Below are 117,500 nucleotides of genomic sequence, written 5' to 3' on the forward strand. Positions count from 1 at the left end.
ATACAAGGGTCCTGAGTTCAAACCCGGGCTCGGGATCTTTGTATAAAGTATGCATGTTCTCTCCGGGTACTCCGACTTCCTCCCACCTCCTAAAAACATGCACCTGAGGATAGGTTGATTGGCAACATTAAATGGTCCCTAATATGTGAATGTTGTCTATCTGTGTTGGCCCTGCGATGAGGTGGTGAATTGTCCAAGGTGTACCCTGCCCAAATGCAGCTGAGATAGGGACAAGCGGTAGAAAATGGATGGATGGATGGAAGAAGGGCATGGCGGTCACACTTGATTTAAAAAGGCCTACTGAAAGCCACTACTAGCGACCACGCAGTCTGATAGTTTATATATCAATGATGAAATATTAACATTGCAACACATGCCAATACGGCCTTTTTAGTTTACTAAATTGCAATTTTAAATTTCGCGCAAAGTATCTGTTTTAAACGTGCGCGTGACGTCTCTGATTGTAGTCTGCTTTAATCGCATAATTACACAGTATTCTGGACATCTGTGTTGCTGATTGTTTTGCAATTTGTTGAATTAATAATGGAGACGTCAAAGAAGAAAGATGTAGGTGGGAAGCGGTGTATTGTAGCTGCCTTTTAGCCACACAAACACAGCCGGTGTTTACTTGTTTGCATTCCCCAAGGTGAAGCTTTACTATGGAACAGAGCGGTCAAGCATGTCAACCGGCAGGTTTCGGTGAGAAATTTGTGGTAATAAGTCGGCTCTTACTGTAGACATGAGCGTAGCTCGTGTCGTTCGTCGTGCACCTGTCAAAGAGGCAGCTGCGTGCTTCCCTCAGAGACACTGGCGGTCGCCACACCCCTCCGGCTTTCAGGTACGACAGTATAATCTCACTACAACACCAGTAACACAATAAGCAGAAAAGGGATTTTCCAGAATTATCCTAGTAAATGTGTCTGAATCGCTCCCACTGCCCTGTCTTTTTTTTTTTTTTTTTTTTCTCTAGTCGTTCACTCTAACTTTCTTCATCCTCGCTCAAATTAATGGGAAAATCGTCGTTTTCTCGGTCCGAATCGCTCTCACTGCTGGTGGCCATGATTGTAGTTAATGTTCAGATGTGAGGAGCCCTCACACCGGTGACGTCACGCGCACATCGTCTGCTACTTCCGGTACAGACATTTTTATTAGCGACCAAAGGTTGTGAACTTTCTCGTCGATGTTCTCTACTAAATCCTTTAAGCAAAAATATGGCAATATGGCGAAATGATCAAGTATGACACATAGAATGGACCTGCTATCCCCGTTTTAAATAAGAAAATCTCATTTCAGTAGGCTTTTAAGTGAAAATGGCGTATTCTACTCCGCTGCAACCAGCAGAGGCGCTGGTGTTTAATCTGGTGTTAAACGTCCTTCTGTGTCCAGAGAATAAATTCATTTGAAAATAAATATTTATACTTTTTTTATTGTATCGTTTCAAGCTAGTATAGTGATTAGCATGTATATGCCACTAATGAGATGATTAAGTTAAGTAAAATAATATCAATCTGAGGTGGATCACATACTTTTTCCTTAAACGGCACATTCTGAGAATGAAGTTTCCCCCCCCAGTGACAATTCAGAATGTCCCCGTGTTGAGTGTGCTGCCCACTAGAGGAAGGCGGCACTCGCTGCCCGTGTTTTTAAAAACCTGCATTTTTCTTTTCTCCTCCTCCTCCACTCGCGTGGTCTTGTGTGTCCGTGGCGGTCCTTGGTCCAGTGCTGGGATTCGACAAGCTTCCTTGGTGGGGGACCCTGCTCATCTCACTGGGCTGTGCGCTGCTGACCGCCGTCCTGGTTTGGTTCATAGTCTGCCCTCATCTGAAGAAGAAGATCGAACGTAAGTGTTTTTTTTTTTTGTGTGTGTGTGTGTGTGTTTGTGTCATATTTTTTCATCATTCTAGCTATAGTGAAAAGGGGGGCCCTCACAACTTACTGACCAAACGTGGGTCCACACAAAGTAGGCAAAGTGTGTGTGTGTGTGTGTCTCAATCAATCAATCAATGTTTATTTATATAGCCCCAAATCACAAATGTCTCAAAGGACTGCACAAATCATTACGACTACAACATCCTCGGAAGAACCCACAAAAGGGCAAGGAAAACTCACACCCAGTGGGCAGGGAGAATTCACATCCAGTGGGACGCCAGTGACAATGCTGACAATGAGAAACCTTGGAGAGGACCTCAGATGTGGGCAACCCCCCCCCCTCTAGGGGACCGAAAGCAATGGATGTCGAGCGGGTCTAACATGATACTGTGAAAGTTCAATCCATAGTGGCTCCAACACAGCCGCGAGAGTTCAGTTCAAGCGGATCCAAGACAGGAGCGAGAGTCCCGTCCACAGGAAACCATCTCAAGCGGATCAGCAGCGTAGAGATGTCCCCAACCGATACAGGCGAGCGGTCCATCCTGGGTCCCGACGAGCGGTCCATCCTGGGTCTCGACTCTGGACAGCCAGTACTTCATCCATGGTCATCGGGCCGGACCCCCTCCACAAGGGAGGGGGGGACATAGGAGAAAGAAAAGAAGCGGCAGATCAACTGGTCTAAAAAGGAGGTCTATTTAAAGGCTAGAGTATACAGATGAGTTTTAAGAGGAGACTTAAATGCTTCTACTGAGGTAGCATCTCGAACTGTTACCGGGAGGGCATTCCAGAGTACTGGAGCCCGAACGGAAAACGCTCTATAGCTCGCAGACTTTTTTTGGGCTCTAGGAATCACTAATAAGCCGGAGTCTTTTGAACGCAGATTTCTTGCCGGGACATATGGTACAATACAATCGGCAAGATAGGATGGAGCTAGACCGTGTAGTATTTTATTCGTAAGTAGTAAAACCTTAAAGTCACATCTTAAGTGCACAGGAAGCCAGTGCAGGTGAGCCAGTACAGGCGTAATGTGATCAAACTTTCTTGTTCTTGTCAAAAGTCTAGCAGCCGCATTTTGTACCAACTGTAATCTTTTAATGCTAGACATGGGGAGACCCGAAAATAATACGTTACAGTAATCGAGACGAGACGTAACAAACGCATGGATAATGATCTCGGCGTCTTTAGTGGACAGAATGGAGCGAATTTTAGCGATATTACGGAGATGAAAGAAGGCCGTTTTCATCATTCTAACTATAGTGGAAAGGGGGGCCCTCGCAACTTACTGACCAAACGTGGGTCCACACAAATTAGGCAAAGTGTGTGTGTGTGTGTGTGTGTCATATGGTTTCGTCATTCTAGCTATAGTGGAAAGGGGGGCCCTCATAAACTACGGACGAAACGTGGGTCCACACAAAGTAGGCAAGACGTGTGTGTGTTAGGCAAGGTGTGTGTGTGTGTGTGTGTGTCTCTCTCATATTTTTTCATCATTCTAGCTATAGTGGAAAGGGGGGCCCACACAACCTACTGACCAAACGGGGTCCACACAAAGTAGGCAAAGTGTGTGTGTGTGTGTGTGTGTGTGTGTCATATGTTTTCATCATTCTAGCTATAGTGGAAAGGGGGGCCCTCCACAACCTACTGACCAAACGTGGGTCCACACAAAGTAGGCAAAGTGTGTGTGTCATGTTTTCATCATTCTAGCTATAGTGGAAAGGGGGTCCCTCACAACTTACTGACCAAATGTGGGTCCACACAAAGTAGGCAAAGTGTGTGTGTGTGTGTGTGTGTGTGTGTGTGTGTGTCATATGTTTTCATCATTCTAGCTACAGTGGAAAGGGGGGCCCTCACAAACTACTGACCAAACGGGGTCCACACAATGTAGGCAAAGTGTGTGTGTCTCATGTTTTCATCATTCTAGCTACAGTGGAAAGGGGGGCCCTCACAACTTACTGACCAAATGTGGGTCCACACAAAGTAGGCAAAGTGTGTGTGTGTGTGTGTGTGTGTGTGTGTGTGTGTGTGTGTGTGTGTGTGTGTGTGTGTGTGTGTGTGTGTGTCTCATATTTTTTCATCATTCTAGCTATAGTGGAAAGGGGGGCCCTCACAAACTACTGACCAAACATGGGTCCACACAAACTAGGCAAGACATGTAGGTGTGGGTTTGTCTCACATTTTTTTCATCATTCTAGCTATAGTGGAAAGGGGGGCCCTCACAACTTACTGACAAAACGGGGTCCACACAAAGTAGGCAAAGTTTGTGTGTGTCATATGTTTTCATCATTCTAGCTATAGTGGAAAGGGGGGCCCTCACTACCTACTGACCAAACGTGGGTCCACACAAAGTAGGCAAAGTGTGTGTGAGTGTGTGTGTGTCTCATATTTTTTCATCATTCTAGCTATAGTGAAAAGGGGGGCCCTCACAACTTACTGACCAACCGTGGGTCCACAAAAAGTAGGCAAAGTGTGTGTGTGTTAGGCAAGTTGTGTGTGTCTCTCTCATATTTTTTCATCATTCTAGCTATAGTGAAAAGGGGGGCCCTCACAACTTACTGACCAACCGTGGGTCCACAAAAAGTAGGCAAAGTGTGTGTGTGTTAGGCAAGTTGTGTGTGTCTCTCTCATATTTTTTCATCATTCTAGCTATAGTGAAAAGGGGGGCCCTCACAACTTACTGACCAAACGGGGTCCACACAAAGTAGGCAAAGTGTGTGTGTGTCATATGTTTTAGTCATTTTAGTTATAGTGAAAAGGGGGGCCCTCACAAACTACTGACCAAACGGGGTCCACACAAAGTAGGCAAAGTGTGTGTGTGTCATATGTTTTAGTCATTTTAGTTATAGTGAAAAGGGGGGCCCTCACAACCTACTGACCCAACATGGGTCCACACAAAGTAGGCAAAGTGTGTATGTGTCATATGTTTTCATCATTCTAGCTATAGTGGAAAGGGGGGCCCTCACAACTTACTGACCAAACATGGGTCCACACAAAGTAGGCAAGACATGTACTAGGTGTGGGTTTGTCTCATATTTTTCCATCGTTCTAGCTATAGTGGAAAGGGGGGCCCTCACAACCTCCTGACCAAACGTGGGTCCACACAAAGTAGGCAAGACGTGTGTATATGTCATGTTTTCATCATTCTAGCTATAGTGGAAAGGGGGGCCCTCACAACCTACTGACCAAACGTGAGTCCACACAAAGTAGGCAAGACATGTAGGTGTGTGTGTGTGTGTGTCTGTGAGATCAATCAATGTTTACTTATATAGCCCTAAATCACTAGTGTCTCAAAGGGCTGCACAAACCACAACACAAACCACTACGACATCCATGCAACTGATCTGTACTTCTCCCTACGTCCATGTACAACTCCGTACAGCTGCGTTTTTAAAAAGTCATAAATTTTACTTTTTGAAACCAATACCGATAATTTCCGATAATAAATTTTAAAGCATTTATCGTCCGATAAAACCGGCAGTCCAATATAATCGGACATCTGTACTATTTACATTGTAGATTGTCACATCAAAACTATGAATGAACACGTGGAGTTATGTACTTAACCAAAAAAAAAGGTGAAATAACTGAAAACGTGTTTTTATATTCAAAATAGCCACCCTTTCGAGAGAACGGCAAGTGTGCAAAGCAGTAATCAGAGCAAAGGGTGGCTATTTTGAAGAAACTCACACAAAACATCTTTTCAGTTGTGTGAAGCGAATTGTATTTATATAGCGCTTTTCTCTAGTGACTCAAAGCGCTTTACATAGTGAAACCCAATATCGACGTTCCATTTAAACCATTGTGGTTGGCACTGGGAGCAGGTGGGTAAAGTGCCTTGCCCAAGGACACAACGTCAGTGACTCGGATGGTGGAAGAGGGAATCGAACCTGCAACCCTCAAGTTGCTGGCAGGGCCACTTTACCAACCGAGCTATGCCAGTTATTTCACCTTTTAACTCCACGTGTGTTCATTCATAGTTTTGATGTGACAATCTGCAATGTAAATAGTCAGGAAAATAAAGAAAACACATTAAATGAGAATGCATGTCAAAAACGGAGGCGTGTCTTAATGAAATTAAACAATGGATGTCCGCTAACTTTTTGCAACTCAACGCCAAAAAAACGGAAATGCTGATTATCGGTCCTGCTAGACACCGACCTCTATTTAATAATACAACTCTAACATTTGACAACCAAACAATTAAACAAGGCGACACGGTAAAGAATCTGAGTATTATCTTCGACCCAACTCTCTCCTTTGAGGCACACATTAAAAGCGTTACTAAAACGGCCTTCTTTCATCTCCGTAATATCGCTAAAATTCGCTCCATTCTGTCCACTAAAGACGCTGAGATCATTATCCATGCATTTGTTACGTCTCGCCTCGATTACTGTAACGTATTATTTTCGGGTCTCCCCATGTCTAGCATTAAAAGATTACAGTTGGTACAAAATGCGGCTGCTAGACTTTTGACAAGAACAAGAAAGTTTGATCACATTACGCCTGTACTGGCTCACCTGCACTGGCTTCCTGTGCACTTAAGATGTGACTTTAAGGTTTTACTACTTACGTATAAAATACTACACGGTCTAGCTCCATCTTATCTTGCCGATTGTATTGTACCATATGTCCCGGCAAGAAATCTGCGTTCAAAGGACTGAACTTTCACAGTATCATGTTAGACCCGCTCGACATCCATTGCTTTCCTCCTCTCCAAGGTTCTCATAGTCATTATTGTCACCGATGTCCCACTGGGTGTGAGTTTTCCTTGCGTGGGCCTACCGAGGATGTCGTGGTGGTTTGTGCAGCCCTTTGAGACACTAGTGATTTAGGGCTATATAAGTAAACGATTGATTGATTGAAAACTTTTGGCCTGTATTATACTATTTATTTTAGGGGGCGGCGTGACATAGTGGCTCGAGCGCCCTTGTCAGAAACCTGAGGGTTGCAGGTTCGCTCCCCGCCTCTTGACATCCAAATTGCTGCCGCTGTGTCCTTGGGCAGGACACTTCACCCTTGCCCCCGGTGCCGCTCACACTGGTGAATGAATGATAGGTGGTGGTGTGCAAACTGGCAGCCTCGCTTCCGTCAGTCTACCCCAGGGCAGCTGTGGCTACAAAAGTAGCTTACCACCACCAGGTGTGAATGAATGATGGGTTCCCACTTCTCTGTGAGCGCTTTGAGTATCTAATAACGAAAAAGCGCTATATAAAATCTCTATTGAGGGGCGGCACAGCTCGGTTGGTAGAGTGGCCGTGTCAGCAACTTGAGGGTTGCAGGTTCGATTCCCGCTTGTGCCATCCTAGTCACTGCCGTTGTGTCCTTGGGCAAGACACTTTACCCACCTGCTCCCAGTGCCACCCACACTGGTTTAAATGGAACTTAGATATTGGGTTTCACTATGTAAAGGGCTTTGAGTCACTTGAGAAAAGCGCTATATAAATAAAATTCACTTCACTTCACTATTATTATTTGGGTGACAGCAAACCGCTAATTGGCCTTTAACTTTCCCGTCTAAAACAAGTCCAGGTTGACTCAGAGGCGTTGACACGACATTTTGCAGGAGTGTGCGTGTGAGGCGATAGGCCTGCTGGTCACTGACCGCCACAGCTCCGGTCTTGACCGGTTGGGATGATGCAATGTGGCCAACTGGTCTGAACGCTCCACGGATTATGTCACACACACATTTTTGTAGTTGTTACCATCCTGAGACCTCTGAAAAATGCTTACCTCTTTAGGATCACCCTTTCTACATATATGAATATTTTTATTTACAACATTAATATATTTCCAAACTATACCAATATAAAAAAGGTAAGCTTTTAGTAAAAAAAAAAATTGGGGGAATTTTTTTGTTTGTAGTTTTTTAATCTTCATTATTTACTACAAGTTATTACAGTATGTCTCTATATAAATGATAAATGGGTTGTACTTGTATAGCGCTTTTCTACCTTCAAGGTACTCAAAGCGCTTTGACACTACTTCCACATTTACCCATTCACACACTGATGGAGGGAGCTGCCATGCAAGGCGCCAACCAGCACCCATCAGGAGCAAGGGTGAAGTGTCTTGCTCAGGACACAACGGACGTGACAAGGTTGTAACTAGGTGGGATTTGAACCAGGGACGCTCGGGTTGCGCACGGCCACTCTCCCACTGCGCCACGCCGTCCCCAATTTATTACCAATTTATTTTTAAAAAACTATCATTTTGGCTAAAGAAGGCGCATTCCAATTTCTTACACACACTTATTACATATGTTGGCCAGAGGGGGAGCACTTAAAATTTTTACACACACTTGTTATTTCATATGTTGACCAGCGGAGGACATACTTGTCCGGGAGACTCCCGAAATTCAGCGCCTCTCCCGGGACAAATTTTCTCTCGAAATTCAGTTGCGAATTTTTATCATCGATGTTCTCTACTAAATCCTTTCAGCTAAAATATGGCAATATCACGAAATGATTAAGTATGACACATAGAATGGACCTGCTATCCTTGTTTTAAATAAGAAAATCTAATTTCAGTAGGCCTTTAAATCAACAAAAAATCCTGACTTTGGAGCAATGTTCACAGACTCTAGTATTTGGCACTGTACTGTATTAGATGCAATAGTTTTCCACATAGGGACCATGAATTCGGTCCTAAATTGTTCACTGGTGCTCATATGGAAGGTACTTTTCCTTGTTGATGTCTCAAGAAGGGTAGAAATACAACACACACACACACACACACACACACACAAAAGAGTATTAGGAGTCTGCTTCACCTTGACTCCACAAACAAAAAGAGTTTGTGTTCCAAGTTTCTTATCTATTTCGTTTGATCCTTCACGTCCCTCCCCTGATACACTTTTGGAAGCTCCTGGCACTTGTAGCTCTTTGTGCACGTTCGAGCAATTTCTCACCGCCTCCTCCTTTTTTGTAGGAGACATTAAGTCTTCCAGCCCCTCAGAGAGCCCACTGATAAAGGAGACCGAGGCCCACAGTCCCATCCTGAAGCAGACCGGCAAGGAGGCGCCCGCCCTTGCAACGCCGCCTGCCGATCAGAGCCCGGCAGCTCAGCTTGCTGCAGACGAGCGCCGCGTGGCGTTTGACATCGGAGACTGTGACGACTGCGACGTGGTCAAAGAGCGGCGCGTGGCGTTCGACATCGGGGAGTCGGATGAAACGGACGAGAGCAGTACAAACGGTGGTAAGTTACAAACCCTGTTTCTATGTGAGTTGGGGAATTGTGTTAGATGTAAATACAAACAGAATACAATGATTTGCAAATCCTTTTCAACCCATATTCAGTTGAATATGCGACAAAGACAACATATTTGATGTTCACACTCATAAACATTTTTTTTGTGTGCAAATAATCATTATCTTCAGAATTTGATGCCAACAACACGTGACAAAGAAGTTGGGAAAGGTGGCAATAAATACTGATAAAGTTGAGGAATGCTCATCAAACACTTATTTGGAACATCCCACAGGTGTGCAGGCTAATTGGGAACAGGTGGGTGCCATGATTGGGTATAAAAACAGCTTCCCAAAAAATGCTCAGCCTTTCACAAAAAAGGATGGGGCGAGGTACACTCCTTTGTCCACAACTGCGTGAGCAAATAGTCAAACAGTTTAAGAACAATGTTTCTCAAAGTGCAATTGCAAGAAATTTAGGGATTTCAACATCTACGCTCTATAATATAATCAAAAAGTTCAGAGAATTCTTGAGAAATCACTCCACGTAAGCGGCATGGCCGGAAACCAACATTGAATGACCGTGACCTTCGATCCCTCAGACGGCACTGTATCAAAAACCGACATCAATCTCTAAAAGGATATCACCACATGGGCTCAGGAACACTTCAGAAAACCACTGTCACTAAATACAGTTCGTCGCTACATCTGTAAGTGCAAGTTAAGGCTCTACTATGCAAAACAAAAAACATTTATCAACAACATCCAGAAACGCCGCCGGCTTCTCTGGGCCCGAGATCTTCAAAGATGGACTGATGTAAAGTGGTAAATTGTTCTGTGGTCTGACGAGTCCACATTTCAAATTGTGTTTGGAAATATTCGACATCGTGTCATCCGGACCCAAGGGGACGCGAACCATCCCTTCTATTATCGACGCAAAGTTGAAAAGCCAGCATCTGTGATGGTATGGGGGTGCATTAGTGCCCAAGGCATGGGTAACTTACACATCTGTGAAGGCACCATTAATGCTGAAAGGTACATACAGGTTTTGGAACAACATATGCTGCCGTCTTTTTCATGGACGCCCCTGCTTATTTCAGCAAGACAATGCCAAGCAACATTCCGCACGTGTTACAACAGCATGGCTTCCCAAAAAAAAAAAAAAGAGTGCGGGTACTTTCCTGGCTCGCCTGCAGTCCAGACCTGTCTCCCATCTCTAAAATGTGGTGCATTATGAAGGGTAAAATACAACAGCGGAGACCCCGGACTGTTGAACGACTGAAGCTCTACATAAAACAAGAATGGGAAAGAATTCCACTTTCAAATCTTCAACAATTAGTTTCCTCAGTTCCCAAACATTCATTGAGTGTTGTTAAAAGAAAAGGTGATGTAACACAGTGGTGAACATGCCCTTTCCCAACTACTTTGGCACGTGTTGCAGCCATGAAATTCTAAGTTAATTATTTGCAAAAAAAAAATAAAGTTTGAGTTTGAACATCAAATATCTTTTCTTTGTAGTGCATTTAACTGAATACGAGTGGAAAAGGATTTGCAAATCATTGTATTCCGTTTATATTTACATCTAACACAATTTCCCATCTCGTATGGAAACGGTGTTTGTAATTCTTTTTTTTTTTTTTTAACTGGGTGGACCGTCCTCATTTTGACTTTTCTTTTTCTCCCTTGTAGTTCCCAAGCAAGTCCAGTCCAACAATCAGATAAACTCCCCCCACCAAGCCCAGTTCAACCAGCAGCCCCCGCAGATGCCCAGTAACGGCTACAGCCAGTACCACACGGTCCACAAGGACTCCGGCCTCTACAAGGACCTCCTGCACAAGCTCCACCTGGCCAAGGTGGGCGACTGCATGGGCGAGGGAGGCGACCGGCCCATCCGGCGCAACAACAGCTACACCTCCTACACCATGGCCATCATCGGCATGCACGCCGACTTCAGCAGGCACAAAGACGCCGAGCCCCAGGAAGGCGAGAAGAGCGGCGGCCAGGACAGGAAGCGCGTGCGCATGGACAGCTACACCAGCTACTGCAACGCCGTGGCCGAGCACGGGGCGCCCGAGGGCGTCTGCGAGGGCGATGTGACGCTGGACGTGGGGACGGAGGACGCCCACAGCACCCAGAGCTCTCTGGACGACGACGGCCTCGAAGCGGACAAGCCGGAAGTCTCGGTGCTCTTCCAGTTCCTGCAAATCCTCACCGCCTGCTTCGGATCCTTCGCTCACGGAGGAAACGACGTCAGGTATGCAGATGTGTCACATGTCTTTCCCCCCTCCCCTGCTCAAAATACTTAAGACACGTAAGATATTACTTAATAACTTAGACATTTTCGTTAATGTATTTTTATTACATTGTGTAAAATGTGATGGTTATTGAGCAAAAACCCCGAGGTGCAATAGGTCTTTTTGTAGAACTGCGTGAGAAATTTCAAGTTAATATAAATTACCTACTTAGTGGCCTAGTGGTTAGTGTCCGCCCTGAGATGGGTAGGTCGTGAGTTCAAACCCCGGCCGAGTCATACCAAAGACTATAAAAATGGTACCCATAACCTCCCTGCTTGGCACTCTGCATCAAGGGTTGGAACTTAAGGTTAAATAAATGGGTTGTACTTGTATAGCGCTTTTCTACCTTCAAGGTACTCAAAGCGCTTTGACACTTCTTCCACATTTACCCATTCACACACACATTCACACACTGATGGAGGGAGCTGCCATGCAAGGCGCCCACCAGCACCCATCAGGAGCAAGGGTGAAGTGTCTTGCTCAGGACACAACGGATGTGACGAGGTTGGTTCTAGGTGGGATTTGAACCAGTGACCCTCGGGTTGCGCACGGCCACTCTACCACTGCACCACGCCGTCCCTTAAATCACCAAAAATGATTCCTGGGCTGCTGCTCACTGCTCCCCTCACCTCCCAGGGGGTGATCTAGGGTGATGGGTCAAATGCAGAGAATAATTTCGCCACATCTAGTGTGTGTGTGTGTGTGTGTGAGACAATCATTGGTACTGTAACTTTTTTTTAACTTAATTATGGACAGAGCTACCATGGGGTTTATTTGTTGCATAAATGTTATGGAAAAAAATGTTTAACTGCCAAAAAAGGAGGACTTAAAGGGGTGCCTTGAGGAACGCCTTAGTTATGTAAATAACAAGTTAAAAATGTCAATGCAAGGATCTGCCAGTGTGTCCAAGTTCTACACAACAGACGCTCACTCGTGTTTTAGGAATTTGCTGCAAATAAGTTTTAGCACAAAGCCCTGCTACCTCCTGAGTGTTTGTATTTTGTCTGTGCAGTAACGCCATTGGACCGTTGGTGGCGCTGTGGCTGGTTTACAACAGCGGCAGCGTGGACTCCAATGAGCAGACGCCCACTTGGCTGCTGCTCTACGGAGGCGTGGGCATCTGCATGGGTCTGTGGGTGTGGGGCCGCAGAGTGATCCAGACCATGGGCAAGGACCTCACTCCCATCACCCCCTCAAGGTGCACACACCCATGACTCACTTGTGCACACACACATGACTCACACGCCAAGCATTCAGCCAACCAGACTCGACACTGACCTGCGCTTCGTTTTTGCTCGCCCTGCAGTGGTTTCAGCATCGAGTTGGCCTCGGCTCTGACTGTGGTGGTTGCGTCCAACATCGGCCTGCCGGTCTCCACCACCCACTGCAAGGTAGGCCCCATGATGTCCAACAGGAAGTGTGCCAGACTTTAAGTCTTACAAACCCCGTTTACATAGGGGTTGGGAAAATGTGTTAGATGTAAATATAAACAGAATACAATGATTCGCAAATCCTTTTCAACCCATATTCAGTTGAATATGCTACAAAGACAACATAATTTATGTTCAAACTGGTAATCTTTATTTTTCTTTTGCAATTTATAATTAACACGTGCCAAAGTAGTTGGGAAAGGGCATGTTCACCACTGTTTCATCACCTTTTAACGACAATAAACGTTTAGGAACTGAGGAAACTAATTGTTGAAGCTTTGAAAGTGGAATTCTTTCCCATTCTTGTTTTATGTAGAGCTTCAGTCATTCAACAATCTGGGGTCTCTGCTGTCATATTTTATGCTTCATAATGCACCACACATTTTTGACTGGAGACCTGTTTGGACCCGCACTCTTTTTTTTTTCTTTTCTTTTTTTTTACAAAGCCACGCTGTTGTAACACGTGCTGAATGTGGCTTTGGCATTGTCTTGCTGAAATAAGCAGGGGCGTCCATGAAAAAGATGTCGCTTAGATGGCAGCATATGTTGTTCCAAAACCTGTATGTACCTTTCAGCATTAATGGTGTCTTCACAGATGTGTAAGTTACCCATGCCTTGGGCACTAATGCACCCCCATACCATCACACATGCTGGCTTTTGGACTTTGCATCGATAACAGTCTGGATGGTTTGCTTCCCCTTTGGTCCGGATGACACGATGGCGAATATTTCCAAAAACAATTAGAAATGTAAACTCGTCAGACCACAGAACACTTTTCCACTTTGCATCAGTCCATCTTGGAAGATCTCGGGCCCAGAGAAGCCGGCGGCGTGTCTGGATGTTGTTGATAAATGGCTTTCGTTTTGCATAGTAGTGTGTGTGAAGTGAATTAGATTTATATAGCGCTTTTCTCTAGTGACTCAAAGCGCTTTACATAGTGGAACCCAATATCTAAGTTACATTTAAACCAGTGTGGGTGGCACTGGGAGCAGGTGCCCAAGGACACAAGGGCAGTGACTAAGATGGCGGAAGCGGGAATCGAACCTGCAACCCTCAAGTTGCTGGTACGGCCACTCTACCAACTGAGCTATGCCGCCCTAGTAGAGCTTTAACTTGCACTTGCAGATGTAGCGACGAACTGTATTTAGTGACAGTGGTTTTCTGAAGTGTTCCTGAGCCCATGTGGTGATATCCTTTAGAGATTGATGTCAGTTTTTGATACAGTGCCGTCTGAGGGATCGAAGGTCACGGTCATTCAATGTTGGTTTCCGGCCATGCCGCTTACGTGGAGTGATTTCTCCAGATTCTCTGAACCTTTTGATGATATTATGGAGCGTGGATGTTGAAATCCCTAAATTTCTTGCAATTGCACTTTGAGAAATGTTGCTCTTAAACTGTTTGCTCATGCAGTTGTGGACAAAGGGGTGTACCTCGCCCCATCCTTTCCTATGAAAGACTGAGCAATTTTTGGGAAGCTGTTTTTATACCCAATCATGGCACCCACCTGTTCCCAATTAGCCTGCACACCTGTGGGATGTTCCAAATAAGTGTTTGATGAGCATTTCTCAACTTTATCAGTATTTATTGCCACCTTTCCCAACTTCTTTGCCATGTGTTGCTGGCATCAAGTTCTAAAGTTAATGATTATTTGCACATCAAATATGTTGTCTTTGTAGCATATTCAACTGAATATGGGTTGAAAATGATTTGCAAATCATTGTATTCTGTTTATATTTACATCTAACACAATTTCCCAACTTAAATGGAAACAGGGATCGTAAAAACGTACCAGTTGTTGACCGCAGACTGTCTTGCAGGTGGGCTCCGTGGTGGCGGTGGGCTGGCTGCGCTCCAAGAAAGCGGTGGACTGGCGTCTGTTCCGCAACATCTTCATGGCGTGGTTTGTGACCGTGCCCATCTCGGGCCTGATCAGCGCCGCCATCATGGCCATCTTCATCTACGGCATCATATGAGGCCTGCACACACGCCCCCAGCACGGGGAGGGGAGAAGATAACCGCTCCATGCGCACCCAGAGAAGAGTGGAGTTGGCTGGGGTTAATATTTATCACTTACCTCTAGCCCGCGACTTTTACAAAAAGAAAAAAAAATATGTGATGGGACCTTTTTTTGGAATGTTGTCATGTAAATGTTTCATTTGGGCATCCCGTTACTTTTCTTCTGACTTCTCATTCTGAGTCTAAAGAAGGCCCGGGCAATTATTTTTGACATGTTTAGAGAAAATAATGTGCCTGGTGGCCGGTATATCTTTTTATGAACACTAATACAAAACATCACAATAATTGAATATGACAGACCGCCTTAAAAACACAATGGAATTTTACAATTTTCTACGAATGATAAAAGACTGAATATTGACAAAATATAACCGTCACACCCCCTTTTCGCAACAAACCGTGAAATATGAACGTGAAGGGTACAAAAATAAACCCACTTACAATCTGATATAGCTATCACTAAGCTTTAGAACTTTATTGTGAAAATCTCCCCTTCCGCGTCTGTGGAAACGCTCCCCGCCCACACTGCTTGGTACCTCGTCTGAGCTGCTGTGACTTGCATTACCATGGTAACTAATTAGATGACCAAAGTAACTGCTATATCATCCATAAGCGCAGATTCTGTATAGTTCAAGGCTTACGGTCGTTAAAAAAAACAAGACTGCACATCATAATGGCAGCTACACTTTCCATCTTAGAGATCTAAAAAAAAATATTTGGGAAGTTCCGGTGCGCCAGATTGAAAAGCTCAACATATTAATTTGCCCAGGTCTGGTCTAAATGCCTATTTGTTCTCATACAAGCTCCTTTTTTTTTATTTTGCTGTAAAATCACTTTGTTTGAAAGGATATCGGTTAGAAAAAGAACAAAATGCAGTATTAGACTTAAATGTAAAAAACAGGTTATAATTATCCACTACACTTAGGGATAGAAGCAGTATTTATACACAACCATGACACCATATTTTGGCTCGAAAAGTAAAAAAAAGACCGGATTTGGCTCTTTTATGCACTATAGCAAACATCCGTGCAGATATCTGAGACTGAATAAACGTTACTTGACCTTTTTTCAAAAATGATGTGAATGTGCTGAACTCCTGTTTAAACTTGAGCGTGTCATCAATGTGGAGAGTTTGATGCTGAGTTCACCTCACGGGTGCAAGGGTGTTGACTGGTTTGCTTCTTTCGTTTTTCGGCTTTCTGCCACCTCGCGGGTGAATAAACAAGCCAGCGGGTGTGCTGAGTGTGTTTGGAGTAGAAGTGTTGCAGAAGTAAAGGACATATCACACCTGTAGACGATGTAGCTGCCTTAACTCTCGTTTGCCCTTTTAGGTACCAAAGAATAGTTTTTTTTTTATTTTATTTTTTAATACAAATGCATAACACAAAAATTCAATAAAAACTGAAAAAAAAACAACCCACTATTGTTGCCTGTTTTGTTTAAAATATTTTTTGTTAAAATGTACATTTGTGTTTACAGGACTGGAAATCTACATTTGTAAGGCTATTAACGGAGCAAATATATAAATGTCTGCATTGGACATTCATCCATCCATCATCTTCCGCTTATCCGAGGTCGGGTCGCGGGGGCAGCAGCCTAAGCAGGGAAACCCAGACTTCCCTCTCCCCAGCCACTTCGTCCAGCTCTTCCCGGGGGATCCCGAGGCGTTCCCAGGCCAGCCGGGAGACATTGTCTTCCCAACGTGTCCTGGGTCTTCCCCGTGGCCTCCTACCGGTTGGACGTGCCCTAAACACCTCCCTAGGGAGGCGTTCGGGTGGCATCCTGACCAGATGCCCAAACCACCTCATCTGGCTCCTCTCCATGTGAAGGAGCAGCGGCTTTACTTTGAGTTCCTCCCGGATGGCAGAGCTTCTCACCCTATCTCTAAGGGAGAGACCTGGAAACTCATTTGGGCCGCTTGTACCCGTGATCTTATCCTTTCGGTCATGACCCAAAGCTCATGACCATAGGTGAGGATGGGAACGTAGATCGACCGGTAAATTGAGAGCTTTGCCTTCCGGCTCAGCTCCTTCTTCACCACAACGGATCGGTACAACGTCCGCATTACTGAAGACGCCGCATCGATCCGCCTGTCGATCTCACGATCCACTCTTCCCCCACTCGTGAACAAGACTCCTAGGTACTTGAACTCCTCCACTTGGGGCAGGGTCTCCTCCCCAACCCGGAGATGGCACTCCACCCTTTTCCGGGCGAGAACCATGGACTCGGACTTGGAGGTGCTGATTCTCATTCCGGTCGCTTCACACTCGGCTACGAACTGATCCAGCGAGAGCTGAAGATCCCGGTCAGATGAAGCCATCAGGACCACATCATCTGCAAAAAGCAGAGACCTAATCCTGCGGTTACCAAACCGGAACCCCTCAACGCCTTGACTGCGCCTAGAAATTCTGTCCATAAAAGTTATGAACAGAATCGGTGACAAAGGACAGCCTTGGCGGAGTCCAACCCTCACTGGAAATGTGTTCGACTTACTGCCGGCAATGTGGACCAAGCTCTGGCACTGATCGTACAGGGAACGGACCGTTTTGTGATATCCATCCATTTTCTACTACTTATGATAAATAAATAAATGATAAATGGGTTGAACTTGTATAGCGCTTTTCTACCTTCAAGGTACTCAAAGCGCTTTGACACTACTTCCACATTTACCCATTCACACACACATTCACACACTGATGGAGGGAGCTGCCATGCAAGGCGCTAACCAGCACCCATCAGGAGCAAGGGTGAAGTGTCTTGCTCAGGACACAACGGGCGTGACGAGGTTGGTACTAGGAGGGATTTGAACCAAGTAACAATATAAATTCATCAGCAGTCGTGTTCACAAGGTAAAAATAAATGTTTTTCAAATTTGTGGATGTTAAAGATGACTTTCATTGAGCTTTTCTGTATTAAAATCCCATTTCCTTTAGGTGTGAGTGTGATTGTTGTCTGTATGTATTGGCTCTGCGATGAGATAGCGACTTGTCCAGGGTGTACACCGCCTTCCACCTGAGTGCAGCTGGGATAGGTTTCAGCACCCCGTGACCCCGAGAGGGACAAGCGGTAGAAGATGGATGGATGGATGGATGGATGGACAGTTTCTTATAGTTCGGTCACAGACAGTGACTCCATCCATCCATCCATTTTCTACCGCTTAATCCCTTCCTCCCACTTCCAAAAACATGCACCTGGGGATAGGTTGATTGGCAACACTAAAATTGGCCCTAGTGTGTGAATGTGAGTGTGAATGTTGTCTATCTGTGTTGGCCCTGCGATGAGGTGGCGACTTGTCCAGGGTGTACCCTGCCTTCCGCCCGATTGTAGCTGAGATAGGCGCCAGCACCCCCCGCGACCCCGAAAGGGAATAAGCGGTAGAAAATGGATGGATGGATGGATAATCCCTTTTTGGGGGCGCTGGCGCCTATCAGCTACAATCGGGCGGAAGGCGGGGTACACCCTGGACAAGTTGCCACCTCATCGCAGGGCCAACACAGATAGACAACTCCAGTTTCCGTCAATTTGTTTTACTGTGCATTTTCTGTTTTCAAAACATACTTATCCCTTTTGGGGTTGTGTGGGTGCTGGAGCCTATCTCGGCTGCATTCAGGCGGAAGGCGGGGTACACCCTGGACAAGTCGCCACCTCATCGCAGGGCTAACACAGACCATATTCACACACTAGGGACCATTTAGTGTTGCCAATCAACCTATCCCCAGGTGCATGTTTTTGGAGGTGGGAGGAAGCCACGCAGTCACGGGGAGAACATGCAAACTCCACGCAGAAAGATCCCGAGCCCGGGATTGAACTCGGGACTTCTCAGGACATGCACTAACCCAGCGTTTCTCAAAGTGTGGTGGGGAACAGACACATGACAGGTGGGGCGCGAGGAACAGGAGGAAATTTCACTTTAAATTTTTTTTAAATTATATTCTTATTTCCCTGCTTAGGCTGTTGCCCCCGCGACCCGACCTCAGATAAGCGGAAGATGATGCATAACACAAAAATTCAATAAAAACTGAAAAAAAACAACCCACTATCGTTGCCTGTTTTGTTTAAAATATTTTTTGTTAAAATTTACATTTGTGTTAACAAGCACTGGAAATCTATAGTAAGGCTATTAACGTAGCAAATATATAAATGTCTGCATTGGACATTCATGTTTTGTGATATCCATCCATTTTCTACCAATTATCCCTTTTGGGGTCGCGGGGGGTGCTGGAGCCTATCTCGGCTGCATTCAGGCGGAAGGCAGGGTACACACTGGACAAGTCGCCACCTCATCGCAGGGCTAACACAGACCATATTCACACACTAGGGACCATTTAGCGTTGCCAATCAACCTATCCCCAGGTGCATGTTTTTGGAGGTGGGAGGAAGCCACGCAGTCACGGGGAGAACATGCAAACCACACAAAAAGATCCCGAGCCTGGGATTGAACTCGGGATTTCTCAGGACATGCACTAACCCCTGTTCCACCGTGCTGCCTGTTTAAATGCATTACAACTGATCAAATTGTGATGTACTTAGTTTGCATGCAAGTCTGGTGGTAAAAACTGAACAGCTCATATTTGTGTTTGCCCAAATGAGCACATTTAATTAAAAGGGGACACATGTGCCAACAAAACAGTGAATTCACCCGCAGCACAATCAGTATTTACGACACTTGGTAAGTGGACCACTTGCCTTTTATTAACAATCCTTCCATAATATTGATTTGCAGCGGTGTTCTGCCATGTTGTCGCTCCACTTGTGTTTTCTCACTGAAGCACATCTAGGTGGAAAAAAAAAAAACAAGACAAAAACAGTCAGATTCTCAGCACTAATTCACTTTCAGTATTGTTCCTTTGAAAATGTGACAGTTTCCTGGTATGTAGTGTTTTATTCCCTATATGGAATGAGTGTGAAAGAAATACAAATAGAAAAGGGTCTAAATGGAGAAGGATAAGTACCAAAGGAAGGTGCTGTCCTGGATTTGTGTCCTACATTCAACAAGGAGGCCAGTCTGATTTTGTCCAAATAAACACCATAGATTTTGTCATCTGTTTACTTCTCCAAAGCGCCTTTTTTGTGTCGTCGTCTTGTAAAAATACCACTGGTGCGGTTTGTCTAAGTGTTGTGTTGTCAGCCAAGGCTTATAAAACACCAGTTTTATTTCCTTCAGACACGTGTGGACGTGTGCTAGTTTTTTAAAGGTTCCTTATTGCATAACTTATTGTGCACACACACACACACACACACACACACGCATACTGGTTATCATTTGGAATGGGGACCAAGTTGTTGATCATGACATGTGGGGACCACCCATTCTACAGGTTGTGGAGGCATTAAAAAAAACGAGGTAAAATGACCACTGCCCAGTTAGCTCATACACGTCTTAAAATCTCTGGATTGATGAAGTAATGTCAATCAATCAATCAATGTTTATTTATATAGCCCCAAATCACAAATGTCTCAAAGGACTGCACAAATCATTACGACTACAACATCCTCGGAAGAACCCACAAAAGGGCAAGGAAAACTCACACCTCAGTGGGCAGGGAGAATTCACATCCAGTGGGACGCCAGTGACAATGCTGACTATGAGAAACCTTGGAGAGGACCTCAGATGTGGGCAACCCCCCCCCCTCTAGGGGACCGAAAGCAATGGATGTCGAGCGGGTCTAACATGATACTGTGAAAGTTCAATCCATAGTGGCTCCAAGACAGCAGCGAGAGTCCCGTCCACAGGAAACCATCTCAAGCGGATCAGCAGCGTAGAGATGTCCCCAACCGATACAGGCGAGCGGTCCATCCTGGGTCCCGACGAGCGGTCCATCCTGGGTCTCGACTCTGGACAGCCAGTACTTCATCCATGGTCATCGGACCGGACCCCCTCCACAAGGGAGGGGGGGACATAGGAGAAAGAAAAGAAGCGGCAGATCAACTGGTCTAAAAAGGAGGTCTATTTAAAGGCTAGAGTATACAGATGAGTTTTAAGGTGAGACTTAAATGCTTCTACTGAGGTAGCATCTCAAACTGTTACCGGGAGGGCATTCCAGAGTACTGGAGCCCGAACGGAAAACGCTCTGTAGCCCGCAGACTTTTTTTGAGCTCTAGGAATCACTAATAAGCCGGAGTCTTTTGAACGCAGATTTCTTGCCGGGACATACGGTACAATACAATCGGCAAGATGTGCTGATCATTCTTACTGGGGACCCTGGGGAAAAATAGTTCATATGGTTCATGGGGACCAAATTAAAATTAAAGCTGCAGGCAGCGTTGGTCGGGTCTAAGTCAGACCTACATAGAGGTCTTTGTTTCATGTCTCTACGACATTCCTAACAGAAGTTACAAGCAGTTTTATCTGGGTTTTTTCCTAGGGGGCGCTAAAACGCAATTTTGACTGTCATGGTTTGGTTTTTTTATTAGATGGCAATTTTCGCCAGTCCTGATGTGTGTGTAAAATTTGGTGAGTTTTGAAGCATGTTAAGGGGGTCAAATTACAGATCGGCGTTTCTGGATGTTGTTGATAAATGGATTTCGCTTTGCATAGTAGAGCGTTAACGTGCACTTTGAAGCATTTTAAGGGGGTTAAATTACGGCTCAAAGAGGCAAAAATGTCATTTTTTAGGTAATTTTGCGCAAGGGTTCTTTAAAGGCGCGTCACATCAAAACCGGAAAAGTAATCAAAACTCTTTTGATAACTTTTAATCAGAAGGGTTCAAACACTCTCCTGTGTGAGTTTGAAGCCGAAACGACAAACGAGCTCAAAGGAGATAACGTTTGAAAAAAGGTGACGGGTGTATACAAATCTTTTATTTTGAAGGGGTAATTTTTAACTTCCTGTTGTTTTTAACTGAAAAATGTCAATTATTAAAATGTAGGTCTAAGTGAGACCTACATAGAGGTTTTTGTTTCATGTCTGTCCGACATTCCTACTGGAAGTTACAAACAGTTTTGTCTGTTTTCTCTTCATAGGAGCAGTTTTTTCTGTGTTTTATTCAAAAATTGCGCTAGAGCGCATTTTTAAATTTTCGGGTTTGGTTTTTTTCATTAGATCGCAATTTTTGCCAGTACTGATGTGTGTGCCAAGTTTGGTGAGTTTTGAAGCATTTTAAGGAGGTCAAATTACAGCTCAAAGAGGCAAAAATAGCATTTTTTGCGAAAATTTTGCTTTGAATGAATTTTTGCAAAATTTCTGTTGATTTTAGGTATAGAAGTTTTTAATTGGAAATGTAGGTCTAAGTCAGACCTACATAGATGTTTTTGTTTCATGTCTCTACGACATTCCTAACGGAAGTTACAAGCAGTCTGTTTTGTTTTTTTCTAGGGGGCGCTAGCGCGCAATTTAGATTTTTGGGGTTTGGTTGCTTAATAAGTCGGGAAGGTTTGCCGGACCGACGCGTGTGTCAAATTTGGTGAGTTTTGAAGCATGTTAAGGGGGTCAAATTACAGCGCGTAGGTAATAATAAAACACAGCAGTTTCAATAGGGTCCTTGGCCCATTGCAAATGACTCCTGTGGAGTCCTTTGCAATGGGCCTGCAGACCCTAATAATTTTGCATAATTCACACAAATTTGTACGTGACTACTGAAGACCATTAAAGGGCAACATTATCAGCAGACCTATGTAAGTGTCAATATATACCTTGATGGTGCAGAAAAAAGACCATGTATTTTTTTAACCGATTTCCGAACTCTAAATGGGTGAATTTTGGCAAATTAAACACCTTTCTGTTTATCGCTCTGGAGGGGGATGACGTCAGAATGTGACGTCGCCGAGGTAACACAGCCGCCATTTTCATTTTCAACCCATTGTAAACATTGGGTCTCAGCTCTGTTATTTAAATCCGAGTCTGAATCCGAGCTAATGTCGCTATATCTTGCTGTGCTATTCGCCATTGTTTAATGAAGCATTTAAGTCTCACCTTAAAACTCATCTGTATACTCTAGCCTTTAAATAGACATCCTTTTTAGACCAGTTGATCTGCGCTTTTCTTTTTTCTCCTATGTCCCCCCCCCCCCTCCCTTGTGGAGGGGGTCCGGTCCGATGACCTTGGATGAAGTACTGGCTGTCCAGAGTCGACACCCAGGATGGAACGCTCGTCGGGACCCAGGATGGACCGCTCGCCTTTGTATCGGTTGGGGACATCTCTACGCTGCTGATCCGCCTCCGCTTGTGATGGTTTCCTGTGGACGGGACTCTCGCTGCTGTCTTGGATCCGCTTTGAACTGAACTCTCGCGGCTGTGTTGGAGCCACTATGGATTGAACTTTCACAGTATCATGTTAGACCCGCTCGACATCCATTGCTTTCGGTCCCCTAGAGGGGGGTGTGGTGGGGTGGGGGGGGTTTTGGGGGTTGCCCACATCTGAGGTCCTCTCCAAGGTTTCTCATAGTCAGCATTGTCACTGGCGTCCCACTGGATGTGAATTCTCCCTGCCCACTGGGTGTGAGTTTTCCTTGCCCTTTTGTGGGTTCTTCCGAGGATGTTGTAGTCGTAATGATTTGTGCAGTCCTTTGAGACATTTGTGATTTGGGGCTATATAAATAAACATTGATTGATTGATTAGTTTGTTTACATTGGCAGCACTGTATGACATCACAGGGAAATGGATAGTGGCATCGCAAATAGCGAAAATCAAGCACTTTAAAGCTTTTTTTAGGGATATTCGGAGACCGGTAAAATTTTAAAAAAAAATTCAACAAATTCCACATGCCACTGGGAGCTGATTTTTATTGTTTTTAACCCTTTTGAAATTGTGATAATGTTCCCCTTAAAAAAAAAAAAAAAATTAAAGCTGCAAGCAGCGTTGGTCGGGCCCGCCTTTGGCTGCTGCCCCCGCGACCCAAATCCGGATAAGCAGTAGAAGCATGGATAGTAGCTACTATTATTATAGGGTATTGTGTGTGGAATTTTGAAGACAAAAAATATTTAATTCCATTTCACATTGTCATTGTCTACTGTTAGCCATAACTGTCCCAATACTTTTGCCTAGTGTTGGTCCTAAGTGTCCCAATACTTTTATCCAGTGGTAGTAGCCATCTTGAGACAACAGCAGTGCAGCAGCATCAGCGCAGTTGATCTTTGAAGGGTCATAAAATCAAAACCGGAGCAGTAATCAAAACTTTAATCAGAAGGGTTCAAACTCTCTCCTGTGCGAGTTTGAAGCCGAAACGAAAAACGGGCTCAGAGGAGATAACGTTTGAAGAAAGGTGACGGGTTTTTACAAAACTTTTGTTTTGAAGGGGTAATTGACAACTTCCTGTTGATTTTTGCTGAAGGATGTTACTAATTAAAGTGTAGGTCTAAGTGAGACCTACATAGAAGTTTTTGTTTCATGTCTCTCCAACATTCCTACCGGAAGTTACAGGCAGTTTTGTTTGTGTTTTCTTCCTAGGAGCAGTTTTTTCTGTGTTTTATTCAAAAATTGCGTTAGAGCGCAATTTTGAGTTTTGGGGTGATTAACTATACATGGAAGAAGTGTGAGCGGAGCAGCGAGTGCAGTACCAGCTACAGCCCGATGAGGGGGCTACTCTGCAAAAGTCTCACACTAAAACTAACCAGTAAACATGTTTTGTGGGCCAAAAGCTTAAAAATCACTTAAGCATCTTCGGAATGGATCTGACTATCATTTAAAAAGGTTTCCCTTTAGGGGACCTGTTTTTTTGTCCCCATACCGTGGTGACTGTGTAAACAGAGCCATGTCCCCATTAAGTAAGCATTGCCTGAACACACACATACACACACACACACACACACACACACACACACAAACTTTCTCTACAGCTGACCTCAGTTACTTGTCTTGCCATAACGTCTGCATATGTATATATATTGATTATTTATTGATTATTCACTGTGTGTGTGTGTGTGTGTGTGTGTGTGTGTGTGTGTGTGTGTGTGTGTGTGGTCACCTTCATCCTTGGTTGAATCCTTGCTGTCATCTTCTGCAGGGACAAACATGACATATACTTTTTATATAAAACTACATTCCAAACTATACAAAGAGATACAAAAATGCTTCCAATATATTCATTTATTTCTGTCAGAGCGCCATGATAAAATGTGTACTGCCACAGATACATTTTGGCGCTACAGGAAGTGTTTCTTGTTTTCCAGACATTAAGAAAGATTGACGTGGAAGTATGAGGACGAGACTCGCGATAGTGCTAAGAAGAAGCGTGGAGACGGTAACGCCAACGTCCCGGTGAAATACGTAAACAAGGAGAGTCCAAAGTTCCGGGGACATTTACGGAGTGCGCCTAGTTTTTCTTATTTGTGTGTCTCCGTAGAATTGCAATGGACACAATAAAAACACACACAATGCCAAGACAAGATGACAAAATATTGATAGTAATAAAAAAACAAAATCCTTTCTCTAAATATGACTAACTTAACAAAATTTATTGCCTATGCGTCATGGCCAATTGTGCTAATCAAATGTTTACGTGATCCTGATCCCACCACCATGAATACACATTGTGGGGACTGTACAGGACACACTATTAAGTACACACTATGCTATGTGTTACATTATGTTGTGTTACGCACTGTAGGGTGGCGTCACACACTGGAATGTGGTGGTACACACTGTAATGTAACACACACACATTATAGGGCAGTGTTACACACTGGAATGTGTGACAGGCACTGTGATGTAACACACTGTAGTGTGGTTTTACATACTGGAATGTGGCGATACGCACTACGATGTAACATAACACACACTGTAGTGCAGTGTTACACACTGGAATGTGGCGATACACACTATGATGTAACATAACACACTGTAGTGCAATGTTACACACTGGAATGTGGTGACAGGCACTGTGATGTAACACACACTGTAGTGCGGTGTTACACACTGGAATGTGGTGACAGGCACTGTAATGTAACACACTGTAGTGCGGTGTTACACACTGAAATGAGGTGATACGCACTGTGATGTAATATACTGTCGTGCAGTGTTACACACTGGAATGCGGTCATACTGTGATGTATAACACTGATGTAAAACACACATACACTACTGGGCAATGTTACACACTGGAATGTGGTGACAGGCATTGTAATGTAACACACTGTAGTGCGGTGTTACACACTGAAATGAGGTGATACGCACTGTAATGTAATATACTGTCGTGCAGTGTTACACACTGGAATGCGGTCATACTGTGATGTATCACACTGATGTAAAACACACACACTATTGGGGCAATGTTACACACTGGAATGTGGTGACAGGCACTGTAATGTAACACACTGTAGTGCTGTGTTACACACTAAAATGAGGTGATACGCACTGTAATGTAATATACTGTCGTGCAGTGTTACACACTGGAATGCGGTCATACTGTGATGTAACACACTGTGATGTAAATCACACTCACACTATTGGGCAGTGTTACACACTGGAATGTGTGACATGCATTGTGATGTAACACACACTGTAGTGCAGCGTTACATACTGGAATGTGGTGATACACACTGTGATGTAACAGAACACACACTCTTGAATGCGGTACTACGCACTGTAGGGTTGTGTTACTGCAGTGTGATGTTACACATTGTAGTGGTAAACAAAGAATTGCGGTGTTACACACTGGAATTCAGTGTAACGTATTGAAGGGGGGAGTCACTGTGGTGCAGTGTTAAGTAATGTGGGGTGATGTTACACATTGTAGTGGTAAACAATTAATTGTGGGGTTACCCCTGGAATGCAGTGAAACGTATTGAAGGGCGGCGCTACTGTAGTGCGGCGTTACTGTAGTGCGGTGTTACGTTGTGTCGGGTGGTGTTACACATTGTAGTGGTAAAATGTATTGCGGTGTTACACACTGGAAGCAGTGTGACATATTGAAGGGTGGCGTTACTGTAGCACAGTGTTACGTAGTGTTGTGTGGTGTTACACATTGCAGTGGTAAACAATGTATTTCCGCGTTACACACTGAAATGCAGTGTAGCGCATTGTAAGGAAATGCTAAGCACTTGAATGCAGCGCAATGCACTGTAGTGGTAAACAATTAATTGCGGTGTTACACACTGGAATGCAGTGTAACGCATTGAAGGGTGGCGTTACTGTAGCGCAGTGTTACTGTAGTGTGATATTACACATTGTACTGGTAAACAATTAATTGTGGTGTTACCCCTGGAATGCAGTGAAACGTATTGAAGGGCGGCGTTACTGTAGTGTAGTGTGGCGTTACGTTGTGTCGGGTGGTGTTACACATTGTAGTGGTAAAATGTATTGCGGTGTTACACACTGGAAGCAGTGTGACATATTGAAGGGTGGCGTTACTGTAGCACAGTGTTACGTAGTATAGTGTGGTGTTACACATTGTAGTGGTAAACAATTAATTGCGGTGTTACACACTGGAATGCAGTGCAACGCATTGAAGGGTGGCGTTACTGTAGCGCAGTGTTACTGTAGTGTGATATTACACATTGTACTGGTAAACAATTAATTGTGGTGTTACCCCTGGAATGCAGTGAAACGTATTGAAGGGCGGTGTTACTGTAGTGCGGCGTTACGTTGTGTCGGGTGGCGTTACACATTGTAGTGGTAAAATGTATTGCGGTGTTACACACTGGAAGCAGTGTGACATATTGAAGGGTGGCGTTACTGTAGCACAGTGTTACGTAGTGTAGTGTGGTGTTACACATTGTAGTGGTAAACAATGTATTTCCGTGTTACACACTGAAATGCACTGTAAGGAAATGCTAAGCACTTGAATGCAGTGCAATGCACTGTAGTGGTAAACAATTAATTGCGGTGTTACACACTGGAATGCAGTATAACGCATTGAAGGGTGGCGTTATTGTAGCACAGTGTTACTGTAGTGTGATATTACACATTGTAGTGGTAAACAATTAATTGCGGTGTTACACACTGGAATGCAGTGTTAGGCACTGTTACGTGCTAAAGTGTGGTGTTGCGCACTTATTAGAGGTAGTGGGTGTGTTCCTAATGTAGTGGCTTGTTACCTGAAGAGCTGCTTGACTCCTGCTGTTGCTCTGCAAGCAGACAACAACCGTAAACACGCTGTGGAATACTCAGGCTACATTTTGCAGTACAAAAAGAGAGAGCCTCACTGTCTGCCTGCTCCGTGGAGCGAGAGTGTGAACCTAGCCAGGGCAGTGTGACATTTCTGGGTTAGAAGCTGCCAAGCAATCACGTTGCCAACAGAACTCCAAGTGTTTTTCTTACCCTGCGCTGCCTCCACTGCTGCTGCGTCAGAAGAAGAGCGCTGCTCTCCTTCCACTGGATAAAAAATCATGTGCCACTATGATGTAATGTTGTGCAAGTGTGTGTTTTCTTGTATTTCTTCCCTTCTTGAGACATGAAGAAGGAAAAGTAGCTTCCATATGAGGAGGTGTGAACAAGTGATGACATAAATCAACGTCCCAATAACATTGCATCTAAAAGACAATGTCTCATTTGCACCCCTGCTGGTGACATCTAGCAAAATGAGGTCGGTCCCAAAAAGGAGGGATTTTTCAAATTAACTGTGTGTCGCTTTTAAAAGTGCTCCCCCTCTGGCCAACATATATAAAAATAAGTGTGTGTAAGAAATTGAAATGCACCCCTTTAGGTCCAAATTTATAAAAAAAAAATTAAATATATAGAGACATACTGTAATAACTTGAAGTAAATAATGACAATTAAAAACCAATTGCAAACAAAACATATGTATGTATATATATATATATATATATATATATATATATATATATATATATATATATATATCTGTGTATAATTTTTTTTTTAAACTAAAAACAGTCCTTTTTTCACAAGTGTCGACTTTCTCATATTCTTTCTGTTTCTGTAATATTGCAATATTTTCTCGTAAAATGATTACGTTTTTATGTAAAATTTTTACTTTTTTATGTAAAATATGTACTTTTTTATGAAAAATGATTACTTTTGAATGCAAAATGTCAAATTTGGACTTTTATCACAATATCGGCAAATTTTTTTTTGGTTGTTTTTGTAAATTTGAGTAAAATTATGACTTTTGTCACAATTTTGCCAAGTAAGAATTCCGATTATTATAATATTGCCAAAATGTAAAAGGTTTCTTATAAAATTGTGACTTTTGTCGGGTAAAATTACAACTCTTTTCATAAAATTGCCAAAAGTTCAAGATTTTCTTGTAAAATTGCGACTGTCCTTGAGTCAAATTCCAACTTTTATCATAATATTGCACAAATGTTCAGTTTTTCTTTGTAAAATTTTTGACTTGCGTTGAGTAAAGGTGCGCCCCACTTGAAGTAAATAATGAAGATTAAAAACCAATTAAAAACAAAACGTACATATACAGTATATATATATATATATATGCATATATATATATATAGATCTATATATTTTTTTTATTTATTTGAATTAAAAGCAGTGCTTTTCTCACAGTGTGCCGACTTTTTTGTACCAAAATTGGGAACAATTTCTAATATTTTTTCTGCTTCTGTAATATTGCAATATTTTCTCGTAAAATTATTTCTTTTTTATGTAAGTATGCATAGCATTCACTTGTGTGTGTGAAGAGCCGTAGATATTATGTGATTGGGCCGACACGCAAAGGCCGTGCCTCCAATATAATTTTGGTGGAAATCGGGAGAAATTCGGAAGAATGGTCGCCCTGGGGAGATTTTTGGGAGGGGCACTGAAATTTCGGAGTCTCCCGGGAAAATGGGAAGGGTTGGCAAGTATGGCCTGGGAGACGCAACTGCTCTGTACTTCTCCCTACGTCCGTGTACCACTCTGTACAGCTGCGTTTTAAAAAGTCATACATTTTACTTTTTGAAACCGATACCGATAATTTCCGATATTACATGTTAAAGCTTTATCGACCGATAATATCGGCAGTCCAATATTATCGGACATCTCTAATTATAATAGAAAGGGTGGACCTAAAGAGTGACGGAGATAGATATCTACATATATCCATATTCAAGAGTTATTTATTTTCTTTTATAGTCATATATGAAAACAGCCAAGTGGTATGCTTGTGTTAACCTTGAGCTTGGAATGAGATGGGTAGCCATAACACCCTTGTTATGTTTTCTTGTCCCAGGCTTAGGAGGAGAATAGATATGTGGATTCGCTCTGTAGGGGTAAGGGCGGGGGCAAGTGGCTTAGGGAAAAAGGCAAGACTTCCGTAGTATTGTCAGATCAACTTGGGCGATGCGATTTGAATGTGTTGTTCATAGATTGGTCTCCCAAAGCTTTGGAATAAAATGTCAAAATAACTACTCTGTCCGGGATTCATTTAAAACCAGTTTATGTGTCATCAAAAGAACTTGGGGGTGACCAGCAGCTTAAAATTTCCTCTGAGGAACATCTGGTCCAAACGCAACAAGAGGTAGGCATTTTACGGCAGTCTCAAGAAGGTCACAAATACAACAATGTGTGTGCGTGTGTGCGTGTGTGTGCGCGTAACACTCACTCGATGCATCTTTGACAAGCTGCTCCTCCGCTAAGGAGAAACACACCCCGGTTACACAACACCTCTCATATTGAGTCTAATTGTGTCAACACTCACCTGCTGCATGGCTGGCTGCCTCCAGGTGTTCTTCCACTGCAAAAATCCAAAACACCTGTTACTCTTCACACATGAGACGGTATTTTATTTGCCATTACCAGATCCATCCTGAGCAGCTTCTGTGGACACAAGGACAAGAATGAGGTGGAGGCGTGAAGATAATATTTGCGTAAAGATTATAAGGCTCTCACCTAAGTAGCGTTCACCCTCACTCTGCTCCTCTGTAACTATGGAAACAAAAATGATATTTATTGATTCCATTGATCAGATATGTGATTTTATCTAACGTACCATTCTTTTGAGCGGCTTCACTCTTCTGAGCAGCCTCAAACTCCAACTTATCTGAGCGCACACAAAACAACGCATTTATGATTACCAAATGTATTCCAAAATGTAATTGAAATAAAAAAGATAAACATGTCATTGAAGTGTAAGCTTCATTTTTTTAATGCAGATTCATTTTTAGGTGCTCAAAAGTATTTGGACGATTGCCAACATTGTTATGCTGACATGAACACATGCCTAGTCATTTTAATGTATTGGTAACAAGCATGTGATTTGGACTTAATGACAAATGTCCTGGTTTTTCAGCAATAGAAAATGCAAAAATTAGCAAAAAAGCACCGTATAAAGAAGTTTGTGTTGGAAGAATTGAAAAATTAATCACTGTGTCTGTTTCAGTCAATATCTTATTTAGTCACTAGTTTTACAACTTGTGTTCACATCCACAGGAACCACATGGGTTAGCCGACTCCATACATTATTTACAACCTTACTAGTGTTCACATCACAGCCACAGATGGTTCATCTAGTTATGGACATTATTTACACATTTTTTTGTCTGTTTCAGTCACTATCTCATCTAGCCACTAGTTTTACAACTTGTATTCACATCCACAGGAACCACATGGGTTAGCCAACTCCATACATTATTTACAACCTTACTAGTGTTCACATCACAGCCACAGATGGTTCATCTAGTTATGGACATTATTTACACATTTTTTTGTCTGTTTCAGTCACTATCTCATCTAGCCACTAGTTTTACAACTTGTGTTCACATCCACGGGAACCACATGGGTTAGCCTACTCTATACAGTATTTACAACCTTACTAGTGTTCACATCACAGCCACAGTTGGTTCATCTAGTTATGGACATTATTTACACATTATTTTGTCTGTTTCAGTCGCTATCTTATTTCGTCACTACAGTTTTACAACTTGTGTTCACATCCACAGGAACCAGATGGGTTAGCCTACTCCATACAGTATTTACAACCTTACTAGTGTTCACATCACAGCCACAGATGGCTCATCTAGTTATTGACATTATTTACACATTACTTTGTCTGTTTCAGTCACTACCTTATCTAGTCACAAACCGTTTTACAACTTGTGTTCACATCCACAGGAACCACATGGGTTATCCTCTATACAGTATTTACAACCTTACTAGTCTTCACATCACAGCCACAGATGGTTCATCTAGTTATTGACATTATTTACACATCACTTGGTCTGTTTCAGTCTCTATCTTATTTAGTCAATACAGTTTTACAACTTGTGTTCACATCCACAGGAACCACATGGGTTAGCCTACTCTAAACAGAATTTACAACCTTACTAATGTTCACATCACAGCCACAGATGGTTCATCTAGTTATTGACATTATTTACACATTACTTTGCTCCATTCACAATGATTCAACTATTCAATGGCAAAATATAAACAGTAGAAATAATGAACAAAATGTCAGCTACTGTCTTGACATCGCTAAAAGAAAAATCTAAGGAAGAGAATCTTTCCGCCATCTTCCACTAGTTTTTTTAAATATATAAATTGTCCGCTTGAATATTCCCTCTTCTCTTGTCCAACTCTCTCGTCGTCATTTGGGATGTCTGTTGTGATTTCCCTTCCTGGTTCCATGACCCGCCCTATCTTGCCTCTGATTGGCCTGTGTGTAATGTTTTGCCCTAATCTTAACCAATCGTGACTCATCACAGTAAACAACCAACCAATCATGGATTTTCTTATACGTAAACCAAATAATCATCATTGATCCATCCATCCATCCATTTCTACCGCTTATTCCCTTTGGGGTAGCGGGGGGCGCTGGTGCCTATCTCAACTACAATCGGGCGGAAGGCGGAGTACACCCTGGACAAGTTGCCACCTCATCGCAGAATCATCATTGATGTTTCAAATATATATTATCCCCTACCTGTGGAGTTGCTTTGCTACGTAGCTTAGATTTTTAAGTTAATCATTTTTAATGGAAAACCGTAGTTTTTACCACTGGATTATCACAACCCGTACTGGTTACGAGAAAACCGTAGTTTTTGGCAAGTATGGCAAAGAGACGGATCAAGATTTTAACACACTTTGTAGCTCGAAAAAGAAAGGAAAAATATTTTTTTATATTTTTAAAGAGATAAAAAAGATAGATTTCTGACTATAGACTGAAAAATCACATGCCTGTGGTAATTATTTCAATGTTTTAGGGTGTGCTATTTAAAATAATATTTCTTAAATGGTTCGTACATTTCGATTTATAATATTATTGTCAACTATTCTTCATTTAAAAAATATATTACGGGTACAATTAATAAATGTACCTGTAACTGTACCATCATACAAATAATACAAACACGTACATACTTTATTGCAATATTACCCTTCGAGTGCAATAAATCCGACACTGATTGTTATTACTCCGGTACTCTTGTCTTTGTCATGTTTTGTGGTCACGTTCTGTTTTGTTTTGGATTCATTGGGCACTCTTGATTGTTTTGTCAACATGCCAACCCATCAGTTTTCACTTATGTGTTCATGACTCACGCACCTGTCATCACTGCACCTATTTAAGCCTGTAGTTGCCAGGCAGTCAAGCTGGCAACATCACCTCCTACACACCCATGTTATCCATACTGATGATCCAAGCTCTTTCTCGGTCAAAGTAAGTTTTCGTTAGTCATGCCAAAGTTTGTAAGTTTTGTTTTATGTCCATAGTTTTGCCTTTGTGATAGTTTTGTTTTCTTAGCCAAGTTTTTGATCCCCTGTTTTCGTTTGTTCCTTTTTTTCCGAATTAATATTAAAAGATGTCAGTACCTTCACATTGTGTCCGATCCAGTCGCTTTGCACCACGGGAAAACAAACCGCACCATAGTCCAAGTCATGACAGTCTTGTTCTGTATATTGTACAGTATTTTGTATATTGTACAGGGTTGCTTATTATTTTTATTGGATAGTAGTCTATTCATCTCAATTCTTAGTTTTATCTTTATTACTTTTTGTGTAATTTATTTTTATCCCATATTTGTTCCCACTACCGCACCTTAAATTGGAGTCCCTTAATCTCGTTATATGCAAATATGACAATAAAGTCCATTCTGTTCTATATTATTGCTGCCATTTATAGATTCTTGAAATTAATTAATACCTCACTTATTATTGTTATTAACTGGAACACAATGTGTCTATTTAATGTATTAATTATTGCAATGTTTTATGTTGTGCAGTTTAAAATATTCATTAAGTTACACTAAATATTAATTTATTAATTACAAAAAATAAATTCACCCTATTACTTTTTATATAATGTTTTATACAAACAAAATATTACATTTGCATGTTTTTATTTTACCAATATTAACAAATTATTGAATTATTATAGAATGTAATGTTAGTCATCCACTCACCACACCACCTTTTTAAGTCTGCTGTTTCTCTATATCACATTTTTCTTTTCTAAAAACATATTTAAGTATTTATGGCCTGTATTGAGTATGTTCTAGCATAAAAACATCTCAATTGACTAAAAATATCAATACTACAGCAGAATTAGACACCAAACAAATCAGAGAGCGCGGTCCAGTATCGTGGCCTCTGATTGGCTCAGCCTCAATCAGCGTTACTATATTGCTGAGAGAGGCAAAAAGCCAAATATTTTAAAATATATTTCCGTAAGAGCCATATAATATTTTTTTTTAACACTGAACACAACTAAACATGTGCATTTTTAAGTAAGACCAACATTTCTAGATTATAATAGGTCTCTTATTCTTTGTAATTACATTGTTATTCTGAAGCTAACTGTGGAAGGGGCGTGGCCTGCGGGCCTGCAGCGACAGGTGCGTAGAAGGCCCACCTGGGCCTTTTTACCTAATCACCTGTCGCTCTTTTATAAGCAGCAGCCAGGAGGAGAGACTGGGTTGGGGCTGGAAATACAATTGCTGGAAAAACTGAGAGACTTATTGAAAAATAAAACAATATTGTAACCCTGAAACAGGCTCTCATGTCGGTGCTTGGGGGTCTGAAGAAACCCCAGGATGGCAAGTCCCACACTAATCAATAATAAATAAATAACTTCTTACCATTAACGCAACTTCTTGAAAAGGTGCGGTAGAAAACGGATAGATGGATTAAAAATGCATGAGAATGTTTTCTATTTTGAACATTATTTTTAACACTGTGATTACAAGTGGAATTATTCATTACTTATCGTGTTAAGCAACGTCAGTTCAGATTTATCAGAGAGCCAGATGCAGTCATCAAAAGAGCCACGTCTGGCTCCCGAGCCATAGGTTCCCTACCCCTGGTATATTGGATTAAAGGAGTGTAAAGGTGACTAAAAGGGTTTGTTTTCACATCTAAAAGGGCTCTCAAAATGTTAAAAAAAAAGTATGTATAATGTTGTAAACAAGTTTTTTCATGCTCTAGCTATGAAAAAAATGTATCCTGGGTGTACCCCACCTTCAGCCCAAATGCAGCTGAGATAGGCTCCAGCACCCCCCGCTACCTCGAAAGGGACAAGCGGTAGAAAATGGATGGATGGATGGATTAATAATTATTTTGTCGCGGAAATTAATTTACCACAGCAAAGCCCCGGAACCAATTAACAGCGATATACGTATAAATCGTATTGCTTTTATAATCAAATATTTATTGTACTACAACACACTTTGTATCATACACACATTTTGGTGCATTCTTGTACAACAATTCACTAGGGATGCACCGAAAGGGAAATTTGTGGCCAAAGCCGAATAAAATTTAAACGCTTGGCCGAAGACCGAATAATAACAGCAGTTTTTCACAGTTTTTTTATATTGCATAAATGGCCTAGAATACATTTTTAGACATGTTTTTCAAATAAAATATTTTTTTTTTGAATATTGACATTTTTTAATATTCCAGTAGCCTTTGCTTTTCAAAAAAAGCACAAAGTTTTTCATTTATATTAGGCCTTCAAACAAAACATGCATTCCAAAAAAAAAATAAAGTGCATTAAAGTGGATAAACCCACAACAAATGAATTATTGTCCTTTTGGCAAAAGTCTGCTTAGCCACAGTAGATATGCTAATAATGTAAACAGAAGGCTCAAGTAAATCTCAATAAGTGTGTGCTTGTAACCTCATACACTTATACAGGTAGCCTACACAACAGGCTAATAATGTGAACAGAAGAAATAACGTCTGCTCGGTATCGTGTAACGGGGCTCAATGTGCTCCATGAGTCTCCGAAAGCCAATGTCCTCCACAACACTAAACGGTTGATCATCCAAAGCCATAAACTCCATTACCTTCTTTGTAATTCCGTTTGCTTCGGCACTGTCATCCATTTTCCATCCATTTTCTACCGCTTATTCCCTTTCGGGGTTGCGGGGGGCGCTGGCGCCTATCTCAGCTACAATCGGGCGGAAGGCGGGGTACACCCTGGACAAGTCGCCACCTCATCGCAGGGCCAACACAGATAGACAGACAACATTCACACTCACATTCACACACTAGGGCCAATTTTAGTGTTGCCAGTCGCAAACTTTTTGGTCCTCTCAAAGACGTCGGCCACGGACGGACGGGGTGGGCGTTCAAGTGCTGTGACCAGCTCTCCTTTCGGCATGCTTTTCTGGGTGTTTGGCTTTTAAATGACAAATTAAAGCAGTAGTGCTGAAGATCTTTGCTGAGGCACCTGCTCGAGACAGTTTGGCTGAACATTTGTTGCAAACTGCAATTCTTTTGTCACTTTCTGACACTTTAAAACATCTCCACACTGCTGACATTTTTCCGAAGGCGCCGGGTTTCAACGTCACTGCACGTTGGTTGATTGCGTCAACGCGTCAAAAAATTGCGTCACACGCCACTATTCGGCCTTGCTTTTAACTGATTCTACCGAAGGCCGAATGTGGCTTTTTTTGCCATATTCGGCCGAATATATTCGGTGACCGATTATTCGGTGCATCCCTACAATTCACAATAACTCCATCCATCCATCCATTTTCTACCGCTTATTCCCTTTCGGGGTCGCGGGGGGCGCTGGCGCCTATCTCAGCTACAATCGGGCGGAAGGCGGGGTACACCCTGGACAAGTCGCCACCTCATCGCAGGGCCAACACAGATAGACAGACAACATTCACACTCACATTCACACACTAGGGCCAATTTAGTGTTGCCAATCAACCTATCCCCAGGTGCATGTCTTTGGAGGTGGGAGGAAGCCGGAGTACCCGGAGGGAACCCACGCATTCACGGGGAGAACATGCAAACTCCACACAGAAAGATCCCGAGCCTGGATTTGAACCCAGGACTGCAGGACCTTCGTATTGTGAGGCAGACGCACTAACCCCTCTGCCACCGTGAACTATTTTACTATATTTATTTAAAAATGCAGCTGCTAGACTTTTGACAAGAACAAGAAAGTTTGATCACATTACGCCTGTACTGGCTCACCTGCACTGGCTTCCTGTGCACTTAAGATGTGACTTTAAGGTTTTACTACTTACGTATAAAATACTACACGGTCTAGCTCCATCCTATCTTGCCGATTGTATTGTACCATATGTCCCGGCAAGAAATCTGCGTTCAAAAGACTCCGGCTTATTAGTGATTCCTAGAGCCCAAAAAAAGTCTGCGGGCTATAGAGCGTTTTCCGTTCGGGCTCCAGTACTCTGGAATGCCCTCCCGGTAACAGTTCGAGATGCTACCTCAGTAGAAGCATTTAAGTCTCACCTTAAAACTCATCTGTATACTCTAGCTTTTAAATAGACCTCCTTTTTAGACCAGTTGATCTGCCGCTTCTTTTCTTTCTCCTATGTCCCCCCCTCCCTTGTGGAGGGGGTCCGGTCCGATGACCATGGATGAAGTACTGGCTGTCCAGAGTCGAGACCCAGGATGGACCGCTCGTCGGGACCCAGGACTGACCGCTCGCCTGTATCGGTTGGGGACATCTCTACGCTGCTGATCCGCTTGAGATGGTTTCCTGTGGACGGGACTCTCGCTGCTGTCTTGGATTCGCTTGAACTGAACTCTCGCGGCTGTGTTGGAGCCACTATGGATTGAACGTTCACAGTATCATGTTAGACCCGCTCGACATCCATTGCTTTCGGTCCCCTAGAGGGGGGGGGGGGGGGGTTGCCCACATCTGAGGTCCTCTCCAAGGTTTCTCATAGTCAGCATTGTCACTGGCGTCCCACTGGATGTGAATTCTCTCTCCCCACTGGGTGTGAGTTTTCCTTGCCCTTTTGTGGGTTCTTCCAAGGATGTCGTAGTCGTAATGATTTGTGCAGTCCTTTGAGACATTTGTGATTTGGGGCTATATAAATAAACATTGATTGATTGATATTGTGAAACATCTTGTGGCAGATTTCCAAACAAGACTGTACAGTTCCAGCTCGTGGTGCCCAAGACCAGACTTAAGACCAGGGGAGACAGGGCCTTCTCTGTGGTCGGCCCTAAGCTCTGGAACACTCTGCCGCTCCATGTTCAAACTGCTTCCACAGTGGAGTGTTTTAAGTCTCGTCTTAAGACCCACTTTTATTCTTTGGCTTTTAACACTACGTGAGTTGTGTGGTCCTCTGTGTTTTTTATACACTTTGATTTCTATTTTAGTTTTAATTGATTTTACCCTTTAAAATAGTTTTTAATCATATTTGTTTTTATATTGTTTTTATTGGTTTTATATTTATTTATTTTTTGTTTTTATTCAGTCATTGGTGGAGCATAATATATATATATATATATATATATATTTTTAAATTTATTTTATTTATTTATTTATTTATTTTTACAATTGTTTTTAACATGGCTGTGCAGCACTTTGGAAACGTTATTGTTGTTTAAATGTGCTATATAAATAAAGTGGATCGGATTGGATTAAATATACTGCACCTATCTTCTGCAGTTGTGTCAGCGCATCTGCAAAAAATGACATCTAAATCACATACATTTTATGGACAAATATATATATATATTTATATATACATATAACAATGACTGCTTACCGTAAGGAATGTTTTGGTCATTTCCAGCTGTTTCCAGGGATGCACACCAAGCTGGAAAAAAAATATCCCCAAAAGGTGGCATTGATCAATATTAGTGCAGGCCATTGCAAGAATGTAATATAGCATAATCTTACCAGACTGCAGAGCTGCCACAGAGAGGGCAAGAAAAAGCGCTGCCAGAAACCTCATTTTGACTTTGCGGTGCGGTGAAAGAGAAGGCAGAGTTCTTATACGTCTTCTGATGTCACATGACCTGCATGGACAGGCACTCGTGGCGCCATTGTTCCCGTCTGCCACCCCCTACCTGGAGGGACATCACATCGGCAAACAAACACTTCCCTATTCCGCCTCTTCAATGACACCAATTGTTGATGCTTCCACCCAAAAAAAGACAATGTTTACTTCCCCGTTTGTTTTTATTGATTTATTCTGATGTCACTCGGCGTATGACTGATGGGTCACAAGGCTTCTCAGGCAGACAATTGCCGGAAAGTTAGGAGGCGCTATTGGCAGTAGCGCTTATTAACTGACAAGTAAAAACAATTTAAATATTACAGCAGAAGTACTTTATTGTAAACATTGTTGTAAACAAACAGTGTTAATCTTTGACGGGTTATTCACAGTCAAACCCTTGAAACGTCTAAAAGTGCTTTTAAAAACCAATTTTCTTTCAAAATAGGTTGGGTTTTGTTTAAGATGAGCTAAAATAAGACAAATGGTCTTTTTTCTTCAACAAATGTTCCCCCAGGTCAGGGGTGTCAAAGTCATTTTGGCTCAGGGGTCACATGGAGGAAGATTTATTCCCAAGCTGGTAAAATCATGGCATGATAATTTAAAAATAAAGATAACTTCAAATTGTTTTTTTTTTTTTGCTTAAAGGGGAACATTATCACCAAACCTATATGAGTGTCAATATATACCTTGATGGTGCAGAAAAAAGACAATATATTCGGTATAGCTCGGTTGGTAGAGCAGCCATGCCAGCAACTTGAGGGTTGCAGGTTCGATTCCCGCTTCCACCATCCTAGTCACTGCCGTTGTGTCCTTGGGCAAGACACTTTACCCACCTGCTCCCAGTGCCACCCACACTGGTTTAAATGTAACTTAGATATTGGGTTTCACTATGTAAAGCGCTTTGAGTCACTAGAGAAAAGCGCTATATAAATATAATTCACTTCACTTCACTTTTAACCGATTTCCTAACTCTAAATAGGTGAATTTTGGCGAATTAAACGCCTTTCTGTTTATTGCTCTGGTGGCGATGACGTCAGAACGTGACGTCGCCGAGGTAATACAGCCGCCATTTTCATTTTCTACACATTACACACACGGGTCTCAGCTCTGTTATTTTCCGTTTTTTCGACTATTTTTTGGAACCTTGGAGACATCATGCCTCGTCGGTGTGTTGTCGGAGGGTGTAACAACACTAACAGGGAGGGATTCAAGTTGCACCACTGGCCCGAAGATGCCAAAGTGTCTGCCGCCAGACCCCCATTGAATGTGCCAGAGTGTCTCCACATTTTACCGGCGATGCTAAGACAGACATGGCACAGAGATGTATGGATAACCTGCAGATGCATTTGCAACGATAAAGTCAACAAAATCACAAAGATGAGTTTTGTTGTTGACTTATGTGCTAATCAGACATATTTGGTTGCGGCGTTGGTGCCAGCTAATCGATGGTAACATGCTACGCTAATCGATGCTAACATGCTATTTGCCGGCGATGACAGACATGGCACAGAGATGTATGGATAACCTGCAGATGCATTTGCAATGACAAAGTCAACGAAATCACAAAGGTGAGTTTTGTTGATGTTGACTTATGTGCTAATCAGACATATTTGGTCGCGGCGTGACTGCCAGCTAATCGATGCTAACATGCTATTTACCGGCGGTGCTAAAGCAGATATGACACAGAGATGTATGGATAACCTGCAGATGCATCTGCAACAATAAAGTCAACAAAATCAAGAAGGTGAGTTTTGTTGTTGACTTATCTGCTAATCAGACATATTTGGTTGCGGCGTTGGTGCCAGCTAATCGATGCTAACATGCTATGCTAATCGATGCTAACATGCTATTTACCGGCGATTAACAGACATGGCACAGAGATGTATGGATAACCTGCAGATGCATTTGCAATGACAAAGTCAACGAAATCACAAAGCTGAGTTTTGTTGATGTTGGCTTATGTGCTAATCAGACCTATTTGGTCGCGGCGTGACTGCCAGCTAATCGATGCTAACATGCTATTTACCGGCGGTGCTAAAGCAGATATGACACAGAGTTGTATGGATAACCTGCAGATGCATCTGCAACTATATTACGTTTCCTTCCACCCACATTTAATGCGAAAAAAACACTTACCAATCGACGGATTTAAGTTGCTCCATTATCACAAAATGCGAAAGTCCTGATCGTTTGGTCCGCACATTTTACCGGCGATGCTAACGCAGCTATTCGGCCATGCTATGACTATGAATAGCATCAATAGCTATTCGCTCAATAGCTTCAGTTTCTTCTTCAATACTTTCATACTCCAACCATCTGTTTCAATAAATGCGTAATCTGTTGAATCGCTTAAACCGCTGAAATCCGAGTCTGAATCCGAGCTAATGTCGCCATATCTTGCTGTGGTATTCCCATTGTTTGTTTACATTGGCAGCACTGTATGACGTCACAGGGAAATGGATAGTGGTTTCGAAGATAGCGAAAATAAGGCACTTTAAAGCTTTATTTAGGGATATTCCGAGACGGGTAAAATTTTGAAAAAAAATTCAAATAATACAACAAGCCACTGGGAACTGATTTTTATTGTTTTTAACCCTTTTGAAATTGTGATAATGTTCCCCTTTAATATTAGACCTGTGACGACTAGGTCGCATGGTGATGTGGATTTCGTTCTCCCAAAAGTGTAGATGGGCTTCGAACATAGCGTGCAGGTAGGAGATTATTTATTTAAGCAATAAATCAGGCGGGAAACAAACAAAAGCGTGCTCATAGCACGGAAGGCAAAAAGCTAAGGGGGCTAGCGTGGTAGCTAGCAAACAAAATGAGCTTAGCATGGAAGCTAGCATAAACAAAAGGGCCTAGCGTGGAAGCTAGCAGGAAAACAGAAGTCGTTACTTGTTGTATGAACACAAACTAGGAAGCCAGACTGACTGACTGGAGAAGGCAGGCTTAAATAATGACAGTAATCACAAAACAGCTGCACGTCCGGAACAAGCGGCAAGTGAAAATTATTAGTAACTATGGAAACCAACTGTGAGAAGCACAAACACGAACCGAAGAAGTCCAAAACCAACAGAAAACACAAAATGACTCAAAAATCTAATCACAATATGATCCGGGCAGCGGATCAAAACAAGACAAATCACATTCGGAAAATGTACAAATCATAATGTTTTTTTACACTTATATGTTGCAGTTAATTGTATTCTATCGTCATTAGTTGTTATTGATGCTTTCTGTATAAATGATGTGGTAATGTTCATTAGTCGAATAGGTGGAATTTTAAAGTGCTCCCATTGGTGTTAATTTATAATCTATTAGACAACAAAATGTATGTAATTTACTCATTTTCCTCAACTGATGTACTAACCTCATGTGGTTTATTCTCTACATACGTAGCATCGTCTGCAACAAAACTTGTGAAGTTGGACTCGTTTTATTTATCACATGTGAAGTAAGAAGGGAATAAATATTATTTTAGAATATTTATGTGCGCCCAGAAAATGTGTCCCCAACATACTTGCCAACCCAACCGGATTTTCCGGGAGACTCCCGAAATTCAGCGCCTCTCCCGAAAATATCCCGGGACAAAATGTCTCCCGAAAATCTCCCGAAATTCAGGCCACGCCCCCTCCAGCTCCATGCGGACCTGAGGGGCGTGTCGATAGCCTGTTTTCATGTCCGCTTTCCCATAAACAGCGAGCCTGCCCAATGACGTTGTAACTGTAGAACGATCGAGGGCGAGTTCTCGGTTTCTTATGTGGGTTTATTGTTAGGCGGTTTCATTAAAGTCCTCCCAGCGCGGTAACAACACACAACAACAGCAGTCACGTTTTCGTCTACCGTAAAGCAGTTCGTCTGCCGTAAACAGCAATGTTGTGACACTCTTAAACAGGACAATACTGCCATCTACTGTACATGCATATGTAACAATAACATCTACAGCAGGGGTCACCCACCTTTTTGAAACCAAGAGCTACTTATTGGGTACTGATTAATGCGAAAGGCTACCAGTTTGATACACACTTAAATAAATTGCCAGAAATAGCCAATTTGGTCAACTCTATGTTATTATTAATAATTTATGATATTTATCTTTGTGGAAACACAGATCATCTTAATGATTTCTCATAATAAATATTTACTTTTGATGTCATGTTTTAATTAGGTTAAAATCAAATCTGCACTTTTCTAGGTGTAAATATACTCCTCCACTCTTAACCACGCCCCCGGCCCCAACCCCGACCACGCCTCCACCCTTTACCTCCCGAAATCGGAGGTCTCAAGGTTGGCAAGTATGGTCCCCAGTCATAAGTATAACACCAAATGCACAGATTATCAATTTGTAAACTATCACTAATAAGCAGTAGAAGTAGGTAGTGTCCAAACACAGAAGAGTTGCCTCCATCCTAACATAGCTCCACCCCCTCTGAAGTCATGCGCCCATTAGACCAGTGTTTTTCAACCACTGTGCCGCGGCACACGGGTGTGCTGTGAGATACAGTCTGGTGTGCCGTGGGATATGATCTAATTTCACCTATTTAGGTTCAAAATATTTTTGGCAAACCAGTAATTATAGTCTGCATGTTATTACCAAAAATGATTCCCGGGCGAAGCCACCGCTGCTGCTCATTGCTCCCCTCACTTCCCAACAATTAGTACTTTAACTTTAATGTGCTGTTGTTGAATGTCGGTGTTGTCGAGAGCTCGGCAGAGTAACCGTGTAATACTCTTCCATATCAGTAGGTGGCAGCCGGTAGCTAATTGCTTTGTAGATGTCGGGAACAGCGGGGGGCAGTGTTAAGGTAAAAAGCTGTATAGTGCTTAAACTAAAAATAAACAAAAGGAGAGTGCCTCTAAAAAAAGGCATTGAAGCTTAGGGAAGGCTATGCAGAATGAAAGTAAAACTGAACTGGCTACAAAGTAAACAAAAACAGATTGCTGGACGACAGCAAAGACTTACTGTGGAGCAAAGACGGCGTCCACAATGTACATCCGTACATGACATGACAATCAACAACGTCCCATTGATAAAGGATAAAAACCACTGACGTATTCTTGATTACTAAAACAAAGTAGATGCGGGAAATAGCGCTCAAAGGAAGACATGAAACTGCTTCAGGAAAATACCAAAAAAAGAGAAAAAGCCTAATAAACGAACCAAAAATATGACTTATTTTATCTTTGTGAAAACATTGGACACAGTGTGTTGTCAAGCCAATGAGATGCGATGCAAGTGTAAGCCACTGTGACACTATTCTTCTTTTCTTTTAATTTTATAAATGTCAATGAGGGCTTTTTAATCACAGCTTTGCTGAAATTATAACTAATATTGACACTAATATTGTCTTCTCTCAATTGCTCTGTTTATTGCAGTTCTGAGTGTCGCTGGGTCAGCTTTGGTTTTGGAATTGGATTGCATTGCTATGGTATTGTTATTGTATTGCTGTGTATTGTCTATCTGTGTTGGCCCTGCGATGAGGTGGCGACTTGTCCAGGGTGTACCCCGCCTTCCGCCCGATTGTAGCTGAGATAGGCGCCAGCGCCCCCCGCGACCCCAAAAGGGAATAAGCGGTAGAAAATGGATGGATGGATGTATTGTTGGATTGATAAAAAAATAAAACCAACAATAATAATTTAAAAAACATGATTTTTTAAAAATGACAATCGATTCTGAATCACACAAAGTGAGAATAGCGATTCAAATTCTAATCGATTTTTTCCCACACCCCTAGTAAACAACCAATCATCCATCCATTTCCTACCGCTTATTCCCTTTCGGGGTCGCGGGGGGCGCTGGCGCCTAGCTCAGCTACAATCGGGCGGAAGGCGGGGTACACCCTGGACAAGTCGCCACCTCATCGCAGGGCCAACACAGATAGACAGACAACATTCACACTCACATTCACACACTAGGGCCAATTTAGTGTTGCCAATCAACCTATCCCCAGGTGCATGTCTTTGGAAGTGGGAGGAAGCCGGAGTACCCGGAGGGAACCCACGCAGTCACGGGGAGAACATGCAAACTCCACACAGAAAGATCCAGAGCCTGGGATTGAACCCAGGACTGCAGGACCTTCGTATTGTGAGGCAGACGCACTAACCCCTCTGCCACCGTGAAGCCCTACCAAAAAAAACAATCATGGATTTTCTTATACGTAAACCAACCAATTAAATGATAAATGGGTTGTACTTCTATAGCGCTTTTCTACCTTCAAGGTACTCAAAGCGCTTTGACACTACTTCCACATTTACCCATTCACACACTGATGGAGGGAGCTGCCATGCAAGGCGCTAACCAGCACCCATCAGGAGCAAGGGGGAAGTGTCTTGCTCAGGACACAACGGACATGACGAGGTTGGTTCTAGGTGGGAATTGAACCAAGGACCCTTGGGTTGCGCACGGCCACTCTCCCACTGCGCCACGCCATCCCTATCATTGATGTTTCCTCTTTATTTTGTCCCCTGCCCGTGGATTTGCTTCGCTAGGTAGCGTCCATGTTTCAGTTAATCATCTTTTAATGAAAAATCTTACTTTTTACCACTGGATTATCAAAAAGCGTACTCATTACGGGAAAACCGTAGTTGCTGGCAGGTATGGCAAAGAGCTAGATCAAGATTTTAACACACATTGTAGGTTGGAAAAAAGGAAGAATAACAGAAAATATTTTTTTTACATTTTTACAGAGATAAAAAAGCCGGATTTCCGACTTTAGAAGGAAAAATCCCACACCTGGGATAAGTGCAGAAGAAACAGGTGACAGGAAGTCAGGTATTCTTTCCCCCTCGTGCTTACTAGTGCAATCAATCCTGACAAACGTGAAAGGATGATTTGCTGCCTAATCCGGATGAATGCTTCCTTTGAGGCACTTGGTTCAGTAGTAAAAAGGTGTGCCGATCGTTAGTAAGACATCAAAAACATGTAGTAATTGTTGGCTTGTTTCCAAGTTCACAGTTTGATGACTAAACCCTGAAGGAGGCGAGACAAATACCTGTCAGGGTGCATCACAGCTCCCCGCGTAGACGCATGTGCAGGTCTTCCTGGTCGATCCTGTCCGTCTGACCGTGCCAGCGGTGGTGCGCCAAAAGGGCCACGTTCCTGGCAGAGATGGCACTCATTTCCATGGCGCTGGCCGCCCATTCCACAGCGTTGAGGTAGTACAGCCGGCTGTGGAGGATGAAGGGCGGCGTGCGACGTGTCGGGGTGCGGTAAGCCGGGTAGGCCAACCAGCGGGTCTCGGACACGGAGTCCCAGGAGAGGAACATACGCCGCAGCTCCTCCTGGCTCAGCGCCCGAGGAGAGGAGACTCTCCACACCTGGCTGTGGCTGGCGGGGGGTCGGCTGTATCCCGTGGGGACGTGCACGGGGGCCACGGACGACAGAGAGTACACGTTGCTGCCGTCGGAGTCCGTGGTGAGCACGTCGGACACGGAGAACTCCGAGGCGGGGCGCGTTACCCCCAGGTAAGAAGTGTTGAGTACGCCGTGGATCAGCGTGGCGAACACCTGCTGGTAGCTCCCCGGGAAATGAGACGGGACGGGCGGGGAGAAGCCTGAGAAGGAGATGTCAGACTTGCCCTGGTGAAGTGGCGTCGCTATGACGACGATATCATAGAGCGAGTGCCCTGTGCCGGTGTCGTCGACGTAATTGAGCTCATAGAAGCTGGTGGACGGGCCTGAAAACAAAGAAGCATATCATTGGAGAGAAGCCAATATATTTTAAAGCAGAGGTCTTCAACGGGGGGATCCGCTACCCCCAGGAGGTAAACGGAAGTACTGCAGAGCGGCTTTGAAATTTGTGGTTACATTTTTTAAACATTTCTATCATGTTCAAACACTGATGACATCTATTAAAAGAGACAAGGAGCAAGGAATTAAACAGAGACAGAATTAAGTTTGGCTCAATTTGAGGAGAAACGTCTGGGCTGTACTCTAACGAAAAAAGGTTCACGTCTCTTTTATTTGGATATTCCATGTTTACATAATAACAGAGGTTTTTACAGGAATGGGGAGTATGAAAACAGGCATTGTTTTCGGTCACATTGACACAAAAGAAGAAGATGCGTCGGGTTTGGACTGGTCCTGGATCGAGCTTGGGCAGGTCTTGGCTGAAAATATATAACCCCTCCCGTCATCTCCCATCATACACAATGCAATTTTACGTGCCTTTGGCTTGGTACAACAAAGACAGCCACTTGTCTGTTCACTGGGAACTCAGAGAACGGAAAGTTTTTGATAATTTACATACAATTGTTCTGACAGTTTCCCCCTGCAATTTTTCCACAAATTTCTTTAAATACACACAAACATTGAGACAACACATCGTCATGTGGTTTAAAGTGCATAAATAATCAAATATTACAAATAAATATATTATTATATTCATATTAGCATTTACGATAACTAATGATTAGCAAGCAATTGGTGCGCTAGTAGTCAGCAAGCAATTAGCATGGTAGTTGTCAGCTAGCGATCAGTGCTCTAGTTGCCAACAAGCATTTAGTACGCCAAAGTGAGGTAGCGACTAAAGCCCTAGTTGTCAGCTAGCAATTAACATCCTAGTTGCCAGCTAGATATTGACATGCTAGTTGCCAGCTTGCAATTAGTGCACTAGTTGTCAGCTAGCAATTAGTATGTTGGGATTAGGTCCGTAGTTGCCCGCTAGCGATTAGCATGCTAGTTGTCAGCTAGGCCTTTGGTCTGGGAGACGTTGAACACCCGTTTTTAATTGAATGCTGACCACTCATGATTAGGGATGGGTACTGTTCACTTTTCCTACATGCATACAATTAAGACATGATACATCACAATTTCCAGTTTCTCTTTTCAAAATGTTCGAAAAGGAGTAGGAAGAAGCAGATCTTCATTACAACTGTTAATAACTCACTGGAATGAGTAGAATTGGTTATTGTGTACTGTGTTGGACTGGATGTTTATTTTGCACATTTTAAAAGCAATACTTAATGTTTACAGTGCTCCAGAATATTTAGATTGGCACTTTTTTGTATTGGATGTTTATCTTTATTTTTGCACATTTTAGCAAATAAGCAATACTTTTATTTTTGTTGAAATGTTTACACTGTTGTTACAGAAAATTTCGTTTGACCCTTTTTTGTATTGGATGTTTATCTTTATTTTTGCACATTTTAGCAAATAAGCAATACTTTTACTTTCGTTGAAATGTTTACACTGTTGTTAAAGAACATGTCGTTTTGCCCTTTTTTTGTATTGGATGTTTATCTTTATTATTGCACATTTTAGCAAATAAGCAATACTTTTACTTTTGTTGAAATGTTTACACTGTTGTTACAGAATATTTAGTTTTGCACTTTTTTGTATTGGATGTTTATCTTTATTTTTGATCATTTTGGGGGGGTCGCACTAATATACAACGAAAACTTTAACCTTAGTCCTAACATAAATAATAAATATAAATCGTTTGAGGTGCTTACTATGAGGTCTGTCACACCGCTGCCTCTACACCTGGCTGTTATCTACCGCCCCCCAGGGCCCTGTTCGGACTTTATCAACGAATTCTCAGAGTTTGTTGCTGATCTAGTGACACACGCCGATAATATAATCATAATGGGGGACTTTAATATCCATATGAATACCCCATCGGACCCACCGTGCGTAGCGCTCCAGACTATAATTGATAGCTGTGGTCTCACACAAATAATAAATGAACCCACGCATCGCAACGGTAATACGATAGACCTAGTGCTTGTCAGGGGTATCACCGTTTCCAAAGTTACGATACTCCCGTATACTAAAGTATTGTCCGATCATTACCTTATAAAATTCGAGGTTCAGACGCATGTTCGTCAAACTAATAATAATAATAACTGCTATAGCAGCCGCAACATTAATACGGCCACAACGACAACTCTTGCTGACCTACTGCCCTCGGTAATGGCACCATTCCCAAAGTATGTGGGCTCTATTGATAACCTCACTAACAACTTTAACGGCGCCCTGCACGAAACCATTGATAACATAGCACCGCTAAAGTTAAAAAAGGCTCCAAAAAAGCGCACCCCGTGGTTTACAGAAGAAACTAGAGCTAAAAAATTATTATGTAGAAAGCTGGAACGCAAATGGCGCACGACTAAACTTGAGGTGCACCATCAATCATGGAGTGATGGTTTAATAACTTATAAACGCATGCTTACCTTAGCTAAAGCTAAATATTACTCAAATCTCATCCACCGTAATAAAAACGATCCTAAATTTTTGTTTAGTACGGTAGCATCGCTAACCCAACAAGGGACTCCTTCCAGTAGCTCAACCCACACAGCTGATGACTTTATGCAATTCTTTAGTAATAAATTTGAAGTCATTAGAAAGGAGATTAAAGACAATGCGTCCCAGCTACAACGGGGTTCTATTAACACTGACACGATTGTATATACGGCGGATACTGCCCTCCAAAATAGTTTCTCTTGTTTTGAGGAAATAACATTAGAGGAATTGTTACAACGTGTAAATGGAATAAAACAGACAACATGTTTACTTGACCCTCTCCCTGGGAAACTGATCAAGGAGCTCTTTGTATTATTAGGTCCATCAGTGCTAAATATTATAAACTTATCACTCTCCTCGGGCACTGTTCCCCTAGCATTCAAAAAAGCGGTTATTCATCCTCTTCTTAAAAGACCTAACCTCGATCCTGACCTCATGGTAAACTACCGACCGGTGTCTCACCTTCCCTTTATTTCAAAAATCCTCGAAAAAATTGTTGCGGAGCAGTTAAATGAACACTTAGCGTCTAACAATCTATGTGAAACCTTTCAATCCGGTTTCAGGGCAAATCACTCCACGGAGACAGCCCTCGCAAAAATGACTAATGATCTATTGCTAACGATGGATTCTGATGCGTCATCTATGTTGCTGCTCCTCGATCTTAGCGCTGCTTTCGATACCGTCGATCATAATATTTTATTAGAATGTATCAAAACACGAATTGGTATGTCAGACTTAGCCCTGTCTTGGTTTAACTCTTATCTTACTGATAGGATGCAGTGTGTCTCCCATAACAATGTGACCTCGGACTACGTTAAGGTAACGTGTGGAGTTCCCCAGGGTTCGGTCCTTGGCCCTGCACTCTTCAGCATCTACATGCTGCCGCTAGGTGACATCATACGCAAATACGGTATTAGCTTTCACTGCTATGCTGATGACACCCAACTCTACATGCCCCTAAAGCTGACCAACACGCCGGACTGTAGTCAGCTGGAGGCGTGTCTTAATGAAATTAAACAATGGATGTCCGCTAACTTTTTGCAACTCAACGCCAAAAAAACGGAAATGCTGATTATCGGTCCTGCTGGACACCGACCTCTATTTAATAATACAACTCTAACATTTGACAACCAAACAATTAAACAAGGCGACACGGTAAAGAATCTGGGTATTATCTTCGACCCAACTCTCTCCTTTGAGGCACGCATAGAAAGCGTTACTAAAACGGCCTTCTTTCATCTCCGTAATATCGCTAAAATTCGCTCCATTCTGTCCACTAAAGACGCTGAGATCATTATCCATGCGTTTGTTACGTCTCGCCTCGACTACTGTAACGTATTATTTTCGGGTCTCCCCATGTCTAGCATTAAAAGATTACAGTTGGTACAAAATGCGGCTGCTAGACTTTTGACAAGAACAAGAAAGTTTGATCACATTACGCCTGTACTGGCTCACCTGCACTGGCTTCCTGTGCACTTAAGATGTGACTTTAAGGTTTTACTACTTACGTATAAAATACTACACGGTCTAGCTCCATCCTATCTTGCCGATTGTATTGTACCATATGTCCCGGCAAGAAATCTGCGTTCAAAGGACTCCGGCTTATTAGTGATTCCCAAAGCCCAAAAAAAGTCTGCGGGCTATAGAGCGTTTTCCGTTCGGGCTCCAGTACTCTGGAATGCCCTCCCGGTAACAGTTCGAGATGCCACCTCAGTAGAAGCATTTAAGTCTCACCTTAAAACTCATTTGTATACTCTAGCCTTTAAATAGACTCCCTTTTTAGACCAGTTGATCTGCCGTTTCTTTTCTTTTTCTTCTATGTCCCACTCTCCCTTGTGGAGGGGGTCCGGTCCGATCCGGTGGCCATGTACTGCTTGCCTGTGTATCGGCTGGGGACATCTCTGCGCTGCTGATCCGCCTCCGCTTGGGATGGTTTCCTGCTGGCTCCGCTGTGAACGGGACTCTCGCTGCTGTGTTGGATCCGCTTTGGACTGGACTCTCGCGACTGTGTTGGATCCATTATGGATTGAACTTTCAAAGTATCATGTTAGACCCGCTCGACATCCATTGCTTTCCTCCTCTCCAAGGTTCTCATAGTCATCATTGTCACCGACGTCCCACTGGGTGTGAGTTTTCCTTGCCCTTATGTGGGCCTACCGAGGATGTCGTGGTGGTTTGTGCAGCCGTTTGAGACACTAGTGATTTAGGGCTATATAAGTAATCATTGATTGATTGATTTTAAAGCAAAATAGGCAATACTTTTACTTTTGAAATGCTTATACTATTGCAGAATAATAATTAATAATTAATCTACAGATTAATTGAAAATATAATCTATAGATTAATCGATAGAAAAATAAACGTTAGCTGCAGCCTTAGTTGCCTACAGCCACAGCTGTCAAAGCCAATGTATTTGACTGGGTCGCTGATTTAAGATTTAAGACCTTAGCGGTGATTTGCTTTCAAAAATAACTGACTGAACGTTACCTGTCTTTGATGGGCGGGCTTTAAAAGAAACGGACACCACTCTGGCTCGGATGAGTTCGCTCTTGCTGTGGTAAAGAAGTCCGGTGCAAACCTTCTTGTTGCCTCCATCCACGGACCAAAGCCCCGAATCGGACCCGGCCAGTGACACAGCCCCTGAGGACACAGCAACGTATTTCACCAGCAGTCTCAAGCAGGTGGCGAACGGCACACCACATACCCACAAAACTGTTGATTCGGACACTTTGGCCGTAGGTGACCCGCGTCATGGGAGCCACGATGTCATTGATGAAGATCTGAGAGAAGCCTTGGGCCATCAAGACTTCCTCCAGGGTCTGATTGACCAGAGTGAGGAAGTCATCTCCGCCCATGGCGTGCAGGAGCCTCTCCACGCTGGCGAAGGAGTAACCGTACTGCTGGTACTGGTAGATCCTGCCAACGTGAAACGGATGAGGAACCTCCTACACTTCGTGAGCGCGTGAAGACTGTGTACTTATTCTCGCTCACCTCATGAATTTATCCAAAACACTCTCCACCCACATCTGCATGCGCAGGTAGTGGAGGCCGTAATGCCACAGCATGCGCAAGAAATTCACGATGAACCAGTCGCTCTCTTCGAACGTGAGCTCGCTGCCGTCGAAGATGGCCATTTTTGATGGGACGTCCTGACACGTGGAGAGACCTGCAATAACACACAGCTGCAAGATGCTGACAATGACCAAATATGGACAATGTGTGAAATGGGGCGGAGTCGCACAAATTCCTTTAACCTTCCTCTTGTGTTAGCTTTCTGTTACCATCTCTTATGTTAACGGGTCGGTTTTGACCCATGTTTTAAATCAGCTGTAAAATACACTAAAAACAATTATCCATCCATCATCTTCCGCTTATCCGAGGTTGGGTCGCGGGGGCAACAGCCTAAGCAGGGAAACCCAGACTTCCCTCTCCCTAGCCATTTCGTCTAGCTCTTCCCGGGGGATCCCGAGGCGTTCCCAGGCCAGCCGGGAGACATAGTCTTCCCAACGTGTCCTGGGTCTTCCCCATGGCCTCCTACCGGTTGGACGTGCCCTAAACACCTCCCTAGGGAGGCGTTCGGGTGGCATCCTGACCAGATGCCCGAACCACCTCATCTGGCTCCTCTCGATGTGGAGGAGCAGCGGCTTTACTTTGAGTTCCTCCCGGATGGCAGAGCTTCTCACCCTATCTCTAAGGGAGAGACCTGGAAACTCATTTGGGCCGCTTGTACCCGTGATCTTATCCTTTCGGTCATGACCCAAAGGTCATGACCATAGGTGAAGATGGGAACGTAGATCGACCGGTAAATTGAGAGCTTTGCCTTCCGGCTCAGCTCCTTCTTCACCACAACGGATCGGTACAACGTCCGCATTACTGAAGACGCCGCACCGATCCGCCTGTCGATCTCACGATCCACTCTTCCCTCACTCGTGAACAAGACTCCTAGGTATTTGAACTTCTCCACTTGGGGCAGGGTCTCCTCCCCAACCCAGAGATGGCATTCCACCCTTTTCCGGGCGAGAACCATGGACTCGGACTTGGAGGTGCTGATTCTCATAAAAACAATTATCTATCATCCAATTTGTTTCTCATCTCTTGGTTACCTCGTTAGGCTTCCTTATCCTTGAAAATATTGGTTTTAATATTTTTGGTTTGGGCCATTGGGCCTTTTTTTGTCAGTATACCCCTCGATTTAAATTTTTAAAAATGGTAAAACAAACCTCAAGAGAATCATATAAATAAAAAAAGGTTTTTGTGTTACCTAACTATTACTAAGGGGTATTAGAACACATCTCTTAAATAAATGTGTTTTGTTTATTTTTTCATTTTAAGAATTTTAACTATAGTAACATCTATGGTGTTACGGGTCAATTTCGACCCATATATATTTACTTAAAGAAAAAGGCTAAAAAGTATTTTTTTCAGCAACAGAAATCCAACATCAAACAAACAACAACCAATCAAGCGAATGAAATCAAGAGAAATAGATTACTAGTTACAAAACTAATAAAAAGACAAAATCAGAGTGGCAAAAAGTGACACTTTTAGTGTCTGTCTTTTGTTTGTTTTTGTACAGGATAACAAGGTAAAATGAGAATCCACTAAAGCTCACATGATTGGGAGAGGAGCTGGCTGTCAGTGTGTTCAGTTTTGGCTCTTATCATTGCTTTATCATCTTATTTTTATAACTGGGTCGAAACCGACCCTAACAACACCAAGGGCATAATTTCTACCAGAGCATTTTATAATTGAGTGAAAAAAATGTAAATGTTTTATTTTGTTGACAAAGAGGTTCCTGACAAAGTCAAAAAGCTTTGATGCAAAAAAAATAAATGTATGATGTGTTTTTATGCATTTAAAAACTAAAACGGGTCGGTGCCGACCCTAACACAAGACGAAGGTTAAGAATACAGTCGTCCCTGTTAGCATACTAGCATGCTAACGTTAAGAAGCTAGCACATGACTGGGTAAGAAGAAATATCCAAATGCAGTATTTGTTGGTGTGGACCAGTGGTTCTTAACCTTGTTGGAGGTACCGAACCCCACCAGTTTAATTTGCGCATTTACCGAACCTTTCTTTTGTGAAAAAATTTTTTTGTTTTTTTTTCAAATTCAAGTCAAAACTATATGTTTTTTTTTTTCCTGGGGTACAAAATGAACCGTGCATGAACTCACAACCAATTACACACCTTGTAAATCAGTGCGACTTCTGCTGCTGCCATATCCATGATACGCCGATATGGAGAAGTTTTCATTCACACGATGAGTCAATACTTGCCAACCCTCCCGATTTTTCCGGGAGAATCCCGAATTCCAGTGCCCCTCCCGAAAATCTCCCGGGGCAACCATTCTCCTTTAGCGTCCTCTACAACTAGTCGTCACGTCCGATTTTCCTCCATACAAACGCCGTGTCGGCGCATTCACGTCATTTATGTGGCTTTTACACACCCATAAGTGAATGCAAGCATACTTGGTCAACAGCCATACAGGTCACACTGAGGTTGGCCATATAAACAACTTTAACACTGTTACAAATATGCGCCACACTGTGAACCCACACCAAACAAGAATGACAAACACATTTGGGGAGAACATCCGCACCGTAACATAACGTAACAAATACCCAGAATTCCTTGCAGCACTAACTCTTCCGGGACCTACAATATACACCCCCCGCTACCACCAAAATCCGCTCCCTTGCCCCCCATATCCTGAATTCGGAGGTCTCAAGGTTTGGTTTAAGCATTAGACACCTCTTTACCTCCACACTGCCTCACAATGTTTCCGACATCTACAAAGCAATTATCTACTGACCGCCACCTACTGATATGGAAGAGTATTACACGGTTATTCTGCCGAGCTTTAGACAGCACCGACACTCAACAACAACACATCATTTAGGGACGGCGTGGCGCTGTGGGAAAGTGGCCGTGCGCAACCCGAGGGTCACTGGTTCAAATCCCACCTAGAACCAACCTCGTCACGTCCGTTGTGTCCTGAGCAAGACACTTCACCCTTGCTCCTGATGGGTGCTGGTTGGCGCCTTGCATGGCAGCTCCCTCCATCAGTGTGTGAATGTGTGTGTGAATGGGTGAATGTGGAAGTAGTGTCAAAGCGCTTTGAGTACCTTGAAGGTAGAAAAGCGCTATACAAGTACAACCCATTTATCATTTATCATTTGCGGACTATAATTACTGGTTTTCTAAAAAATATTTTTAGCCCAAACAGGTGGAATTAGATAATCACCAGACTTAATGTGCCGCGGCACGGTGGTTGAAAAAGACTGACCTAAGGTGTCGATGAACTGCTTCATGTGGAGATTGAGAGGATGGATTACAGCTCCTCCCGTCTCGTACTCCTGATTCCCGATCTTCACCGTCGCCAGTCGCCCGCCGACTTCGGCAGGTTCGAACACGTCGATCTTGACTCCCGGTCCGAACTCTTGCCTCAGGTAGAAGGCTGAGGCCGCGCCGCCGATGCCTGCTCCTATCACAGCTAATGACAAGAAAGCAGATGGGTATTTTGCAGCACAGATTAGAGATGTCGGATAAATGCTTTAAAATTTAATATCGGAAATGATCGGTATCAGTTTCAAAAAGTAAAATTAATGACTTTTTAAAATGCCGGAGCGGTACATAGCTGGTAAAACACAGTTGCGTTTCCCAGTCAGCAGCCCCTCCCCTCCCCCCTCTCCCCACACACAACACAGGAGTTGCCGACTGCAGCATGAGAGGTTTACTGGCGACGCTTGATGACCTCATCAACCTGCTGCAAGTGGAGCATAACAACAAGAGTGTGTTGTTGCCGGTGCTGTAGCCGTGGCTAACAAGCGAGCTCGCTCCGTGACTGACTAACGACATCATGTCTATGGTTTGGGATTATTTTAAAATGTGTCCTGGTCGTGGAACTGTGGACCAGCTCTATACTCTCGGCAGGGTTCTTGAGGGTGCATGGGAGTTTGCCCAACCAGTCTACATGTGCTTTGTGGACTTGGAGAAGGCATTTGACCGTGTCCCTCGGGAAGTCCTGTGGGGAGTGCTCAGAGAGTATGGGGTATCGGACTGTCTTATTGTGGCGGTCCGCTCCCTGTATGATCAGTGCCAGAGCTTGGTCCGCATTGCTGGCAGTAAGTCGAACACATTTCCAGTGAGGGTTGGACTCCGCCAAGGCTGTCCTTTGTCACCGATTCTGTTCATAACTTTTATGGACAGAATTTCTAGGCGCAGTCAAGGCGTTGAGGGGTTCCGGTTTGGTGGCTGCAGGATTAGGTCTCTGCTTTTTGCAGATGATGTGGTCCTGATGGCTTCATCTGACCGGGATCTTCAGCTCTCGCTGGATCGGTTCGCAGCCGAGTGTGAAGCGACCGGAATGAGAATCAGCACCTCCAAGTCCGAGTCCATGGTTGTCGCCCGGAAAAGGGTGGAATGCCATCTCCGGGTTGGGGAGGAGACCCTGCCCCAAGTGGAGGAGTTCAAGTACCTAGGAGTCTTGTTCACGAGTGAGGGAAGAGTGGATCGTGAGATCGACAGGCGGATCGGTGCGGCGTCTTCAGTAATGCGGAAATTGTACCGATCCGTTGTGGTGAAGAAGGAGCTGAGCCGGAAGGCAAAGCTCTCAATTTACCGGTCGATCTACGTTCCCATCCTCACCTATGGTCATGAGCTTTGGGTCATGACCGAAAGGACAAGATCACAGGTACAAGCGGCCGAAATGAGTTTCCTCCGCCGTGTGGCGGGTCTCTCCCTTAGAGATAGGGTGAGAAGCTCCGCCATCCGGGAGGAACTCAAAGTAAATCCGCTGCTCCTTCACATCGAGAGGAGCCAGATGAGGTGGTTCGGGTATCTGGTCAGGATGCCACCCGAACGCCTCCCTAGGGAGGTGTTTAGGGCACGTCCAACCGGTAGGAGGCCACGGGGAAGCCCCAGGACACGTTGGGAAGACTATGTCTCCCGGCTGGCCTGGGAACGCCTCGGGATCCCCCGGGAAGAGCTAGACGAAGTGGCTGGGGAGAGGGAAGTCTGGGTTTCCGTGCTTAGGCTGTTGCCCCCGCGACCCGACCTTGGATAAGCGGAAGATGATGGATGGATGGATGGTGTCCGACGGATAAAAAACTGGCAATTTGCAATGACTGCAAAAAGTTGGTTATGCGAGGAGGAACCAAGACGTCTTCCTTTAATACGAGCAATTTGATATCCCACCTCTTCAAGAATCATAAGGAGATATACACGATGAATACAAGCGGAAGATGGATGAAAAGCAAACACCGAAAACCACACCGGATTCTTGCTTAAAGACTTCGCCGAGAAAAAACTAAAATACAACAAAAACCACCCCAGGGCGAAAGCTCACGTTGTCGCCAGGGACAACGCAGTACGCCAAAAGCTACGGTGGAGTTTGGTGTGGCTAGTCAGCCCTGCATGGCGCACACTTTGCAGCTTGCAGTGAACGGAGATGCCCTGTCTCAACGCAGCATTTCAGAAGCTCTGGCTGACTGCTAGGCCACTTCAAGCACTCACCACCAGCTTGCGGCACATTTGTGTTACTCATACAAATACATTAGAGCAGGGCAGATTCAATCAATCAATCAATCAATGTTTACTTATATAGCCCTAAATCACTAGTGTCTCAAAGGGCTGCACAAACCACAACACAAACCACTACGACATCCTCGGTAGGCCCACATAAGGGCAAGGAAAACTCACACCCAGTGGGATGTCGGTGACAATGAGGACTATAAGAACCTTGGAGAGGACGAAAGCAATGGATGTCGAGCGGGTCTAACATGATACTGTGAAAGTTCAATCCATAATGGATCCAACACAGCCGCGAGAGTCCCGTCCACAGCAGAGCCAGCAGGAAACCATCCCGAGCGGGATATATATATACATATGTATATATATATATATATATATATATATATATATATATATATATATATATATATATATATATATATATATATATATATATATATATGACACTTCACCTGTCACAATTTTCAAAATGGAGGAGGCTACTTTCAATGCCGGTAATTTGAAATTGCATAAAGGGAAGAAGATTAAGAGCTATTCAGTAGGATTTAAGGTCCAAGCTTACATCACACTCAAATTTTTACTGCATACCTTTGGTAAGTGCCGGAGTGAGAAGAGGTTTTAAAATAATTAGCGCATGCTTACTTTTATCACATGCCTTTGGTAAGTGCAGGATTGAGAAGAGGTTTTAAAATAATTTGTGCCCCCAGCAGCAATTCAAGGAAATACGGTAGATTGAGCCCTGTTTGTAATTTCCTGTTATACAGTGTACCAGACAGTCTTGCACTGAATAAGGGCTATGTTTTTGTTTACTTTATTACTCTATTATACTCTGGACTGAAGCTGTGTGCCTTCATTGTTTTTGTAGCTTTTGTTTTGAGGCATGTTTAAAGAAAATAAAAAATAATGCACTTTGTGAAAGTCAAAGTGCAGTATTTCCCATAGTTGTAGTGGGCATCAGGATTATCTCAGGGAGAGCATGTCCCAAATTCTAAGCTGCTGTTTTGAGCCATGTTAAAAAAAAAAAATGCACTTTGTTACTTCAATAATAAATATGGCAATGCCATGTTGGCATTTTTTTTTTCCATAACTTGAGTTGAAGTTTTTCCCCCTTTTTTGGAAAACCTTGTTACATTGTTTAATGCATCACAACAAAATTAGGTATAATAATATTAGTGATTCCCAAAGCCCCAAAAAAGTCTGCGGGCTATAGAGCGTTTTCATTTCGGGCTCCAGTACTCTGGAATGCCCTCCCGGTAACAGTTAGAGATGCCACCTCAGTAGAAGCATTTAAGTCTCACCTTAAAACTCATTTGTATACTCTAGCCTTTAAATAGACTCCCTTTTTAGACCAGTTGATCTGCCGTTTCTTTTCTTTTTCTCCTATGTCCCACTCTCCCTTGTGAAGGGGGTCCGGTCCGATCCGGTGGCCATGTACTGCTCGCCTGTGTATCGGCTGGGGACATCTCTGCTCTGCTGATCCGCCTCCGCTTGGGATGGTTTCCTGCTGGCTCAGCTGTGAACGGGACTCTCGCTGCTGTGTTGGATCCGCTTTGGACTGGACTCTCGCGGCTGTGTTGGATCCATTATGGATTGAACTTTTCACAGTATCATTTTAGACCCGCTCGACATCCATTGCTTTCCTCCTCTCTAAGGTTCTCATAGTCATCATTGTCACCGACGTCCCACTGGGTGTGAGTTTTCCTTGCCCTTATGTGGGCCTACCGAGGATGTCGTAGTGGTTTGTGCAGCCCTTTGAGACACTAGTGATTTAGGGCTATATAAGTAAACATTGATTGATTGATTGATTGATCATTGTCACCGACGTCCCACTGGGAGTGGTTTGTGTTGTGGTTTGTGCAGCCCTTTGAGACACTAGTGACTCAGGGCTATATAAGTAAACATTGATTGATGATTGATTGAATTCCACGACTAGATATATCGGTGTCGGTTGATATTGGAATTGGTAATTAAGAGTTGGACAAAGCCATTATCGGACATCTCTTGTACAGATATTGAAGTACCACAATGTAGCCCACCAGGCATCTTCCACAAAATCCAGGTACTGTGAAAAAAAAAACGACTTACCAATTGTTTTAGGTTGCTCCTGCAGCTCGGCAGACGATGCAAAACATCTGCTGGTGTGTGAGATCCATAGGAGGAACAATGTTTTGATTGACAGGGATCGAACCGTCATGGTGACCATGGAGTGATCCAGGAACATCTGCACGAAGCATGCAGCAACTGTCAGTAACTTGTCTTATCAGGACTGAGCGTTACAAAGGTCATGTTGGAGAAATCTTGAGTGTGTGACAGGTTAGTATTAAAGGCCTACTGAAAGCCACTACTAGCGACCACGCAGTCTGATAGTTTATATATCAATGATGAAATATCAACATTGCAACACATGCCAATACGGCCGGGTTAGTTCACTAAATTGCAATTTAAAATTTCGCGCGAAGTATCCAGTTCAAAACGTCACGGTATGATGACGCGTGCGCATGACGTCACGGATTGTAGCGGACATTTTGATGGTGGTCTGCTTTAATCGCATAATTACACAGTATTCTGGACATCTGTGTTGCTGAATCTTTTGCAATGTGTTCAATTAATAATAGAGACGTCAAAGAAGAAAGACGTAGGTGGGAAGCGGTGAATTGCGGCCGCCTTTAGCAACACAAACACAGCACGTGTTTCCGTGTTTACATTCGGCTCTTACCGTAGACATGAGCGGAGAGTTTGCGTCGTTCCTCCTGCAGCTGTGGACTCTCTTGCCTCCTCCCACCGGCCGCCACCGACCGTCGGATGCTTACTCCGTGGAGGGAAGAAAAAAAAATCTCAGCCCGGCTGCCTTGCCTCGTCGAGAAACGTGGCTTCCCCCGGAGACACTGGCGGTCACCACACCCATGGCCACACCCCTCCGACTATATAATCTCACTAAAACACTGATAACACAATAAGCAGATATGGGATTTTCCAGAATTATCCTAGTAAATGTGTCTAATAACATCTGAATCGCTCCCACTGCCCTGTCTTTTTTTCTTTTTTTCCTAGTCCTTCACTCTCACTATCCTCATCCACGAATCTTTTATCCTTCCTCAAATTAATGTCAAAGAGGCAGCTGCGACTCTCTTGGCTCCTCCAACCGGCCGCTCCCGAACGTGGGATAATTCCACCGTGGAGTAGGGGATAAAAAAAACTCAGCCCGGCCCGACCGGCTGCCTTCGCCTCACGGAGAAACGTGGCTTCCCTCAGAGACACTGACGGTCACCACACCCCTCCGACTTTCAGGTATGACTATATAATCTCACCAAAACACTAGTAACACAATAAGCAGATAAGAAATTTTCCTGACTTATCCTAGTAAATGTGTCTAATAACATCTGAATCGCTCCCGCTGCCCTCGTCTTTTTTTTTCTTTTTCTTCTAGTCCTTCACTCTCACTTTCCTCATCCACAAATCTTTCATCCTCGCTCAAATTAATGGTGAAATCGTCACTTTCTTGGTCTGAATCACTCTCGCTGCTGGTGGCCATGATTATAAACAATGTTCAGATGTGAGGAGCTCCACAACCCGTGATGTCACGCGCACATCGTCTGCTACTTCCGGTACAGGCAAGGCTTTTTTTTATTAGCGGCCAAAAGTTGCGAACTTTATCGTCGATGTTCTCTACTAAATCCTTTCAGCAAAAATATGGCAATATCGCGAAATTATCAAGTATGACACATAGAATGGACCTGCTATCCCCGTTTAAATAAGAAAATCGCATTTCAGTAGACCTTTAAATATGAAAAAAATATTAATAGTGAAAGTATTAGGGAAGTTCTTAATACTATATCGACTTGACAAAACTTCACTTACATGACTTTAGACTCGCCCTGCGATGAGGTGGCGACTTGTCCAGGGTGTACCTGCCTTCCGATTGTAGCTGAGATAGGCACCAGCGCCCCAAAGGGAATAAGCGGTAGGAAATGGATGGATGGACGGACTTTAGACTCCCGCGTTGTCTTCACCCTTTACACTTCTACATAGCCAACTAAGTGCCCTAATTTAGGTGTAATTTATATTTAAGCATGACAATAGCATATTAGAGGAAGTAACCGTTGAAGTGTCTGACAGTAACTTACTAAACTAATTTAATTGTGTCGAAAGTTTTAATAACTATAGTCGCCTGTACGTCAGTAACATACATCCGGGTTCCGGTACTTCTTTTGACTTTCAAAATAAAATCCGGTGCATTAGCCTTCATTCATAAATGGCCATAATTCAATTTTAATGGGTCACCCGTTTTATTGAAATAAAAATGTAATGCTCTTATTTTTTATTTGATAAAACATTGTAGGAAGGAGCGAGGTCCTCGCCTTATAGTAAAATGCATGCGTTTTATTTTGATAGGAATCACTACGGTTAATTTGCTTGATTTACGGTCCAAACATATACATACTCCTCGTGTATGTTAGAAATAAAAACACATTTTTTTTCTGTTTATAATAAACAGGAATGTTTTTAGAATTTTAATTGTGACCGGTTCCACAACCGGAAGTTTGGTCCCGCAAAGCCGGAAATATCCAGGAAGTGACGCTTTCCCGACTGCTCGGCTCAAGTTCGAACCCCATGCTTGAATGGAGGTGACCTTAGTGCTTACTTAATTTTATAGTCGGGCATCTACGCTGCGTCAACACACGCATTATTGTACAAAAGTGGTCTTGAGGAAAAAAGAAAAAAAAAAAAAGACATATTAAGCATAGCGTGGAGACATGGCGGAGGCTCAACAAGCACGCGTCCATGCTGTGGTGGAGGACATGGTCCAAAGCCTGGAGAGAGATCACATCCGGAAAATGCAGGTAAGAAGAATTTCAATAGTCATCATCTGCGTAAGAGTTGTTTTTTGTGTGCAGAAAATAAGAGCTAGTTCTTTACCAGTCATTCCAAAGACTATAAAAATGGGACCCATGTCCTCCCTGCTTGGCACTTAGCACCAAGGGTTGGAAATTGGGGGTTAAATCACCAATAATGAATCCCGGGCGCGGCCACCGCTGCTGCTCACTGCTCCTCTCACCTCCCAGGGGATACACAAGGGGATGGGTCAAATGCAGAGGACACATTTGACCACACCTAGTGTGTGTGTGTGACAATCATTGGTTCTTTAACTTAAAGGCCTACTGAAATGAGATGTTCTTATTTAAACGGGGATAGCAGGTCCATTCTATGTGTCATACTTGATCATTTCGCGATATTGCCATATTTTTGCTGTAAGGATTTAGTAGAGAACATCGACGATAAAGTTTGCAACTTTTGGTCGCTAATAAAAAAAGCTTTGCCTGTACCGGAAGTAGCAGACGATGTGCGCGTGACGTTACGGGTTGTGGAGCTCCTCACATCTGAACATCGTTTACAATCATGGCCACCAGCAGCGAGAGCGATTCGGACCGAGAAAGCGACGATTTCCCCATTAATTTGAGCGAGGATGAAAGATTTGTGGATGAGGAAAGGGAGAGTGAAGGACTAGAAGAAAAAGAAAAAAAAAGACGAGGGCAGTGGGAGCGATTCAGATGTTATAATAATAATAATGGATTAGATTTATATCGCGCTTTTCTATTGTTAGATACTCAAAGCGCTCACAGAGAAGTGGGAACCCATCATTCATTCACACCTGGTGGTGGTAAGCTACATCTGTAGCCACAGCTGCCCTGGGGTAGACTGACGGAAGCGTGGCTGCCAGTTTGCGCCTACGGCCCCTCCGACCACCACCAATCATTCATTCATCATTCATTCACCGGTGTGAGCGGCACAAGGGGCAAAGGGTGAAGTGTCCTGCCCAAGGAGTGAAATGAAGTGAATTATATTTATATAGCGCTTTTTCTCTAGTGACTCAAAGCGCTTTACATAGTGAAACCCAATATCTAATTTTTACATTTAAACCAGTGTGGGTGGCACTGGGAGCAGGTGGGTAAAGTGTCTTGCCCAAGGACACAACGGCAGTGACTAGGATGGCTGAAGCGGGTATCGAACCTGCAACCCTCAAGTTGCAGGCATGGCCGCTCTACCAACCGAGCTATACACAACGGCCGCTCTACCAACCGAGCTATACACAACGGCAGCGACTTTGATGTCCATAGGTGGGAAGCGAACCTGCAACCCTCAGGTTTCTGGCACGGCCGCTCTACCCACTACGCCATGCCGCCCCATTTAGACACATTTACTAGGGTAATTCCGGAAAATTTCTTATCTGCTTATTGTGTTACTAGTGTTTTAGTGAGATTATATAGTCATACCTGAAAGTCGGAAGGGTGTGGTGACCATCAGTGTCTCTGAGGGAAGCCACGTTTCTCAGGCCGGGCTGAGTTTTTTTATCCCCTCCTCCACGGTGGAAGTATCCCACGTTCGGGGGCGGGCGGTCGGAGGAGCCAAGAGAGTCGCAGCTGCCTCTTTGACAGCTGCAGGAGGAACGACACGAGCTCTGCTCATGTCGACGGTAAGAGCCGACTTATTACCACCATTTTCTCAGAGAAACCTGCCGGTTGACATGTGGTAGAGAACCACGTTCGCTTGACCGCTCTGTTCCATAGTAAAGCTTCACCGTCATCTTTAGGGAATGTAAACAAGGAAACACCGGCTGCAATACACCGCTTTCCACCTACATCTTTCTTCTTTGATGTCTCCATTGTTCATTGAACAGATTGCAAAAGATTCCGCAACACAGAAGTCCAGAATACTGTGTAATTATGCGATTAAAGCAGACGACTTTTAGCCGTGATCGGTGCTGGAAGAACATGTCCGCTACCAACGGTGATGTCATGCACACGCGTCATCTTTCCGCGATGTTTTCAACAGGATACTTTGTGCGAAATTTAAAATTGCAATTTAGTAAACTAAACCGGCCGTATTGGCATGTGTTGCAATGTTGATATTTCATCATTGATATATAAACTATCAGACTGCGTGGTCGCTAGTAGTGGCTTTCAGTAGGCCTTTAACTGTATTTATTTATTTTTATTATTATTAAATCAACATAAAAAACACAAGATACACTTACAATTAGTGCACCAACCCCCGAAAATAAAAGAAACCACACCAAGCTTTATAAACAAGCCAATTCTTAAACAAATTTTTTGAACTTGAACTTTACTTACAGGCTCGCATGTTTAAGTGCAGCGCGGACTGCTGCGATCGGTCGTCAGACTCCATGTCTCAGGTGCATCAGTGCATCGATAGATGTCACACTCCCTTGGCCAAGGCTCAGGGCCTCGTCACCTCCGAGCTGGAGAAGTTTCAGGTGAGTGGGAGGCCAACAACAACCAAAAAACCATAGACATCTTATGAGTGGACGCAGCATCGACTGCCGTGATGTGAGAAATTGGGCCGCCATCTTGAAGTGGTGATGAGGAGCTAGGGTTTTCCTGCTCAGACGAGCGGACTGTTGAAAATAGGAATCGGGGGATTATTTTTCACAAGTAATATTTAACATTAACGGACTATTGGTTGTATTTTGTGAAAAGAATATCACCACAGAGTTGAGAAGGAGCAAATATCTTCAATAGGACTGAAATTGCAGCCGCTAGCAAACAAGAGTATGATCATAATAGAATTGCTTGTCAATAAAATTAATTACGTTTAATAGTTTGGGGTATGGGCTTCACGGTGGCAGAGGGGTGAGTGCGTCTGCCTCACAATACGAAGTTCCTGCAGTCCTGGGTTCAAATCCAGGCTCGGGATCTTTCTGTGTGGAGTTTGCATGTTCTCCCCGTGAATGCGTGGGTTCCCTCCGGGTACTCCGGCTTCCTCCCACTTCCAAAGACATGCACCTGGGGATAGGTTGATTGGCAACACTAAATTGGCCCTAGTGTGTGAATGTGAGTGTGAATGTTGTCTGTCTATCTGTGTTGGCCCTGCGATGAGGTGGCGACTTGTCCAGGGTGTACCCCGCCTTCCGCCCGATTGTAGCTGAGATAGGCGCCAGCGCCCCCCCCCCCAACCCCAAAAGGGAATAAGCGGTAGGAAATGGATGGATGGATGGAGTATGGGGTATCAGACTGTCTGATTGTGGCGGTCCTCTCCTTGTATGATCAGTGCCAGAGCTTGGTCCGCATTGTAAGTCGGACACGTTTCCAGTGAAGGTTGGACTCCGCCAAGGCTGCCCTTTGTCACCCATTCTGTTCAGAACTTTTATGGACAGAATTTCTAGGCGCAGTGGGTTCCAGTTTGGTGGCTGCGGGATTAGATGATGTGGTCCTGATGGCTTCATCTGGCCAGGATCTTCAGCTCTCGCTGGATCGGTTCGCAGCCGAGTGTGAAGCAACCGGAATGAGAATCAGCACCTCCAAGTCCAAGTCTATAGTTCTCGCCCGGGAAAGGGTGGAGTGCCATCTCCAGGTTGGGGAGGAGACCCTGCCCCAAGTGGAGGAGTTCAAGTACCTAGGAGTCTTGTTCACGAGTGAGGGAAGAGTGGATGGTGAGATCGACAGGCGGATCGGTGCGGCGTCTTCAGTAATGTGGACGTTGTATCGATCCGTTGTAGTCAAGAAGGAGCTGAGCCGGAAGGCAAAGCTCTCAATTTACCGGTCGATCTACGTTCCCATCCTCACCTATGGTCATGAGCTTTGGGTTATGACCGAAAGGATAAGATCACGGGTACAAGCGGCCGAAATGAGTTTCCTCCGCCGGGTGGTGGGTCTCTCCCTTAGAGATAGGGTGAGAAGCTCTGCCATCCGGGAGGAACTCAAAGTAAAGCCGCTGCTCCTCCACATGGAGAGGAGCCAGATGAGGTGGTTCGGGCATCTGGTCAGGATGCCACCTGAACGCCTCCCTCGAGAGTTGTTTCGGGCACGTCCGACCAGTAGGAGGCCACGGGGAAGACCCAGGACACGTTGGGAAGACTATGTCTCCCGGCTGGACGAATTGGCTGGGGACAGGGAAGTCTGGGCTTCCCTGCTTAGGCTGCTGCCCCCGCGACCCGACCTCGGATAAGTGGCAGATGATGGATGGATGGAAATGTATTTAAATACATATAAAACAATCAGTGTAAACATTATCATTTAAGGGAAGAATGTAATAGAAAATATCAATACAAAGTGTCAAGACAGTATAAACTCTCTGCTGCTGCAGCAAAAAGAGATACAGTCTATGACAGGGGTGCCCACACTTTTTCTGCAGGCGAGCTACTTTTCAATTGACCAACTCGAAGTGATCTACCTAATTTATATATATCATTTATATTTATTTATTTATGAAAGAGACATTTTTGTAAACAAGTTAAATGTGTTTAATGATAATACAAGCATGTGTAACACATATAGATGTCTTTCTTTCACAAAGACAATAATATAAGTTGGTCTATTACCTGATTCTGATGACTTGCATTAATTGGAATCAGACAGTAATGATGATAACGCCCACATTTTCAAATGGAGGAGAAAAAAAGTTGTCCTTTCTGTACAATACCACATGAAAGTGGTTGGTTTTTGGCATCTAATTCATCCAGCTTCCATACACTTTACAAGAAAAACATTGGCGGCAAATTCCGTAGCTTGCTTGATTGACATTCACGGCACCCGAGGGTCTTGTGAGATGACGCTGGCTGCTGCCAGTTCATTATTATGAAAAAATGACAGAGAGGAAGGCGAGAAACACTTTTTATTTCAACAGACTCTCGCGCCGTACCTTCCGTCAAAACTCTAAAGGCCGACTGCACATTTCCTATCTTCACAATAAAAGCCCTGCTTCATGCTGCCTGCGCTAACAAAATAAGAGTCTCAGAAAGCTGGCGTGCACATCACTTGTGCACGCCAGCTTTCTGAGGGATCGCTTGTGCACGCCAGTTTTCCGAGACTCTGTATTTAGTTAGCGCAGGCAGCATGAAGCATGGCTTTTATTGTGAAGATAGGAAATGTGCAGTCGGCCTTTAGAGTTTTGACGGAAGGTACGGCGCGAGAGTCTGTTGAAATAAAAAGTGTTTCTCGCCTTCCTCTCGGTCATTTTTTCATAATAATGATCTTGCAGCAGCCAGCGTCATCTCACAAGACCCTCCGGTACCGTGAATGTCATTTAAGTGACGTCTTGGTGAAGATTGATGATCACTCATTTTTAGGTCTATTTTTTTAAAAGCCTGGCTGGAGATCGACTGACACACCCCCCGCGGTCGACTGGTAGCTCGCGATCGACGAAATGGGCACCCCTTCTCTATGAGATATATAGATATATCATGTATTCATACATTGTTTATGTAGGATATACACATGAATAACATAATCATATTGTTTCTTCAACTTAAAAATAGCTGACCGTTTTTTTCCCCCCCTTCTCTGGGATTATATTCCCAGTTTTGATCTCGGACGTCTGGTCACTTATAGCATATAAGAATATTCTATTACTGTTAAGCAAACTATGAATAATAAAACATGTGTCCTTTATCATAGCTACACGTATGACAAAAAAATGCGCGTGAAAGTCAGTGGTATTCAGTGAGGTAAGATGAATTAAATGCAGAGGTGGGTAGTAACGCGCTACATTTACTCCGTTACATCTACTTGAGTAACTTTTGGGATAAATTGTACTTCTAAGAGTAGTTTTTATGCAACATACTTTTACTTTTACTTGAGTATATTTATAGAGAAGAAACGCTACTTTTACTCCGCTCCATTTATCTACAATCCGCTCGTTACTCGCTACTTTTTTTTTTTTATCGATCTGTTAATTTGTTTGTTTTGATTTAGTCAGACACGCATTCAAAGTAGGAACTATGCATGCCTGCGTTTCACCAATCACATGCAGTCACTGGTGACGTTGGACCAATCAAACAGAGCCAGGCGGTCACATGACCGTCACACATAAAACCCGATTTAAACAAGTTGACAAACTTATTGGGGTGTTACCATTTAGTGGTCAATTGTACAGAATATGTACTGTTCTGTGCAATCTAATAATAAAAGTTTCAATCAATCAATCAAAAGTGTAAAGCAAAAAAGACACTTTTTATTTTCAACCGTACTTCCCGTCAAAAGCCTAAAGACTGATCGCACAGTTCCTGTCTTCACAATAAAAGCGCTGCTCCATCGCGCCTGCGCTAACAAAATAAGAGTCTCCGAAAGCCAGCGCAAACAAGCTAGCAAACTACGGAGTTTGCCGCCAATGTATTTCTTGTAAAGTGTATAAAAACGAATATGGAAGCTGGACAAATAAGATGCCCAAAAACAACGACTTTCATGTGGTATTAGACAGGAAGGAGGAACTTTTTTTTCTCCTCCATTTGAAAATGTGGACATTATTAGCACTATACTGTCTGATTCCAATCAATGCTAGTCATCAGAATCAGGTAATACACCAACTTATATTCTTGTCTTCATGAAAGATAGGAATTTATGTGTTAAACATCCATGTATATTCATTAAAACACCTTTAACATGTCAACAAAAACGGCAAAATAAATAACTATAAATTATATACTGTATGTATATCTATATCTATATCTCTCTCTCTATATATATATGATATGTGTGTGTATGTACATATGAGGTAGATCACCTCGACTTGGTCATTTATAAAGTAATTGATTAACGTTGAAAAACTTATTGGGGTGTTACCATTTAGTGGTCAATTGTAGGGAATATGTACTGAACGGTGCAATCTACTAATACAAGTTTCAATCAATCAATCAATCAATCAATCGATAAATGCATACTGAACCTATATATATAAATGGGTTGTACTTGTATAGCGCTTTTCTACCTTCAAGATACTCAAAGCGCTTTGACACTACTTCCACATTTACCCATTCACACACACATTCACACACTGATGGAGGGAGCTGCCATGCAAGGCGCCAACCAGCACCCATCAGGAGCAAGGGTGAAGTGTCTTGCTCAGGACACAACGGACGTGACGAGGTTGGTTCCAGGTGGGATTTGAACCAGGGCCCCTCGGGTTGCGCACGGCCACTCTCCCACTGCGCCACGCCATGGTGCTGTTATGTTATTGTGGCCAATTTTCCTTAATATTTGTATTTTAATGTATTATTATTTAATATGTATTATTGTTTTAGTTGCTTAAGAGATATTCCTGGCTATGAATTTGCTCATTGCTATTTTTATGTTTTTGTGCATTACTTGTTGCCGTATTAATTAAACAAACAGGTTACTCATCAGTTACTCAGTACTTGAGTAGTTTTTTCACAACATACTTTTTACTTTTACTCAAGTAAATATTTGGGTGACTACTCCTTACTTTTACTTGAGTAATAAATCTCTAAAGTAACTGTACTCTTACTTGAGTACAATTTCTGGCTACTCTACCCACCTCTGATTAAATGTGCTGAGAGTTCATTGCTCCTGACAAATGTATTGCACTGAGTGGAGCGGATCACCACTCCAAGATGGCGGCCCCGCGTCTCGTCAGCGCCAGTAGCGCTCCGTGCTGCGTCTACTTATGTCCATGCTAAAAACAAGATGTCGTAGAAGAAGTGATGCCAAACATGTATTTTTGCTAGGATCGTCTGACCAGGTGCACCATGCACTGCAACGACAAAGCCAAGGATCTCTTCGACTCGGGCGCCAAGGAGCCGGCTGTCCGATCCCTGATGGAGCGATGCGTGGGCAGCTGCGTGGATGACCACATGAACCTCATCCCCAGCATGACTCGAAGAATCCAGGAGACACTGGACTCTATTGAGCAGTGAGACAATCCTTTTCCAAACAAGAGCGCCGGTGCTGGCGTCAACTAAGCCTGTTGTGGACTGACGTACGTGACACACCAGGAGACGCGCGTCAGAGAGCGTGTCAACGGGTGGCATCCACAGTAACGCCCGAGGACTCGGTTGGAATCACGCACCCAGTGTGGAGGCTTCTGTCGCTAATGTTAAAAGTCCGCCATCATTGTTTGTCATTTTGTTGCATGTCTGAACGTCCTGCCTCCCACGGTGAGGTTTAATGTAAGACAGGGGTGTCCAAACTTTTTCCACTGAGGGCCGCACATGGAAAAATGAAAGCGTGCGGGGGCTTTTTTTTTATTTTTCATTTTCAAACCACAAAAAAATGTATGGATTTTTTTTTTACATTTATTTTACCTTTAAGGGTCCCGGGTACCATAAAGGGTCTCGGTCATTAAAATGTTAAAAATAAGTCAAATTATTATTATTTTTTTTTATTTAACTTCAACTTTATACCAACTTCAAGTTGGTATAAAGCAGGGGTCGGGAACCTTTTTGGCTGAGAGAGCCATGAAAGCCCATCCATCCATCATCTTCCGCTTATCCGAGGTCGGGTCGCGGGGGCAACAGCCTAAGCAGGGAAGCCCAGACTTCCCTCTCCCCAGCCACTTCGTCCAGCTCTTCCCGGGGGATCCCGAGGCGTTCCCAGGCCAGCCGGGAGACATAGTCTTCCCAACGTGTCCTGGGTCTTCCCCGTGGCCTCCTACCGGTTGGATGTGCCCTAAACACCTCCCCAGGGAGGCGTTCGGGTGGCATCCTGACCAGATGCCCGAACCACCTCATCTGGCTCCTCTCCATGTGGAGGAGCAGCGGCTTTACTTTGAGTTCCTCCCGGATGGCAGAGCTTCTCACCCTATCTCTAAGGGAGAGACCTGGAAACTCATTTGGGCCGCTTGTACCCGTGATCTTATCCTTTCGGTCATGACCCAAAGCTCATGACCATAGGTGAGGATGGGAACGTAGATCGACCGGTAAATTGAGAGCTTTGCCTTCCGGCTCAGCTCCTTCTTCACCACAACGGATCGGTACAACGTCCGCATTACTGAAGACGCCGCACCGATCCGCCTGTCGATCTCACGATCCACTCTTCCCCCACTCGTGAACAAGACTCCTAGGTACTTGAACTCCTCCACTTGGGGCAGGGTCTCCTCCCCAACCCGGAAACCATGAAAGCCAAATATTTTAAAATGTATATTCGTGAGAGCTGTATAATATTGTTAACCCAGAATACAACTGTCAGGTTCAAACACTGATGACATCTATTAAACAAACAAGAAGCAAGGAATTAAACAGGAACAGGATTCAGTTTAGCTCAATGAGGAGAAACGCGTAGACCTGTACCCTTGTACAGTGTCGTCCCAGGCTTTGACAAGAGAATTCTACGCCTCCTCTTTTATTTGGACTTTCCCTGATTACAACAACTAAATGTGTGCATCTCTTATTCTTTTTAATAACATTGTTATTCTGAAGCTAACCAATAATAAATAAAATACTTTTGACCATTAATGCGACTTCTTGAACAGGTGCGATAGAAACGGATGGATGGATTAAAATGCATGAGAATGTTTTATATTTTGAACTTTATTTTTGACACTGTGATTACTAGCGGAATTATTCATTACTTATCGTGTTAAACAATGTCAGCTAAGATTCATCTGAGAGCCAGATGCAGTCATCAAAAGAGCCACATCTGGCTCTAGAGCCATAGGTTCCCTACCCCTGGTATAAAGTAATAATAAAAAAAAAAAGTTTTATGGCTTCTTTCAAAAACTACTTTTTTTTTTTTTTTTATATATATATAGTAAAACTGAAATATGCAGTATTTAGTAATTAAAGCCCTAAAAGATCAATAATACAGGACACCATTGATTTTAATTATATTTTTTGATTAATAACAGTGAAAAGATAAATAAAACACCAATAAATATATTTGGGATCCAAAGGGTGCCCCACTCAAAGTGATACATTTTTATTAGGTTTTTCTTTTACTTTCAACACATAAGTCACATGATCAAAATCTATCGATTTTACGTTTGAACTATTATTAGGTTTTATGCTCTTTTGTCAAAGAAAACTTTGTTTTTATATGGCAACCACACAATATATGCAATATTTACAACACAAAACAGTTTATAGTGAAATACTTGAAGTAATTGGAGCCTTGAAAATAGATTTTTTTGTCTTTTTTTTTTTTTGGAGCATTGGCAAACAAAGAAAAACAAAGAAAGACAAAAGAAAAAAAACAGCCTGCATGGCAGCTTTGTGTCAACATTGCAACTTTTTCTCGTTAGATTTCACCTCATTTCCCTTTTTTTAAGTTATTTTTTATATTTGCATTAGCATTTCCAGAATGTGGCGGCCGGTAAACAATTAATTGTGGGCCGCAAATGGCCCCCGGGACGCAGTTTGGACCCCCCTGCTGTAAGAGAAATAAACATGTAACAGAACCACCCTGGTCTTAACTTTTTTTTTTTTGCTCAAATTGTGGTGTATGTGTGGGGAAATCTCAGAACATAGAGACGGATTTTCTTAGTTTTTCTCAAGCTGCAGTGCCTCTAAAGACCTCTGTCGCCTGCCTAGAGGAGGTGCATGTCATCATATAATAGCCTCATACCTGCCAACAACTACGGTTTTACCGTAACGAGTGCTGTTTTTGATCATCCGTTCCGGTTTACGCCTGCAGTGCTAAAAACTACGGGTTTCAATAAAAAATTAAAGCTGCAAGCAGCGTTGGTCGGGTCCGCCTTTGGCTGCTGCCCCCGTGACTCAAGCCCTGGTTTAAATCAGACCTACATAGAGGTTTTTGTTTCATGTCTCTACAACATTCCTAACAGAAGTTACAAACAGTTTTGGCTGGGTTTTTTCCTAGGGGGCGCAAGAGCGCAATTTTGATTTTTAGGGTTTGGTTTTTTATTAGATGGCAATTTTTGCCAGTCCTGATGTGTGTGTTAAATTTGGTGAGTTTTGAAGCATGTTAAGGGGGTCAAATTACAGATCGGCGTTTCTGGATGTTGTTGATAAATGGCTTTCCCTTTGCATAGTAGAGCTTTAACTTGCACTTTGAAGCATTTTAAGGGGGTCAAATTACAGCTCAAAGAGGCAAAAATGAAATTTTTTTAGGAAATTTAGGTTCTTTGAAGGCGCGTAAAATCAAAACCGGAGCAGTAATCAAAACTCTGTGAACAACATTTAATCAGAAGGGTTTAAACTCTCTCCTGTGCAAGTTTGAAGCCGAAACGATTAACTTACAAATCGAAGTAAGGTAACTTAACTACATTTCCCAGTAGCTTGCTGTTTTTTTTAAGTAGCTTGGCAGTAGCTTTGCTACTTTTTAAACAAGTAGAGAATCCCGTAGTTCAGCTATTTTTAGACCCATGTAGTGGGTAGCTGAGCTATATGCTACAAAAGAAGCTAAAGACAGAAATGGACTAGTGGCAGTGTTTTGCAACCACTGGCCGTGAGAAATTGTCTAATTCCACCTATTTGGGGTAAAAATATTTTTTGCAAACTAGTAATTATAATCTGCAAATGATGTGTTTTTGAGTGTGTGTGCAGTCTAGAGCTCGGCAGAGTAACCGTGTAATACTCATCCATATCAGTAGGTGGCAGCAGGTAGCTAATTGCTTTGTAGATGTCGGGAACAGCAGGAGGCAGCGTCCAGGTAAAAAGGTGTCTGTGGAGAGGCGGAGGCGACGGTCCGACGGCAGGGCAGGGCACGCTGGAGCCCTGCCCAAGATGGCGGCAAGGAGGCGGAGAATGGGGCTGAGCGAAGACGCGGGGCGTGCCAGGAGCGACCCTGCAATCTAATTCAGGTGCGTGGATCAAGCACCGGCAGACGATTAACATTTCTCCTTATGGTGCATAAAAAGATAGGAGGAGAGATCGGGGCAGACGGAGGAGAGTCCGCAGCAGATGCGACGCAGAGAAGACGGCGACGATGAAAGCGACTGAAGAGCGAGCAGCAGAGGAGGAGCTGAAAAGCAACCTGGCAAGAGATAGCTTTATTTGAAAAGATAAAGAGTCAAACCTGCTCAAAGCAATGTCCTTCCTGAGTGGTCCATGGAACCCGCACGACGACAGCAAGGAACTGTCACAGTGTCCAATGCTTAAACCAAAAATAAACAAAAGGTGAGTGCCCCTAAGAAAAGACATTGAAGTTTAGAAAAGGCTATGCAGAATGAAACTAAAACTGAACTGGCTCAAAGTAAACAAACACAGAATGCTGGACGACAGCAAAGACTTACTGTGGAGCAAAGACGACGTTTACTAAGTACATTCGAACATAAGACAATCAACAATGTCCCCACAAAGAACGATAAAAACAACTGAAATATTCTTGATTGCTAAAAGAAAGTAGATGCGGGAAATATCGCTCAAAGGAAGACAGGAAAATACCAAAAAGAGGAAAAGCCACCAAAATAGGAGCACAAGACAAGAACTAAAACACTACACACAGGAAAACAGCAAAACAGTCCAAATAAGTCAGAGGGTGATGTGACAGGCCTTGACAGTACACCTACTTTGAGACAAGAGCTATATTGATGCATGATCGGTTATGGTTTAAAGTCGAATCCAACAATTGCGATAACGAATTTTTATTGTCAACCGAGTTTTTTTGTTTTTTTAAAGGATATCTGCTGGTGGTGTGCCTCTGAATTTTTTTTACACAAAAAGTGTGCCTTGGCTCAAAAGAGGTTGAAAAGCACTGAACATTGGGTTTCACTATGTTAAGAGCTTTGAGTCACTAGAGAAAAGCGCTATATAAATATATAATTCAATTCAATTCAATTCAATTCAACAAGGGGACCAAATACACGGTTTGTTTACATATAAGAAAATCCACGACTGGTTGGTGGGTTTACTATGATGAGTCACGATTGGTTCAAATTAGAGCAAAACATTGTGGACAAGCCAATCAGAAGCAAGATAGGGTGGGGTCATGGAACCAGGAAGTGAAATCACAACAGACACATCCCAGATGACGACGAGAGAGTAGGAGAAGAGAAGGCGATTTGTATATTGATAAAATAGTGGATTCTCTTCTTTAGATTTTTCTTTTAGCGATGTAGACCACGTCCAGGAAACCCGCAATGCGTCTACCTGGTACCATTTGGACGCATGTATAAATTTGGATAAAACAATGCCCAAAAAACAAAGATAGTAGCTGACATTTTGTTCATTATTTCTACAGTTTATATTCTGACATTGAATAGTTTAATAATTTTGAAACATAAACAAACTATTATGTGAAGATCTGTCACTTCATTTCTGTTTGGGCCTTTTTGTTTTGTGTTTACTTCCCATCAGTGCTCTTATTTTGTTTCCATTTCCTGCTTGTCCCACTCGGCGCTGTTTTTTTCCCCCTTCACCTGCTGTTGATTGGCAGCCGGTCCACACCTGCTACCAATCAACATGTTTATATTTCTACTTGTCTCTGTTGATGATATAAAGAGCATCTTACCTGCACAACGCTCTCCTGGTTCCTGCTGCCATGCGAGTTTGTGGCATATTATACTCTACAAATGTTGGTCTTACTTAAACATGCAGACATTTAGTTGTATTCATTGTTAGAAAATATTAAATGGCTCTCACGGAAATACATTTTAAAAATATTTGGGTTAAATGGCTCTCTCAGCCAAAAAAGGTTCCCGACCCCTGAGATAAAGGATGTTAGCTAACAGAATAAACATTGTCGTACTTTATGATTTTTTGAAGTTTTGTGTGGGTCAAAAGTGGCTTCGGATTATGACAAATGTGAAGGTTTTAGCCACAATCTAATCCGTCTGAATCCATCCATCCATCCATCTTATCCGAGGTCGGGTCGCGGGGGCAACAGCCTAAGCAGGGAAACCCAGACTTCCCTCTCCCCAGCCACTTCGTCTAGCTCTTCCCGGGGGATCAATCAATCAATGTTTACTTATATAGCCCTAAATCACTAGTGTCTCAAAGGGCTGCACAAACCACTACGACATCCTCGGTAGGCCCACATAAGGGCAAGGAAAACTCACACCCAGTGGGACGTCGATGACTATGAGAACCTTGGAGAGGAGGAAAGCAATGGATGTCGAGCGGGTCTAACATGATACTGTGAAAAGTTCAATCCATAATGGATCCAACACAGTCGCGAGAGTCCAGTCCAAAGCGGATCCAACACAGTAGCGAGAGTCCCGTTCACAGCGGAGCCAGCAGGAAACCATCCCAAGCGGAGGCGGATCAGCAGCGCAGAGATGTCCCCAGCCGATACACTTACGCACGGATCCCGAGAAGTTCCCAGGACAGCCGGGAGACATAGTCTTCCCAACGTGTCCTGGATGCTGAAATTAATTTTGCCTCGCCCCCATCCGACGAAAAACCCCCCCGCCTGCGGCCCCTGGCTACTATGCTCTTTGAGTTTCAGAAGTTGGCAGGTATGTAGTCTAACACATGTTTGTCAGCCCAAGAACACCAAATATGCCTAGCAGTTATGAATATATATCATCCATCCAGACATTTTCTACAACTTATTCCCTTTGGGGTCGCTGGTGCCTATCTCAGCCACAATCGGGCGGAAGGCGGTGTACACCCTGGACAAATCGCCACCTCATCGCAAGGTCAACACAGATAGACAACATTCACACTCAATTTAGTGTTGCCAATCAACCTATCCCCATGTCTTTGGAAGTGGGAGGAAGCCGGAGTACCCGGAGGGAACCCACGCAGTCACGGGGAGAACATGCAAACTCCACACAGAAAGATCCTCAGCCTGGATTTGAACCCAGGACTGCAGGACCTTCGTATTGTGAGGCAGACGCACTAACCCCTCTGCCACCGTGAAGCCAATATATATATTGTAGGAGCCTAAATACTGTTTAAGTTAATTTACATTTTATGGAAGGTGCTTTATGTTTATTCAGCCAAAAGGGGACTATTTACTTTATTTGCACGATAAGAAAATTGATATATTGAATGCTTAGAGTAGTGAATTATATTTATATAGCGCTTTTCTCTAGTGACTCAAAGCGCTTTACATAGTGAAACCCAATATCTAAGTTACATTTAAACCAGTGTGGGTGGCACTGGGAGCAGGTGGGTAAAGTGTCTTGCCCAAGGACACAACGGCAGTGACTAGGATGGGGGAAGCGGGAATCGAACCTGCAAGCCTCAAGTTGCTGGCACGGCCACTCTACCGACCGAGCTATACCGAGTAATTATATAAAGCTCACTTTAATTGTAATTATTACATTTGTCAAAATGATTTGATGACGTAACTGTTTTAAGTGCATATCTGGCGGAATGATCTGTGGTAAGGTGGTTTTTGGGACGCAAGGTGTTATGGGTAATTGCTGTCAGGTGCGGTGGAATCGAGCCACACAGTTTTTTGACCTCATTCAACTTTTTCTAGCTCGTACTGCAACAAACTCTCTTTATTCTGTTATTCATTTGTTCCCACATCGTGACTGTTTTATGTTTTGAATGATTAAGATCACAAGTAAACCATACAAACGAAGAAGAACGTCTGGAGTTTTTTGTTTTGTTGTTGCCGCAGCAAGCGGAGTGAATGTGATAGTAGAGGAGCGTCGAGCTTAAGGCTACTTTAGAAATCTACATATATCATATATAATATATATCATGTATTAACCATTCTATTATGTTGAGGGTCAATTTGACCCATTTCAGTTTTTGTGTTGATCAAAGTACTGGTGATCCTTTCTTTTTCTTGCTGAAATTTGCTGACTTTTCCTCATCTACGGTCATGAACTGGTTTGTAAAATCTGGACACTTTGTTGAGTAGTGGAATGTCTTGCGGAGTTTGTATACAAAGATGATGTTGCGGGTCATTTTGTCCCAGGCACTTTAATGTGGGTAAATAGCCAAAATAAACAAGTCTCTTTGATGGACTTTTTACTTTGATGTACAATTGTTTGTATTTTGATTGCCTCTGAGACCCAGAGCCAGGTGTGTGAAGAGAGGGAGCTTTCTCAAACTTGTCCTTGTCACTGTTCTCATGACATCTCTTTGACAAACTCACCAAAAATGAGTTCCAGAAGGATGACATCTGAGGAGACAAGGACAAGTGTGAAAAAGCTCCCTCTCTTCACACACCTGGCTCTGGGTCTCAGAGACAATCAAAATACAAACAATTGTACATCAAAGTAAAAAGTACATGAAGGAGACATGTTTATTTTTGGATCTGAACAGCTATTTACCCACATTAAAGCGCCTGGGTCAAAATGACCCGCAACATAATCTTTTTTATACAAACTCTGCACAAACATTCCACTACACAACAAAGTGTCCAGATTTACACACCAGTTCATGACCCTAGATGAGGAAAAGTCACCAGATTTCAGCAAGAAAAAGAAAAGATAACCAGTACTTTGATCAACACAAAAACTGAAATGGGTCAAATTGACCCTTAACATGATACAATTGGAATAAAAAATGTATTGTATGTCACTTTTCTAAATGTTTATACAACCTAAAATAAAATTGTTATTGGTTTAACCTGTTTTCTTGACTGTTTTGAGTCCATTTACACAGTACGGGTCAAAACGCTTTGTGGACTTGGAGAAGGCATTCGACCGTGTCCCTCGGGAAGTCCTGTGGGGAGTGCTCAGAGAGTATGGGGTATCGGACTGTCTTATTGTGGCGGTCCGCTCCCTGTATGATCAGTGCCAGAGCTTGGTCCGCATTGCCGGCAGTAAGTCGGACTCGTTTCCAGTGAGGGTTGGACTCCGCCAAGGCTGTCCTTTGTCACCGATTCTGTTCATAACTTTTATGGACAGAATCTCTAGGCGCTGTCAAGGCGTTGAGGGGATCTGGTTTGGTGGCTGCAGGATTAGGTCTCTGCTTTTTGCAGATGATGTGGTCCTGATGGCTTCATCTGGCCGGGATCTTCAGCTCTCACTGGATCGGTTCGCAGCAGAGTGTGAAGCGACCGGAATGAGAATCAGCACCTCCAAGTCCGAGTCCATGGTTTTCGCCCGGAAAAGGGTGGAATACCATCTCTGGGTTGGGGAGGAGACCCTGCCCCAAGTGGAGGAGTTCAAGTACCTAAGAGTCTTGTTCACGAGTGAGGGAAGAGTGGATCGTGAGATCGACAGGTGGATCGGTGCGGCGTCTTCAGTAATGCGGACGTTGTACCGATCCGTTGTGGTGAAGAAGGAGCTGAGCCGGAAGGCAAAGCTCTCAATTTACCGGTCGACCTACGTTCCCATCCTCACCTATGGTCATGAGCTTTGGGTTATGACCGAAAGGACAAGCGGCCGAAATGAGTTTCCTCCGCAGGGTGGCGGGTCTCTCCCTTAGAGATAGGGTGAGAAGCTCTGCCATCCGGGAGGAACTCAAAGTAAAGCCGCTGCTCCTTCACATCGAGAGGAGCCAGATGAAGTGGTTCGGGCATCTGGTCCGGATGCCACCCGAACGCCTCCCTAGGGAGGTTTTTAGGGCACGTCCAACCGGTAGGAGGCCACGGGGAAGACCCAGGACACGTTGGGAAGACTATGTCTCCCGGCTGGCCTGGGAACGCCTCGGGATCCCCCGGGAAGAGCTAGACGAAGTGGCCGGGGGAGAGGGAAGTCTGGGTTTCCCTGCTTAGGCTGTTGCCCCCGCGACCCGACCTCGGATAAGCGAAAGATGATGGATGGATGGATGGATGGGTCAAAACGACCCGCAACATAATCAATGTCATTTTTTCCAACATAATACAAGGGTTAAGGGAAAATGTATAGAGAAGCAGATGTAATGTGATATGTCAGCGCCACAACCCTCACCGATGGGCAGATTTATTGGCAACAGAAACTTGTACACATTTTCGTCTTCCAAAAAGAGTTAAAAAAAATCTATTTAAATAAAAACATGAGAATGACAGAAAAAAAAAAAAAAAAAGGCGAGTTGAATGTCAGCTTCTCGACATGTGAACTTCCCCCACTTTTCCTGCCGTCTCGTGTGTTGACAAGAGTGCTCCGGGCAAGCAGGTGATGAAATGTAGGTCAAAAAGTGTCAGCGGTGGTGCAAAGAGGGAAAACTAAACAGGACGTGTGAGTGCTCAAACAAAGAGAAATGTGTTTTTTTGTGAGAACAAATGAACTTGACGCACGGAAAAGTGCACCTTTTGTTGTGAAGGAAGGAAGTTCACCCCGCTAGCTACTTAATAGTTGAAACTCCATATATCATTTGATGGAGAGGTTATTTTTAGGTTAGTGTACTTATAAGGGTAAAAAAAAAAGCAAAAAGCCTAGAAATAAGTCCACCTTCTCAGTAGAAGCAGCAAATTGTAATACTTCCTTTTAGTCTTAACAAACATCTGCTGTGTAATAGTCATTTCACCTGGAGGTATGTACAGTATGATATTTGTCACCGTCATTCCTGAAATTCCTGCTTGTGATCTAGGATAGAAAAAAAAAAAAAAAGTACACGCTTCCTGTACGAACCACTTTTGGAAAGTCCGTGGTCATTTGTCAGCGTTGTCATCTTATAAAAAGGGATTTTGACCGTTTTACAAAAACGTAAATGCCTCGTCTCCGCGTGGGACGGCTGTAAAGGTGGAATGATACCTGCCACCTTCCTCAATGTGACACACACGCACACGGGGTGTTCCGGACACTCCTTACAGGCTATCAAACGTGTTCGAGTCCCGAGCGTTACCAACCCGCCATCAAGACACGCTGCGGGCGCTGCTCTCGTGCTCGGGGTGGTCCGGCCTTTGACCCAAGTGCGGCGAGGTGTACAGGAAGTTGCAGCACACGTAGAGCGGGAAGGACAGCAGGCGGCTGTCCAGGTTCATCACCACGTACTCCTTGGGGGGGGGGGGGGAAGGTGGCACGTTAGGCGTCACTTCCTGTCTGGGTCGGCCGCGCTTCCTGCGCTTACTGACCTGGTCTTTCTCCAGCGTGAGAAGCTGGTAACCAGTGGAGCGGCTGCAGACCAGCTTGCCAAGGCTGTCAAAGGAGGCCAGACGTAACCTGGACACGTAAACCCAGAGAAAAAAAAAAAAATCTTAAACAAAATGGCCAATGAATTATGAACAATTATTTGCTAAATTGACGTTTTGCTTAATGGCGTCCATGTTTCTCCCACATAAAAATTACCCTTATTTTTCACTTAAAATCCTTTCATTATTTAAAAAAGCAACAGTGCGCCTTATAACCCAGTGCGCTTTATGTACGGCATAATTCTGGTCGTGCTTACCGACATCGAATCAATTTTATTTGGTACTTGGTGTAGTGTTAGGTGTGACCAGTCATACATAAAATATGTGTGTAAACTGCAATATGATGCCATAATTCTGGTTGTGCTTACCGACATCGAATCAATTTTATTTGGTACTTGGTGTAATGATAAGTGTGACCAGTCATACATAAAATATGTGTGTAAACTGCAATATGATGCCATAATTCTGGTTGTGCTTACCGACATCGAATCAATTTTATTTGGTACTTGGTGTAATAAGTGTGACTAGTCATACATAAAATATATGTGTAAACTGCAATATGATGCCATAATTCTGGTTGTGCTTACCGACATCGAATCAATTTTATTTGGTACTTGGTGTAATGATAAGTGTGACCAGTCATACATAAAATATGTGTGTAAACTGCAATATGATGCCATAATTCTGGTTGTGCTTACCGACATCGAATCAATTTTATTTGGTACTTGGTGTAATAAGTGTGACCAGTCATACATAAAATATGTGTGTAAACTGCAATATGATGCCATAATTCTGGTTGTGCTTACCGACATCGAATCAATTTTATTTGGTACTTGGTGTAATGATAAGTGTGACCAGTCATACATAAAATATGTGTGTAAACTGCAATATGATGCCATAATTCTGGTTGTGCTTACCGACATCGAATCAATTTTATTTGGTACTTGGTGTAATGATAAGTGTGACCAGTCATACATAAAATATGTGTGTAAACTGCAATATGATGCCATAATTCTGGTTGTGCTTACCGACATCGAATCAATTTTATTTGGTACTTGGTGTAATGATAAGTGTGACCAGTCATACATAAAATATGTGTGTAAACTGCAATATGATGCCATAATTCTGGTTGTGCTTACCGACATCGAATCAATTTTATTTGGTACTTGGTGTAATGATAAGTGTGACCAGTCATACATAAAATATGTGTGTAAACTGCAATATGATGCCATAATTCTGGTTGTGCTTACCGACATCGAATCAATTTTATTTGGTACTTGGTGTAATGATAAGTGTGACCAGTCATACATAAAATATGTGTGTAAACTGCAATATGATGCCATAATTCTGGTTGTGCTTACCGACATCGAATCAATTTTATTTGGTACTTGGTGTAATGATAAGTGTGACCAGTCATACATAAAATATGTGTGTAAACTGCAATATGATGCCATAATTCTGGTTGTGCTTACCGACATCGAATCAATTTTATTTGGTACTTGGTGTAATGATAAGTGTGACCAGTCATACATAAAATATGTGTGTAAACTGCAATATGATGCCATAATTCTGGTTGTGCTTACCGACATCGAATCAATTTTATTTGGTACTTGGTGTAATGATAAGTGTGACTAGTCATACATAAAATATATGTGTAAACTGCAATATGATGCCATAATTCTGGTTGTGCTTACCGACATCGAATCAATTTTATTTGGTACTTGGTGTAATGATAAGTGTGACTAGTCATACATAAAATATATGTGTAAACTGCAATATGATGCCATAATTCTGGTTGTGCTTACCGACATCAAATCAATTTTATTTGGTACTTGGTGTAATGATAAGTGTGACCAGTCATACATAAAATATATGTGTAAACTGCAATATGATGCCATAATTCTGGTTGTGCTTACCGACATCAAATCCATTTTATTTTTGGTACTTGGTGTAGTGATAAGTGTGACCAGTCATACATAAAAAATATGTGTAAACTGCAATATGATGCCATAATTCTGGTTGTGCTTACCGACATTGAATCAATTTCATTTGGTACTTGGTGTAATGACAAGTGTGACCAGTCATACATAAAATATATGTGTAAACTGCAATATGATGCCATTAAACACCAAAACTATATATGTTCCATTGAGATTATAGAACATTACACACAACGCTCAAAGTGAATTTAATGAAGTCCTCTTCTTAAAAAAAAAAAAAAAAAGGTAAACATGGTAGGCTATAGGCAAGTAGAAGCTAGCAGCTACTGTACACATCGGCTAAGCACACAAGCTAGAATTTAATAATATTTATCCATCCATCTATTTTCAAAGTGTCTTAGTTAAACAATATTGCAGTATAAAAGATTATAATATATATCTATATCTCCATATATACACGCACACACAAACATATATATTATATATATACATATACACACACACACACACTATATATCCACACATATATACATACATATACACACATATGTATATATATATATATATATATATATATATATATATATATATATATATATATACACACATACACCCATATACATATATAAACACATATATATAATATATATGTTTATATATATAATATGTATGTATATATAAATATATATATACATATAAACACACATATATATAGTATATATATATTTGTTTATATATATACACACACACACATATATATATATATATGTATGTATATATACACACACATATCTATGTATACACACATATGTATGACATATTTATATATATACATATATATATATATATATACACACACACATACACCCATATATACATATATATATATACAAACACATATATATATATTATATATATGTGTTTATATATATAATATGTGGGATTCACGGTGGAAGAGGGGTTAGTGCGCCTGCCTCACAATACGGAGGTCCTGAGTAGTAAGGGTTCAATCCCGGGCTCGGGATCTTTCTGTGTGGAGTTTGCATGTCCTCCCCGTGAATGCGTGGGTTCCCTCCGGGTACTCCGGCTTCCTCCCACTTCCAAAGACATGCACCTGGGGATAGGTTGATTGGCAACACGAAATTGGCCCTAGTGTGTGAATGTGAGTGTGAATGTTGTCTGTCTATCTGTGTTGGCTCTGCGATGAGATAGCGACTTGTCCAGGGTGTACCCCGCCTTCCGCCCGATTGTAGCTGAGATAGGGGCCAGCGCCCCCCGCGACCCCAAAAGGGAATAACCGGTAGAAAATGGATGGATATATATATATATATATATACACAAACATACAAACACATATATTATATATATATTTGTTTATATATGTAATATATATACACACGCACATGCACACACACACACACACACACACACAAGGTCATAGTTGCATATTACCTACATATACAAATTCTTCAAGCTAGCAACGTATTGGAAAGTATCACGTAACAAACATGTCTGCTATACTCACCTTACTGCATCGAGAGCTTCACTTAATGAAATATTGTGGCTACTAGCTGTAGCCAAAACACAAATTTCCACTCCACCTTTAAATTATAAATCTTTCATAAGGTTAATATTTACATTGTTCTTTGAGTTATTTCACTTGATCAAACTTTTCCAACGTTCTACCCAATAAAATGATAAAAACATGTACTTGTCCTTTTCATACCTACTACCTTTGTTCTCTGGCTAATTTCACTTGATCAAACCTTTTCTCTTGTTCCACACTGCGAGATAAAAGTATGCACGATGATTACCGCTAATATCAAACCAGATAATATCGGTATGGGCCAACACTCAAGGCTCCAGTTTCGGCATCGCATTTGAAGTGAAAAACCTGTATCAGGTCAAAATTGTGAAAGCGCCTGTCTAAATATTTCATGTTTCAATGTGTACATCTGCAGCTTGTAGACTTGCACGGCCAATATACAAACCCCGTTTCCATATGAGTTGGGAAATTGTGTTAGATGTAAATATAAACGGAATACAATGATTTGCAAATCCTTTTCAACCCATATTCAGTTGAATGCACTACAAAGACAACATATTTGATGTTCAAACTCATAAACTATTTTTTTTTTTTTGCATACAATTAACTTATATTTCATAGCTGCAACACGTGCCAAAGTAGTTGGGAAAGGGCATGTTCACCACTGTAACATCACCTTTTATTTTACCAACACTCAATAAACGTTTGGGAACTGAGGAAACTAATTGTTGAAGCTTTGAAAGTGAAATTCTTTCCCATTCTTGTTTTATGTAGAGCTTCAGTCGTTCAACAGTCCGGGGTCTCCGCTGTCGTATTTTACGCTTCATAATGCGCCACACATTTTGGATGGGAGACATGTCTGGACTGCCAGCGGGCCCGGAAAGTACCCGCACTCTTTATTTACGACGCCACGCTATTGTAACACGTGCTGAATGTGGCTTGGCATTGTCTTTGGTGAAATAAGCAGGGGCGTCCATGAAAAAGACGCCGCTTAGATGGCAGCATATGTTGTTCCAAAACCTGTATGTACCTTTCAGCATTAAAGGTGCCTTCACAGATGTGTAAGTTACCCATGCCTTGGGCACTAATGCACCCCCATATCATCACAGATGCTGGCTTTTCAACTTTGCGTTGATAACAGTCTGGATGGTCCGCTTCCCCTTTGGTCCGGATGACACGATGTCGAATATTTCCAAAAACAATTTGAAATGTGGACTCGTCAGACCACAGAACACTTTTCCACTTTGCATCAGTCCATTTTAGAAGATCTCGGGCCCAGAGAAACCGGCGGCGTTTCTGGATGTTGTTGATGAATGGCTTTCGCTTTGCATAGTAGAGCTTTAACTTGCACTTACAGATGTAGCGACGAACTGTATTTAGTGACAGTGGTTTTCTGAAGTGTCCCTGAGCCCATGTGGTGATATCCTTTAGAGATTGATGTCAGTTTTTGATACAGTGCCGTTTGAGGGATCGAAAGTCATGGTCATTCAATGTTGGTTTCCGGCCATGCCGCTTACGTGGAGTGAATTCTCCAGATTCTCTGAACCTTTTGATGATATTATGGACCATAGATGTTGAAATCCCTAAATTTCTTGCAATTGCACTTTGAGAAACGTTGTTCTTAAACTGTTTGACTATTTGCTCACGCAGTTGTGGACAAAGGGGTGTACCTCGCCCCATCCTTTCTTGTGAAACACTGAACATTTTTGGGTAAGCTGTTTTTATACCCAATCATGGCACCCACCTGTTCCCAATTAGCCTGCACACCTGTGGGACGTTCCAAATAAGTGTTTGATGAGCATTCCTACATTTAAGTCTCACCTTAAAACTCATCTGTATACTCTAGCCTTTTAATAGACCTCCTTTTTAGACCAGTTGATCTGCCGCTTCTTTTCTTTCTCCTATGTCCCCCCCACCCTTGTGGAGGGGGTCCGGTCCGATGACCATGGATGAAGTACTGGCTGTCCAGAGTCGACACCCAGGATGGACCGCTCGTCGAGACCCAGGATGGACCGCTCGCCTGTGTATCGGTTGGGGACATCTCTACGCTGCTGATCCGCCTCCGCTTGAGATGGTCTCCTGTGGACGGGACTCTCGCTGCTGTCTTGGATCCGCTTTGAACTGAACTCTCGCGGCTGTCTTGGAGCCACTATGGATTGAACTTTCACAGTATCATGTTAGACCCGCTCGACATCCATTGCTTTCGGTCCCCTAGAGGGGGGGGGGGGGTTGCCCACATCTGAGGTCCTCTCCAAGGTTTCTCATAGTCAGCATTGTCACTGGCGTCCCACTGGATGTGAATTCTCCCTGCCCACTGGGTGTGAGTTTTCCTTGCCCTTTTGTGGGTTCTTCCGAGGATGTTGTAGTCGTAATGATTTGTGCAGTCCTTTGAGACATTTGTGATTTGGGGCTATATAAATAAACATTGATTGATTGATTGATTGATTGATTCCTCATCTTTATCAGTATTTCTTGCCACCTTTCCCAACTTCTTTGTCACGTGTTGCTGGCATCAAATTCTAAAGTTAATTATTATTTGCAAAAAAAAAAAAATGTTTATGAGTTTGAACATCAAATATGTTGTCTTTGTAGCATATTCAACTGAATACGGGTTGAAAATGATTTGCAAATCATTGTATTCTGTTTATATTTACATCTAACACAATTTCCCAACTCATATGGAAACGGGGTTTGTATGTACAAAATATAATTTGTCTGAAGATTTGGTGGGCGTGGCTTATATTCAGGTGCACTCTATAGCCCGGAAATTAGAAGGTCCATACCATACATAATCTGTTGGGATATGACTGGATAGGGCATGACTCATATATTCTATAAAATGTACTTAACTAAATGTTCACATATGCACAACTCTTCATTTTCACTCTTCTTCATACTGTACTGTCTGTAAAATGTTGTATTTATCTCCAAATTGTTTAAATGCTAGACATACTGCACATTTGTGTCTCTCTCCTGTAAAGCCAAGGCCTCACCTGTATGCCAGATGCCTCCTGGGTTGCAGGCTTACAGCGCCCCCACATGGCTGACTTAGTGTGTTCCTCTTGAAGATGATGAAGCGGTTGGTGTAGGTCACCAGCAGGTCGAAGCCGAAGTTGAAGCCGGTCCATCGCCAGCAGTACTAAGGAAGGTAGGAAAAAAGAGAGAAATAATCATATTTGACAACTTAAATTGCAGTGAATTGTGAAGTGAATTATATTTATATAGCGCTTTTCTAAAGTGACTCAAAGCGCTTTTACATGGTGACACCCAATATCTAAGTTACATTTAAACCAGTGTGGGTGGCACTGGGAGCAGGTGGGTAGAGTGTCTTGCCCAAGGACACAACAGCAGTAACTAGGATGGCACAAGCGGGAATCGAACCTGCAACCCTCAAGTTGCTGACACGGCCACTCTACCAACCGAGTTATGCCAAGAATGTGGTACTCACGTCTCCGTCTTTGGTCAGTTTCCTGCCACACCTCATGCTGCTCAACTGAAATTCCTCTTTGTTGGCTTCCTGCGGACTAATATATATATTTTTTTTACCAGCATTAACGTCTCGTATAATAAATAACATTACGTTTGCATGTTTTGAATAATAAAAAAACAAAGCTCATCTTACCCATTATCATTTTCAAATTCTGTCCGCAACATAGCAAACCACTGTGTTTTATATACAGCCGCCAACCAGTCTGCAAAGAAAAGTGAAAAGAGAAAGTGCTTAGCACATAAAAACATTTGACAAGTGAGCAACAATATTCATAACGTATTTTTGGACTATAAGTCAGTTTTTTTCATAGTTTGGAGCGACTCATGTGTGAAATTATTAACACGTTACCGTAAAATATCAAAAAATATTATTTATCTCATTCGCGGAAGAGACGAAGAAAATGCCAGCAATCGTCACACACACGTCAACCAATAAGAATTTGGCGGGGGAGGGTCTTGGCAGAAGTGCATTCAATCAATCAATCAATCAATGTTTATTTATATAGCCCCAAATCACAAATGTCTCAAAGGACTGCACAAATCATTACGACTACAACATCCTCGGAAGAACCCACAAAAGGGCAAGGAAAACTCACACCCAGTGGGGAGAGAGAATTCACATCCAGTGGGACGCCAGTGACAATGCTGACTATGAGAAACCTTGGAGAGGACCTCAGATGTGGGCAACCCCCCCCCTCTAGGGGACCGAAAGCAATGGATGTCGAGCGGGTCTAACATGATACTGTGAAAGTTCAATCCATAGTGGCTCCAACACAGCCGCGAGAGTTCAGTTCAAGCGGATCCAAGACAGCAGCGAGAGTTCCGTCCACAGGAAACCATCTCAAGCGGATCAGCAGCGTAGAGATGTCCCCAACAGATACAGGCGAGCGGTCCATCCTGGGTCCCGACGAGCGGTCCATCCTGGGTCTCGACTCTGGACAGCCAGTACTTCATCCATGGTCATCGGACCGGACCCCCTCCACAAGGGAGGGGGGGACATAGGAAAAAGAAAAGAAGCGGCAGATCAACTGGTCTAAAAAGGAGGTCTATTTAAAGGCTAGAGTATACAAATGAGTTTTAAGGTGAGACTTAAATGCTTCTACTGAGGTAGCATCTCGAACTGTTACCGGGAGGGCATTCCAGAGTACTGGAGCTCGAACGGAAAACGCTCTATAGCCCGCAGACTTTTTTTGGGCTCTAGGAATCACTAATAAGCCGGAGTCTTTTGAACGCAGATTTCTTGCCGGGACATATGGTACAATACAATCGGCAAGATAGGATGGAGCTAGACCGTGTAGTATTTTATACGTAAGTAGTAAAACCTTAAAGTCACATCTTAAGTGCACAGGAAGCCAGTGCAGGTGAGCCAGTACAGGCGTAATGTGATCAAACTTTCTTGTTCTTGTCAAAAGTCTAGCAGCCGCATTTTGTACCAACTGTAATCTTTTAATGCTAGACATGGGGAGACCCGAAAATAATACGTTACAGTAATCGAGACGAGACGTAACAGACGCATGGATAATGATCTCAGCGTCTTTAGTGGACAAAATGGAGCGAATTTTAGCGATATTACGGAGATGAAAGAAGGCCGTTTTAGTAACGCTTTTAATGTGTGCCTCAAAGGAGAGAGTTGGGTCGAAAATAATACCCAGATTTTTTACAGAGTAACCTTGTTTTATTATTTGGTTGTCAAATGTTAAAGTTGTATTATTAAATAGAGGTCAGTGTCTAGCAGGACCGATGGTTCATGGAATGCTAACTGCTATATGCTACTGCCGTAGCTATTCAAATGGATCATTTCAACGTTGGCGGTAACTTATAAAAACTGAGAAGGGCTGAACAAAAATGGCAGCGAAAAGGAAATCATGCACTGCAGATTACAAGCTGGACGTAGTGAAATATGCAGCAGAAAACGACAAGAGGAAGCGACGCATTCCTTTGGAGTTGGCAGAGTTTTTTAGAAGCGATATCGAGGAAGAAGATTTCATGGGATTTATCGATTATGAGTCACGGATTGTTTGGTAAACATATAGCATGTTCTATATGTTATAGTTATTTGAATGACTCTTACCATAATATGTTAGGTTAACATAGCAGGCACCTTCTCAGTTGGTTATTTATGCCTCATATAACGTACACTTATTCAGCCTGTTGTTCACTATTCTTTATTTATTTTAAATTGTCTTTCAAATGTCTATTCTTGGTGTTGGGTTTTATCAAATAAATTTCCCCCAAAAATGCGACTTATACTCCAGTGCGACGTATATATGTTTTTTCCTTCTTTATTATGCATTTTCGGCAGGTGCGGCGTATACTCCGGAGCCATTTATAATCCGAAAAATAGGGTATCAATCAATCAATCAATGTTTACTTATATAGCCCTAAATCACTAGTGTCTCAAAGGGCTGCACAAACCACTACGAAATCCTCGGTAGGCCCACATAAGGGCAAGGAAAACTCACACCCAGTGGGACATCGGTGACAATGATGACTATGAGAACCTTGGAGAGGAGGAAAGCAATGGATGTCGAGCGGGTCTAACATGATACTGTGAAAGTTCAATCAACAATGGATCCAACACAGTCGCGAGAGTCCAGTCCAAAGCGGATCCAACACAGCAGCGAGAGTCCCGTTCACAGCGGAGCCAGCAGGAAACCATCCCAAGCGGAGGCGGATCGGCATCGCAGAGATGTCCCCAGCCGATACACAGGCAAGCAGTACATGGCCACCGGATCGGACCGGACCGGACCCCCTCCACAAGGGAGAGTGGGACATAGAAGAAAAAGAAAAGAAACGGCAGATCAACTGGTCTAAAAAGGGAGTCTATTTAAAGGCTAGAGTATACAAATGAGTTTTAAGGTGAGACTTAAATGCTTCTACTGAAGTATACATCATCCATTTATGGCCCATCATGAATACTGTAAGTTTGTCGCCATCGGTCCGCACTTGCTCTTGAACACATTATAATGGCACTGTTTGTGAATGTAGTTTGTCATTACAACTTCCTACTTTGCTATCATCATAGCAGTCTGTCGGGCGTGACAATGACTGTTTCATTTAGGTCGGATCATAGACCTCCACTCAGCCCTATCTTTTGCCTTCAGCTGCCAGGTTGCAGTGTCGATCTTCAGTTCCTTCGTCTTTGTCTTTCTCCTGACTCAATTTCCACTGCCTGCCGGAGTGTGAACAGATCAGCGCGGACCTTGGTAACTTGGGCGACGTCCGAGCCGGTATGAAATCTATTTCTCTTGACCATTTTCATGAAATCTGCTTGCAAGAGGTTTCAAGTACTGCTAGCTTTTGCGGGACTAACGGCACAAACTTGGCGAATCGAGGTTTTTCAGGGTCCAGGCCAGGCCGACACAGACTGATTCCACGACTCGTTGCAGCGACTGACCAGATGATAGGTTTGTCTATCACTGCTCTTGTGTAGAGAATGTCGCTATGCTGACTGGCATGGTCCACCACAGACCTTGTGACAGTAACATGATTGGAACTGACAGGATGTCCAGCCTCACCCAGAAGCTGTGATTTGTCGTCGGGGTTTACTCCCCTAGCCTTTGGTCAACCAAGACCTTAACCACAAGGCAGCAGTAAACACTTCGTAACCCTGAGGAGGGAGGCTACCAGGGCCTACACCTTGCCCAAGGGTGACTGATTGATTGATTGATTGATACTTTTATTAGTAGATTGCACAGTACAGTACATATTCCGTACAATTGACCACTAAATGGTAACACCCGAATAAGTTTTTCAATTTGTTTAAGTCGGGGTCCACGTTAATCAATTCATGGTACAAATATATACTATCAACATAATACAGTCATCACACAAGTTAATCATCATATACATTGAATTATTTACATTATTTACAATCCGGGGGGTGGGATGAGGAGCTTTGGTTGATATCAGAACTTCAGTCATCAACAATTGCATCAACAGAGAAATGTGGACATTGAAACAGTGTAGGTCTTATTTAGTAGGATATGTACAGCCAGCAGAGAACATAGTGAGTTCACATAGCATAAGAACAAGTATATACATTAGAAGTACATTTGAGTTGTTTATAATCCGGGGAGATGGGATGTGAATGGAGGAGGGTATTAGTAAAGTGTTGAAGTTGCCTGGAGGTGTTGTTTTAGAGCTGGGGTTTTCTGTCAGGGTTGTCCATCTCCTAGCCCAGGGGTCGGGAACCTTTTTGGCTGAGAGAGCCATGAAAGCCAAATATTTCAAAATGTATTTCCGTGAGAGCCATATCATATTTTTTAACACTGAGTACAACTACATGCGTGCATTTTTAAGTAAGACCAACATTTTTAGAGTATAATAAGTCTCTTATTCTTTTTAATAACATTGTTATTCTGAAGCTAACCAATAATAAATAAATTGTCATGTCTGTTGATCATGTTTTTGTTTGGCCATGTGCTGTTTGTCCTTTGGACTCTTTAAGTTCCTGTTTTTTTCCACTCCCTTGTCTGGTTTCCTTGGTTACTCATTTTGTCCACCTGTCTCTGGTGGACAAAATGCCCGCTCACCTGCTTCCCGAGCACTAATCAGAGGCAATATTTAAGCTCGTCTTTGCCAGTCAGTCGCTGACTTGTTTCATGCCTTGCCATAGTTTCGTGCTTCATGCCATGCCAAGTAAGTTTTGTTTGATTTATGTTCTTAGTCTGTTTATGCGTTAGCTTTGTTTTTTAGAGCAAGTTGTGCCTCTGCTGTGAGCGATTTTTGTTCGTATATTTTTTTAGTTAAAATTAAATCATGTTTTTACCTAAATGCCATGTCCCGAGTAGTCCGTCTGCCTTCCTGGGAGAACGACCTCGCAGCAAGCTGCAACCCAGCCCCCCAGCCACACCCCCCACCAAACACCCCGCCACCCCGCCATTGTGACATAAAATACTTCTTACCATTAATGCGACTTCTTGAACAGGTGCGATAGAAAACGGATGGATGGATTTAAATGCATGAGAATTTTTTGTATTTTGCACGTTATTTTTAGCACTGTGATTACCAGCGAAATCATTCATTACTTATCGGGTTAAGCAATGTCAGCTAAGATTTATCTGAGAGCCAGATGCAGTCATCAAAAGAGCCACATCTGGCTCTAGAACCATAGGTTCCCTAACCCTGCCTTTGGTCAACCAAGACCTGCCCGCAAATCAGCGGAGACTCATGGAGGGCGGGGTTGTCAGAGCCCGTGCAGTAACCAAACTGCCCACTGCCCGTGCAAGGAAAAACTCAATTCAAAGGGCATAATAAGTGTACGTTATATGAGGCATAAATAACCAACTGAGAAGGTGCCTGCTATGTTAACCTAACATATTATGGTAAGAGTCATTCAAATAACTATAACATATAGAACATGCTATATGTTTACCAAACAATCTGTCACTCCTAATCGCTAAATCCCATGAAATCTTATACGTCTAGTACGGCGGCATAGCTCGGTTGGTAGAGTGGCCGTGCCAGCAACTCAAAGGGTTGCAGGTTCGATTCCCGCTTCCGCCATCCTAGTCACTGCCGTTGTGTCCTTGGGCAAGACACTTTACCCACCTGCTCCCAGTGCCACTCACACTGGTTTAAATGTAACTTAGATAATGGGTTTCACTATGTAAAGCACTTTGAGTCACTAGAGAAAAGCGCTATATAAATATAATTCACTTCACACTTCACTAGTCTCTTACGTAAATTAGATAAATAATATTATTTGATATTTTACGGTAATGTGTTAATAATTTCCCACATAAGTCGCTCCTGAGTATAAGTCGCAACTATGAAAAAAAACTGCAACTTATAGTCCGAAAAATACGGTATTTCCAGATCAACACAGTGTGAAAAAAAAAAAAGTCAACAACAGAAGGAGATAACGTTCGCAGGAACCTACGACATGGCCAAAGATATACACTAATTGATTTCCTATTATGCAGCTCATTTTTATTTCACAGTTATTGAAAAATTTTGTGTGACATCATGCACAAAAGTGCACTTTATTTGTTTTTAATTATTGTAGTGGTGTTCTGTACAAAAAGTACTCTTTGATTTAGTGTTGTTTTGATATGTCATCTTGGTGACATCATGCACAAAAGTGCACTAATAGCTTGTTTTAAAATGTCTCTGACAATCTTGCACTTTCTGTTTTGGAAATGACATGAATGTTTGTGCCACTGCTTAATAATTGTTTAATAAATACACTTTTGGTAAATTGCTTTAGTTGTGATTTCCCTCTCTGCATGTAATGAGCATTTATTAATGCAGTATGTGAATTATACTTATATAGCGCTTTTCTCTAGTGACTCAAAGTGCTTTACATAGTGAAACCCAATATCTAAGTTACATTTGAAGCAGTGTGGGTGGCACTGGGAGCAGGTGGGTCAAGTGTCTTGCCCAAGGACACAACGGCAGTAACTAGGATGGCGGAAGCGGGAATCGAACCTGCAACCCTCAAGTTGCTGGCACAGCCACTCTACCAACCGAGCTATGCCGCCCCGAAGAAGAAAGTTTTAATGTTGACACATAGAATCATCATACTGCTGTGATTATATGCTTCAAGTGTTCATTCAAGGCTGATTAAGGCATAATATGGAGATATATATAGTGAATCGTGACATGGCCTAAAAATATCGAGATATTAATAAAAGGTCATATCGCCCAGCCCTAGTACAATGAGAAACCTCGGGTTTCTCGAATGGGACCGCAGATGCCCCCCCCCATATTTCTCATTGCTGCATAATTTTTTTTTTCCCCCAAGATGGCGCTGCTGTAGTGGCTGCTGTAGGCAGGAGCTCTGTGCTCTTGTGTCATCCTTTTGTGTTTCCCTCTTGTTTTCATGTTGTATTATATTTTTTTGCATTTTGGTCCGGGACCCTTTGGGACTGTGTGAAAAGGGGTGGCACTTTCGTGACCTCTGTGGTGCTTTTTTTGTGGGCTTCTGGATCTGCCTCCCGGAGCCTTTTGGCCGTGGAGACCAGCTGCTGGGTCTCTGCTACACCAGAGTCTGTTTGGATGTACTGGAGGAGATCCGGATGAGGGGACAGGACTGTGGAGCTAGCACTGAGCTACTGGGACGGAGAGGCTTGGCTGGGTGAGCAGGTGTCGGACACCTCAGTCTCCTTGGACGTATCCTCGCTCATCCATGCGGACTGGACACTGGCTGAAAGTGGAGTTGGCTGTCTTGGTTGCTTTGTTGGGTCTGCTCTTGTCTCTGGCCATTCTCCCTCCACCCCAGCGGACGATGGCGTGGAACACCGCAGAGGCCACCACAGTGGATATGTTTCTTTTACTTTTTATTCATAGCTGTATGTAGAAGTGTCTGGTTGTACCTGCTGCTTTAATGTCTTTAATGTCATCTGTGTTCTTTGATGTTTGATGTTTCCCTCTTACACACATGGAAGAGGGATGTGTACTATGGCTATGAGTTTTTTTTTTTGTTTGTTTGTTTTTTTTCCCTTGGCCTCAGTCTGCACCCCCACTCCAGGGCCCAGGCTAAGACCGATTTTTTTATTTTATTTTAATCTTCTATTTTTTTCTTCCCCCACCCCCCTTGTTTACCTGTATGTCATCTTTTTTGTAAGGGGCGCTGGAAGCCGGCAGACCCGTCAGCGATCCTGTTCTGTCTCCCTGTAATGTTTGTCTGATCTTGAATGGGATTGTGCTGAAAATGGTAATTTTCCTGAAGGAACTCTCCTGACGGAATAAATAAAGTACTATCTATCTATCTAATGTTGTTGTGTCTACTGGCTAGGCTAGTGCAGTGTTAGGAGGCCACCTGTTGGCGCATTAATGTCAGCAATAACATTTAAAAAGAGCATCAGCTTGTGTCATTTTTGTGAGCTACAGTAAAAATCAAACAATTAGCAGCTTACCAGGAGGCAAAATGTTGTCCCGCTCCAAAATGCGCGCCGAAGCCAGGTCGTTGACGATATACTGGAGACGTACATGTTTGAAGACAGAGCAAAAGGGTGCGCCCTCCTCTGTGTTTAAGAAAGGCTCCTTCTCACTAAGGTCTGAAAGTAAAAAGAAAACCTGTCATTAAAAAATCCCCCAAAATTAGCATATTTTGCCTAAAGATAAGCAAGTTACCGCTCCTACGCTTGCACAGCCATGAATCTGCGTCCACCAGGAGCTGCTTTATGGGTCCGTCCCACGAGGGGTTGAGCTGCAGGAACATCCACTGGCAAAAAAGATGTGAGGAGAAATAAGCGATGCATCGGGTTTAAAAGCCTTGTTCACACTGCAGTTGAATTCAGATTTTTTTATTTCAATGCGAACAGTGCAATTCGGAATTTCTCAAAACCCACCCAGGCCTCTTTCGTAATTGGATATAAATCAGCTTTGTATCCAATGCAACTGCAGTCTGAACGATCTGGTCGCGTTCATCCCACCACTGCGTCATAATTATTCGCCAAAATAGACGGTTGCACAATAAATAGTTGACAAATGCACAGAAAACAGAATGTTTCTCGAACTCACATCAATGTTACACCACTCATGTCTCCACCACATACAGGAGAGCGGGGCGCCAGCTTTACACACAAGCTCACGCACACAGGAAGCACGTACACACAGCCTCCCTACTCGCGACATGCAAGTGAGAACTGCCGTAAAGTAACAAAAAATAGGAGGAAAAATATAGATAATTAGAAAGCCAAATAGAACAAAAATTAGGAAGAAAATATATGATTACAAAGCCATATGGGACAAAAATTAGGAAGAAAATATGATTACAAAGCCAGATGTAACGAAAACTAGGAGGAAAAAATATGATTAAAAAATGGGACAAAAAATAGGAGGAAAGAAAATACTATCACAAAGCCAAATGTAACAAAAACCAGCGAGAAGTGCCATATAGCAACAAAAATTAGAAAGGAAAAAAAAATTATTTGAAAGCCAAATGGAACTAAAATTAGGAAGAAAAAAATATGATTACAAAGCCATCATCTTCCGCTTATCCGAGGTCGGGTCGCGGGGGCAACAGCCTAAGCAGGGAAACCCAGACTTCCCTCTCCCCAGCCACATCGTCTAGCTCTTCCCGGGGGATCCCGAGGCGTTCCCAGGCCAGCCGGGAGACATAGTCTTCCCAACGTGTCCTGGGTCTTCCCCGTGGCCTCCTACCGGTTGGACGTGCCCTAAACACCTCCCTAGGGAGGCGTTCGGGTGGCATCCTGACCAGATGCCCGAACCACCTCATCTGGCTCCTCTCGATGTGAAGGAACAGCGGCTTTACGTTGAGTTCCTCCCGGATGGCAGAGCTTCTCACCCTATCTCTAAGGGAGAGACCCAAACTCATTTGGGCCGCTTGTACCCGTGATCTTATCCTTTCGGTCATGACCCAAAGCTCATGACCATAGGTGAGGATAGGAACGTAGATCGACCGGTAAACTGAGAGCTTTGCCTTCCGGCTCAGCTCCTTCTTCACCACAACGGATCGGTACAACGTCCGCATTACTGAAGACGCCGCACCGATCCGCCTGTCGATCTCACGATCCACTCTTCCCTCACTCGTGAACAAGACTCCTAGGTACTTGAACTCCTCCACTTGGGGCAGGGTCTCCTCCCCAACCCGGAGATGGCACTCCACCCTTTTCCGGGCGAGAACCATGGACTCGGACTTGGAGGTGCTGATTCTCATTCCGGTCGCTTCTCACTCGGCTGCGAACCGATCCAGCGAGAGCTGAAGATCCCGGTCAGATGAAGCCATCAGGACCACATCATCTGCAAAAAGCAGAGACCTAATCCTGCGGTTACCAAACCGAAACCCCTCAACGCCTTGACTGCGCCTAGAAATTCTGTCCATAAAAGTTATGAACAGAATCGGTGACAAAGGACAGCCTTGGCGGAGTCCAACCCTTACTGCCGGCAATGCGGACCAAGCTCTGGCACTGATCGTACAGGGAACGGACCGCCACAATAAGACAAAGCCAAATTGGACAAAAATTAGGCAGAAAATATATGATTACAAAGCCAAATGTAACAAAAACTAGGAGGAAAAAAATATGATTACAGAGCCAAATGTAACGAAAACTAGGAGGAAAAAAATATACAAAGCCAAATGGGACAAAAATTAGGAGGAAAAAAAGTAGGATCACAAAGCTACATGTAACAAAAACCAGTGAGAAGTGCCGTAAAGCAGTGGTCCCCAACCTTTTTGTATCCGCGGCCCGGTCAACGCTTAATAATTTCTCCCGCGGCCCGGGTGGGGGTGGTGGGGGGTGTCCTTTTTATTTTATTTGTATTTTTTTTTCTTTGTCATGAAAAAGGGACGTTTTTGTCATGAAAAATGGAGGTTTTTGTGGTTGGTGCACTAATTGTAAGTGTATATTGTGTTTTTTTTAATGTTGATTTAATTAAAAAATATATATATATATTTTTTTTTTAAAATAAAAATTAATAAAAAATTCTTCTGCGGCCCGGTGGTTGGGGACCACTGCCATAAAGTAACAAAAATTAGGAAGAAGAAAAATATGATTTGAAAGGTAAATGGAACTAAAATTAGGACGAAAAAATATAATTACAAAGCCAAATGCAGGGTTTCCCACACATTCATGTATTTGTTGCGGCCCGCCACGAAAGAATTACGGCCGCCACAAATAAAATAAAAAATTAAATAAATAAAAAATAAAAAAAATATGTATACATATATATATATATATTTTTTTTTTTCGGCTTTTGACTTGCTCGACCGCTCATAAAAGCAATGGGACTCTGTCTGTGAATGGAGCTTGTAGTTACATATTATATGAATATGTAAATATTATATAAATATGTATATACAGTGGGGCAAAAAAGTATTTAGTCAGCCACCGATTGTGCAAGTTCTCCCACTTAAAATGATGACGGAGGTCTGTAATTTTCATCATAGGTACACTTCAACTGTGAGAGACAGAATGTGAAAAAAAATCCTGGAATTCACATTGTAGGAATTTTAGCAGAAAAACAGCCCCAAAGCATGATGTTTCCACCCCCATGCTTCACAGTAGGTGTGGTGTTCTTGGGATGCAACTCAGTATTCTTCTTCCTCCAAACACGACAAGTTGAGTTTATACCAAAATGGATACATGGATGATACAGCAGAGGATTGGGAGAATGTCATGTGGTCAGATGAAACCAAAATGGAACTTTTTGGTATAAACTACACTCGTCGTGTTTGGAGGAAGAAGAATACTGAGTTGCATCTCAAGAACAACATACCTACTGTGAAGCATGGGGGTGGAAACATCATGCTTTGGGGCTGTTTTTCTGCTAAGGGGACAGGACGATTGATCCGTGTTAAGGAAAGAATGAATTGGCCATGTATCGTGAGATTTTGAGCCAAAACCTCCTTCCATCAGTGAGAGCTTTGAATGGTTGACCAAATACTTATTTTCCACCATAATTTACAAATCAATTCTTTAAAATTCCTACAATGTGAATTCCTTGGATTTTTTTTCACATTCTGTCTCACAGTTGAAGTGTACCTATGATGAAAATTACAGACCTCTGTCATCATTTTAAGTGGGAGAACTTGCACAATCGGTGGCTGACTAGGAGGAAAAAAATATGATTACGAAGCTAAATGGGACAAAAATTAAGAGGAAAAAAAAATACAATTACAAAGCCAAATGTAACAAAAACTAGGAGGAAAAAAATATGATTACAAAGCCAAATGGTAAATAAATAAATGGGTTGTACTTGTATAGCGCTTTTCTACCTTCAAGGTACTCAAAGCACTTTGACACTACTTCCACATTTACCCATTCACACACTGATGGAGGGAGCTGCCATGCAAGGCGCCAACCAGCACCCATCAGGAGCAAGGGTGAAGTGTCTTGCTCAGGACACAACGGACGTGACGAGGTTGGTACTAGGTGGGATTTGAACCAGGGACCCTCGGGTTGCGCACGGCCACTCTTCCACTGCGCCACGCCGTCCCTGAGAATGGGTTGTACTTTTCTACCCTTTTAAGGAATGTCCCATTGTGGTAATAGTTTAGCTTCAAATCGGATGGGCAATATATGCCCATCAACACGGACCAATGAGAGACAAAGCCATGATCACGTGATGGCAATAAACAAAAATAAACGTCTGGCCTCGTTTTTTCCAAATTAAAAAAAAAACAAACCACACTTTAAACAAAATGTTTGCTTACAGAAATGAGTCCATTTCCTTTTTATGTTTGTTTGTTTACTTAGGATAACAAAGTTATTTACTTTCCAACTACAGTACAATGGTAAACAATTATACAGTAAAAGTTGCTATCTTTTTAAATTGTTACTTTCATTATTATTGTATAATATGATTACATTACGTTATGATCAGAGAATATTTTTTTATTGGTTATTTCTTCAATTTAGGAGCATGATATAAACAAAAGCTCTAAGTCTGTCTGCATAAAGCCAGATATTTGTTAGTCAACTGTTGCATATTATTCTAATGTGTGGCACTTTGAGACAAGAATATGTTGATTGACAGTCAGTTTTATGCATTTTTATGTGTAACATACGGCTTCACGGTGGCAGAGGGGTTAGTGCGTCTGCCTCACAATACGAAGTTCCTGCAGTCCTGGGTTCAAATCCAGGCTCGGGATCCTTCTGTGTGGAGTTTGCATGTTCTCCCCGTGACTGCGTGGGTTCCCTCCGGGTACTCCGGCTTCCTCCCACTTCCAAAGACATGCACCTGGGGATAGGTTGATTGGCAACACTAAATTGGCCCTAGTGTGTGAATGTGAGTGTGAATGTTGTCTGTCTATCTGTGTTGGCCCTGCGATGAGGTGGCGACTTGTCCAGGGTGTACCCTGCCTTCCGCCCGATTGTAGCTGAGATAGGCGCCAGCGCCCCCCGCGACCCCGAAAGGGAATAAGCGGTAGAAAATGGATGGATGGATGTGTAACATACAAAAAAAATCGCCAATCGAATCGCAATTGGAGAGAAAAATCACAGATTTTTTCTAAAAAACCGTGCACCCCTAACTGAGACCTACTAGAATTGCAGCCATATGTTTCCTTTTGTAAACACTGCAGCACGTGTGACGTCATGTCTACGTGAACGAATACATAAGAGCGGACTTGACCAAAAAACAATCTGAATTAGACATCCTCCCCTGCAGTGTGAACGTAGCCAAAACGTACCTTTTTTAACGCGGTGTAGACGTCCATCTCCACCTGCATGACAAACAGGTCCGATGACTGGATAAGTTGCTCCATCACCTCCGTCCTTCACGAACACAAGTCACCGGTGAGTATGCGTTACATTTAATCGACCCAAGTATAAGACAGTAATTGTTTTGCTTTTAAGACGTCTTATATTCACGGTGTAAAGATTTATACATTTATGCAAACTATTGGGTAGTGAAAAATTACCTATTTCTTATCTTAAAGGTGGTTCTCTTATATCAGTACTGTAGTAAGTAGGGATGTGAATCTTTGGGCACCACACGGTTAAATTCGATTCTTGGGGCATACTAAAACATTCTGACGGATATGTGAGTGCCGTGTGTAATGTTCTTTATTTTCAATGGAACATTTAAAGTTTTGGTGTTGTTTACTGGCATCATATTGCAGTCTATGCGTGTCTCTTATGTGTGACTGCCATCTACTGGTCACACTTATCATTACACCATGTACCAAATGAAATTGCTTCAAGGTCGGTAAGCACAACCGGGTATAAAGGCGCACTGTCGATTTTGGGAGAAAATCAAAGGATTATACGGTACATTTATAGTCTACTTTATACCTTTTCTTTTGTGCCTTTGTATGCACAATCCTTTCCATCCTGTGTAACTGAGATACTGTGTGGAACAACTTCCCTTGTGGATCATTAAAGTTTGTCTAACGATTCAATTCAGAATCAATTGAAAACGATTCTTGATTCACAACAGGGCTGGGCGATATATCGCGGGGTTGTCTCTAGGCGATATAGTTGATTATATCGTAATATTCGAGTATACGTTCTCATACAGTTGTTTTTAGCTGCGGGCATTAAACTACAGGCTCTTCCCACTCCTTGTGTCTCCTTCTCACGGACCGCAAGCGCACCTTCTTAACACACGTCACATACTGTCACGCCATACGTCACATACGTATACGCTATAGATGCGCGGTTTGCGGTGTCATCCGCGGATAAACCGCGGGTCGGGCGGTTGACATGACGAAAAAATAGATTTTAATTAGATTCGGGCGGGTTGCGGTTGAACCATCCGGAAATATTTGATATACATGGTTCTGGGATCGATATCCTTTGCCATTCAAAGAGCCATTCAAGACCCTTGTCATTAAGCGAAGAAGACAATAGGAGACGCTATTATTCTCCTGAATGACTGCCGGCAGTCACCCAGATAATAAGTATTAGGGCGTGCCATGAAGCCATTGGCTTTGTCGCCTACTACAACATGTACGATCTGCTTGTCAGTCCAGCATCGTTTTGTGTGTGGCTTCCGCGGCAACACGCACACGACTGCAAGGCATACTGGGTGACACGGAGTACACTAATGGTTGTGATATAAACAATTTTAACACTCTTAGTAATATGCGCCACGCTGTGAAGCCACACAATACAAGATTGACAAACACATTTCGGGAGAACATCCTCACAGTAACACAACATAAACGCAACACAGCAAATACCCAGAATCCTTTGTATCCGTGAAAATTCCTGACTATTTTATACACCCCCCCCCCCCCCCACACCCCAACTGCCCTGTGCGTCGGTAAGGTGGGCGGGGTTGGGGGCGCGGGAGTGTAAAATATATTCAGGAATTATCACAGATACAAAGGATTCTGGGTATTTGTAGTGTTACTGTGAGGATGTTCTCTCGAAATGTGTTTGTCAATCTTGTTTGGTGTGGCTTCACAGCGTGGCACATATTAGTAAGTGTTAAAGTTGTTTATATCACAACCATCAGGGTACTCTGTATCACCCAGTATGCCTTTCAATCTTGTTCGTGTGATTGCGGAAGCTGCACACAACATGTTGCCGGACTAACAATCAGTTCGTACATGTTGTTGAAGGTGTCAAAGGCAATGGCTTCACAGCACACCCAACTTCTTGTCATCAGGATGAACGCTACTGGATAGTCTCGAGAACGTTAGCGGCTCCAATTGTCTTCAATACTCTGTGAAACAGGTTTAAATAGCTCTGTGAGTGGTAAAGATGATGTATTTCAGCGGGCGGTTGGCGGGCGGGTATGGTTCTGATAAAATGTTGGTTCGGGTGGACGGCGGGTGGATGACGACTTTGGTGAGGCGGTTGCGGATGATATGATTGCCTATCCGCGCATCTCTACTATATGCATTCACCCAGCAGAAAGGGAGCAGCGTGGCTGACGTTAGCTGGGATGCTAGCGGAGTGTTGCGGGTTTTAATACGAGAGAAAGAAGGTGCGAATCTGGTAACAAATGAAGGAAGTATTCATTCCCGACAACCGTCTGGCGGTGGTTCGGCTTCAAGCGGGAATATGTCGAATAGACAACTTTAATTTGTCAAGTGTGGGGCACAAGCGTAGCTACCAAAAGTAGCATTACTGCTAATATGTAGCATCATTTGAAAAGTCACCTGCTAATAACTGTTTAATAAATACAGTTTTGGTCAATTTTTACTTACTTGTGATTTCCTTCTCTGCATGAAAGTTTAAAAGTAGCATATATTAATGCAGTATGAAGAAGAATGTTTTAATGTAGACACATAGAATCATACCATGAATTGATTTACATGGACAAGTTGAAAAACTTATTGGGGTGTTACCATTTAGTAGTCAATTGTACAGTATATGTACTGAACTGTGCAATCTACTAATAAAAGTTTCAATCATTCAATCAAAAATCATCATTCTGCTGTGATTATATGCATCAAGTGTTAATTCAAGGCTAAGGCAAAATACAGCGATATATATCGTAAATGCGATATGGCCTAAATATACCGAGATAGTAATAAAAAGGCCATATCGCCCAGCCTTAATTCACAATCATTTGCCATGAATTGATTAACGTGGACCCCGACTTAAACAAGTTGAAAAACTTATTCGAGTATTACCATTTAGTGGTCAATTGTACAGAATATGTACTGTACTGTACAATCTACTAATAAAAGTATCAATCAATCAATCAATCAATACTTTTAATACCATTGGGTGCCAGTTTTATCATTGAATATATTCCTCCCTAAAATAATCAAACAGATTTGATAAATGTCAGTATTACTTACTTATTTGTACAGCAAATATGGCAATCTACATGAACAATATGATTTGTCTAGCTGGAAAGGACAGATTAAAAAAAAATATATATATATATATTTTTTTAATAGATTTTATTAATTTTTTTAAATCACTTAAGAATCATTACAAATAAGAATCGCACGTCCTTCGAAAATACATTTTTTTGGACACCCCTAGTAATAAGTGGAAGATGAGCTCACATACCCAATTTCTTTCATCAAGTCCACATTTTGATGAGTCATGAGGTTGTTTAGAAGCCACTCAAGACATCTGCAACCACACATCATTTAGTCATAACAGATTGTAGTCTGTCAGTACCAAACAGTAACAACTAACGTCTCCAACATAACAAAGGACTACTGAAACTCCCAAGTTAAAGGCCTACTGAAATGCAATTTTCTTATTTAAAACGGGGATAGCAGGTCCATTCTATGTGTCATACTTGATCATTTTGCGATATTGCCATATTTTTCCTGAAAGGATTTAGTAGAGAACATTGACGATAAAGTTTGCAACTTTTGGTCGCTGATAAAAAAGCCTTGCCTGTACCGGAAGTAGCAGACGATGTGCGCGTGACGTCACGGGTTGTGGAGCTCCTCACATCTGAACATTGTTTACAATCATGGCCACCAGCAGCGGGGGCGATTCGGACCGAGAAAGCGACGATTTCCCCATTAATTTGAGTGAAGATGAAAGATTCTTAGATGAGGAAAGCGAGAGTGAAAAAAATAAATGACTAAAGGGCAGTGGGAGCGATTCAGATAGGGAAGATGCTGTGAGAGGCGCCGTGGCAGCCGTGGGGATGGCAGGACCACTCGGCCAGGCCCAACCGCAACAAAGGATAGAGCCATACCGCTTTGAACCCGACGCTGACGGTCAGGAGGACGCTGCTGATATTGATGCTGGAGTAGCACACGATATAAATCGCCTTCAGAATACAGAATGGTAAAATGTTATTTATTTTTCGAAATGATCGCTACATAATACACTGTAATTTGTGTGCGTGGTCCAATCCAACCGTGTTCGCTTGACATCTCTGTTCCGTAGTAAAGTTTGACTGTCATCTTTCGGGAATGTAAACAATGAAACAAGGAAACACCGGCTGTGTTTGTGTTGCTAAAGCCGGCCGCAATACACCGCTTCCCATCTACAGCTTTCTTCTTTGATGTCTCCATTGTTCATTGAACAAATTGCAAAAGATTAACCAACAAAGATGTCCCGAATACTGTGGAATTTTGCGATGAAAACATACGACTTAATAGCTGGGCACGATGCTGGCACACAATGTCCTCTACAATCCGTGACGTCACGCGCAGGCGTCATCATACCGAGATGTTTTCAGCAGAATTTTTAAAATTGCACTTTAGTAAGTTAACCCGGCCGTATTGGCATGTGTTGCAATGTTAATATTTCATCATTGATATATAAACTATTAGACTGCGTGGTCGGTAGTAGTGGCTTTCAGTAGGCCTTTAAGTATTGCAGAAGTTTTGTGCTTTGAAGTCAAGACACGAGTTAAGACGCTGACTTTTTCATGACGGACTCCAGGCCGTAGATGCAAGAGCAGGCGTAGAAGCCGCACACGGTCTTTGCGCTGATGTTTTCCTTCATGGACTCGCCGCACTGCTGGATCAAACCATCCTGCCAACGCCACAAAAACAGTAACACCGACTTCACTCCTTGCTGATTTTTTGTCTGCAGTACACAAACAGGATGTACTGACCAGCTGCAGCATACAGGCGGCTGCGAGGATACTGACGACACAGCTGGGCTTGATTAGAACGTCGTCCCTGTACAAGGAGCCAAAAACCACCTGCAGAGCTAAACACAACACAAATTTGAAGAAAAATTGAGTGATGGTCAAGTATATTATCTTTATTTTTACTAGGTCTAACACTATGGTGGAAAACTATTATGATATAAGTGTTTTATATTGGTCGATATTGATAATGATTTTTTTATGACTTATCAAAAATAAAGGCAAGTAGAACAATATATTAAATGTAAACATTTATATTTCAGATGTAATCTCCCTTTGATAATAATCTCCTTAGCTATCACGGCAGAAAGGAAAGGACATGTCAGCACAGCAATGGAAATTTTTTTAATTACATTGACTACTTAATAATAACCTCCTTAAATGAAGGTGGAACAATAAGGAAATATAGGAAACGCGAAAAGCTTAATCAAGTGTAACAAAACAGTGCAAAGTGTGAGAATGTAAACAGAGAAGAACTATTTTAGTCCCAAGAAATTGTGGCTGTACAACATTTAATTTGATCTGTTATCATTATTTAAGTATTAAATTGTATGTTACGCAGTAATTATTATAACTACATACATATAATCATTTAATTATTATAATTACATACAATTATTTAATTATTATCATTGTTATAATTACATACATACAATTATTTATTATACATGCATACAATTATTTAATTATTATAATCATCATACATACATACAATTATTTAATTATTATAATTATCATACATACAATTATTTTTGTTATAATTATCATTCATACATACATACAATTATTTAATTATTATAATTATCATACATACATACAATTATTTAATTATAATTATCATACATACATAATTACATACATACAATTATTTAATTATTATAATTACATACATACAATTATTTAATCATTATACATACATACAATTATTTAATTATTATAATTATCATACATACATTCAATTATTTAATTATAATTATCATACATACATAATTACATACATACAATTATTTAATTATTATATATACATACATACAATTATTTAATTATTATAATTGTTATAATTACATACATACAATTATTTAATCATAAATACATTCAATTATTTAATTATTATAATTATCATACATACATACAATTATTTATATAATTATCATACATACCATTATTTTTATTATCATAATCATCATTCATACATACAATTATTTAATTATCATACATACAATCATTTATTATAATTACCATACATACAATTATTTAATTAATATAATTATCATGCATACATATATACATACAATTAATTATTATAATCATCATGCATACATACAATTATTAAATTACTATAATCATCATGCACACATTAAATTATTATAATTATCATACATACATACAATTATTTAATTATTATAATTATAATTCCTACACTTATTTAATTATTATAATCACCATACATACATACAAACTATTTCATTATTATAGTAATCATTCATACAATTATTTAATGATCATACATGCATACAATTATTTAATTATTATAATTATCATAAATACATATATACACACATATAATTATTGAATTATTATAATTATCATATATACATATATATAATTATTTGATTATTATAATTATCATTCATACATGCAATTATTAAATCATAACTATCATACATACAATTATTTAATAATATAATTATCACACACACACACACACACGCGCTTTGGAGCCCCTGCCTCGAAAAAAGAAAACCTTGGTGCCCTTCCAACTTGCCTTGGTGCCCTAAAATATGAGCCCTCCTTTAAAGCAACACTTGCCTTGACCTTAAAAAGTTAAAATTTGAGGCCTGTCAAGTGTCTACCAGGATATATATTGATATCATTTTATCGGCCCAGCCCTATATGGTATAATAAATAAATATCACCTTCTACATCAATGTTCTGGTCTGGGATCTCCAAGTTGATTTCCATCATGTTCGACTCCTTCCAAGAGCCGCTGAACATGCTGGAGAAATATCCTGACTAGCGGTGGCCAAAACAAGAAAGCAATTGTATGAAAGATGAGGATGACATTAAGGGGGTGTGGTGGTTTTGTCTCGATTGGTTCTACCTGGCACAGGTACAACTTGTGAAGGTTCCACTCCTGTCCCAGCGCGCAGATGCGAATGTCGCTGTTTTCTCCATTCAGGAACAACGTCTGATAAATGTAATTGGAAGTGCTTTTCAATTTTTTCCTGTTCAAGACAAATAAAGACGAAGAAACCGTGTGAGAAGATGTGACTAAAGCTTCGGGGGAAACCCAAAACAATCATGGGAGCGCCGCTGTTTGACTGGCCTGCGCGGTGTGTCCAGTATGGCCTCGTCCTCCTCTTTCTCGCTCTCGCAGTCACACTGTGTGCTCCGTTTCCTCTTCTTACATTCGCAGCTGTGTTTGTGGCGGCTTTCCGTCGTTTCCTCCCGTCCCTGAGAGGTGGACTGGAACCTGCTACCCAGATTCCCCATCTTCGTCTGCACGAAAAGAAAAGAAACAACATCAATTCACTAGATCAGTGTTTTTCAACCACTGTGCCGTGGCACACTAGTGTGCTGTGGGAAATTATGCAACTTCACCTAATTTACACCAAAAATATTTTTTGCAAATCAATAATTATTATCTGCCAATAAAGTGCAGTTGCTTAGTGTCTGTGCCGTGTAAAACTCGGCAGGGTAACCACGTAATACTCCATGTCAGGAGGTGGCAGCATTGCTTTGTAAAAGTGGGAATGTGTCGGGTGAGATAAGGATGGTTTGTTGTGAACGTGGACCCCGACTTAAATTGAAAAACTTATTCAGGTGTTACCATTTAGTGGTCAATTGTACGGAATATGTACTGTAGTGGTTCTCAACCTTTTTTCAGTGATGTACCCCCTGTGAAAATTTTTTTAATTCAAGTACCCCCTAATCAGAGCAAAGCATTTTTGGTTGAACAAAAGATATAAATAAGTAAAATACAGCACTATGGGCGGCATAGCTCGGTTGGTAGAGTGGCCATGCCAGCAACTTGAGGGTTGCAGGTTCGATTCCTGCTTGTGTCATCCTAGTCACTGCCGTTGTGTCCTTGGGCAAGACACTTTACCCACCTGCTCCCAGTGCCACCCGGTCCGATCCGGTGGCCATGTACTGCTCGCCTGTGTATCGGCTGGGGACATCTCTGCGCTGCTGATCCGCCTCCGCTTGGGATGGTTTCCTGCTGGCTCCGCTGTGAACGGGACTCTCGCTGCTGTGTCGGATCCGCTTTGGACTGGACTCTCGCGACTGTGTTGGATCCATCATGGATTGAACTTTTCACAGTATCATGTTAGACCCGCTCGACATCCATTACTTTGCTCCTCTCCAAGGTTCTCATAGTCATCATTGTCACCGACGTCCCACTGGGTGTGAGTTTTCCTTGCCCTTATGTGGGCCTACCGAGGATGTCCTAGTGGTTTGTGCAGCCCTTTGAGACACTAGTGATTTAGGGCTATATAAGTAAACATTGATTGATTGATTGATAGTGATTCCCAAAGCCCCAAAAAAAGTCTGCGGGCTATAGAGCGTTTTCATTTCGGGCTCCAGTACTCTGGAATGCCCTCCCGGTAACAGTCCGAGATGCCAACTCAGTAGAAGCATTTAAGTCTCACCTTAAAACTCATTTGTATACTCTAGCCTTTAAATAGACTCCCCTTTTAGACCAGTTGATCTGCCGTTTCTTTTCTTTTTCTCCTATGTCCCACTCTCCCTTGTGGAGGGGGTCCGGTCCGATCCGGTGGCCATGTACTGCTTGCCCGTGTATCGGCTGGGGACATCTCTGCGCTGCTGATCCGCCTCCGCTTGGGATGGTTTCCTGCTGGCTCCGCTGTGAACAGGACTCTCGCTGCTGTGTCGGATCCGCTTTGGACTGGACTCTCGCGACTTTGTTGGATCCATTATGGATTGAACTTTTCACAGTATCATGTTAGACCCGCTCGACATCCATTGCTTTCCTCCTCTCCAAGGTTCTCATAGTCATCATTGTCACCGACGTCCCACTGGGTGTGAGTTTTCCTTGTCCTTATGTGGGCCTATCGAGGATGTCGTAGTGGTTTGTGCAGCCCTTTGAGACACTAATGATTTAGGGCTATATAAGTAAACATTGATTGATTGATTGATAGTGATTCCCAAAGCCCAAAAAAAGTCTGCGGGCTATAGAGCGTTTTCATTTCGGGCTCCAGTACTCTGGAATGCCCTCCCGGTAACAGTCCGAGATGCCAACTCAGTAGAAGCATTTAAGTCTCACCTTAAAACTCATTTGTATACTCTAGCCTTTAAATAGACTCCCCTTTTAGACCAGTTGATCTGCCGTTTCTTTTCTTTTTCTCCTATGTCCCACTCTCCCTTGTGGAGGGGGTCCGGTCCGATCCGGTGGCCATGTACTGCTTGCCTGTGTATTGGCTGGGGACATCTCTGCGATGCTGATCCGCCTCCGCTTGGGATGGTTTCCTGCTGGCTCCGCTGTGAACAGGACTCTCGCTGCTATGTTGGATCCGCTTTGGACTGGACTCTCGCGACTGTGTTGGATCCATTATGGATTGAACTTTCACAGTATCATGTTAGACCCGCTCGACATCCATTGCTTTCCTCCTCTCCAAGGTTCTCATAGTCATCATTGTCACCGACGTCCCACTGGGTGTGAGTTTTCCTTGTCCTTATGTGGGCCTATCGAGGATGTCGTAGTGGTTTGTGCAGCCCTTTGAGACACTAATGATTTAGGGCTATATAAGTAAACATTGATTGATTGATTGATAGTGATTCCCAAAGCCCAAAAAAAGTCTGCGGGCTATAGAGCGTTTTCATTTCGGGCTCCAATACTCTGGAATGCCCTCCCAGTAACAGTTCGAGATGCTACCTCAATAGAAGCATTTAAGTCTCACCTTAAAACTCATTTGTATACTCTAGCCTTTAAATAGACTCCCTTTTTAGACCAGTTGATCTGCCGTTTCTTTTCTTTTTCTCCTATGTCCCACTTTCCCTTGTGGAAGGGGGTCCGGTCCGATCCGGTGGCCATGTACTGGTCGCCCGTGTATCGGCTGGGGACATCTCTGCGCTGCTGATCCGCCTCCGCTTGGGATGGTTTCCTGCTGGCTCCGCTGTGAACGGGACTCTCGCTGCTGTGTCCAATCCGCTTTGGACTGGACTCTTGCGACTGTGTTGGATCCTTTATGGATTGAACTTTCACAGTATCATGTTAGACCCGCTCGACATCCATTGGTTTCCTCCTCTCCAAGGTTCTCATAGTCATCATTGTCACCGACGTCCCACTGGGTGTGAGTTTTCCTTGCCCTTATGTGGGCCTACCGAGGATGTCGTAGTGGTTTGTGCAGCCCTTTGAGACACTAGTGATTTACGGCTATATAAGTAAACATTGATTGATAGTGATTCCCAAAGCCCAAAAAAAGTCTGCGGGCTATAGAGCGTTTTCATTTCGGGCTCCAGTACTCTGGAATGCCCTCCCGGTAACAGTTCGAGATGCCACCTCAGTAGAAGCATTTAAGTCTCACCTTAAAACTCATTTGTATACTCTAGCCTTTAAATAGACTCCCTTTTTAGACCAGTTGATCTGCCGTTTCTTTTCTTTTTCTCCTATGTCCCACTCTCCCCTTGTGGAGGGGGTCCGGTCCGATCCGGTGGCCATGTACTGCTTGCCTGTGTATCGGCTGGGGACATCTCCGCGCTGGTGATCCGCCTCCGCTTGGGATGTTTTCCTGCAGGCTCCGCTGTGAACGGCACTCTCGCTGCTGTGTCGGATCCGCTTTGGACTGGACTCTCGCGACTGTGTTGGATCCATTATGGATTGAACTTTTCACAGTATCATGTTAGACCCGCTCGACATCCATTGCTTTCCTCCTCTCCAAGGTTCTCATAGTCATCATTGTCACCGACGTCCCACTGGGTGTGAGTTTTTCCTTGCCCTTATGTGGGCCTACCGGGGATGTCGTAGTGGTTTGTGCAGCCCTTTGAGACACTAGTGATTTAGGGCTATATAAGTAAACATTGATTGATTGATTGTGATTCCCAAAGCCCAAAAAGTCTGCGGGCTATAGAGCGTTTTCATTTCGGGCTCCAGTACTCTGGAATGCCCTCCCGGTAACAGTTCGAGATGCCACCTCAGTAGAAGCATTTAAGTCTCACCTTAAAACTCATTTGTATACTCTAGCCTTTAAATAGACTCCCTTTTTAGACCAGTTGATCTGCCGTTTCTTTTCTTTTTCTCCTATGTCCCACTCTCCCTTGTGGAGGAGGGTCCGGTCCGATCCGGTGGCCATGTACTGCTCGCCTGTGTATCGGCTGGGGACATCTCTGCGCTGCTGATCCGCCTCCGCTTGGGATGGTTTCCTGCTGGCTCCGCTGTGAACGGGACTCTCGCTGCTGTGTCGGATCCGCTTTGGACTGGACTCTCGCGACTGTGTTGGATCCATTATGGATTGAACTTTCACAGTATCATGTTAGACCCGCTCGACATCCATTGCTTTCCTCCTCTCCAAGGTTCTCATAGTCATCATTGTCACCGACGTCCCACTGGGTGTGAGTTTTCCTTGCCCTTATGTGGGCCTACCGGGGACGTCGTAGTGGTTTGTGCAGCCCTTTGAGACACTAGTGATTTAGGGCTATATAAGTAAACATTGATTGATATATATATATGTACATAAATATATTCAAGAAATACTTAATTTCAGTGAGATCTAGAACCAATCTCCCTAATTTGGAGGTCTCAAGGTTGGCAAGTATGATTTATGCATAGAAAAAGAAAAACGTGTTCTTGTCGATGGACAAAAATCAAAAAAAGTGGGACTTGGACAAGCGAACTAAACTAATGTTGAGTAGGACATGACATAAGGATTATTTTGGTTAATAGTGAGGCATGTCATAAGTGTGCTAGTAGTGCACAACATACATGACGTCCAGCTCTCCTTTACAGTAACCGCACACCAATATAACATCCAATATGTTTTAATTGCAGATAAAGTAAAAAATCAAGTTACCTTGTGAGGAGCAGAGAGGTCGACTTGTTGACTTTTAGCAGCAAACGACGTCTGTTTATCTCGCTGGAGATGCTAGTTAGCGAGCTATGTGAGGTAACACAATTATTTCACCTACAAATCAAAACAAAGCCTCCAAAAGACACCAGCATTGGGACGCCGCGTCTTCACAAAACCGGACAACGCAGTTACATGTTGTTCACGCAGGAGAAGAAAAAAAAGTCCAATTCCCAAAGTGGAAAAGCTGACTATCATTTGCTTTTGTGTTGTTTTTTTCTTCTTCTTCGCTCTCAATTTGGCCGCGTCACGGAAGAGAGTCGGGCTCAACAGCGCCACTACTGTCACAACATTGAATTACTACTTTTATCTGTATACTCAAGACCTGGGGTAGGGAACCTATGGCTCTAGACCAGGGGTGCCCGTTACGTCGATCGCGAGCTACCAGTCGACCGCGGGGGGTGTGTCAGTCGATCTCCAGCCAGGCTTTTAAAAAAAATAGACCTAAAAATTAGTGATCATCAATCTTCACCAAGACGTCACTTAAATGACATTCACGGTACCGGAGGGTCTTGTGAGATGACGCTGGCTGCTGCAAGATCATTATTATGAAAATATGACAGAGAGGAAGGCGAGAAACACTTTTTATTTCAACAGACTCTCGTCAAAACTCTAAAGGCCGACTGCACATTTCCTATCTTCACAATAAAAGCCCTGCTTCATGCTGCCTGCGCTAACTAAATACAGAGTCTCGGAAAACTGGCGTGCACAAGCGATCCCTCAGAAAGCTGGCGTGCACATCACTTGTGCACGCCAGCTTTCCGAGACTCTTATTTTGTTAGCGCAGGCAGCATGAAGCAGGGCTTTTATTGTGAAGATAGGAAATGTGCAGTCGGCCTTTAGAGTTTTGACGGAAGGGACGGCACGAAAGTCTGTTGAAATAAAAAGTGTTTCTCGCCTTCCTCTCTGTCATTTTTTCATAATAATGAACTGGCAGCAGCCAGCGTCATCTCACAAGACCCTCGGGTGCCGTGAATGTCAATCAAGCAAGCTACGGAATTTGCCGCCAATGTTTTTCTTGTAAAGTGTATGGAAGCTGGATGAATTAGATGCCAAAAACCAACCACTTTCATGTGGTATTGTACGGAAAGGACAACTTTTTTTCTCCTCCATTTGAAAATGTGGGCGTTATCATCATTACTGTCTGATTCCAATCAATGCAAGTCATCAGAATCAGGTAATACACCAACTTATATTCTTGTCTTTGTGAAAGAAAGACATCTATATGTGTTACACATGCTTGTATTATCATTAAACACAATTAACTTGTTTACAAAAATGTCTCTTTCATAAATAAATAAATATAAATGATATATATAAATGAGGTAGATCCCCTCGAGTTGGTCAATTGAAAAGTAGCTCGCCTGCAGAAAAAGTGTGGGCACCCCTGCTCTAGAGCCAGACGTGGCTCTTTTGATGACCGCATCTGGCTCTTTGATAAATCTGAGCTGACGTTGCTTAACACGATAAGTAATGAATAATTCCACTTGTAATCACAGTGTTAAAAATAATCTTCAAAATATAAATTAATCTCATGCATTTTTAATCCGTCCATCCGTTTTCTACCGCACCTGTTCAAGAAGTTGCGTCAATGGTAAGAAGTTATTTATTTATTATTGGTTAGTGTGGGGCTTGCCCTCCTGTGGGTTCTTCAGACCCCCAAGCACCGACATGAGAGCCTGTTTCAGGGTTACAATATTTATTTATTTTTCAATAAGTCTCTCAGTTGTTTTCCAGCAATTGTATTGCCAGCCCCAACCCCATCACTCCTCCTGGTTGCTGCTTATGACAGAGCGACAGGTGATTAGATAACAAGGCCCAGGTGGGCCATCTACGCACCTGTCGCTGCAGGCCCGCAGGCCACGCCCCTCCACAGTTAGCTTCAGAATAACAATGTTATTACAAAGAATAAGAGACCTATTATACTCTAGAAATGTGGGTTTTACTTCAAAATGCACGCGTTTAGTTGTGTTCAGTGTTAAAAAAAATATTATATGGCTCTTACGGAAATATTTTTCAAAATATTTGGCTTTTTGGCTCTCTCAGCCAAAAAGGTTCCCGACCCCCGCTCTAGACCAGTGGTTCTCAAATGGGGGTACGTGTACCCCTGGGGGTACTTGAAGGTATGCTAAGGGGTACGTGAGATTTTTAAAAAATATTCTAAAAATAGCAACAATTAAAAAATCCTTTATAAATATATTTATTGAATAATACTTCAACAAAATATGGATGTAAGTTCATAAAGTGTGAAAAGAAATGCAACAATGCAATATTCAGTGTTGATGGCTAGATTTTTTGTGGACATGTTCCATAAATATTGATGTTAAAGATTTTTTTTTGTGTGAAGAAATGTTTAGAATTAAGTTCATGAATCCAGATGGATCTCTATTACAATCCTCAAAGAGGGCACTTTAAGTTGATGATTACTTGTATGTGTAGAAATCTTTATTTATAATTGAATCACTTGTTTATTTTTCAACAAGATTTTAGTTATTTTTATATATTTTTTTCCAAATAGTTCAAGAAAGACCACTACAAATGAGCAATATTTTTCACTGTTATACAATTTAATGAATCAGAAACTGATGACATAGTGCTGTATTTTACCTCTTTATCTCTTTTTTTTTTCAACCAAAAATGCATTGTTCTGATTAGGGGGTACTTGAATTAAAAAAAATGTTCACAGGGGGTACATCACTGAAAAAAGGTTGAGAACCACTGCTCTAGTCCACTGCTCTAGTCCAGTGGTTCTCAACCTTTTTTCAGTGATGTACCCCCTGTGAACATTTTTTTAATTCAAGTACCCCCTAATCAGAACAATGTATTTTCGGTTGAAAAAAACTGATAAAGAAGTAAAATACAGCACTATGTCAAATATTGCTAAATAACTAAAAACGTGTTAAAAAAGAAACAAGTGATTCAATTATAAATACAGATTTCTACACATAGAAGGAGTGAAGTGAAGTGAATTAGATTTACATAGCGCTTTTCTCTAGTGACCCAAAGCACTTTACGTTGTGAAATCAATCCCATCCATCCATCCATCTTCTTCCGCTTATCCGAGGTCGGGTCGCGGGGGCAGCAGCCTAAGCAGGGAAGCCCAGACTTCCCTCTCTCCAGCCACTTCGTCTAGCTCTTCCCGGGCCAGCCGGGAGACATAGTCTTCCCAACGTGTCCTGGGTCTTCCCCGTGGCCTCCTACTGGTTGGACGTGCCCTAAACACCTCCCTAGGGAGGCGTTCGGGTGGCATCCTGACCAGATGCCTGAACCACCTCATCTGGCTCCTCTCGATGTGGAGGAGCAGCGGCTTTACTTTGAGTTCCTCCCGGATGACAGAGCTTCTCACCCTATCTCTAAGGGAGAGACCCGCCACACGGCGGAGGAAACTCATTCCGGCCGCTTGGACCCGTGATCTTATCCTTTCGGTCATGACCCAAAGCTCATGACCATAGGTGAGGATGGGAACGTAGATCGACCGGTAAATTGAGAGCTTTGCCTTCCGGCTCAGCTCCTTCTTCACCACAACGGATCGGTACAACGTCCGCATTACTGAAGACGCCGCACCGATCCGCCTGTCGATCTCACGATCCACTCCTCCCCCAATCGTGAACAAGACTCCTAGGTACTTGAACTCCTCCACTTGGGGCAGGGTCTCCTCCCCAACCCGGAGATGGCACTCCACCCTTTTCCGGGAGAGAACAATCAATCAATCTATCTATCAATGTTTATTTATATAGCCCTAAATCACAAGTTTCTCAAAGGGCTGCACAAACCACAACGACATCCTCAGTACAGAGCCCACATAAAGGCAAGGAAAAACACACCGCAGTGGAACGTCGGTGACAGTGACTATGAGAAACCTTGGAGAGGACCACATATGTGGGCAACCCCTCATTATCTAAGTTACATTTAAACCACTGTGGGTGGCACTGGGAGAAGGTGGGTTAAGTGTCTTACCTAAGGACACAACAGCATTAACTAGGATGGCAAAAGCGGGAATCGAACCTGGAACCCTCAAGTTGCTGGCATGGCCACCAGAGCTATACTGCCCGGGTACTTAAAGTGCCCTCTTTGGGGATTGTAATAAAGATCCATGTGATTTCATGAACTTAATTCTAAACATTTCTTCACAAAAAAAGAAATCTTTAACATCAATATTTATGGAACATGTCCACAAAAAAAAATCTAGCTGCCAACATAATATTGTATTGTTGCATTTCTTTTTACAGTTTATGAACTTACATTCATATTTTGTTGAAGTATTGTTCAAAAAATATTTATAA

At 42.7% G+C, this 117,500-nt stretch overlaps 4 protein-coding genes and 1 long non-coding RNA gene across 9 annotated transcripts in view; 2 read left to right on the top strand and 3 right to left on the bottom strand.

Annotated features, from left to right (window-relative positions):
- slc20a1b (solute carrier family 20 member 1b) overlaps window positions 1–16,203 on the top strand; it is a 33,394-nt gene extending 17,191 nt beyond the window's left edge. The window contains exons 6-11 of the mRNA XM_061876276.1: window positions 1,721–1,840; window positions 8,791–9,057; window positions 10,737–11,301; window positions 12,354–12,539; window positions 12,648–12,732; window positions 14,589–16,203. Coding sequence (XP_061732260.1) covers window positions 1,721–1,840; window positions 8,791–9,057; window positions 10,737–11,301; window positions 12,354–12,539; window positions 12,648–12,732; window positions 14,589–14,744 — 1,379 coding nt within the window. The 3' untranslated portion in view covers window positions 14,745–16,203. The remainder of the gene's footprint in view (window positions 1–1,720; window positions 1,841–8,790; window positions 9,058–10,736; window positions 11,302–12,353; window positions 12,540–12,647; window positions 12,733–14,588) is intronic.
- On the bottom strand, window positions 1,165–19,436 carry LOC133536083 (uncharacterized). Its single transcript, XR_009802379.1, has 3 exons — window positions 14,561–19,436; window positions 12,620–12,776; window positions 1,165–1,821 (listed from the first exon to the last, which is right to left on the bottom strand). It is a non-coding gene; the product is annotated as an uncharacterized LOC133536083 (long non-coding RNA).
- A 19,333-nt stretch (window positions 19,437–38,769) lies between these two features.
- pcyox1 (prenylcysteine oxidase 1) lies at window positions 38,770–61,810 on the bottom strand. 5 transcript variants are annotated; one of them, XM_061876280.1, is made up of 8 exons: window positions 60,325–61,456; window positions 59,694–59,829; window positions 55,363–55,569; window positions 52,066–52,240; window positions 51,779–51,990; window positions 51,562–51,714; window positions 45,825–46,508; window positions 38,770–38,902 (listed from the first exon to the last, which is right to left on the bottom strand). In XM_061876280.1, the coding sequence occupies exons 1-7, from the start codon at window positions 60,331–60,333 to the stop codon at window positions 45,838–45,840; spliced, it is 1,563 nt and encodes a 520-aa protein (XP_061732264.1). In that variant the 5' UTR covers window positions 60,334–61,456; the 3' UTR covers window positions 38,770–38,902; window positions 45,825–45,837. The 5 variants fall into 5 exon arrangements, with proteins under 5 accessions (XP_061732264.1, XP_061732263.1, XP_061732262.1 ...); XM_061876279.1 differs by lacking the exon at window positions 38,770–38,902 and adding an exon at window positions 61,467–61,810 and having other exon boundaries at window positions 44,384–46,508; window positions 60,325–60,417; XM_061876278.1 differs by lacking the exon at window positions 38,770–38,902 and adding an exon at window positions 61,467–61,810 and having other exon boundaries at window positions 44,384–46,508; window positions 60,325–60,550.
- Window positions 61,811–62,159: 349 nt separating this feature from the next.
- On the top strand, window positions 62,160–74,341 carry fam136a (family with sequence similarity 136 member A). The gene is made up of 3 exons (XM_061876282.1): window positions 62,160–62,449; window positions 64,741–64,881; window positions 70,087–74,341. Exons 1-3 carry the CDS (start codon window positions 62,363–62,365, stop codon window positions 70,273–70,275), a joined length of 417 nt encoding a protein of 138 aa, XP_061732266.1. The 5' UTR covers window positions 62,160–62,362; the 3' UTR covers window positions 70,276–74,341.
- Window positions 74,342–80,026: 5,685 nt separating this feature from the next.
- gmcl1 (germ cell-less, spermatogenesis associated) lies at window positions 80,027–113,479 on the bottom strand. The gene is made up of 15 exons (XM_061876284.1): window positions 113,164–113,479; window positions 108,462–108,634; window positions 108,237–108,360; window positions 108,052–108,148; window positions 106,100–106,197; window positions 105,905–106,017; window positions 104,581–104,646; window positions 101,295–101,379; window positions 96,272–96,362; window positions 96,055–96,195; window positions 88,326–88,395; window positions 88,152–88,227; window positions 87,697–87,842; window positions 81,161–81,248; window positions 80,027–81,082 (listed from the first exon to the last, which is right to left on the bottom strand). Exons 2-15 carry the CDS (start codon window positions 108,626–108,628, stop codon window positions 80,942–80,944), a joined length of 1,503 nt encoding a protein of 500 aa, XP_061732268.1. The 5' UTR covers window positions 108,629–108,634; window positions 113,164–113,479; the 3' UTR covers window positions 80,027–80,941.
- Window positions 113,480–117,500: the final 4,021 nt, after the last annotated feature.

Source organism: Nerophis ophidion, linkage group LG17 (assembly GCF_033978795.1).
Source record: "Nerophis ophidion isolate RoL-2023_Sa linkage group LG17, RoL_Noph_v1.0, whole genome shotgun sequence".
NCBI classification, from domain to species: domain Eukaryota; kingdom Metazoa; phylum Chordata; class Actinopteri; order Syngnathiformes; family Syngnathidae; genus Nerophis; species Nerophis ophidion.

Excerpts from the sequence above, each read along its gene's own strand:
- fam136a (XM_061876282.1), top strand. The coding sequence starts at position 62,363 with ATGGCGGAGGCTCAACAAGCACGCGTCCATGCTGTGGTGGAGGACATG. Across the intron at positions 62,450-64,740 it reads ATCACATCCGGAAAATGCAG|GCTCGCATGTTTAAGTGCAG; the intron begins GTAAGAAGAATT and ends CTTTACTTACAG. Across the intron at positions 64,882-70,086 it reads CCGAGCTGGAGAAGTTTCAG|GATCGTCTGACCAGGTGCAC; the intron begins GTGAGTGGGAGG and ends TATTTTTGCTAG.
- pcyox1 (XM_061876280.1), bottom strand. Across the intron at positions 55,570-59,693 it reads GGAGCAACCTAAAACAATTG|CTGTGATAGGAGCAGGCATC; the intron begins GTAAGTCGTTTT and ends TCTTGTCATTAG. Across the intron at positions 51,715-51,778 it reads CCGAATCAACAGTTTTGTGG|GGGCTGTGTCACTGGCCGGG; the intron begins GTATGTGGTGTG and ends CTGTGTCCTCAG.
- gmcl1 (XM_061876284.1), bottom strand. The coding sequence starts at position 108,628 with ATGGGGAATCTGGGTAGCAGGTTCCAGTCCACCTCTCAGGGACGGGAG. Across the intron at positions 96,363-101,294 it reads TCTACACCGCGTTAAAAAAG|TGGATGTTCCTGCAGCTCAA; the intron begins GTACGTTTTGGC and ends CTTTTTTGCCAG. Across the intron at positions 81,249-87,696 it reads AGGAGGCATCTGGCATACAG|GTTACGTCTGGCCTCCTTTG; the intron begins GTGAGGCCTTGG and ends TTACGTGTCCAG.